This window comes from Cavia porcellus, unplaced genomic scaffold (assembly GCF_034190915.1).
Source record: "Cavia porcellus strain 051 isolate PalLab524CR breed Dunkin Hartley unplaced genomic scaffold, mCavPor4.1 scaffold_14, whole genome shotgun sequence".
NCBI classification, from domain to species: domain Eukaryota; kingdom Metazoa; phylum Chordata; class Mammalia; order Rodentia; family Caviidae; genus Cavia; species Cavia porcellus.
Window position 1 is genome coordinate 50,197,611 of NW_026947497.1, and position 144,179 is coordinate 50,341,789.

The 144,179-nt window shown below is 40.2% G+C and overlaps 1 protein-coding gene and 1 long non-coding RNA gene across 7 annotated transcripts; one reads left to right on the forward strand and one right to left on the reverse strand.

Moving 5' to 3' along the window:
- Nucleotides 1-16,276: 16,276 nt before the first annotated feature.
- Gucy1a1 (guanylate cyclase 1 soluble subunit alpha 1) lies at nt 16,277-78,387 on the reverse strand. Of its 6 annotated transcripts, XM_063260885.1 has the most exons (10): nt 77,397-77,673; nt 68,811-68,918; nt 49,877-50,234; nt 46,842-46,903; nt 38,143-38,201; nt 36,224-36,933; nt 33,639-34,124; nt 29,250-29,393; nt 23,496-23,650; nt 16,277-18,746 (listed from the first exon to the last, which is right to left on the reverse strand). In XM_063260885.1, the coding sequence occupies exons 3-10, from the start codon at nt 50,129-50,131 to the stop codon at nt 18,545-18,547; spliced, it is 2,073 nt and encodes a 690-aa protein (XP_063116955.1). In that variant the 5' UTR covers nt 50,132-50,234; nt 68,811-68,918; nt 77,397-77,673; the 3' UTR covers nt 16,277-18,544. The 6 variants fall into 6 exon arrangements, with proteins under 6 accessions (XP_063116955.1, XP_013015784.1, XP_063116954.1 ...); XM_013160330.3 differs by lacking the exons at nt 68,811-68,918; nt 77,397-77,673 and adding an exon at nt 78,247-78,387; XM_063260884.1 differs by lacking the exons at nt 68,811-68,918; nt 77,397-77,673 and adding an exon at nt 77,804-78,110.
- A 36,031-nt stretch (nt 78,388-114,418) lies between these two features.
- Nucleotides 114,419-115,564, forward strand: LOC106029184 (uncharacterized). The gene is made up of 2 exons (XR_001202850.3): nt 114,419-114,896; nt 115,145-115,564. It is a non-coding gene; the product is annotated as an uncharacterized LOC106029184 (long non-coding RNA).
- Nucleotides 115,565-144,179: the final 28,615 nt, after the last annotated feature.

Sequence of the window (144,179 nt, forward strand, 5' to 3'; positions counted from 1 at the left end):
CCTCACCAACACCGAGCCAGCACCTCCACCCCTGTCCTGCGTGGAAGCTCGTGCTGTCCACTAGTGTGCGGTTCCGTGCCCAGCCCACTGAGGGGTCAGGTCCCAGGGTCAGCTGAGCCCACCTCGCAGCAACAGCTGGGAGCCAAGAAGTTCGGACTGCAGACCCCTGGACTGTGCTGCTGGTTCTCCGCGGCCCCTGCTGAACTGCAAGAGTCTGGGGACTTGGTTAATGAAACCTGGGAACCTCAGTGTCAGGAGAAGGGGAGGCACAGGATCATGGCACAGCTGACCAGCCCAGAGGACAGGGACTCAGCTGGCCACGCGAGACCATCACTATCAAGTGGGCTTTAGAGCCCAGGACACTATTGTAGAAACAGCCTCAGTATAGAGATGGCGGAGAGAGGGTCCAAACAGTAGGAGATCCAAATAGTAAAACGGTGCCATCAGCATCTAGAGTCTTGTTAGGACAGTTGGTGCAAAAATGAGGACATAGCAAAGAAGATACTGAACAAAAATCTTTCCACGGTGGCGCTATGATTAAACAAATTAATCTTTATACAACTGCTAAAATGTAAGCTATTCCTTCATATTTACCTTTCTGTTAAAAATTTTATACAACTGTTAAAAATATCAAGCCATTATTTAATGTTAAATTTTATTTTATAAACCATTAAAGTGGCCCAAGACACAACTACTGAAAGTCATGATAAAAAACAGAAAAGTTAGCCCCCCAAAATAAAAAAACCCAGTTAAAAAAAATGACAACCAAAGTGAATAGCCATGTCTCAGAAGTATAGTTGGCAAATAAACATGAAAAACCGGCCAGCATCACTCTAAAGAGAAACGCAAAGTAATGATGCTGAGATGCCATCTTACCCCAGAATGAATGGTGAGCCTCAAGATATTAAATAATAACAAATGCAGTAAAGATGGGGCCCTTCTTGTAGTTATCTTCCCCAAAGAGATGAAGTCACCATGTTTCAGGGTATCAAGTCATGTTTATAGCCACACAGCCATAATAGCTAAATCTTGGAAACAACCTATCTGCCCAACAACAAATGGATAGGAAAAGAAAACGTGGTATACAATGGACTACTACTCTGTCACAAAAGAGATTCAGATTTCTCTTACATGAGAAATCTGAAATATAAACAAGGAGCAAAATAAGAACTAGAAAGATCTTTTGCAAAGGGAACAAAAGAGGGAGGGATGCAGAGGGGTGAGGGAAGAAGGATAAAAAGGGACAGAAAGAGAACTTAAAAGATGGAAGTACACGTTTTGCAAATGGAAAGGGAACAAGAGTGGAGCAGGGAGGGATGATGGGAGGGAAAGGAAGGAAAAACCATCAAGGTGCATTCTGTGTCTGTCCCAGCTTGCCGCCGTAAATACAGGCGTAACATGCTGAAAACATGGGGTAATAAAAAAATAAATTTTAAAGCATGGAAAAGGCGTGCAGGCACTTAGACACACAATAAGACAGGTGTCCTGCTAGGTAAACAAAAGAGTTAGTACAGATCACACTGGGATTGGAGAGGGTACATCAAGAGGGATGTACAGTGGTGTCAGCGAAATCCACTAGAAGGAAAAAATAGGAAGAGGTTGGTACAGTGTATTTAATGGCTGGAGGGAGAGTGTTTTTACTATTGAGGTTGTAGGCTTCTGTATCTTTTCATTTTACACAAATGATTACACACATTTGTAATCATCTTTAACGTTAAAGGACTTGCTTTTCTCCTGTCTCTGTGTACACTCCCTCAACCATCAGGGTCTCAGTGTGCTGTGATGCTCTCCACCTCCACATACAGAGAAAAAGAGAAAAGCAGCCTTCAGGGCTGAATAATGGGGGAGAAACCCCACTGGAAAAGTTGGGGGAAGAAACCAGGAGTGCCTCCTGCAGATTTCTCTCTCCTTATTCTTCTGCATGCACCCCCTGCTTTCTCCCCAGCCTCTCTGAACCTCCACTCTCCTCATTCCTTTTCTCTGAGGACTCTCTGCCAAACACATATTTACATTGATAAATGGTTTATACTGTTCTGTTTTGTAATTATCTTGCATTAACTCTGAATTTAATCAAGTTCTGCTCACTAAGTCACTCGACTCCTATTTGGCCTACGTGCTACCACAAAAAATGTGACTTTTAGGGACAGAAGGGTTCCTGCCATCCAGCCGTGCTGCCACAAATGCCCGACCCATTGCTGTCAGAGGGACCAAGGAGCAAAGGAATAAGCTCAGAGAAACGCATACCATAGATTATGCTGTATTCTTGGAGACAAGCTTTCCTCCCTGTGTGTCCCAAGCTGAGGAGAATTAAATATAGAAAAGGGGGGGGGGGTGAGGGCACTCAGTGCTAAAATCAACCCTAACAATTTGCAGATCTGTCTAATAAACGAAGAACAAATAAATATAAGGCAATATATAGGTTTCAGAAATATCAGCTGAAAAAGACATTTTCAACTAATAAAAAGTAAATTAATCAGGTAAGTTAAATATTAAGGGTATTAGGACAATTGCTTTTCAGGATTTTCCAGTCAATATGATAATAACAAATCTTAGAGTAGGGATCCAGAAGAGTATACAGTGAGGCATTATCATGGCTATGCATGCATATTTTTTTTTTTTGTCTTTTTCCTTTTTATTGGTACTGGGGATCAAACTCATGACTGCCCGCTTACAAGGCAGGCGCTTATGCCGCTGAGCTAAATCCCCAGCCCCTATGCATGCATTTTTCAAAGCTCTGGAGTTAGGCTTCCCCCTGTTTTGTGTAATGGAATTGAGATTTCAATTATGGACCATTTTGTGGAACAGCTTCTTTCATTTCAATAATTCTTTATACAATGATTTGAGCTCAGTTCCTATTCCCTTTAATCTGTATAATTCAGAGCCCAGTTTCATTTCTGCTTAACCTTCTTGCTCTAGCATTGCATGGTTACACAATAATCATACCTCCTGTCATTAATTTTGTTATTCTTATCCTACATCAAATTCCTTGAATGTTACCTTGCCACTACAGGTATGACAACAAAAATTAGTCATATATATGTAAATATTACATACACATACATTTATTTATAGAGTTAACACATCTATCTGTAGATGGAAAGAAATTAAAAATGAATAAGAATGATGCTTAGTATTAATGTTATAACTATTAAAAGTGTGAAGTTAAAGCAGCTGATCATCTATATCTACATTCATAGTATATGGAATTAAAATTACGTTTAATTTCTAAGAAAAACTTCTGAAGACTAGATGAAGCTTGTTATGGTTTTGTCTACATGTGCCTCTAAAGCCTCGTGCAGTCATGGGGGCCTGGCTTTCAGAGGTGGGTGGAGGTAGAGTTTGTGATGGATTCATGTTCCAATGCTAAGACCAGGGACATGAGAGCTACATCTGCCCTAGGGCGGGGGTGGTGGTGGTGGTGGCTGCATACAGTGTAAGGGACTGAAAGAGGCTTTCTCTTCTCTCTTGTTGCTTTTGCTATCTTCTGCTCACCATGAATTGCTCTCCTCTGTGAAGGCACCCTCCTGTGGAGTCAGCTGATTATGGACTAAAACCTCCACACACTGTGAGTTAAATAAACCTTTCCTGCTTTAACTTTAAGTATTGGGTTTTTTGTCCTAGCAACAAGAAAAGTAACTGAGACAGAGCTGTAGCATTATCTTTGTAGATTCAAACTGATTAAGAGAAAGACAAAGCGTAGTCTTAGTTCAAACTTTTACATGGCAGCAGAAATTACCAAATCTTTATAAGGGTGCATCCACCAAATGATGGCAAAGATTTATTTACTTTGGGCACTGCTACATATTTAAAGGGTTTGCAGCTGAATATTCTATATCAAAGAACTTTCTGTGTGTGCATGTATTTGTGTGTGTGTGTGTGTGTGTGTGTGCCTGTGTGTTGTGTATCTGTGTGGTATTTATTGTGGTGCTAGAGATAAACCCAGGGCCTCATGGATGGTAGAGAAGTGCCCTACCACTAAGCCACATCCCCAACCTAGCAAGCCTCTTAAATGTACCATACCTTTGAGAATCATGAAAGATTAAAGCCATCCTTAAGTGTTCTCAAAAATCCTAGGGAATTTTAAGATTTTTCACTGAATTAAGGAAAATATGTTGCATACTATCTCTTCTTGTAGTCAGAGCTGACATTTGAACTCTATCTCTAGTTCAAAAGAAGCACATGACTCTTAAGTGACCCAAGTTTATATTATAATACTGCTCTGTTGGGCTGGGGATTTAGCTCAGCGGCCTAAGTGCCTGCCTTGCAAGCATGTGGTTGTGAGTTTGATCCTTGGTACAGTTTGAAAAAAAATACTGCTCTGTGGTAATCTCCTTTGATTGCATACCAAGCAAGTTACAGATACACAAGGAAATGGGAGAGAATGGGAGTTGCTGGCGTGGTTATTTCTCCTTTTACCATTTTTCAAGCAGAATCAAAGTTGCTCCAGGAACAGTGCAGTGCGGTGGTTGATTGTATTAGTTCTTCACACAGCTCTGCTTTCACTGTTTTATAGTCATGTGATGTTGGGAAAGTTGCTTAATTTCTTTGAACTACAGTTTTCTCAGTTATAAAACAAAGTGAGATAAATATTACATATTAAAATAAGAGATAAGCATATTCCAGGACTCTCTCTTACCTGGGTAAGAGTATACAAATAAATATTTCTCACTAATTCAATGGGAATCTTAAACTTCTCCAGCATTTCTGAAAAGAACTTATGATTTTACCATGACTCCTTGTCTAAGGTTTAATTTTCACAATTTCTCATCAGCTAATGTGCATGCCGGTGGGTTCCTGGACTGAGACCATAGCTCAGTGCTAGAAAATCAAAAACATTACCTACTCTCAACTTTACTGTGGGCGAGGGCTGTTTCAATACAAATACGATGCTCCCTACTCTGCCTCCAGCCTGCATACCGCCCTGCCTTGGAGCCAGTGCATTTTGGACTGAAAAAATGAACCAAAATAAATCCCTCCTCCTTTAAGTTGTGTGTTGGGTGTCATGTCCCGGGGACTAAGACATCTTGTACTTTGTAATCATCAAGGTTATTTAAGGGTAAATTTTTGGAGAATGAACATATTTCACATGAATAGCAGAATCATCTGCCTGGAACAAATTGCATTTCACATGGGATCTCCTTGTACACATTATCTCCTCTGGTTTTCTATTTGGCAGAAACAATCTTGTGTTTTGCAGGTTAGCACCTAATGCCCAGGATAGTGAGAGACTGGCATGGTAAGGGCCAGTGATGATGGACTCAGTGATCCACTGACAAGGACTGACTCAAAACCCAGACCACTTTCCTTCTACATTTCTTTTTCTTTGCCTCTGGAACTGGATGTCTGCTTGTTACAGCACCTAATAGGGTGGAAAGAAATCAGCCAACTTGATAGCTAACTTGATAGCTATGTAAATTTCAGGAATCCACATCAATGCCTTGAACTTTCCTGCTTGCAAACAAAGATATGCATACTAATTCTTACACCTTGTGCAGTGCTTCAGATAAGCATCAGGTTGGTTTGACATAGATAGACAGTGCAATTTAATGAACATTTGACTTGCTATCTTTATTATATGCCTGTCTGAATTGCATACATTTTAAGCATTCTTCAGGTGAGGAAAATACCATGAAGGAGAATGGTATTCATCTGACAACTGCTCTTTGGCCCTGCTGAGGACAAATTACTGAACCTCTTTAAACATCCTTATCCTCCTATGAAAGCAAAGCAATTCTGGAAATTAAGGGTGGTAACATTTGTAAAGGATATAATTACCAAGCCTGACACATGATAAATACTCTCTCATCAAATGAGAACTTTATAATCCGTTTAAGCAATGTGTTCATAAAAATATAAATAGCAGTGTGTTTGAGTTAAAATAACTTGCTTATATCCCATGATAATATTATAAAGCATAGAAGCCATGACTCCTAATCCCTCCTTTTATTATCCCACACACAGAAGCCAAAGTCAATAAAATAAAGCATCCCCAGATGTGCTCCATGCTATTATTCCAAGTGAATGAAAAGGGCTCATCCTAGGGTGTGTCTTTGTGTTATATCCTCCAAAATAGTACTGTTCCATTCACTGAACTATTCTTTCTTTCTTTTTTTTGCTCTGTCATTTTCAGTTTTATCCTGGTGAAGAAACATTTCACAAATAGCTGATCATAATTTACAAACCTGAAATTCAGATTAACTTTTGATCTGTTATAAATAGCGATGGTTTCTCCAGTTTGATTCTAGGTAAGGCTGATTTTAGTCAAACTAAGGCTTTCTCAAATGACAAAGAAACAAAAGGACATAGCAGATTGAACTGAGTCAAGGAAGGCTGAGCTTTGATATGCGTCTTTTATGCTTCCTATCTGGGTAACATTACGTATGGTATGGCAAGCTGACCGGTTCCCTGACAAGTGTCCACACCTTAACCCCGAAGCCGGTGACTGAGGTGTTAAAGGGACGACACATGTGTGGCTAAGCCACGGATATTTACATGGAGGGATTATCCTGAATTTTCAGAGCAGGCTTAATTTGACCACAAGGGACCTTATAAGAGGGAAGCAAGAGTGTGGAAGTCAGGGAAGCAGAGATTCCAGTAACGCGGAAAGAGTTCATGAGTCAAGAAATACCAATGTTCTCAGGACGCTGGAAAAGGGAAGGAATTGAATTATCTCCTAGGCATTCCAGAAGGAAAGTAGAACTGGGAACACCTTTATGCTGGGATTTTCTGACCTTCAGAACTGTAGAGGAAAAAAAAAAAAAAGACTTCTGTGTCAAGCTTCTAAATTTATGGTACTTTGTTATAGCAACAAAAAGGATTCTAACAATTTATCAATGACCTTTTCTTTTTTCTTTCTTTCTTCCTTTTTTTCTTTCTGAGATGGGGTCTTGCCATGCAGTTCAGGCTGGCCTTGAGCTCACTTTGTAGCCCAGGCTGGTCTCGAACTCACAACAATCCTCCCACCTCAGCCTCCAGAGTGCTGGGATTAGAGGCATGAGCTACCACGCCTGGCTCTCAATCATCTTTTCTGAACCAAATTCTGAGCTCTGAGAGAGACCTTGTTATGAAATGGATCTTTGGATCCTAAAGATCACGTATTGAAGCCCTATCCTCCAATGTGGAAGGATAGTTGAAGCCATGAAAGGTAGAGCCTCCAAATTAGAACGGTGTCCTTATAACAAAGAGAAGCGAGGACTCCCTCCAAGCAGGACATGAGTACAGTGTGCACCCAGTACATGCTTCTCTCTTTCTGCCCTATCAGTCTCTTTATTCTTCTGCTGAATTTACCTGAAGAATTACCATACTGATAAAGCTAATTTAAAAAGACCGGACTTCCCTCTCACAGTAAGCCACAGCCTTTTTTGATGTAGGTAAGCCTTCCCAGGATTTTCAGGGAATTTGTTGGTACAATTCTGCACTGCAAATAACAAAAGGCATCTGTGTCTCCCTTACCAAACAAGAACTAAAAGCTTATAAACATTGAGTAATTCACAAAACCATGAGAGAGACTGTAAAGGTAGAGAGAGAAGCATGTACTATGTGCAAACTGTATCAGTCTATGTGACACAAGAATAAAGATTTTGGGGTGACTTTTTCAAGAAGATAGAATTATTTAATAGTTGTGTAATTGGAGAATCACAAAGTGTCTTTGTTCTTTGTGCTGGTAAGAGTATTAGAGAGTCAAAACTTATTTTTTCCTGTCTCCTCACACTTAGAAAATTATCTTAAACCCTAATTTAAATTTCTTGGTCTGTTTCCCCAAATTAATTATTTTTTTTTACTATATTTGAACATTAAGAATGAGGAGAGGGAAATAGTCCTGGGAGTTAAGAATTAGGTTTGAAGAAAATCTGGCAATGAAAGAGCTAGCTAGAAGACTAGGAATGAGAAGGGGATGCTATTTGTAACCACTCGTTTCTGGGGTTGGGAAAAAGATTCAGAGAAAAGTCACATTTCAGTGACAAGCCTGTGAATGCCGATCAAACTGTTAATTTTCATGTTAATTTCATGTTAATTTTCATTGCACTAAAGGTTATAAAAGACTAAAATCACGATAATTCAGTTATTGACTTTTTTAGATAACACCCCTACCCATTCCACCTCCAGTCTGTGGCTCAGCTGCTATTCCTGGGCAGACTTTTGGAGGGAATTCTTTACCTTTGTTACCAAAAGCAACACTGTGGTGTACCGTCTGGCCTTTCAGGGTTTATCCATATCTGCTTTCTAGCCTCATCATACCCATTAGTGCTGCACCCTAGGAAGCCTAGTGGAGACTGGAATAAACAAGGTAGAAAGGATCCTAGGAAACTTGATGTTTCCCTGCCTCCCTAAATCCACCTGTGGCCAGGAAGCAGCGGACCCTGGCTCAACAGGCTTTCCAAGCAATCCAAACAGAGAAATGTCAGGAGGTAGCAAAATTTGCCACTCAGTAGCACTCATAGATTTAATTTAGTCCTTTGAGAGAGTGACTGGGGTAGATTCCTGGCATTGAAAATCAATGAAAGTCTTGGAGAATTCGTTTAAAATGCAGACTCCTGTGACATAACCCTATTATTTTAATCCCTAGATATAAGGTTATTTTTCAGGAATCTGCAACTTTGACAGCTATCCTTCTTTTTCCATTGATTTTTCAAGTGAACCTTATGTAGAGATTCACTGTCTGGTTTCCAGGTTAAGTTCAATCAGGGCTTTAGTCTCTCCTCCCTTTATCTCAAGTTTGAAAAATGAATGCCATCCACTGTGCAGGGAACTTCCTTGGAAAACATACAGGAAATTCCTAAGCTGCATCAGCTACTAGAAGATTCTGTACAGACTATGTCCAGCTCTGGGAGTAAGGAACTTCTCTTAGCGACTAGTTGGCTATTCTTCTGCTTTTCATGCAAATCTCCTCCTGGGAAGAGGTTACCACAGTGTGCACTGTGAAAAGAGAGACAGAGAGAGAGACAGAGACAGAGAGACAGAGAGACAGAGAGTCAGAGAGACAAGAGACAGACCGAGACAGAGACAAGACTGAAAGCAATGTCCTGAACCAGGACTGGAGAGAGGGGAAAGGAAACCCTGGAGTCCCTTCTTGTTGGCCACCTTTCAGTCAACGAGAAGTAGCACTGCTTTTCTGCTCCTGGCAGGAAGGAACAATTTCCTATTTCCAGATGATACCCATCTTCTTTATTTGTGTGTATCCTTTCAAGAATGTCCAGCCTCCCTTACCTATGAACAACCAGGCATGGAAGAGGAAGAGCATTTGCTGCTTCCAACTCAGGCAAGTTCCATATTTTTTCTGAGCTAAGGGATGCCAAGCTATGGTCCAGTGGGTGGGGCAGATGACGGGCACAACCCAGAAAGTACCGCATCCCTGGCTTTCCTGTCACGGGAGAGGGAAAAAGAAGCTCAGACTCCTCTCGTGAGTACTTAGATGCGTTGCCACACTAAGGTTCTTCCTTCACTGTCACTTACTTTCCGAGCTACATTACTACAGGAAGGTGGGTTGGGTCCGAAGAGAGCCTGTTGATCTAGTGACTGTGTGAAACTTTGGAATAAAAGATAGCACAAAGTAGAAGACACTGTCTGCTGGTGAGTAAGCTCACAACAAATACTCACGGCAGGGCTCACACAGATCACCCAACTCCCATTTCTCCTGAATTCTACTTCCTGTGAGGTTAACCAAATCAACTAGTCCAGGTTGGCAGAATGTGAGAAGAAGGGATGTGCTCCCAGTGTTAAAAAAATTCAGACTTCAGCAGAAGAGACAAAGGACACTGCCTTGATCTTGAAGACATTCAGCTTAAATTCAACCCACTGGCTGGTGTCCCTATGAATAGTAATCTCAGAGTTTCACAAACTAAGATAGTGTCTATGTCCTTGCTAATACAGTTCTCCATGCCTGTAATAATGCTTCTGGCCAAGTGGAAAAGTCAACAAAGAGACCTCTGATTTGGTTTGGTTTGTCCCCTGAAGGTCTTGAAGACTTGGTCTGCACACTGGTGATGCCAGCAGGGTTGGGTCCTTTAAGAGGTGGAGTCAACTGGGGGATCATTGAAACCTTAGAGGCGCTCCCTAGGTAAGATTAAGCCAGTTCTCATGGGATCCTGAGTTAGTTTTGAGAAAGGGTTAAGGGGGTCAGGAGGGGAGCAAGACTGCCCTCAAGAAGACCCCTGATTTTCTATTTTTGTGATCTCTTAATCCCACACTAGCTCCCACCACCGACCATGGGGACCTCAGTGGAAGCAGTACTGTGTTGCTTGCAAAACCATGAGCTAGCTATAAACCTCATTATAGTCCTCTGTCTCAACTATTTTTTTATGGTAATGACTTAAATCTGACACCAAGGTGTAGAGTTGTTACTGTAACTATTCCTGAAAATGTGGAGCAGCTTTGGGATTAGGTATTGGGCAAAGGTTAGAAGAATTTGGAAGGGCAGGCTAAAAACAAAAAAAGCTAGAAATGCTATATAATCTGTGCATTTCAGGTGTTGCTGGCAAAGGCTCCAAAGATGAGCTGAGCTGAAACATCTTCAACACTGGTGAACTAAGTGGCCTTTACCAGAGAGTACTGATGGAAAGGCAGACAGTAAAGGCCAGGTTGAAGGCGAGGTCTATGACGGAAATATTTTAATTCAATTGGAAATAAAGCATGTTTCAAGTGAGTTAACAAAATTTTAACAATATAACTGGTTTCTACTCACAATTACCATTGATTTCCTTCCTTAAATTCAATATAAATATATATTTCTGTGCTGGTCAAAGCTGCAAAATTTTACCCAGGATGAGTAAATTTAGGAGATCTACTATACAACTGGAAGACATTAGTAAGAATGGATTACATATTTGAAAATTGCTTCAAAAGTAGATTTTTAATGTACTTACTACAAAAGAATATTGTGCGTAAGGTAACGGCTATATTAATTAGATCTGCTTAGCATTTACACTATGTACATATGCATCAAAACACTATATTGCGTAACACAAATATACACAATTTTTGTCAGCTATGTTTAAATGCAATTATTGTCTGAAATGGATGAGAGTCTTCCTATAACCAAAATGGCTCTTTGTACTATTGATGAGAATATAGAAGAGTTTAAGGTACTAATCCAATTGGAGAGAAAATCTTGTCACTGAAGTCACAATAACCGCACCATGGCTCACAAAGCTGTCTATGAACACATGTTCTGATACTTGACATGCAAGTTTCTCTTCATTCCTCCTCCCCAGTGGAGCACAAAAGGAGAAACCATTTGTCACTCAGTTGAATATACAATTTGGTGGCCACATTTGCAACTGTCTCACATGGACTTTCCCTCAAATGCCATTAACCTGATCCTTACCCTCCACATCTAGCTCCTCGCCCCTTTCTAGAAAGCCAGGGGCTAGGGATTCAGCTCAGTGGCATAAGCACCAAACAGAAAGCCAGGTTTTGACCAGCATTATGTCCCCTGCAAGATCTGTCATAAATGTGAAGGGCCTGAGGGTTCAAAAGCTGGCAAGGTGTGACAGGTTCCTACTTGTCAAAGAAGGCATGGGGTTCCTCGGTGAGTAACTGAGGTAAATCACAATAGCAGCGCCACTCAGAGGGTGTCAGGGTGCTCTTGCTGATCCCCTAGTCCCCAATTTCCACAGGGCAGTGAGAAGAGAACAAGTGACTGCCACTTCAGGCAATGGGCTGCATCACTAGGACAGAAATCCTGGTTTTGGGACAGGCGTCCTTCCCGCTGGGCTGTAGGCACGTCTGCCTTTGCACTTGTGGGAGATGTGACCTTTTAAAGGCGCTGCTACAGGAACATTTTTGAAAAGTTATTATAAAACCAAGATGCCCAGAATCTAGATATTCTCCCCTGCACATATGCAATTATAAAAACTAGTGGAAAATTATCTTCCAACAGGATGTAAAGGAAACAAATTGACCTCCAAACTTGGGTAACTAACAATTATGCTAGGGTACACCTAAGACACCTTTGTTTTCAAATTCAGTTTTGTGAAACTTTGGGTTTTGTGTGATTTGGAAAACTCTTTCTGATCCTGTTTGTCTACATTGAGTTTTGGGTGTCTTCCTCCATCTGTAATGGCAAGACTTACATCAGGACGAATGTATTTACATAACTTGGAGGAATCTGTTTACTTGAGTCAATGGTTCATTTTTCTTTTTAAACAGAATTCATCTTAAATTTTAAGAGAATTTTTATTTAAATACTTTTGTTACAGTATTTATGCAGCTGCAGTATTTAACAAACCTCCAAGATGCAGTCATATTTTGATAGACTTTGTGACTCTGCCACCAGAAGTAGAATTCAAAATAAATGTGTTATTTAAAGCAATGATGAAAGTAATAATAAAGAGTATAATTAATACCGAGATGGTTTTCAATACAAGGGTTACGACTCAATTTTTTGTACATAGAGGGCGAACTAAAAGAATTACTGAATTTAAGAACAGGCATATACATAAAGAAATGTACATTTACAAAAAGAGAAAATGTTGAGGTATACTGTATCATAAGCATTTGCTGAAAAAAACCTCTTACATGTTTAGCATGTGCATTATAACAAAACACTAGTTTCCTTGAGAGCTTAAAAATAAAAAGTGGGCTCATCTAAAGCAGAAATCACAGACACATGCCAGTTATTCATTATCTTCTCAGTTCAAGCATATTTATTTTCCCCCTGTGGACAGTAAGTTCCTGCTGAAGCCATCTAGGAATAGGTTCTAGAGCGTTCCAGAAGCTCTGGAAGTTTCTGTGTGGAGTGCAAAGTCACAGGCACATTTTTGGATGGGCGATGATCTCCATCTTTTTATGTAGATCTTCAAGCACTATATGATTCCATAAAAAAGGAAACCACTGGCTGAATGGAGAAGTTTCCAAAGCTAAACTTAATGATGATTCAAAACAAGGAAAGAAAATACCATCATTTCTGTTCATATCAGGTTCATTTAGGAAAGAAACTAAGCTATCCTGATACATATTATGTGGAGAGCTAAGTATTATATTTGTTAGCACATACATGTACATATATGGGTGTATAGTAAGAAATGAGAGGAGAGGAAAGCAGTTAAAGCACTTCACTAATGGTGTGCAAGAGGTCAAAAGGTTGGGAATCACTATTCTGTCTCAGGGAATATCAAAGATTCACAAGGAATTTTTAATTTCCATATAGGAAGAGGCAAAAGAACAGTAAATTCTCAGATTTTTTTGAGACAGGTCCTCATTTGTAGTTCAGACTGTCCTTGAACTCAAGATGATCCTCTTGCCTCCCAGCTGCTGATTTTACAGGCATGCATTACCATGCCTAGCCTAGAATGCTACTACATATTATTGTTTTTTTTTTGTTGTTGTTGTTGTTTTTGGTACTAGAAGTCAAGATCTTGCATTTGCCAGACAAGCGCTGTGCCACTGAGCTGTATCTTCAACCCTGCTAATATATTTTTATTTCTTTCAATTTTACATTACACAATTTATTCAAGGGAGATGTCTCATAATTAAACAGCACCTGGTGCTGCACAATCTTGAATTATTAGGAACTGCTACAGTATTTCTAATGGCATTGATCACCACAACATTGGTGCTCTTATTCTTGGTGTGTACTACTTAACACATTGGACTGTCCATCTCTGTAATTGTATTTTGTTTCACTTTGTTCTGTTTTAATTTACTCTGATGGTAACTTGAATTTCTTTCTTCTATAAAGATGGGATTGGCAGCATTTCAGAATACTCAAATATCTTAGCAAATCCTTTGGGACCTGGGCATTATGCAAAGTCATTTTCTGCCAAGCAATTTTCTTCACAGTTTAGCAGATTTGTTTTCAAATTAATTTTATGGTATTCTACAGCTTAAAAGATTAAAAAGGCCAAAAGGAAGTCACAACTTTCTCTAGAAATTTCCTCCAGAGTATTTGAGATTAAATCAGTCTCGGTTGTGCCATTTTGTCCTGGTTTCTATACCAGTGCTTACCTCTAACATATGACTATTTCATGAAACCAAGTTTGTTTTGATGGAAATGAATCTGCACTAATTTTTTAAAAGAAGTATAGCTTTTAAACATTATATTTTTCCTTCTGTTTACTTTTTGAGATTAGAAATCTATGGGTTCATGATGGCCTTGCTTTTTTTTTTTCATTGAACGAATAGGAAGAAATGGGCATTAATAAGAAGAGAGAGTCAGTTAATAAGTGTGGGGTTACGCAGACTAGTCTGATGTAGGTATGGCCAAACGCAAGACTGCTTTAAGGTGATTACAGATGGAAATACAATGTGCAATGTTGAACCTGGCTTAAAGTTATCAACCCTAAGTGCCTATCATTAACATAATAAAGGAAAAATTTTAAACGGAGACCCACTTCATCAGCAAGCTAAAAGCTAGGGGCTGGGAGTGAGGCTCAGTGCAGGAGCTTATGCCTTAGCATGCTGAGGCCCTGGGTTAAATCCCCAGTCCCTGGAGAAAAATGAAATCTAGAAGCTGGCACACCAAGAGCAGAAGGACCCTGAATTTAACGAGAGCCACAGGTGCAGTCCCACCCCGGGGAGCCTGGCAGTCACCGCTGGAGCAAACTTTCCCTTCTCGGCAGAAGTCACCAAGACTTCTCATGACTCAGATACCCTGACAAGTATCATGTGCAAATCTTGTTTGCTAATGACATCTGGTGTTCTCTTTCCAAGGCAAGCTGTGTCCGATTTTAACCTGCATAGAATCCCACTTCCGTGTTGTGCCTTCAGGGTTGTGTTTCTACTGGGGAAGACGGGAAGATTTCCTTACAGTACCTGCAATGGCCCTTGGTGAGCCCTCTCCCTTGCACCATCTCCATTCCTGCACCCCTTAAGGTCATTCTTCTGTTTAGCTGCCCACGCACCGTTATCAAAATAGTCTGCACTTAAGTGCACAATTGGGTAAAATAAACTCAGTTCTTACTGTTCAGTGAAGGGAGCTCTTTGGATCTAGAACCAATGGCCCATATGTTAGAGGTTTAAGGTGCTAACAGGCACTGCAGGAGGCTGCAGAAACTTCTGGATGTGGAGCCAGTTGGAGAGAGGTCTGCAGGCCCTGGGGCTCGGGCCTTCAGCAGGGCCACCTGTCCTCTCTCTTCCCTTCCCCATTTTGTTCCCTGAACCAGGTGCATTGTTTCCTCTGCAGGCTATCACTGTGCAGTGCTGCAAACGCTTTCCTGCCACAGCAGGGCCCTGCAATCACAGGCCCACCTAATCCTAGATCAAAACCTGCAAGAATACCAGCCAAAACAAACAGGTTTCTCTTGATAAGTGGCCTCAGATAGTTGTTACAATAATTTGTTACATGGTCTAGCAAGCTGCTCCCACAAAATATAGAATAAACACATGTAATATGTCACTTATTAAGTGATTCATACAGGTCCGACACACTACTGCAGTCATTCCTAATGTCCTTCTCTTTGGAACTGCAGCAGTGAGTTCAATATATGTCAGCTGAAAACAAAAAGCAAAGAAAAACCTAATACCCTTAGACTTTATGGTGGCTTCGCATATTGGGTGATTCCTGGGTGACCTCAGGGAACCCCGGTCCACCCTCGGGAGACAGTACTTGCTCCCCATTTCCTTCATTTGCAGACCCACCAAAGAGCAAGGTTTTTATCCTACACCTTCTTACCTGAGAGCAGCACTGGCCTGGGCAGGTCTGCCTTGATGGGCTGACAATCTTAGAAGTCGTCTGGAAGGTGGGGTGATTAAGGCACAAGCAACGCTGTCCCTGTTAGGGGCATGCAGAGCTGATGGCCTTGAGACCAACACGCAATTCCACTGCCACGGATCCCAGCTTTCTGCTCAGGACACGAGTCTGGTACAGTGATGCACATCTGCAATCCCAGAACCCAGGGAGGTGGGCAGGGTGCCGCAAGGCAGAGCTCCCGAACCTCTTAGGGAGACTCTCTATTAAAATAAAATCCAAAAGTGTTGGGGACCAACACTGCATCTGACCTCGTGTGGAAAGAAGAAAGGAGAGATGCAGTGAAGGCCACACAGGATAGTCACTTTCCTCTGAAATCTACACACACACCCCAGCCATCTATGCGACTACTTACCCACTCATGCGTGCACTTTTAGAAATTGCCTTCCAAAATTTTACCTGATCCTATCAATTCTCTTCCTTTGAGATCTGACATCTTCCTTGTCTAGCAGCTTTGAAACTGCTGTAGAAAGAGCAGACACCACTTAATCTGCTTTACTGCTTCTTTTATTTCATTTTTCGTAATTCATCAGCCTTTGTAGGGTCTTCTAGGGGAGCCTGTCACAGATGACACAATTTTCCAGGAAAACATAATTTCTTGGATAATTTTTATTTACATAAAATGCCAAAATGATAGAAAAGATGCAGGAGTAGAACAAGCGACCTTTGTACAGTTTGTGCCCGGATTACACACATTTCCCATTTGTTCTGTTTGCGTGTGATTACACAGCGCACACCCATGGAAGACACGGCTTGCTTTGGCAAGTGCTGGGGCCCATCCTTGCACAGGTATGAGGCAGATGCTCAACCCATGGGCCACGCTCTCAGCCCTGTGAGGTGCTTCCAAATTCTCCCTAACTCACTCTCAGGTCATCACCTGCAACCAAACTGGGGTCTGCTTAAAAATGTATTTGATAAAGACAACATTTTATTGTATGCACTCTGATATCCTATATTTCCAATTACTTCCCGTGTAATAGATTGCTTCACTAGAAAAGCATTTACATTTTTATTTTCCTCATAAATATTCATTTAACTTGTCATCACCGTAAGAATGAAAATGTATTTTCCCCGGGCTATGGCACACCCCAATCACAAGGTGAATGTTTAATGAAACACATCTCATCCTTTAATAAACCTAAGTATCATTCACTGAACAGTAATCACCTTAGTATCTGCAATGGCACTGTTGGGAGTCTGGAGGTCACTTGTAGTGACTGTTATTCTTGATGACATTGGGGTGCGACTGGGTGCAGTGGCATTGTTGGGAGTCTGGAGGTCACTCAGTAGTGACTGTCATTCCTGATGACATCGGGGTGTGCTTGGGACTACAAAGAAACTTTAGCCTGAGATGTTTGCAGAGCTCCAGGTCAGTCGGTATCTCTAGGCTTTTGCTAATACAGACTTAAAAACTGTAACATTCATCTTTCTCTTGCTTTTAAATTTGATCTTTAAAAGTAAAATCATTTCCCTAGCCAAACTCAGTACATTTTTACTTAGAATTTAGAGCGACATCAACATTAAACATACACATTGAGGTTTCATGGCTGAGACCCTATCTCAGTCTCAGAGAGCTTGGTTTGTGCAAAGCCCTGGGCTCTACACATGGAACCGGCATGCCAAGAAAAGAAAGAATAAGAAAAGTTCAAGCTTCAGAAAAATGTTCAGAAATTTCTCCCACTTCTACCCCACTAGTGGTCTCTTTAGAAGATATCATCAAAGATATTTCAACGGAAAAATTCACAGAAGTCTACTCGGCAATACAAAATCTGGGTTCCTGTTACCACGGTCAGCACAAGTATTTAAGGAAAAGGAGCTATCAAAAATGATAAAGTCTTAATTTTTACTTCTGGAATTAGATTTTCTTCTTAGGAACTTAACATGGCTCAGAATGGCAATTGAGAACATCTGCTAAAGATGTTAAAATTATGTGTGCGTGCGTGAACACACGCACACGCACACAGATATGAAGCCTTCACTGTTCTGATTTAGGGTTTACGGTAAGCTTCCTGGGTGGATACTTTAATCCCATTGCACTTGTGGCTAAACTAAATTAGATTCGGTACTGCATTTAAACATAGCCCACAAGCCTTTTTTATTTTGAATATTTTTACAATTATGATATTTAAATGAGAAACAGAAATTAAACTTCTAAGGTCAATTGAGATGGGCTTTACTCTGTGGAGAATAAAAAACAATAAATGTCAACTCAAAAAATATATTTATTTTATGACATGTTGTATTATAGAGAATATTTGTAACTTTAAAAACTGGTAATATTCTTTGACATTTACAGAAGTAGTTTTTATATCATAGTGCACCTAACCTCTAACTGCTTATTTCCTACAAACAAAGGAAGCAAAAGCAAAAAGAGGCAATAAAGAAAAACCAGCTCAGCCTACTTACGCTAACAGTTAAATGAGGAACTAAAACGAGCCGTGGAGTGGAGAGGGAAAGGGCCGCAGAGCTGGGACTGCAGTTTCTATCCCGAAGCCTCTTCCAGCCATGCTATCAGGACTACACTATGACAATCTGGCACGAGATGCAGGCGGCCGTCGCTGTGCAGAGCTGGCTACGCAACCTGACTGTGGACCAGATGCAGAGCTCCCAGCGAGTGCAGGCAGGAAGTGACTGCTACAGAACAGAAGTCAGCCCCATGTCACTGTCTGAGGCTTCTCTCAGCCAAAACGATATTGCAGCGAACACGAGTCTGTCACGTTAACTGGGAGAAAGTGGCCTGTGAGCCTGCGCCAAAAATTTAATGCTGCTCACAGCCTTCTGTCACCCTAAAGTGCTTTCCAAGGTCCCAGGCACCCTCCAAGGAGTCAGCCCCCACAGACTACAGGCGAGCACGGCTCTCTAATCCACACCCGATGCTTTGCCTAAGAAGTTGGCGTTGCTGTCATCAGGCTCGGTTCTCCGGAACCACGGCTTTGAGTTTGCTCCCTGGTGGTAAGCGTCCAGAAAGTGGCAGATTCCGGGGATTTCACTGGGAAAGTTGGGTGGAAGCTCCTCCCTGGATCGAGGGGTGAACACGAAGCCTGGACAGTCTTTAAGGAGTCTGAAATGGTTAAAGAAAGAAGATTAAAATTGCACACTAATAATGATCTCTCGGGAAAAAAAGCAACACAACTGGACGACTATCACTAACCAGCCACTTCACTTGTGACAGACTTTCGTGATGGTAACACATCCCCAGTGTACTGCAGTGACAAACCAAATCCACGGTGACATATAACTCTACTAACCAGGAGCAACAGTTACAAACACTTGGGTACTATAACAGCACAATTCACAGTAGTTTAAAAGTAACCTGCCTGGCAGGCGCAAGGCCTTGGTATCCCTGATATCCCTGATACCAAGACGGAAACAGAAACCACAACAAAACAAATAAACAAACAAACAAAAAAATTTAAAATAACAAAAATAAAGTAACCCCAATGTCTAACAATAGTCTAGTGATAATGTATCCCACATGCTATTGATAAAGCTTTCTAAATTCAAAGTGGTCACAAGTCCACTTATCAATTCAAAAACTGTATAAATAATATTAAGCAGCAGCTATGGATAAAATTTTGTGAAACAAAAATGACATGAGAATGACTTTTTGATATTTCAGTAGAATTTTATGAGATTTAATTGTACAAATTCAGACTTCCTTTTGGTACGTATTTGTAGTATTTCTCTTCTAAAACTCGTCTGTCTCCTCCATTTCACTATTTCTTACCACTTGTCCCTTAAGCTAAACTCACTTTAAATTCAAGTCTTACTGATTAAGTTACTGAATCTGCTTCCCATTTGCTTGGCTAGCTTTGCATCAAATTGGAACTTAATAAGGGTCCTCTCTAATCTACTATTCAGGCCAGGGATAAAAATGCTGCACGGCCCTGTGCTCTAACCCAGCTTTTACGGAAAATTACTGATTGTTTCTGCTCGAGCAGAACATGGCCTGCGATTTAGCAGCCACGGTGTTGTGTGTGAATGGCACAGATGGTGGAGTGATGGTGCTGAGCTGCATTTCAGTGCTGTGATGTTTTCCTAGGTCCTGAAGAAACACCGCAATACAAACACACATGTCAAGAAGGTATCTCCGCATGTGCTATTCTCATTCTAATCTTTAGCCACACAGCCATCAAAATGGAATCTGCAAAAGAAAACTAATGAAGATTACTCACTACACACATCAACATTTTTGAGTGGCTACTGTTGAAAGGCACAGAACTTGGTGAACGCACTCTCACTAGCTGTGGGCAGAAGACATACTCAGGAATACACAGTACGCAGCGCACACAGCACGCCTGCAGAGTGAGGTGCTACAAGTGAGTCGTGCCAGTCTGGAGTGTGAAACCAGTTCATTTCAGGGCCTGAAACAGCCAACGTGGGCAAATACTGATACCCCAGAAAGTGGCAAATGCTGAAATTTTGAGGTTCTTTCTTTGATTTCTCATTCCTCAAAGGTAATTTTCTGGTAAACCACTACATGAGGAATCCTCAAAGTGAATGAACTAGATTTTTGTGAGTTAGATCGACATTTAATCAATTGAAAAGAATCATAAAACATAATATTGAGAACATTCAAAATAAGTCCTAGAAAGACTTATATTAAGTGATAGAGGCTGAGTTTTCTCTAGTTTCATGTAGTGAATAGTACTTTATAGTGTGTATTTGTCTAAATAAAGCATGTTAACTATTGCTCACCCTTTAGATAAAACATAACTATCTCCTGTGTAAGAATAAAGGGAAAGCATTACTGTAATACATACAATGGAGTACTACTCAGCCGCAAAGATTGTACTGAAGTCTTTATAAGTAAATGGATGCAACTTGACACCATAATCAAAAGTAAAATAAATCAAACTCATGTGTAATCAAACTTCCTAGTATAAGAAACTGAAAGACCAAATAAGATCCAAAATCCACAGTAAATATTGTACAAGGGTAAGAAACTATACACACAAATAAGATATCTAAGATGACTGTATTACTAATTCTACTAATTCTTGGGAAATAAAAGTTAATACTCATAGGATTAGATCAATTTTGCATGTCTGGATCTGGTAATCTAAGCAACTCTTCTGAAGATAACAATATGCAACGTTATAACCATTGTTAATTTCCTATCTTATTCTGAAAGCCTATACTGTTACTGTTTTGGGTTTGTTGCGGCTGCTGTTGTTTGTCTCTTGTTTTCAGCTTTTCTTTTCTGTCTTTTGTCTCTTCAATAAAAAATACGTATGAAAGGAGTACAAGCTGCAGCAACACCAGTGTGAGGGGTGGAGGCCACGATCTGGCCTTAGCACGCAGGAGGGGAGGGTGTGGCAGGCAGACCTGAGCACGCGGGAGGAGACCTGGGCCCTCTGGGTGAACCACACAGGAACAGGTGGGGTGCCAGGAGGAACAGAAAGCATGTTCCCTGCACCACTCCAGGTCTGAGGAACTATGAAGATCAGTCAATTGGCTAAGCGGGAAGCAGATTTCATGAGGATATTGTGTGGGAATTCACTCAATCAAGTTACTTTTAATGTGTCAATTAGTCATTTAATTAGTCTGTAGCACTGTGGAGACTTACAGAATGGACTAGAACTATCTTAAAAAGGGAGAACAATAAAAAGTTGATTTTTAAATTTACTTAAACTCATTTACTTTTCTTGAGACAGGATCTCGCTGCTTTGCCCAGGCTGCCTTTGAGCTTTGAGCTCCTGGACAGAGGTGATCCTCCTGTCTCAGCTTCCTGAGCGGCTGGAGCTACATACAGGTGCACACCCCAGTCCATAGCAAGAGAGTCACTCACAGAAACTCCCTGCGACACTCAAAGGTGTGATGGGGCAGGAGCAGAAACAACGGACTCTCCGGGTGTGGCCCTGGGGTAAAGCGAAGGCCACATAGGCCTGGCACTGGGAAACCTAGTAAGAAGCCATTTCAAACAGAGATGTCACATTTAGCCTACCCAGCAGCGAAGAGATGGAAGGTGAGGAAGGTCTCTGCCAGGTGTGCAGACAACCTGGGTCAGAACCAATCCGTGAGGCAGAGGAACTGTCACTGATGCAAATGTGAAACAGCAAGAAAGCATAGAGAAAACAGGTAGGGAGTCCAGGCGACTCCTTTGAGTCCTGATGGATAAAGAGGCAGAAAGAGAAGCTGGCAATAGATGATGGACTTGGAAATAAAGAAATGTTATGTTTTCAGGAGCTTTTATAGCAAGACATGCTTGTATTCTACTGGCAATGACATTTCAGGCGAGAGAAATTGACCACGGGTGGAAGGCAGTTATTCTGAAGTAGAACAGCTCTTGCCGAGGTGACCAGAAGGATGCTGGCCAGAGCAAAGCAGTGTTCAGGCAGAGGCAGGGCTGCTGGCCCAGTAGCCTGAAGTGGAGCCCGGGCAGGCACTGGGGCAGCCTGGTATGAAGACAGCACGGTCTCGTCTGCTGCCCTGCTTCCGCTGTGACACGCAAAGCAAAGTTACCAGCTGGGCGGTCTAGAAAGATGACGGTGTTTCAGGAGAGGAGACTCCAAGAGAGCCACCCTTAAGAACAGGAAAGATACTATATCTACCGTGTGAATCTGGAAAATGATTTAGTATTTAAGTGTTCCCATTAATAGTTTTTAACGTGACCAAATTTAAACCACAGATGCACTTCTACCTGAACGGTTGGTTTATTTTCTGGTTGAAGGTAGACAAATGATCCCACAGTTGAGGACCTTCATGACTGAGCCTGCCCCCTGTGTTGTTAAGGATACCAGAGTGACGTCAGAGAAGACAGTGCTCTCGTCTCACTAGGTGAAGGTCTGAACCAGTCCAGAAGACTGTGCGAACAGCAAACCTGTTCAGAGAACTACACATCTCCCACTTCCCTACACAGAGGCACAGTGGGGAGTCTGCTTGGTCCTGTTCCTTATGACGAGAAGGGAGCTTCTAAAACTCTCAGGATCTCTGGGTTACATGAGTCCTTGAGGACTTGGGTTGATGCAGCATGGAAGAAGGATCTAGAAAAATTCATCGTTACTACTGAAAGGCTGAGGCTCTGGGTCAACCTGACTCTGGTAGGGGACACAGACGCTGACAAAACAAGGCCAATGAGTTAATCAATCACATCCTCATAATCAAACTAAGCAAACTAACGAGTCCAGACACCAAAGCTCCAAGTTCGTGGTGCTTTTCTTGTTGGGAACCCCACTGATGTGGTAAAAGGGTGATGTGTGTGATCCATAAGCAGGAGACAGGGAAGCTCTGTATCAGGAACCCTCTCGGACCCCACCTTGTCCATCTCTTGCTTACCAACCTTCAGGTGTCCCTTCACAGTGAAGCTGTAAGGTAAGTGTGACACCCACTGTGGGCTCTGTGTGCCTGGGAGGTCTGGGGAGCAACTGAGACTGCAGCCATTTGGTCAAGAGTGAAGGTAGCCTAAGGACCTGGCGTGTGTGAAGCCCCTGATTAACGGCGGACCTCTCAGTACCAAGCCCTTAAGTTGTGACTGTAAGTATGCCTACTCTGAGTGGCTCAGGCTAGAACTGTACTGCACTGCAACAGCTGACATCACAATACCTAACGATACACATGATCACAAATCAAAACTATGAAAGAAGACATGATATCTGTTAAGAATCCCCATTGAGCTACAAATATGTCTTGCAGCTCAAGAACATCTTTAAAACAAGTTAAACTGAGTGTTATAAAGATTATCACTTTTCTTTTCTCTTTAAGGTCCTCTCAGACAAAATCTGTGGAGAATGAATGAAATCAACAGAGAAAAATGGCACCTATACAAAAACAAAAACAACAGATTTCAGGTGCTTAATGTTCTCAGTACCTGTAGGTGGTTGGACTGACATTGATTTTCCGTGGCACGCTGCAGGACTCAAATTTGTTAGCCAGAGTCACATTGTTTCCGAAAAGACAGTAACGGGGCATTTTAACTCCAACAACTCCAGCAAACACTGAGCCAGAATGCAGTCCAATTCGCATCTGAAAGCAAAATTAACAATGCTGTGGTCACTGTAAAGCACTTGACAACGCTGTCTGAATGCACTGTCTTGACAATATTACCATAAACACGGCAGGTATACATGTGTCTCTCATGTGGTATCTTTAACTCTCTGGGAAAGTACCGAGCTGGGGAATAGCTGGGTCAGCACAATTCACAGAAGCTGAATTTTGGAAGTAGTCCATATGTCCACCAACAGGTGAATGGATAAATAAAATGTAGTGTTTACACACCATGGAGGACCTCTGCACTAAAGAGCAATACACTCGAGTCATTTGTGGGCAAACAAATGCACTGTGAGACATAAAGTTCAGTGAGATAATTCAGACACACTAGTTAAATATCACATGGGATTCTCTGGGATTCTAAATGCCAAGTGAAGTAAAAGAAAGACAGTAGAAGTAGAGAGAGGTGTTTCAAGGGAGAAGGAGATCAACAGATGGGGGCATGGTGTGGGGAGAAACAAGGGATGAAATCCTGCACGTGTACCAACTCCACTCAAAAAATGTATTAATGTATTCAAAAATTACCAAAAAGGGGAGATGAAAGGATGGTGAAGTGTGACGGAGGAAAGGGAAAAAGAAACATGTTATGTTCATGTGTCAACTTCCCACAAGGAGTGTAAACATCACGTACTACACACATATACTAAGAAACTAAAATAATAAAAACTTATATGACCAGTAATTTCCACCCAAACATTCCTTTCCTTGAAGCCTACAGTCAACGCCCCTCTGTGCTCACCACGGAAGTTTACATCACCAGTGCAAAATCAGTGGTCTCCATGTGCCCCCATAAGCTTAGTAAGCCATGTTTACTGCACCCAATTTCAGTGTCTGAAATGACGAGCCTCTCACAGTCATCACAGAGACTGTGACCGCCAGCATCTGTGGCTGTTTGTGTACACCACTTCCCTGCATCAAGTAAAAAAGATTTGGTTTCTGAATTCCAGGAGTTGTTTCCCAAAATGGTGATAGCGAAAGACAAAAGAAGTTAGTTCCAAGGATCTAAACTGGGTTTCCAAAAACCTGGACATGATAAACTGTGTCTGCAGTTTCTGCTGCTAGAAGGGTGAGGCACAGACATAGCTGGTACCCAGGAGGTCAAGGCAGCTTGGGCAGCATAATCACATTCCAGCTCAACAGAGACCAAACAGATTTAAAAGATGCTTTGCTTTAAAGTAGCTTTATGCAAAACACCTCCCACTATTCAGATAACTAAAGACGGAGGAAAACTGTAATATCTAGGCAGAAAATGACAAAGAAAAACACTGGATTTGCACTGCTCTATTTAACAGCTTTTCATTACTATGACCAAATACCTGATAAAAACTTAAAGGAGATTTCTTTTGGCTCACAGTTTCAGAGGCTTCACTGCATGGTCTGCTAGCTCCAGCTGGAAACCCCCTGGTGAAAGGTGTGATGGGGGAAAGCTGCTCACCTCATGGCAGTAAAGCAGACAGAGAGGTGAGGAGTCAGAGCGGAAAGGAAGGCGCCCAAGCAAAGACACATATTTCAAAGGGCACCCTCCAGGGGTCAGATCCTCCAACAAGGCCCCCTATTAATGGCCCATTCACCAATGAACTCATAAATGTGTCAGCCTATTGAGGACCCTCAAAACTCAAACTCCTCTTTACCCCTTACCTCTGATCACTGTTCCACTGCAAACCGAGACCTCAGTACATAAGCCAATGGGGAATCATTTCCTATCTACATGATAACTGTTACAGCCCAAATAACAGTGACTGCCATCTGTGTAGTCAACGTTCACTAAAGTCCAGATCCACAGAACACTAAAACTGCACCATCTCTAGGTTGTAAGAGGCAGTAGGAGATATGCAGGAATAAAATTAAGGAATTAGGAATGATCTAGGGAGACACTGAGATGGACCAACGAGATGATTCTAAGGACACCAAGACTCTGAAATTACTGTACAACAAAGCAAGTTAACGTATTTATATGACAGATACCATATCCATTATTTCCAACTTTTACGTTCAATTGACTTTGAAAAATTTTCTTAGATATATGCATTTTAATTCAGTCATGGACTCAGTAATTTAGATGCAAATGAAGAAGAATCAAGGAACTCACTTCCTGCCCAATTCTTTAGCTTATTTTAGATATCTGCTACCGATTTTCCAGAATCATTTGCTTTTTAAGATGTTGTAATATGAAATCTAAGACATTTTCAAACAGAAAGATTGTAAATTTGGACATTTGAATTCTAACCAACTCCTAGTAATTGATAGCAAGATTTGTTTTTCTCTGATCATTTCTTCATGTATAAAATACAGTGGTGGGTGATTCTTAAAGGCAGAGTTTTACTTTATGGAGCAAAATTCAGATAACTGCTAAATTTTGCTCTTTTCTTCTTAAAGGAAATATGGTTTTATAAATCTAACAAATATATAATAAAATAATAGAAAATTATATTCTACCTCTAAATATAAGGCATGACTTTGGCAGAGCTGAATGAGAAGTTTTTGCTTTCTTGGGCCTTCTCTAGTTTTTCTCTGTATATTTTGTTACTTTAATTGTTTGTGTGCTTAATCTACCATAGCGTTTTCGTTTTTATTTCCTAAATACTATGTAAACGCATGTTCCTCACTAAGCCGAAGTCTTTCTGATTCCTCCCAATGCCACTTTCCATGACACACCTTCCTCCATTATCAACCTTGCATCAACCCCACAATTTTCACAGAGAAATTTTCATATTTATGAGCAAGAAATGATCCAAGACATGAAACACACCTGATGCCCTGATGTATCTCTATTCAAGGAAAAAGACTTGAGCGTGGAATAGTGAAAGCCTTAGAATTCTGACACCCAGTGCAAGCCTGATGGAGACTTCCCAAGGAGTCTTCTACACGAAGACCACTTTTGGTTGTAGCTCATTTCTCATGCCCGGCTTCTGGGTGTAGGAAAGGAGGCGACCACAAGTGGATTCTTATGTTACTGCCACTTTCTCACTCTGATTGTAACATGCTGCTGTGTCTCTACCTTTAATGCGCTTACACTTTCTAACTCTGAGAAGCCGGACAGCTGTGAGGACACCAGCAAGAAGGGGGGAGTCACATGTGTGACAGAAAGAAGAAAAGCAGATTTGAAAGGAAACAGTTTCTATCCTTTCTATTCCATGAGACAGCAGGGTAAAAAACTAGAAGCAGCCTTGGCTCTAAAGCCAGATGAGGTAAGATTCCAAATCCTGACTCATAAAACCCTAGACTACTCTTGCCCACCAGGAATCATGCCTTTCTCTTCATCATATTGTTGCAAAGATTAGACGAGACAACGTTTCGGCAACAATTTGCTCCCTGCTGTTATTCAGTTACATTTTCCTCCCCTCTGCTTCTGAGACAGTTCACACTTATCTCCTAAAACCATCTAATATTTCCCATCCTGGAACATGAAATGTTTAATGTCTTGCTCCACTGGTCAGTAAAATTAACCTACAAGTACCCAGGTACTACCTGTATAGTCAACTACATGTAATTCTCCCAAGTACAAAGAGCTTAAAACTTCCATTTAGATAAAAAAAAAATGTCATTAAACCCGCTCCCCCACTGAACATACATCTTAAGAAATTTATTTATGTGAAAATCACTGGCCCTGTTAGTAGTCTGAATATTTTTAATATTTGCTTTGATGTGTTGAATTATTACACAAAAATTAGAAAGGAACACATATTTATTTCTCTTTTGTAAATGTATGTCTGGAAGTTTAATGTTGTGATACTTTTAAAACACAGTTGCAAATTAAGTTTATACTCCTCCTATGGAGACAAGTAATTGAAAACTAATACCTACTGGGTAGACACCATTGCTCTAATAGAGCAAAGTGAAAATGTCTCTGTATGTCTTCTAATGCCCAAAATTAAGGAAGGAAAAGTATATTTAGCTCACAGTTTGTGGAGGTTTCAGTATGGCTGGCTGCAAGGCAGGGTGGCGTGACACTAGGGCAAACGTTCACAGCAGGGGAAAACGTTCACAGCAGGGGAAAACAGCAAAAGCAACAAAAACAGAAGCCGGAAGAGCAATCCTCTTTTCCTCCCCTATATTGTAAGCTGATTACCTGCCCTCGGGCAGGTGTAGCACTCACTTCATCTCTCTGCCCTCCTTTTGCACAAGATGAGGACATTTACAAAGCGAGGACCTTGGTCCCCTGCTAAATCACTTAATTAAGCTCTTACACTTCTCAGACTGACACAATGAATCAACCATCACACTATCCCAAGGCATAAACAGCACCTTAGGGCATGTGTCCTCCGTAGAATGTAGAACTGCTGAATTACTTAGTTAAGTTTCTAAACTTCTCAAGTTGACACAGTGTATCAATCATTACATAAGAAGTCATGCAACTTCCATCAGTCTTGTTTGATGAGACATAAGCCCCTTGTCCAAAGTGTTACTATTCTGACACTGTGAATCCAAAGCACCACATAGAAGAGTGTGGCAGACAGTCTAAGTTGAGCCCAAGGTGTCCACCTCCCTCAGCATTTTGGAATGCATTCCAAATGGTGCAAACTCAGTAATTCAGGCACCTTCAACTACCAGAGTGTTCTCAGCAAGAGTTCAAGACACTGTGAAGGAAAGACATGACACGACCACAGATTTAGAAAAGAGCTACAGAATTCCAAGAGCCCCCATTACAGTTAAACAAAGCAAAGGTTAAACTTCTATTATAATAGTTATTTTTTAAACTTTTTATTTTGTTTTATATTTTATAACATACCAGACGGAATTCTACACTACTTTAAGGACCCAAGTCTGCTGATCATTCATTGAAGACAGTTCTACAAAACTTCAGTGGAAGATCTGCTACAAATAGAAAATGTAATTGTAGACCAGTCATCCTCTATTATACAATAACTAGTCTGTTAATGTTATATACAATAAGACAGTGTTTCAGAATCTGGCTCATCTAAAATTTTCACGTTATAAGCCGTGGAAAATATGATGGACTTGTACTCAGTATCCACTCTCACATAATGCCCTGTGGAAAACTAAAAATTAGAAACCTGCAGCTTCTAGATGCATTTAAATTAATTAGTCAGATGCATCTGCATGAGGTGTGGAAGGCAAGATTTCCATTGTGTTTGTGTTTCTTTGGCCCCAAGTGTGACCACAGCTTTCTACTGCATGCTGAGCAGAGGGCCCATTTTCCAGGTCCACATCTTCTGATGTCATAATGTGGGCTTTCCATCTTCCTTGTTCAAACTGTAACAGGTGCAATTTTGTCCTGTAGTCAGCAGAAGAAGCCAACAGTTTTCTGAGCATAGTAGTTTTCTCACTGTGACCGTGGTGGGGTAGCTCTGGAGTTGGTCTCCAGGCCATGGAAAAAGCAGTGGTTTTGAAGTATGTCTTTGGCAGTCAATTTTCGAACTTATCGATGGCTTCTTCAGATCTCTGAATAGTTTTGTAACTGTTTAGTAATAGCTAGTAGTAAACTTCTTCCTGTTTTAACAAAACAGAGATTTTGCTCCTGGCAACTAAACTCAATTAACCCATTACTCCTAGGACACTTAACTAACAAATATTTGCTCTTATGACATCTTCTGGACCACACCACCTGCCTTACCTTGATGGGTTCTCCATGTGGAGACATTACTTCATCAGACAGCTCCATCATCTTCAGTGCCATGAGTGCTATCTGCACCGCGTGGGTATCACTTTCTCTGTGCAACCCCCCAGCCACACAGTATGCATCACCAATCGTCTCCACCTAGACACAATGTATTTTGCATATCATAAATAAAAACACAGGGAGAACTGCTGCATACATCATAGCAGAAATCAAAAATCATATGGCATAAATCTCCAGTGCTCAGCAACCACGTAATGTGAACAATTTACTGTGAAAACCAACCAAGGTAAATCAGATACCCTCAGAAGTGACTTTTCCCCTCAGGATATTCACTGCGTTTGAACCTTACATCAATTCTACACTGCACAGCTGCACAATTCTGTGAACAAAGAACCAGGAGCCTTCTACCCTGGACCTGCCACTAATCTACCATACCACAACCCCTTTTAAAATTTTGTTTGTTTGTTTGTTTTTTTTGTCTTTTTTGTTTTTATCGGTACCAGGGATCGAACTCGCGACTGCCTGCTTGCAAGGCAGGCGCTTATGCCGCTGAGCTAAATCCCCAGCCCCAACCCCTTTTAAAATTGCTACCATGCAGAATACCTTTTGTAGAAACCAATGGTATATTTTGCACTTAAAATAAATTGGTTGAGATATCAGAATCATTTTGCATCATTTTATAGTTCCCTCATTAAAATAGTTTTTCCATGAAGTTACCCAACAATAAATAAAATAGTAATTATAGTAAAAATGTGTAATGTAAAGTTAAAATACTAACAGTTATAAAAGTAAAAATGATGATTTTTCCAAAGGAGTTTTGGTATCTCATAACAATCATAAGTTTCTAGCAGATATGAGTCACAAAGACAGAACTCAAGCTATCAAACCCTAAGACAAAATGCCCCAAAGGCTCTTGGAAATCAGGCTGTTATATAAATTCCAGGTATCACCACCATCATCATCGCTACAAGGACAATTTTTAATCTTCTTGTGTACTAGCTACAGGAAGCTACATGTTACTGTAAATCCATAAATAATTCCTGCAATTCTAGTAGCTGAATTTTTCTTTCCTTTTCAATATTTATTGTAATTCATAGGTCAAATTATTCTTCTCAACCATAGCCTCCATCATGGAGGGATTAAGGTGAGAAAAGAAAAACAAAAAGGGCACAAAACCTCAATAGTTAATTGCAATAATTTCCCATTCACATGTAATAAATGCTGAAGCCCTTAAAACAGCTTCAAGTTGTTTTTAACCTTTCTGCTAATCTTTGACTTTATCTACTAATTCTGTCTCTTGTCCACATTTCTCCCAATGTCACTGAACTCCCTCTGCACTTTCTCACCTCTTAACCAGCTTTATTTCCCTCCAAAATATTAGAGCAACTGAAATACTATAAATATACTCATTTACTATCTTTATTTTCCCTCCCAAAATATCAGCTTTCTGAGTTTGTGTATTATTTTCACCCTTGTACTGTTAGTGCCCAGTAATGCATGCACAGGGAGAGATGCCTTCCATAAGCTGTTCCTCAGTTATGGAATCAGAGAAGGGCTCTTCATAACAGCTGAGCTGTCACAGGTGCTCAGCATACAGCCTGCCTAGGAGAGGTCCTGCTGCCCACTGGGATGCGGAGTTAGGTGCCTCCTGTGCTCTGCTCTTGGGGCATTTTGTACCTGCATGGAAGAATCTTTGGTCACATCAAAGGAATCTGGCCCTTGTTAGCTCCACCCTTCTCTCTTCCTCCCCCAACATGTGAACTCTGCTTTTAGGGATCATATCCTCCTATTCCCTACCCATGGCCCACTGGTGTTGCTAAATGCTGTATAAACAGTACACATTTACTAAGGCAGTGGATACAAGAATACAGATATCAACAGTGCAATAATCGAAAGATTGAGAGACAAAAAGAAAGTGAAATTTTTTTCCTACAAATTTCTGCTTGTAGGAAAATAGATCTACCTTGAAATCATATAAATCAGACACAGGTTAAATACTGCATGATTTCTCTTACGTGAGAAATCTAAAGTATAAATAATTTAAGGAGTAAAATAAAAGATAGATGATAGGGAACAAGGAAGCAAACCCTCTGGAGATGGAAAGAGAATCCACAGGTGGAGGAAGAGAGACGGGAACTAGGAAGGATTAAGTTGTGCTATGTGTATGCACCAACTTCCAGTGAGAAATGCATTCATGACACAGTGTGAAAATATGTACTAACAAACATGCACAAATATGCAAATAAAGACACACATGCATAAATGCACAGATAAATAAAGCAAGTCCTGGCACAAGCAGGTCCCAGGATACATAAGGTGGACTTCTTCCTGAAGTCACTGCACTCCTAAATCAGGCCAAATGGCCATCCACTTGGTGTCGGACCCTTCCCTTCTACCTCCCATCCCTTCCCAGGTATTTTCACGAGGAACAGGAAGCAAACAGAAGGAAGGGCTGAGGACCAGGGGGAAGGTGAGGTATTCTACAGCTCTAGTGTGGGGGATCCGCCAGGGAACTCCGGAAGGAGCGTGGTCTGGAAATCCCCGCTCAGGTGTCTGGATACCACACCCTTATCATGATCAGAATCACCCAAAGCAGAGGACACAGCTCCTGGCAGCAATCACAGCCATCTGCAGCAGGGAACAATGTCACTCTCACGGGTAGGAGCAAGGAGCCATTTCCAAGACAAAACACGACTAAGAATAAATATAGTGAGTTCCACAAGAGGCCATCACATTTACCCAGCTGAAGCCAAGGATTTTGTATGTAATTATACAGGGATTTCGCCTCCCTAACCCACACAGCCCTCTGGGACTCAGCTCTGGCTAGAATTTCCTGTAAGGAACTTCACAAAGGGAGGTTTTGCTCCCAGTTTCTCAGATGAAACAAGGCAAGGATGCAAGAATTTATGCGTTCCCATAAATAAATTATTTTCCACCTCAATTATTTATTTCATGCTGGGTTAAGCTCTGGAATTTCAGATTGTTATGCTGCAAATTAAACAGATGGCTGCAGCCAGACAAATATGATAAATATTTTATTCTTAAGGCAAATATATAAAACAAGGCAAAATAATTTAAACCAGTAAAAGCTTTTAATTCTAAAGCAGCTAACAGGACTTGAAATTCTTTCTTTACTCTCTTCCTAATCATAGTTATTTATATTAAAAAATCTTCACTGGGTGTCAGAGACAGTCACTTCTATGTAAGTGCTTAGAACAATAACTGGCTAATTACAGGCACTCAATAAATCCTGGATGCCTGACCCATAACCATGAGGTGTGATTGACAAGTACAGTGAAATGCAAAAAAGAAAACCGACTACACTAAAAGACACACTGCTGTTAGGCCCCTAACATACTCCCCTCACTTCAAATGCCATCATCCCCAGCAGTTCTTGGTACCCTCTTTTGTTACACCTTAACTGCGCCATCCTGGGTGCCTCTATGTCCGGTATAGATTCCAAAAGTTCACCTCTCAGTCATTTTGGCTTTGGGGAGAGCCAGAGGTGGCGAGGTGGCAGAAGCAGTGAGCCAGGCAGATGAGGACACACCACAGGGTTTCTAGGAGCCTGGTTTCTGTTGGATCACACTTCGTGAAGACACTCCAGAAAGAGAACTTCCAGAAGTGCTTCAGAAAGTGGCGAGAAGGATGGGCTAAGTGTGTTCAAAGTGAAGGGGAGTATTTTGAGGGGGATGAATGGCAATTTTAAAAAAATTAAAACAATCATCATACATTTTGATCACTCATGTATTATCTCTCATAATCTTTGTAATAATCTCATTTACTTCAATTATGGGATGTAATGCACTGTTCCTGTATGAAGATGCTGTGTGTGGCTATTGCTCTTTTTTAGCAACAAGAAAGCTCATTTCACTTGCTCAGTTTACAAAGCAAGTAAGACAGAGGAAGAACTCAGAAGACAAGCCTCGCCTGGCCCTGTCCTCTTATTCTCTTGTCCAGGCTGCACAGATGGCCTACGACAGTGATCTTGATCAATGGAAACTGACTTTGCAAAACATCACAGAAACTCTGTATTCATCTGCTGGGAGACATTTTATAGTTCTCATGTTTCTTTACTTTTACGGATAACAAAGGCTAAAGTTTTCCTATGTGGCTCAGAGCGCCAGGGTGAAGCTGCTGCTCCACTGATTTAACTCTACCTCTTCCGTTCAGCCTGCCCTCCCTCTGTTCTGCACAGATCCTTGAGAAGACAATGCAGTAGTCCTTTCCGGGAACAATTAGCTCTGTCTCTGAGCCCACATGGAGCTATTTCTGGCTGGAGAACACCCACATAATTAACGGCACAGTGTCTGTCCCAGGATGCAGCCTGCAGGGCCCTGCAGAGAAAGCCTCTCATTTGCCTGACAAGTGAGACAGCCTTACCTTGTAGACGTCCAGCTCGCCACACTGCTGGTCAAAGCGCGTGTAGAGCGCGTTGAGCATGGTGATGACCTGCAGAGGCGAGCACTGGGAGCAGATGGCAGTGAACCCCACAATGTCCGAGAAAAGCATGGTGACATTGCTGAACTTCTTGGCTTGCACCATCTGCCCTTGCCACAGCTGCTGAGCAACCTCGCAGGGAAATATAGAGCACAGGAGGTCGACTGTCTTCTTTTTCTCCTCCTCCAGGGCACGGTGGGCCTGCTCCAGAGTTGCCTTCAGCTTCCCCAGCCTCTTCTTCAGGCCGTCCTGCGCGCGAACTTGCTCCCCGATCAGCACCACATCCCTCAGTGCGTTGTGAATGGGGATGTCGGACAGATAGAGCCCTCGTCCCGTGAAATCTTCTAATCTGTCCACACATGGCGAGCCCAAGAACAAGACCGCACTGGACTCGACAATGTAGATCATCTGGCCTTTGAGATCCATGACCTACAAAGCAAAGGAGACCAATCCTTGTGACTCAGTCCTGTCTCCAGTGCCTTCCTGAGAAAAAGCAAGAGGAAATGAATACAGCACCGCCTTTGTGTGTTTAAACTCTGCTTTCTTTCCCACCTGCTTCCGTACCATTCCGATTTGCTATGAGCTCTGGAAGGTATTTGTACAAAATGTACTGGAACGTACCCTAAACTAAAATCTGGCTGTGCAGCAAGCAATGCACAGCACTCTTACTTCGAGGTCTTCCTGTAAGCAGCACGCTGATGCTCCCGCCTGCAGGCTTTTGATACTATCATTCAGCTAACCTGGAGTTACAGTTTCTTTGTGTGATCTGTGGTACTCTCGAAAACAGGTAAAGCTTGCGCAGATGGGAAAAGGGATCCAGGGGTGGAGAGAGGGGAAGGAGAAGGGGACATAAAAAGACCAAAATGAGACATGTGCATTAACAATTCCCCATGACGAATGCACTCACGTGTATCACAAACATGAACAGAAAAGGAGAAAAGGACATAGTCTTTATTCCTCCCTCCCTTTCTTTCTTTTCTCCTGTTTTAACTTGCTTTTCTCCTTTTCTTGTTCAGGAACAGGAGCAGGAGCAGGGGAAGGAGGAGCAGCAGGGGAGGGGAGGAGGAGAGAGAGGGGAGGAGGAGGGGGAGGGAGAGGGGGGAGGGGGAGGGAGAGGGGGGAGGGGGAGGGAGAGGGGGGAGGAGGAGGAGGAGGAGGAGGAGACGAGGGTTCTACATAGCTGAACTTGTGATCCTCCTGCTTCAGGCTCCCAGAGCTGAGGTTACACATGTGGGCCACCATCCTTCGCTATCCTTTCTCTCCTCTCCTCTCCATGACCTACCTGCTCTGTTTGGCAGGTACAGAAGTTAAAATATCTCCAAATATAAGATTTTTGCCCTAACATTTTTCTTTTTGCCATGACTAGCACCACAGAGCCATCTTACTGCAGTTATTCTTTCAGAGAGAGAAGCTGGACCTTGTAGAAAAGACCAAATTTCCAATTCAACTTTAAGGATCTAACCAGCCCTGCCATATACAACACAAAAAACTCCAAATCACACTGCAGAACAGTTTCACCCAGTGTGCTCTAAAAAACGTAGTGCTTCAAGTGATGACCCCAAAGATGAGCTCATGCTGGGCAGACAAGGGCATGTGTGTGTCCATGTGGCAAAGGCGGAAAGCAGCAGGGAGCTGGCTAAAGAAAGAGGACCACACAGAGGAACAGCATGGAATCTCCAAAAAGTGCGTGGCACAGTTTTTACTTCGCTGCAAATAAAAATGTACAGAACTCGTGTTTTTTCTGTTTTGCTGCAATGGATATCTTTGTGCATCAAGCATGTTTAAAAAATTTAATTATTTCAGGATAAAAAAGCATTAAAGAGCCTTTCACCATCAGAACCATGACACTTGGCTGAGATGGGACTGAAGCCACTCTCCTAGCTCTGCTTACGCTATCAACTATGTGTTAGCAAAGAATAAATAACTGCCAATATTAAATAGTTTTTTCCAAAGGTTCCTTCGTGAGATAATTTCTAAAATTCCCTATGTTGATACTGTATTATAAAACATACTCTCCCCATATAGCAATTAATCAAACAAATTATTTATATTTCCATTTTATTAAGTGTTGATTAAAAATCCATTTGGCAAGATGTAGCTTTTGTTGTTTATTATAAAACATTACTTTGAATTGGAAACAGGTTTTCATAACAACATTCACCATTTTAATTATAAAATTTCCTGTAGAGATTTAAAGGCAGGCTGTCTGCAATAAGTATCTGTGAAGTAATGAATGAAATAACCAAGAAAATGAATGCATGCAGGAAAGACTGACGTTTATTCCAAGGTTTAGGCTATTTTAGAGTGGCTTAGACATAAATGTATTGTCAACACAGCTGCAGTGATGCACACAGTTTAACCTTTTGGTGGTTAAGCCTCAAATACATAACTTATTTTATTTTATTATTTGGGCGAGGGATACCGGGGATTGAACTCACAACTTCATGGCTGCCAAACCACTTACACTGCTGAGCTGTATCCCCCACCCCTAACTTCCTTTACCGTAAAGAAAATGCACGCTGCCTTACCCTGGAAGATTTCTTTACAGAGTTGTCCCACCTCCGCACTCGAATGACGAACTGCATGTTCAGCATGGTCATGATCCCACTGAAGGTCTGACTGATTTTGGGTGTCAGAATTTCAAAGCACTCCTCAAAGCGAGGCTTCCCCTGTAGGTCCCGCCTGTTGGTCAGCCGCTTGATGCCATTGCCGAGCTGCAGGATGGTGAGGTCCTTGTCAAACATGAAGTGGAACGGGAAGGTCTTGCAGAAGAGTGACACGGGGATCACCAGCGAGGACTGGGGTTTGCCCGGGCACAGGGACGGCTTGGCACTTTTCACGCGGATGGAGTATAACAAGTAGGGCTGGTTGACAAATTCGGTGCAATCTCTGTGGAAGCAGGGCGGCACTGGGGACACCTCCACCTCGGCCTCATACAGCTGGCGAGCAGCTGCCTTGATGACACCGGGAAGGATCAGAGCTGTGGTCCTCTTGGGGAAGAAGTAGTAAACGTTCAGGAAATCGTGATCCTGGTCAAGGCACAGGATGGAGGCGTCTTCCAACCTGCCCCTCTTCTCTGCTTCCTGGCAGTGGCTGCTCTGCTTCAGAAGTGTGCTGAAGCTGTTTAAGAAGTCTTTCAGAGTGCCTCCGACCACGCCAAGGATGTGTTCGTCTTCTTCATAGCACAGTTTAAAAAGCTCTTCACCCAGAGACTCTTTGATGGTCTCCTCAGGAACTCCTAAAAGTACACAGCACATGATCTGCCACATCAAACTGTGTCTGGGTAGAGGTCTGGCCACCCAGCTCAACCTGTTTGCTCAGTTCCCTTTGTATTTTAAGAGTTCCAACCTCAATCCGATTCCTGCATTCAAATTACCAACACAGATTAGCATCTTAAATTCCAGTAACTTTGCACAAAAACCCCCAGAGTTGATTTCTAGAAAAGTGACTAATGGAATACAAAATATTCCTTTTCATTTCTCTTAACCTGAACTACAAAAGATCAATTAGCATTCCAGGGTGAAGGGCTGGAGGTGCAGCTCGGTGGTAGAGGTCTTGCTAAGCATGAGGGAGGCCTTGGACTCATTCTTCAGACCAAATAAAAACAATACAAAGCTGGAAGTCTAGAATGAAGTCTGTTTTGGAACAGGCCTTCCCAGTTTACACCTTCATGAAGGACCTTCCCCGCCTCAAAGGGTTTCCCGCCAGGAACTAAAGTGAGTGCCACTCATTTTTTTTCTAGAGATGGCTATAAAATTTCCTCTTCCAGTTAAAATAGGAAACATTATCTAATGTTATCTGAATATTTGTTTAAAATACTTATTTTCTACAGCTTCTCCTTTCAAAACTTCTTTTATTGTTTACATTCTAGGTATATTTTTCTCATTTGTGATATAGGTACTATTGTGACAGTAGAGCTACATTTAAAATCACATCTACCTTCCAGGAAGCATTCAATACACGTAAGCAATGATGATAATAATAATATTAGTAATATTATACTTATACTTTTAGAAAGATATAATTTTTTGGTCCATGCACTCAAATTTTGACTGTTTCCCCCAAAACCAATCATTAATGTGAGAAGACTGCTAACCCTTTTTGTCAGGACTGCTTTCAACTTTAAAAAAGTCTTTATTTGACCTCGTTGGGCAGAATGTTTAATGTATAAATGAGGAACACTTTGCTTCAAAGTCAAAGTCTGTGAGTGTGGGTTACTTTTCCATGGAGCCTTCTCTATTTCTCAGCAAATAAACATGATAAACAAGGAAATGTCTGAGGTCAAACAGAAACACAGCACACACAAAAGAGCTGCTCTTCACAGGGGCACATCAGTGATCTGTTCACACTACAACTCACAAGTTGGTAAGAGTACTTTTAGAGAAAATACCAGTTCCGCAAGTATGGGGTATGAGTCCTAATTACATATACTTAAGAATTCTGTTACCTGCTGCAATTGCTTGGTCTGCAATTATTTTCTCAAAGTCTTCTTTCTCCAAGAAGTTCCTAGAAATAATTAACTTAAGTTATAGACAGATAACTTAGTGCTAAAAACTTCAATGATGTAGAATATACTGAAATGACAATTTTGTATGAAAATTCTTTTTTTTCACTAGTTGATAAGTTACATATTGTCATCTAAGAAACAGCTGTTCGAGTTACAAAATCAAAGCATAAAAAGTGGGCAGACAATCAAACAATGACAGTGCAAACCATTCTGTTCGCTAATCCAACAGGTTATCTATCTTACATTCTTAAACACACATACAGTTATATCCTCTAAAGCATTTTCCTTCCCTTTCATTGTTACACTGTCTACTATATATTTTGGATCTTATTACCATTCAGTTTTTATTATTTTTTATACTAGAGAGACAATGTGATATTTACAAATGTGAGTCCTATTTATTTCACCTATGAGGATAGTCTCAAGATGCCTCCATTTACCTGTAAAAGCCTCAAGATCATTCTTTTTATAGCTTAATAATATTCCATTGTATAAAAATAACATACCCTTTTCATCTACTCTGTGGTTGATGGGCATTTTGGTTGTTTCCAAGATTTAGCTATTACTAATTGTGCCGTTATAAACATGGGTGCACATATATCACTGTGACATGACCATTTCAGTTTTTCTGGGAAAATACCCAGGAGAGGAATAGCTGGATTGAATGGAACTTCCAATCCTAGTTTGTTGAGGAATCTCTATACTGATTTCCACAGTGGCTGCACCATCTACACTCCCACCAACAGTGGAGCAGTGTTCCTTTTTCCCCACAGCCTCACCAACATTTGTTATCAGTTGATTTCTTGATGGCAGCTATTCTCTCTGGAGTGAGATGAAATCTCAATGCTGTTTTAATTTGCATTTCTTACATGACCAGTGATGGTGAATATTTCTTCATGTATTTATTTGCTATTTGTATATCCTCAACTGAGAAATGAATGTTCATCTCAGATGCCCATTTTTGGAGAGGGTCTTTGAATTTGGAGGGGCTTGATGTTTTTCAATTATTTATATGTTCTGGATATAAGTCCTTTTTCTGAGGGAATGCTGATTAAAGTTCTTTCCCATTCTGTGGGTTTTCTTTTCACTTTGTTGGTGATTTCACTTTGTTGGTGAAGTGCAAAAACTTTTTAATAAGATGAGATCCCAATTGTTGATTCTTTGAAGTATTTCCTGTGAGTTTGCATTTTGTTCATGAATTCTCTGCCTACCCCTATCTCTCCAAGACTTCTACCTACCTTGATTTCCGGTAGATTTAGTGGTTCTGTTTTAATATTTAGATCTTTGATCCACTTTGACTTTAGTTTTGTGCATGGTGATAGACATGGGTCTAGTTTCATTCTTTGGCATGTAGAAAGCCAATTTTTCCAACACCATTTATAAAAGAGGCTATCCTTATAGTGAACATGTTTAGCCCCTTTGTCAAATATAAGGTGGCCGAATGCCTTTATAGTTGTCTTTGCATCTTCTAATCTGTTCCATTGATTCTCAAGTCTATTTCTTTGCCAGTATCATGCTGACTTCATCACTGTAGCTTTTTAGTATTATTTCAAGGCAGGAATTGAGATGCCTCCTACCTTGCCTTTGTGGTCCAGAGTTGACTTTGCTATTCTAGGTTTCTTCTGTTTCCACGTGAATTTTAGGAGTGTTTTCTCTAGATCTGTAAAGTATATTAATGGTATTTTACTTGAGATTGCATTAAATCTGTGTAACAGTTTTGGGAATGTGACCATTTTCACAATGTTGGTTATTCCTAATCAAAAGCAAGGAATAACCTTCCATTTTCTAATATCCTCTTCCAATCTGCTTTTATAAAGTAGTGTAATTTTCAGCAGGTAAGTCTTTACATTCTTAGGTTGATTCCTAAGTATTTCATTTTTTTAGATGCTATTGTGAAAGGCAATTATTTCCATAGTTTCTCTCACAGAGTCTGTGAGTTTTGTGTGTGTACAGGAATGCTATTGATTTTTGAGTGTTGACTTTGTATCCAGCTACACTGATTATTTTGTTTATTACCTCTAGTAGTTTTTCAGTGGGGTTTTCTGGGTCTGCTATGTAGAGTATCACGTCATCTGCAAATAGTGATAGTTTAACTTTTTTTTCCCTGTCTTTATTCCCTTTATTTCTCTCTCTTGTCTGATTGCTCTGGCTAATACTTCCAGAACTATATTGAATAGGAATGGTGATAGGGGACATCCTTGTCTTATTCCTGATTTTAGAATGGAAGCTTTCAGTTTTTTTCCATTTAGTATAATGTTGGCTGTTGGTTTGTCACAGACAGCCTTTATCAGATTGAGGTAGATATCATCTATTCTGAGTTTCTATAGGGATTTTATCATGAACAAGTGTTGGACTTTATCAAAAGCTTTTTCCTGCATCTACTGAGATGATCGTTTGTTTATGGCTCTGTTGATGTTGTGTATTACATTTATTGATTTGTGTATGTTAAACCATCCTGCATTCCTGGAATAAATCCCACTTAGTCGTGATGTATAATCTTCTTGATGCTTTGCTGCATTCTATTTGCTAGTATTTCACTGAGAATTTCTACATCAATGTTCATTAGTGAGAGTGGCCAACAGTTCTCCTTTTTGGTTGGGTCTTTGTCTGGTTTTAATATCAGAGTAATACTTGCCTCCTGGAATGAGTTAGTGAGGACTGCTTCCCTTTCAATTTCATTGAGGAGTTTAAGGAGTATTGGTGTCAAATCTTCTCTAAATTTCTTGTAGAATTCAGCTGTGAATTCATTACGACCTGGGCTTTCCTCTGTTGGTAAGTTTTTAATCATATTTTCAATTTCAATAGCTGATACTGGATTATTCAAAACTGTTATATCATCTTGATTGAGCTTTGGTAGTTAATATATATATATAGAAATGTGTCCATTTCCTCTGTGCTTTCCACCCTAGTGAGTAGAGATTTTCAAAGCAGGTATTCATGATCTTTTGAATTTCCATGGGATCTGTCATGATTTATCTCTTTTTAATCCTTATTGTGTGAATTTGAGTTTTTCTTTCTCTTTCTTGATAAGGTTGGCTAGAGGTTTATCAATTTTATTCTCTCAAAAAAGTTTATTTGATTCATTAACTCTTTGTATTGTTTTTTATTCTCAGTTGCATTACCTTTTGCTCTGATCTGTACAATTTCCTCTCTTCTATGAACTTTGTGTTTGACTTGCTCTGCTTTTTTCAGAAGCCTGAGATGTAGTATTAGGTTGTTTATTTGTGCTCATTCCGTTTTCCTGATATGACAATTTATTGTTATATATTTTCTGCTTAGGATTGCTTTCTTTGCATCCCACAAGTTTCAGTATGTTGTGTCGCATTTTCACTGAATTGCAGATAGTGCTTAATTTCTTCTTTAATGTCACCTATAACCCACTGATTGTTCAGAAAGTTATTTAATTTCCATATGTTTATGCAGGTTTTGCAATTTCTTTTGCCTTTAATTTCCAATTTCAGTGCACTATGGTCAGATAATATGCATGGGATAATTTCAATCCCTTTGCATTTACTTAAGATTCTTTTATGGTTTTTAATATATGGTCTATTTTGGAGAATGTCCCATGTGCAGCTGAGAAGAACATATATTCTGATGTGGTTGGGTGGAACACACTGTAAACATCTACTAAGTCCATTTGCTCAGATGTATGATTCCATTCTGTTATTTCTTTGCTTTTTGTCTAGTTATCTTTCTCTTTGTGACAGTGGGGTATTAAGGTCCTCTATTACAACTGTGTTCTTATGTATTTGGTTTTTCATGTCCATTAGTATTTATCTTATATAGTTGTATGTGGTGCCTATATAAGTGTTAGTTCTTCCTCTTGAATTTTTTCACTAACAAGTATGTAGTAACCTTCTTTATCTCTTTTAATCATTTTAGGTTTGAAGGTCACATTTTCTGCAAATGCAATAGCTATCCCTGTTTTCTCTGGGCTCCTGTTACATGGAATACTGTTTTCCATCCTTTGACTTTTAATCTATGATTTGCCTTTTGAGTCAGATGTGTTTCTTGTATACAGCATACCGTGGGAACGTTTCTTGATCTATTCTGTCAGTCTATCTCTTTTAATGGGTGAATTGAGGTCATTTGTATTGATGGATATAACTAATATGTACTGGCTCAATTTTGTCATGGTATGTTCCTGTTGTTGAGTTTCCTGCTTTTCCTCCTTGTTTAATTGCTTGCCCTGTCTGGTGGTTTCTTTCTGTTGTTTTTCTGGAAATTATGGTTATTTTTGTCTCTATCTAGTATGTCATTCAGTACTCTTTCTGTGGTTAGTTTGGTGGACATGAGTTTTTTTCAATTATTCTTTGTCATGGAAATATCTTGTTTCTCCACTGAATTTGAAAGAAAACTTTGTTGGGTACATCAATCTGGATTGAAAGCTGTTTTCTTTCAGGACTTGAAATACTTCACTCCACGCTCATCTTACCTTGAGAGATTGTGCTGCAAAGTCTGCCGTGATTCTAATGGGCTTTCCTCAATAGATGAGTTGTGACTTTTCTCTAACAGCTTTTAGTATTCTGTTTTTAGGTTGTATATCTGGGATTTTTATTATTATATGTCTGGATGTAGATTTATGTTGGTTTTGACTGCTTGGCATTCTATATGCCTCACTTATCTGCATATCAGATTTTTCCCCCATGTTTTTGAAATTCTCTGCTATTATTTCTGTGAATAGTTTACCAATGTCATTTGCGTTGACTTCTGAATCTTCATTAATGCCTATTAGTCTTATATTGTTCATTTTGGCATCATCTTGAAGCTACTGAGTTGTCATCTCATGCTGCTTTGTTACTTTTAAAAGTTCTATCCTTTTAAGTCCTCTAACTGTGATCCTCTCCTTAAGGTCCAAAATTCTATACTCAGCTTCATTTAAATGGTTTTGTCAGCTTTCAGTAGAATCTTTTTTTCTTGGGTATCTTTCTGAATTTGTTTCATGAATTCTGCTTGTTTTCTATATTGTTCTTCCAATGCTTCTGTACTTTTATCTACTTCTCTAGCTACACTAAGCAACTTCTTTACTAAGGTTGTTATTTCTGTCTTTACATGACTATTTCTAATTTGATTTCCTCTATAGCCTCATGGATTTGTTTCTTTATTCCACTTGCTATCTTTTCAGAGATTTCTGGCGTATGACTTTCAAAGTCTTCTGTTTCCATGTCTCCTGTACTTGTTTCTGATGGACTATATGTTTGAGATTACATTTTGCTTTCTCATTTTGTCATTTTGACCTTTCAGGCTAATATTTGGTCTTTCAATCCCACTAGTCTCAAGTGCTGGTAGTGTGTATCTTAGGGTCTATAGGGGAATTCTTGATTTAGGATTTTGTAGGAAAACAGCAGTGACAGATACATTCAAAACAACTTTGAAAAAGCCCCAAATATACTCAGAATGAAGTATTTACACATTTTGATGAAGCTCCTTTGCTTCTGAAGTTCAATATACTCTCTGTATCTATCTATCTATCTATCTATCTATCTATCTATCTATCTATCTATCTACCTATCTATCTATCTACTTAACTATCATGGTAGGGTCTTCACACTGAGCTATACCTCCAGCCCTTATAATTCTGATTTTGACACAAGGTCTCACTACATGACATTCCTCCTGCCTAAGCCTCTCAAAGTTCTAGAATTACAGGCTTGAGCCACCATGCCCTGACTTGAAGTTCTCTTTAAACTGGCCAAGCTCAATAAGTCCGCCACAGTGTCAGGGACCCAGGAGTGCACACTGGTGAGAAACGTTTGAGGAATAGGGGAGTGGAAAGAGGGCTCCAGGCGCAGCCCTCTCCCTATAGGTGCTGTGAGCCCAGGGGTTCTATCCTTAGCACTGGGCGGGAGGAGGGAAGATGGGGAGAGGGATAGACAGAGACAAATGCAGAAACAGAGAGACATGAGACAGATAGGGTCACAGACAGAAAAATAAATCCTCAAAGATGTATTCTAATCATCAGGTCAAGTAGGCAAATCTACAGACAGGAGAATTTCACTTTTAAGTATCACTATACTGTATTTTTTTCTAAAGCAAATTCATACTATTTCTTGCTTTTAAGATTCTATATATTTATCTTTCAGGCAATATTTTTATAAAACTTTCACTCTTAGTCTTATATAAAAGATTAGTAACAAAAAAATCTATTCTTTATTACTGCTCTGTTTTCTATAGCAGAGAAGTTGGCAACATAGTAACACACATTTTGATCAACAGGTTCAATAATTTTAACAGGACAAATTGGTGATTCATGTTTTCCTGACTGTTTGTTTGATAATTTCTGACAATAATGACCAATTACCTTCAAATGTGCCATACTACTATTTACATACCAGAGATTACTACTGATTCAAGTTTCCATTAGATAGGCCATGTTCACAAAAAGGCACACATTTCAATTTCCAATAAAACTTAGTACACACCGAGAAGGTTAAGAAGAAAACATTTCAAGAAGGAAACTGCTCAGTCTGCCACTTTGACATTTGAAGGTATATTGCTCACAACTAAAACACTAGGTAGAAATACTGCATCTCAGTTTGGGGAGCATTTTTCCATGTTATTATATCAGCTGGGATCCAGAGAGCCCCTAGTTCCTTTATAGACATTTCTTTATATTTAACAATTTTAATCTTTAGTTTTGCTCCTTTTGCTCATCAAGCAACAGCTTTCTTTTAGTAAGGAATGGCAGCAAGCCTCAATCTAAGGCTTCCATATCAGCACACGACATGTGAGCAGGGCCTGGTTCATCCAAGCAGCACACAGCATTGCCAATAAAATTCCCTGCCCTCATCTTCAAAACTGCAAGCAGGCATGGCAAAATGCACATACTCTCTCTCTCTCTCTCTCTCTCACACACACACACACACACACACACACACACACACACACAAAGAGAGCCAATTGGCTATTACAGAATGATGGGATCAAAAAGATCCCAGAAACAAACAGCTGAATAACCTACCCAACGGGTTGTAAAGACTGTATTCAACTCAGCGCCTTAAAAATGGGGCTGGCAGGTGGGCTCCAGCCCTTCATTCGCGATCCAACGCCTGTGCAATATATGTTTTCAAGGCCAGAATACTTGGAACAGTCTAATATGTGGTTCAGGTGTGTTCGACGCTTGGTAAGCAGAGCAGCAGAAATGGTAGCTGACTTGCCAGTGTGACTGCTAGGGCGAGAAGCTGAACCAGAGCAGACAACCAAAAATAAAACAAGCCAGGCAGAGAGGGGCCACTCAGCACAAGGCAGGCAGCTTCCGGAGGGAAAATCTGATGTCAACAACTGAATGACTGTTATTTAAAAGCTGAAACTACTCTTTTTCTTTAATAAATCAGGGAAGTGGTAAAAGGTTTCTTAAGATTTCCAAATGAAATGATTGTTTATTTAAGTTTTGAGATTTCTTTTGAGAGAGACAGCAGTGGACACAGCCTCACTGCCTATCTCCATGTAGACATCAGAACACTTCAGAACACAGAGCCCCGAGAATAAATTCTGCATGAACTGGCTGCCAAGGGCTTGCATACAGCCACAGTAGCAGAGCAAGAGTGCCCTGCAGCTATCTTATCACCCTGGTAGGGATTAGGGTCAGAGGCATTCTGGAAGGCTTTGTGTATCACTCACACAAACAAAGCTTCTGTCAGACCCACAGTTCACACTCTCTTCTGTGGCACATCCATGACCCCTTCTTGGCTGGTCCTGCTGCCTGCAATCTGGGACCAGTCAGCGGGGAAAATGAAGTGCAGATAATCCACAGGGCCGATGATCTACTTGTGGGCTGAGAGAGACCAACATATTTATCAAATTTCCCTCATGGTGGGACTGGTTTATTCTATTCTGAACATTTGAACTCAAGTATTTATTCCATTTTTCACAAATTAAATCATTTTTGAAACCTTGGACAATCAAAAATAGGTCACTCTGTTCACCCCCTAAAGTAAATGAGCCAAGTTATATGTATGTGAATATTTTATTAAAATGTCATCTTGTATGAAGCAACTTCAGAAACCTTTTTTAAGAAAAATTTTGCAAAAGAATGCAAGGAAGAAAAGATCGGCAGAACTGATATTTGCCAGGAAGATCAAGCTGCTTGTGAAAATGCAGAACCTCTTCCCTCAGGATTGATACATGGTTTCCCTCTAAGCCTGAAGTCCTTCCTCCTCTTACCTTTTGGGACCCCTGCCCTTCTCCTGATGTACTAGGGTTGGGGTGCCCACTGGTATCCCATCTGGACTTCTGGAAAGCCCCTTAAGAAAAGGAATATATTTTGATTTTGGGTGCTCTGCGCCTTACCTGTCAAACATCATAGACATGATCCCTCACTATGACAGAACAGATCTTAGAGGAGCTTGTTCAGGAAGAATATATGGTAACATGATTAAAACCAAGACTCTGAAGCTCAGGCTTGAACTCTGGCTGTGCCTTTTCTGAAACAACCATGAAAACTTAAGTACTGCGAATAAACCTGAGTTTAGTCATCTGTAAGATGTGAAAAATAAATGCACTTATTTTCAAATTAATAGCCGCCAAAACAGTTCCAGGTTCTAGCACACCATATTAATCCACACGTTCAGTGAGTGCTAGTTCTTAGCAATGGGACCAACTGGAAGTGGGAGTGAGACAGCTACAATCACTCTACTTACCTGCTTTCTTTTATATTATAATTTGCTAGTGTTCTCTGAAGTGCAAGGTTCAGCCGTTCAAACTGGAAAATGAAAAGAAATGTCTCTAGAATTTCCTTACATAACAGCTTGCTTGAAAATACACATTTCTAAAAACTCATTTTTAAGAATTCATAGTAAGAGGCAGAAACATTATTACTTAAATAATTAAGTTTACTGAATTTAGGCTTTGGGAACTGGGTATAATTTTCCACGTTTTTTTTTCAAATCAGGGAAGAAACAAGCTCAGGCTGGCATGACTTTGGTCACTCTGGACTTTGGCCTCACGGAAAGCGGGGTCTGCATCACCCAGAAGGGAGTCCGGCAAGGTTTACCTTGTCTGCTACTAACGCAGGAGTCTGAAACCTCATCTGGTCAGGATCAGGAAGTCACTGGATGACCTCCCAGTACTTGAGTTGCAGCCTGGCTCAAACCAAACTGATTTCTGCTCTTTTCATAAACATAAGCTCTACACTCAGCCGACGTAAGTGCCCTTACCTACACATTCATATTGATGCTCTGTATCATCTACTCTACAAACCTCCAGAGTGTTCCCTCTCTACCTTTCCCCTTGACACCTTCAATCAATCGTGACATGAATATTAATTGATCATTTATTTAAAAAGAACCTAGGATTTATCTGAACAGGTACTCAATTTCTTTCTTTGAGCTAATCATCCTTACCAGATACTGATACTTTCTTACTGACTTCTATTTCATGAGTTTGCTTATTTTGCAAAATGCAACATATTTGGATATAAAGTTTCTATATTTAATAAATATGTCTGGCAATTAATATCTCCTTGATTGTCTTTAGCTAATTAAGACATAAAATGCTGATATATAATGCTGCTACTTTTTGTATTCCATTTAAAAATCATGCATATGCCTTGCAGATATGTATAATCAGTGATTCTCTTCATAGTTCACTCTGAGGAAAGTGGAGAATCTTCTGGCTATGTTCAATGCTGGGAAATGCTTGTCATAGTTTCCACTAATCAAGGAAGATAACGGAATTAGAATAAGACTGCTTTAACACAAGTTATAAAAAAATATTTGATAGATTCATGTTTGCACACATGTATATATGTATAAAGTTTAGAAAAGAAATTTGACATATATTGAACGAAAATCATCCACTGGATATAAAAGTGAATTTGATGAAGAATAGGTAGTTCTTGTTAAAACCAATTCTTTTGTCATTAATACACCACAAATGAGTATTTCAAGAATAATTGCTATTTGAAGCAACACTGCTAAACTTTGATGAGTAGAATTTCATTGTTACAGTTTACAGATCAGTCACTGTTTCAGTTGTTTTCACATTTATACAGTTTTTATGTGTTCTAGAATAAGAAGGCTCTAATTCATAAGGATAAATCATAATACTACTTTTTTAGAACACATACAGACCCTGACAGTCTCTTCAGAGCCTCTGACAATTGCTCGTTCTGTGAGCTTGTTTAAGGACAGCCAATCCCAAGGATTCAATTCAGTTAAGTAGATTCTGATTTGCTACATTTATAACTATGGCTAATGCTCTACTACAAGCTCTTTCCAGACACTATGCCTGAGGAGCTTACAGAACATGGGTTATCCAGCTTCCCAACAATGACTTCATCTCTGTATGTCTCCCTCTGCCTTTGGATATGACCATGCTGGAAGCTTCCTAGATGCCCCTCATTCCTCCCTTGTCCCAGCCAGACCTGATGGCTGGCTTGGGCTGAGCATAATTGAGTATTCTCATTTCAAAGGTCATTAGCCAAACTACTGATGTGATGATGTTATATTGAAATAAACTTCAACTTTCAGCTAAATCTAGTTGCCCCTTCCCTTAAGCTTCAGTTCTAGTCTCTTTTTTCTCAGGCACTGAAGCCTGTATTGTTTTAAGGATTTACCACCTTAGCCATGAAACTCAGTTCAATTCTAGTCAAGTCACTTAACTTTTCCAGCGCTTTCTGAGGGTGAAACAAGGTTTCTCTAAAATTCCTTTTCAATTCTACAAGTGAGTGAATATGGGATCTTTGGCACTTTGCATAGAGTAGAATATCAATTCTACATCAATTAAACATTATCAACATATTATAACTGAATTCTGATTATGTCAGTGACCACTCTTACAGATTAAATGAGTTTACATAAAATTGAACACTGACAGGGAGAGGAACACATCATAAGGATATTCAACGTATCTCTACCTCTGCAGAAAAAGGAAAGCTCTCTGCCTTGCCCATCTACTCCTAAAACAGTTACTCTTAAGGAACTGTACCCTGTTCCCAGAGTTCTCAGTAAGAGACTGAATGAAGGTACCCGCCATTTTGAAGTGGTGTTATGTTACAGAGCTCAACAAATGTCAGAGCCAGAAAAACACAGAAACTCTGGCAATCAGAGGCTCATAACTCTGACTCAGGAAAACAGATCAGGCCTGATTCTAGAAGGATCTTCAGACAAAGAGCCAATAGGAAAATGGGAGATTTTTACACTCACTTCTGCAAATTGGTCAGGGACCTATGATGCTCTTTGAAATTAAAAGAGGAAATCCTGGTAGAAAATACATTATTCTTCAATGAATTTAATTTAAAAATAATAGACTTCTACTCTTGAGGGCTCATAGTATAGCAAAGGTTGTCCATAACTCCAGCTGACACTAAAATGCTGAGATAGGTAGGGTTGCATTTCATAGGTGAGGAAGCTGAGATTACAGGGTCTTAAGCAGTTGGTCATAAAGTATGCCAGACTGTGGGATCCTTCTGACAAGAATTATGATGTTATGAAATTAAACACAGTTTAAAACATGACTTTAAAAGTGTTTTCATATATTTCAAGAAATTATTCTGTATTACAATCATAAAAGTGAGGCGGGGGGGGGCGCACATCTCTAATCCCAGTATTGGGGAGGCTGAGGCAGGAGGATTGTTCTGCGTGCGAGGCTTCTAAATTCTAAGCGCTTCCTTAGAAAAAAACTTTTTTTTGCCAATTTGAAAATACCACTAGGATCTCCTCAGGGAAGCCCTCACCTCTGGGAAGATCAGTTTGCAAATACTCTCCGCCAAAGTGTGCAGGTAGACCCGGCTGCGACTGGTCTTTCTTTGAGGAAGACTTTCCTGCATGTTCTTCTCGGGAACATCCTGGCAGATGGGCGCCACGGCCTCTCGGGGCTCTGAACTTCCGGCCACCTCCTCTGCAGGTTCCTGCGGCACCTGGCCCGGGGCCAGCAAGGAGAAAGGACACTCCCCTGCCAACTTGAGATCCTTCAGCTTCGTGCAGAACATGGCGGCACCACGCAGCCTCTGCCGCTCAGGCTTTTGGGAGACGCTTTGCCTGATGGGAGGCCAGGGGGCAGGGCCGCAGCCAATCCAGAGACAGTGGGCGTGGCTAAAGCAGCAAACAAAACGGGAAGAGAAAGAGTGACTTTCTCCCATTTGGAAAGAGAAAAAGCAAACACTATACCGTCACATACCATTTTCGGTAAAAAGAAAACAAAGATTCCGATGAATTGCCAATTACAAAAGGCGCAGGATAGCGGGAGAAGCTCCTTAACACACGCACAATTCAGGGGACTGTAGCAGTGAATACTGGACTTCAGTAATTTAACGCTTTAATGTTTTCTCTAAAAATAGCCTTAGAAGGAACTAATTTCTATTTTGACAAGTCATTTGGTCAAGTTTGATTCCACAAGAGTCAAACAGTGTGACAGAAGTTATGTCTAAATGTTTTTTAGTACTTTTATTACTACATTCTATGATGCTACTCTTTCTAAAATATCAGAATACCATACACCAACATCCCTCAAATATACTAAAGATAAAATTCACACACACATGCACACGCATACTCAAAGTACATCTAAAACTGACTTTTGGATGAAAACGACTCCTGTAAAATACGTATCACTATATATAGTGAAACAGCATTAAAATGTTATCATAAAAATCAATATTTTTTCAAAAACTCCTGATTGCTAAGAACATCTCATGGGGTTTGAAGAGATCCTCGGATCCAAACACAAATGATACTCAGATAAACCAAGAAAGCCTTGCTGGTCAGAGCCTGCCCTGAAGTTACATACACTGGTATATTTCCCCTTTAGTCTGTGTTGGTGTTATGTTCAGAAATCATTTGCACAATTCCCAACACATTTATTGTCAGTTGTTTGTCACTGGAACTGACCAGTTTGAATTTAGTTTACCAACAATACTAAAAATCCTAATTTGGTGGGTCTGTAAACTATTTCCTACTTTTAGAAAATACAAAACAAAGTGTAAAGAATACACATGCAGTAATTCCTGACTTTACGCCTAATAGTCCTGAGAACTCTACATTACATTTCCTCACAGAATCCATATGACACCGATATCACTTCTCTAAAGGTACTCAAATATTCTGTCACTTTACCTCATTTGAAATGCTAGAAAATGACAGTTCTTCTAACTCCTGAACTAATGTTTCTTATTACCTCAGATTCATTTCAAGTTAGATCCATCAGGCTTAGTTTAAGTTTATCTCAAAATATGGTCCGTAAGTTCGTATTAAAAATCAAGAACAAAATTCTCCTGCTCACTGGCTGATGGTTTATGAACCACTAAAGATATAGCTTTGTATTTCAACCTTTAGAAATGATATACAATTTGTTTTGCATTCTCCTCAGTGTCATTATTTTCTTAGGATGTATAATCAATTGTTGCAGGTAAATTAATCAGCTCAGAAAAGTGAACAATTCATTGCCTGAACTGGGGGAAATAAAGCCAAATCCACCACAAGACACACCTCATGGTATCATATAACATTAGAAGGGGAAATGTTGAATGTTGCCAGAGGCTGCCAGTGTGGTTCATTATGTAAAGTTACAGCCCAAAGCTATGATAACATTTAACTTACGAGTGTTCAAGAAGACACAAAGGAAAATTCTATGTATTCACCAGGAGTAATTCTATTCTGCCAGAAGAGAAAGGGAGAACTCTACGAGGTAACCCAAAATTATACTACAGTGACGGGGATTTTGATCACATAGATTGTGAAAGACCTAAAGCGAGAAGGCTTTCAACCACACTGCTTTTCATATTTAATTATGCTGAAGTCTTGTCTCAGTATTGTCTGCAACTCAACGTAACTCTATTATTAGTATTTTTTTAAATATTGCATATTAAGTTCTGCTCTGATGTATGGTTCAAGACTATAATCAGCAAAACTTCTTGAAAGGAGCAGAGACACTCTCAGATTTTCAGGCTCCGTGATCTTGATCTCAACTACTCTGTTCTACCATGGCAGCCTGAAAACAGCCACAGACCACACAAATGAAAGGGAATGGAAGCATCCCAATAAAATTCGGTTATAGAAAACTGAGTAAGTTAGCCAAAGCATTTTAATTTAAATGTAATTTGGACAAAAAGACCAGAATTACAGTCTTCTTTTCTTTGCCTGATCCTCCTCTCCAAAAATAGCAGCCTATGTGGATCCAGCTTCTTTGCTGTGGTTACTGTTGTTGCCATTTATCACTGAATCCAGAACCTCACACATGATGGGCATACACTCGATCACTCAGTTACACTCCAGCCCCTAGATCCACTTTTTGTACAACTTGAAAGTAATAAAAAATAGTAGAGTATATAATAGTAATATTTATTTATTCCTGGAAATAATACTGTGATTCCTTTAGGTTAATGCTCGGAAGAAAGCCTGTAGTAACTGCACATCACAATTTCAGTTATCTCAAAATGTAACTACAAGCCAGCATGGTGTCTCATCCCTGCAGACCCTGTACTCTGGGAGGCTGAAGTAGGAGGAATCCAAGTTTGAGGACTGTCCACACAATTTAGGGACTTAGCAAGACCCGGTCCCAAGCAGAAAAATAATAAAAAGGGGAGGTTGGGACAGTGGTAGAATGCCCCTGGGTTCAATCTGTGATACTGCAAAAAAAAAAAACCAAAAACTACAATTAACCAGCAGAGGGAACTCAAAAAGGAAAGCAAAATTAGAACATTATATATTGTCAAAACTACAGAACTGATAACCTAAAATAAATTATTCTAGTAGGTCTGGTGTAATATAGTTTATGATAATTTTTTTATTAACCTTACTCTCCTATCCCACTGAGCTGACCAGTGAGCTCTTCAAGTGTTTTCTTTTCCTGCATTGCACAGTACTATAATTTCTGGAAATTGACACTGTTTCTTATTAACTTAAAAACGGCAAGGGGAAGCAGTTGTCCTTACTTCAGAGTAGACTGATTCGATGCATTAAGTCACCTGTGTGTAAACAAACAGAGGGGCCTTCTTGACCAGTTCCACAGGCAAGACTGTGCTAGGAAGTAGATGCACACAGGGCCAGCAGATTGGTCCTGGTCCTTCCTGCCAGGGAGACCGAGGACATTGTTCCATTAATTGTTGGCAGTTTTCTCAAAAATGGTCTGGACAGCTGATGAACACAGCACATAACTGGTTATAGAAATGGCCACAATATAAGGGAAAAACAAAGTAATAACTCTGGTGACTAAGCCTTGGCAGCCAATGGGGACATGTTCTCACGAAGGTAGAGAGGTATTTGCTATCCCAAAAGTTGCCGGTCTCTGAATGTACTGAATGTGGTCTCCCTTTTCCTGGTGAGTAATTAACTTTGCTGTGGTAAGAACAATGGCCCAGCTGATGTTCTCAGATGAAAAACCAGGACACAGTTATTGTTCAGGTAAGGGAACTCCCCATCACGTAAAGTCCAGGATTTAATTAAGCAGGAATACCTTGTTTGCTACATGTAACAAGGTCATACAGACCTGAGGAAAACACTTCCCTGGTCCTGGCTGCTACAGAATACCACTTTTGCAGTCCAAGGTATTAAAGATCAGATTTGAAAATTAGAATTCAGTTAAAGAGGAGCAGTCTAAGAAATAAATCTCCAACGTAAAAGCCAACAGTCTATTCAATGTCTAAGACCAGACCTAGATCCTGAATACACCAGCATCTATGACTAAAGATATTTAAGGAAAACAGGTAAATTTTCATGAAACTGAAAACAAAGTTTTGTCTCCTTAAAAATGGAAAATATTTTTAATAAAAGCCAATCAATCAGCCTGTAAGAGGTGTTACTTTTCACTTTGCAGTGAGAACTATTTATAGAACTTTCTCTGTGATATATCAGGAAAGGTCAGAGCAGCAGAAAAACCAATAAGCTTGTCCAAGTTTCTACACAGTTCTACATTTAAAAAAAAAAAATCTCAGATGCCTTTGCGACATCTGTCTTTTTTAGTCCTACTGATTATCTGTTTATTGTCATACTTCTTGAGAGAGTGGGTTTTGGGGCTATGTTCCATTATTTAGATCATATTTATTCTTACATCTACAATGACTGAGCTTTTGTAAACTGCTTATTAAATTCAAAACTTAAAAGTCAAAGTCCAAGAGTTTGACTTGGACAGTTGAATTTGCCCTGCATTTGTATTTTCCTTTTCAGATGCTTGACTGCTACACATTCTTTGATATTACTGACTGCCTCCCACTTCATTCGTTCTGTTCACAGACTACTGAGGGGCCTCCTGCCACATTCCAGGCATTTCTCCAGATACAAAGGCGGAGTGACATCAGAGGACAGACCCTGGTCTTCTAGGACATTCATCCCAGCAAGAAAGTGTGACATAAACCATACAGCCTCACAGTCACATAGTGCTCTAGGAATGAAAATCAGGACTGCAAACCTTGTCCCATGAGAAACATCTGAGCAGAGCCAGGAAGAAAGTTCCAGAAAGAAGAACATGCTTGGAGATCAAAATGGACCTAGCCACACTTGAAAAACAGAGAATCCCAAGGCAGCTGGATGCTGTGTCTGTGAGAGCAGGGCAAGGATCTGAGACATAAAATACGTCAAGACAAGCATCTCTCAAGGCTCTGCCAATGATGATGAACAAATTAAAACTCTGTTGTATGGTTTGGCCACCATAAACTGGGTGGCCAAAAGCAAAATTACAAAATTACAAACGGCTTAGACTATCTTTTTAAAAAGAGATTTGAAAAGTACAACGGAAAAAATGTTGGACAAATCAGTTTGGGATGAAATGGTGGTTGTGGGGGATGAATGGAGACCAAATGCAGAAGGATTCTGGAAAAAGGGTTCACAGCCCTGGGATACCAACAGGATACAGGGGCTGTAGGGGAGAATGTCCCCTTGGAGGCTTCGTGGCTCACGGTGGGATCTGTGGGAAGGGACTGGACCATGTGACACTGCACTCCTGGTGGAATGACTCCTTGGTGAGCTCTGGGGCCTGACCGGAAGTAAGGCTCTCTGGGGGAGGGTGGCCTTCCCCTCTGCTCCTTCCTCTGCTAGTTCCTGACTGCCATGAGGTGAGCAGCTTGCCTCTACCCAGCCCTTCTGTCTGGCTGCTTCTGTGTTTGTGTTTACCTGACACCGACTGAAACTTCTCAAATTGAGTCAAAGTAAACCCTCCCTCTTTATGCTGGAGAGTCGCATGTTTTTCTGTGATAAGGAAAATGATTAACACAACCACAGTCACAGCAAACCTCTGGGACTATGGAGGGGATCAAGATAGTAAATAACATGTTTCTCATGATTTTGGCAAACCATGAATGTGCCCAGATTTGGGGTTTCTGATACTGTATAAGGCCCTTCTATGAGCTGGAACACTTTAACTTTCCTATTAATCTTTTCTTCCTCTCTACCCAACAACTTTTATTTGTGCCTTATGAATTTAAAAATCTCGTATTTCTAAAAACTTTACAACTAATTCAGGAATTCTGTTCTTTTTGAACACCAATTAATGAGATCATCCTATTCTAATATATGTTGGTTTATTATTTGAGGAATAGCTGATAGTTTTTTTTTAAAACCATTGTAACAAAATTAATTAATATAAAATGAGACAAACTCATTAAATATATTTCTGGCATTTTTTCGTCCTGAAACTGGAAAAACTAAGTATATTGTTCAAACAATTTTGGTGAGGAATCAAATACTGGGCACTTTATCTCATCTTCTGTTCTTTTTCTTTTTCTCTTTTCTTTTCTAACTTGTTTCTACCCTTAGACATTCTCTGTGTTGACTTTTTGTTTCTTGCCATGCTTTAAAGTAATATTTTAAGCAGTAATTTCTACTTCTTTTTCAGAAGTGAAGATCTAGGAAAGTGGACCCCAATTTACATTACTGGACGGAGCATTCACTTTGCCAACAGCCAAGGTCTGTGCACACAGGAGCGGTCTACAGGTATTTCAAGAAGGCTAGTAGGTACTTATCTTAGATTTCCGTAACTACAAAGCCTAAACGTGTAAGTATCCTAAAGCACCGAGGTCAAGTCTAAAGGCAGTAGTGACATCACCTCTGGTAATCAAATATACCAAGTGTTCCCCTCACCTAAGGGCACCTGCTTTGCTAAAGCCACAGTACTGGACACAAGTGACATACAATGAACACTGAGTCTTCATTTAAATAAAATGGCCATGATCCACAACATTTTTCACTGGATATAAAGGCAATTCTATGAGCTCTTTAAATTAGTATATTCTAAGGTAAGGAGGTAAACCTAAGACTTAACACTTTGTATTTCTTGGTTTTGATATTAAAATGTTCACATAACGTTTTATAACTATTGAAAAGCAAAACCTTTGAGGACACACACATCTTATTTATGTTTTTAAAAGCACATGTTAATTACTAAAGTATGAATGCATACAATTAATGCCTCTTCAAATTAAGTATCATTGCCAAGTGTGGTGGGTCCTGCAGTCCCTGAGTGAATAGGAGAATGACTTCACTATAAACAAGCAATCACAGTATATTCTCCACCTCTAAACTTACCCTGAACTCAATCTGACCACATGTCTATCTACTATTATTTATTACAGTTTTCCTTTATTTTTCCCAAGTCTTTATATTCAGAATAATCAACACTGTCTTTAAAAAACTCTCTTCCCATAAGACTGCCTTCACTGCTTTTCATTTAAATCCAGGTCAGGTCTACAAAAATTCTGTTCCAATCTTCTTCAGAATATCTCTGTGTTTTAACACCTATTCAATCGAAAACCCAATTGGACAAGAACTGAATCAAATTCAATAGTTAGCGTCAATGTTTACCTTTTGGGGAAATGTGATTTAGTGCTAACCCAATTTGGTTTGTGGCCAGAATCACAGAAAGAATTAAGTTCATGAACTGAGGTCCTATGCCATGCGACATCAGAAATGCCTCAAGCATGCAAGCAGAGCAAAAAGCTGACTTTTCCTAGCTGCTATGGTTACACCTTCTGAGAGCCCACAGATTTGATTTGAGTTAGGCAAAACAACCTGAAAAAACTTTTAAAATGAAAATAATGTCCTGATTTTTCAACAATTAGGCTAGAAAGATGAATATATTTCTCAAGTGACACAATGAAATGCAGGATTATAAGACATTATAACTTCTCCATTTCCTCTGAAATTGTGTTCAGGCAGGAAAGCTGCAGAGTGTACCATTTCCATCCCTAATGTCACGCTCATAAAAAACACAATACACACACAATTACATACGTACACTTATTTTTCCCTTCCTGCAAAGGCGACTGTGTGTGTGTGTGTGTCCTGGAGACTTCCTGGCTTGAAAGGGTCTGTTCACAAGAATTCAGTGCTCTTGCATCCAAGCTTGGAGGCTATGGATTTTGGTGTCTTGTGAGGAGTTTAGGCTGTAGACACAGATGGTGCTCTGTGTGTACTAGCATGTGACCCTAGTCAAGGTCTTAACCAAATTTTTCAGCTTTCTCCACTTGAAAAATAAGAATATTAACACCAGCAATTTCAAGGCTGTGCTGTAAAATTAAAGATATACGTATATATATCCTTAGAAAGCCACAGACACCCCTGCAGCCATGAATCCATTTTGACTGGCACAAGTACTACCGACTGTGCTACCTAGGAGCAAGCTGACACTGGACAACCTTCCAAAGTTCCCTGAGCTTTGGTCATTTCACCTTTAAAAGGTGAAGCAGTGACGAAACAAGGTTAATTCAGAATTGGTAAAAACAGGTACAAAGTGGTTGGCTTTGACTGGCACCCCAAAATCCATACTTTTAAAGGAGAATGAGAAGTTGAGTCTCATCTTCAAGTTTTAAGTGATCTGTTGCTTCACACAAGATACAATGCCTCTTCTCCTGGTCATCTGGGCAACTTCTTACAAGAAAGATTAAATTACCCACACCTGGTTGGTAACTTTAGAGCAGCTCACACAGTCAGCGCTCTGGGGATGCACAAGTGAGGGGCAGTGATCACTGTACTCTTCTGGACACTCAGGTGGGCACAAGCAAGGAAACACAGTAATGATACACAAATTCATCCCATCTACTCACCTAGGTCCAATAATGTTTTATGCCTATGAAACATTTATATTACTTATAAAGCCTATGGAAGGGAATTCTAATATGTATAAAGTGTTTGGTACCCTGCAAACAAAGAACAACTTCAATCTGAAGACCATGAATGAGTATCAAGAAATCAGTATCTATGCCAACAGTGAAGGTCCCTTTTATTGAATGATAATATAATAGAGCTTACATCCGAGAGCAGGAAGGTTTTGGTTTTATCCTGTATAATCCTCTTAACTAGTGATCTGTGTATCAAGTTCATTTAATAAAATATTAGGTTATAAAAATGAGGGTGCAAAGCTTGCAGACTCTTGTAGTCATCATACCCGAACTGCCACATAAATCAAATATGTTTTATACCATTGGAGCACACAATATTTTCTATAAATCTTCATTATTTCCACTGGGGAAATAAAAATCTCCCAATGACTAAGCTTAAATAGAAGTTCTGTTTTGTCAGATTTTCTTTTTCTAGAAAGTCAGATTTGAAAAATAGTGTTTGTTGCACAAAATCCTTGTCTCTATTTCTGTATTTGGAATCAAGAAGAGGGTGGAAGGTATTTAAAAATAAGGCTGTGAAGTTGGAGGTAGTGGCATGTGCTTATAATCTCAATACCCCAGAAGGCTAGTTTTATAAGTTAACTGTTCTCAATCCTGATTCAGTGTTAACACTTTACTTACTTTCTCAATGCTAATTTACGCTGTAGAGAGGTTTGGGTGGCAGAGAGAAATGAGGCACTAATTGTCATGTTCATTTTAGGGCATTCATTAACTCACAATCCAATTCAAATGGGACAGGAGAGGGTTCCTGACACAGGTGAGGTGGATTCCTAGATACAGTGCCATACCTGGGGAGCATTTCAGTTAATATTTAGAACAATTTGGAGCTTGTCTTTTTTAAATGAAAGATGCTAGAGTAAAAGACAATACTGATGCCCCCGGTTATTCCAACACAACTTTTGGAATTTTTCCCAAGCTTCTTAAGAGAAAACATCACAGATAGGAGAGCCATAAAAACTCAGCTTCTGCACACTATTACATGGAATTTTTGCTAAGCTTAATTAAGAAAAATCAATCAAATATAGGCCTGTCCTCAGCAGGACAGTAAAGCATAAAAACCAAGGAAAGCAGAACAAGCCTAGCAGGGAAACCTGATGTGCAGCTGTGCAGGAGCTGGTTAGAGCCCGATGAGTCAGGGGACACACCTCTCTGGAGGTCCCCGGTGGGCCCATTAAATTCGCTGAGGAAAACACAAACTTGCGATGCTCCTGCCTCAGCCTTCTGGAGTACGGAGATTATAAGGACATGCCACTGCCTCCAACTTCACAGCCTTATTTTTAAATGCCTTCCACCCTCTTCTTGAATCAAAATATAGAAAATTAAAATCACTGTTCAGAGTAAAGCCATTTTCTCTCTTATTTCAGTATCTCTTATATAAAAGCCTACGTAAAAACATAGGCTGTTACATAACAGTTTAAGAACTGGAATAGATATGAGAGATTATTTATTGCAATCCTTTCCACTTACTGATGGCAGAAGTCCAGATTTTAGTGGCTTTGCACAAATGCCAATGCTGCTGAGGTATAAATCTGAGAAAGGACCTCAGATAGCTTGACCAAAGCTTGCCCCCATTATGATATACCCTGGTCCCCTTCTCAACGTATGTGGACCTCTGAAAGCCCTAGGGTCTGTCTCTGAAAAAAAAAAATCAACTCTTAATTATTTTATTTTATTTTATTTTATTTTATTTGCATTGCTAAAGATTGAACCAGGGTTTCCCACATCCTAGGCAAGTGCCCTGCTATGAAGCAGCTACACCACCAACTCCCACTCAGTTCTTCTACACTGTACAGGTAATGAGTTTTACAAGCTGTCGTAAACACGCATCTCAGTCCAAGCAGACTCCCATTTCATCTGCACCATCACGCTAGCATTAATACACACTGTAAAAGTGCTTCAGCTAGCTACGCTTTCTTAAATATTTTTCCAGATTACTTTCCATGTGAGTCTCCTGACTTTTGCACTTTCTCAAAAGTGATCGAGTTCCAATTCTCAAAACACATTTTCTTTTGATACCAGGAATCAAAGTCAGGACCTTGCACTTGTCAGGCAGGTGCCTGTGCCACTGAGCTGTACCCCCTGAAACACATTCTCTGAATAGCCACGCTCATCATCCTGTCTTTTTTCTCTTTGTCAAAAGTTAAGTGTATTTCCAGCATTATTCTAAACAGACAATGCAGATGACAGTTTATTCAACCTGGAACCGACTACCAGTAAGTTACAGTCTTCTGAAATTATAGGTCAGAACAGTTAACTCCACGTCATCTAGAAGGAACATGGAAACTGTGTAGATGGCCTATGTTATTATCAAATTCCTTTCCCCTTCAGCCTTTTAGTGTAAAGACACAAACACATACGTACATGGTATGTAACGTAAGAAGAACAAATGCAAAGGTGTTTCTATGTTTTCCTTTCCTATATTATTAGCACTAGCTCTCTCTCTCTCTCTCTCTCTCTCTCTCTCTCTCTCTCTCTCTCTCTGTGTGTGTGTGTGTGTGTGTGTGTGTGTGTGTGTTTACTTTGGAAGGATGAGATCTCACAGTATATAAAAGTTTAGCTTTCTGAAAACTCAACTATGCTTGTGAAATTTCTCACCATTCTTTTACAACTTCACTGTGAAATCACCAAGCAAAACATACATGCTTCCCATGATTGACTGCTTTATAAGAAGCACTTGGTACATATGCATCACTGAGTGTTCAACAAATACAACTAAAGATGACAAAATATGCTAATATCATATTGTTAACTCTGAATAATATATAGGATAAACACAGACAGGAAAAGCTGTAAAACACAAGTCAAATGAAGATGTCAGAGACTGTAAAATACAGTGTCTCTTGGAAACACGTTTTAAAGTGTGTTGTTAATGGTTATTTGTTATCTAATTAAAATTTAGCTTCTGAAAAATAGTTTTCCTTTAATTATATTCAAAGGCTAATACAACATGCACACAGACACAATGAATTTTCTTAAGTGGCGATGATAAAGAATGGAGAATAGGTAGGAGAAAGAGAGCAACTGTATTAATAGAGAACACCTCTGCTGGCAGCGGCACAGAGGATGAGGAGGAAAGCCTTCCGGGAATGTGCAGCATTTGAGCTCACTTTTGAGAATGATTCTGGTTAGGAAATAAAGATTCTGGCCACAGAGCTCACCACAGAGGGCACGCGGCCAAGCCATGCAAGGAACGAAAGAAGTGGCATGAAGGGGGCAGGAAAGAGTGCTGCTAGAGTAACCCAAATCTAGAGGTGGCTGAATGGCAGCTCCCTAATGCCGAGAAGCAAGTGACTCTGAGGCTTTGCCGGGAATGATAATGATGGTGTTAACACAAAGAGGTAACTAGAGTCACAGCAGTCCACAAGGATGCTGAAAGTTTCCCTGGACTCGTGGACTGGTTCTTAACTGCTAGCATGACATCTTTTGGGTATTGGAGTCTTTAACTCAGCAGAATGTAAAGACCAGAGATGTTAATTTGCTGGCCGTCACGAAAGCATGCCAGTAAAGCCAGAGGTTTAACTCAGAAAGTTCCTGGTCAGGCATGGTGGTGCATGCCTATCATCTCAGCACATTCAGTAGGCTGAAGCAAGAGGACTACTGCTAGCTTGAGACCAGCCTGGGCTACAAACTGTGTTCAAGGCCAGCCTGAACTGCATAGTGAAACCCTGTCTCCAAAAGAGTAAATAAATAAATAACAACGTGCTACATGCAGCAAAGGAAGTTATAGTGATAACTTATGTTTAAGGGATGGAAAAAGGATGCTGTTCTTACAGCACAGAAATAGCAATTAGAAAAGTATGGCAGGGATGAGCAAAAAGAGGAGATGTGTCCCAAATGCAGAGACCACTGCAAGAGTGCATGGAAGATTCAGAGGGCAGCATTTGACTTTTAGGTTAGAAAGCAATTTATAAGAGAGGAATTCTACTAAAAATAATGAAATGAGTTAAGGTGAGTCTACTATCAGATAATCAGTACAGATTGGTTAAAACCAATGAGTTAAGGAAAAGCAAGTTTAAAAAAATATTCTGAGATAGAGATCTTTCCCTTTTCCATCTCCACTAAAAGGCTCTCTGTAAATAAGAAACTACATAGTGTATAGTGCGCATGGTCATTTGGGATCTGGTGCTTAAGATCTAGAAAATCATCAGCCACTCCCACAGCAACCCTCATAATGAAAGCAAGGCAGAAAAATGACACAGCCACAGTTCTACAAACCCAGCTGAAGTGGTCACAAAAACTCAGGCTGCAGTCACACTTGTAAAGCGCTGGGCAGCTCCGCAGTGAGAGGAACCCTGAGAGAGCTGCTCTCTACACTTCTACCAGCACTGAGCAAAGGCAGGACCCCAAGGAGTGAAGAAAAAGAAGCCAGGCAAATGGCCTGCTTGCTTGTGATACAAACATGTCATTCTGCATGCTGGAATTCCCAGGGACCCACAGCCACTGGCAAGGATGAGAAAACCCCTCAGGGTTTTGGGATCCAGAGAAAGTTCACTGTAATTGCTGTACTAATGCCCAGCACTAGGGAATGATAATTTCAAAAGCTCACCTATGACTGTGTCGACGTGTGTAAAGCACTTAGGAATACATCTGACCCAAGGCCTGCGAGATTGTTACACTGAATGCTACACACACTGGCATGATAAGCAAGCTTCAACAAATTAAATATATCACGTTAAAAAAACATGAAGGCATCAATTTTTCCAAAACCAGTGCATATATTCAGAGTAATCCTACTCAGTGCTTCAATAGGAATTGAGAAAATTATGGTAAAAGTAAATGTGAGAGACAACTCCAGGGACTCCTGTGAATGCAAAACAATTATTGTGACTTTGTTTATTTGGAGACTCATTTCCTTATACTGATATGTAAAAAGCTAGCAGTAGAAGGATATTTCCTTCTCTCTTCAATTGGTTCTAAGCATTGCAAATAAGGCTAGCGAGGTGCTGGTACATAATTTCTAAAACCAACAGACACTTCTGTTTCCATATGAGCACTCCAGATGTTAAGAGCCAATAGCTCCAGGCATGTCACCTGGGAAGGAGCCTCAAGATAAAGAAGCTATGACTCCCCAGGGCACAAGAGTTTGCACATCAGAAATGGGAAGCTACAGCATCCCAAAACAATTCCATTGTTGCTTTAATTGGATTATGTAAATTGATTCTTCTGCATATCTATATCTCTGCAATTTATAGAGATGCCAATCTTGCACCTGGCCAGCCAGCTCAAGTTACTCACTGTCACTCATCCCTGAGCCACCCCCCTTCTTCACAAGATAATAAATTCTGGGAGAGGCCTAGGATCAGGGCCTTTATCCACACATCCTCACAAGGATGGCATTTAGGACCTCTTGGCTGCCCTTAACTTGGAATATGTCTTGGTGTCTTTCACCGTGGGAAGCAATGGTGGTGGTAGACTGGAATTAATTTGCTGGGATTCCAATAATGTCTCAATGGGTTTACAAATATAACTTTTTGGATTGTGAGGAAAACTAGGAGAGTTACAATACTTGCATGACTGAACTGGATTATTTGGGATTACACCAGTAAATGGATACAAAGTAGTCAAGTTAGTATTAAAGAGGATAAAAACCAGACAGGAACCTAAATGTTTGATTTAAAACTTACAGTAATGCCAGAGTAACTAAAGTTTGGAGTTGGGTACAGTGACACATATCTGTTGTCCCAGCAATTTGAGAGGCTGAGGCAGGAAGGTTGATTCTAGGAGTTTAAGACCAGGTTGGGTAACACAGTAAGACTGTCTCAGGGAGGGGGTGGGGTAGAAAGGAACGGCACAGACATCATCAGAACGAACAGTCCAAAAACAGATTTACAAGGTTCTCATTAATTTTTCAGCTTAAGTTACTAGGCAACACCATAGATAAAACTTTCACAATGAATGACATTAGAACAACTGGATATCCATATGGAAGAGAAAGAACTTTTACATAAAAATTAATTTTAATGGGTTATAAATTTAAATGTAAAAGGCAAAACTATAAAGATGCTTTAATAGAAACAAATAAAACAATCAACAAAGCATGAAACTTAAATGAAGAACATGATGATACTTCAAAAAGCTCCCTTGTTATTTGAAAGACTTCATTAGCAAAATGACAAGCCCACACACAGATAAGACTGGTAACACATACATCAGCAAAAACTGGAGTCACACTATACAAAGCTTTACAACTCAATAAGGAAACATAATTCAATTTAAAAATAAACAGGAGATCTGAACAGATATTTACTAAAAAAAATACAAGAACAGCCAGTAAATATCTTTTCATCAATATAGTACTATTAGTCACTGGACAAAAACCTATTTGAGTCTCTAAAATTCAAAAGTTTGAGTCAGTCAAAAACTTTTGGTAATGTGAACTACTTGGAGATATATATATATATATATATCACTAATAATTGGACATATATTTATTCGCTAATTATACACTACTGGTAGGAAAGGAGTACTTACAGTTTTTATAACAATGTGGCCATGTATTAAAATACTTGATATTTCCACTCAGTTATACCTTTTAGACATGTTTCCTCGAGAGAAACACAAACATATACTCAAACACAGATTTGTAGGTAAATATTCATAGCAGCTTTATTCGAATTAGGTAAAAATGGAAAATAACTTAAGAGCGTATCACAGTGAGTGAGTAACTACTGCACAGGTATCCATGCCTCACGGTATCACTTAGGTGCTACACCTCAGGGTATCACTAGAGTACCACGCCTCAGGATATCACTGGGGTACCACACCTCACGGTATCACTCGGGTACCACGCCTTGGGGTATCACTCAGCAGACACAGACAATGCAAGTCAGAGCTATTATGCTGAGTAATTGAGCCCTGATACAAGAGAGGAAATATTAGAAAATTACTTTCATATAAATTCTAGAAACCGAAAACTCATCTGTAAGGGCCACGAGAAAACTTCCAGGGTGATAGACATGTTTGCCACCTTGGTGGTCGTGGTGGTCTCACAGAGGTACGCATCTGGCCACATCCCACTGACACATGTATAACTCTTATCCTGTACCTAAGCTTTACCTGCGTCATGTTATTTAAAAAAGGGGAGAACTCAGAAAGTTGAGAACTGCAAGAAATGCCACTGAGAGACACCCCGTAATGTTACAGTCCCCAAGGGAGATGAGACCCAGAGCTATATTTGTCCCCGCTGCAGTGGTAGAAGGTGACAGAATCTCCCAGGCACAATGGTCAGGAAAAGCTGAAAACTGCCGTCAGACTCGTAGCTGTTTCCTGTGCTAACCCAGCAACGCGCCAGCTCCTTTTCTGCCAGCCTTAGAGGGTGCTGAAGGCCAGGGTGTTGAGAGAGAGCCTCTCCTGGATCTCTGAGGCCTTCCCTAAGCACCAGGCAGCAGCCTGTAAAAGCTCTGAGCAGGGAAATGGAGAGCAAAAACTCTGAGATGCCCAAAGCCTCAGCACACACAAGGCAGCAGCTGCTGATGGACGGCAGGCAGAAAAAGACCCCTCAATGCACAGAGCACCCGAGCGCAGAGACAAACCCAAAAGCTGAATGCTGGGCTGCAGGGTGAAAAAAAAAAAGCATCAAATGTGTCTGATTTTACATCAGGGTACAAAAGTGAGTTCTGATTCTACCCTGAAAAAATATGAAGCCACAGTCACCTGAATCCGAATAAAATTGCAATCAAGAAAAATAATGTCCAGTGACAGCATTTTAGACTCATTCATTCACCTGTGCACCCTTGTGTACGTGTGTGTGGTGTGTGTGCGTGTGTGTGTATACTTTCTGTACACATACCACATAGAGAGTGATACATGGCTCACAAAGAAAAAGAAAAAAAATACTCATGGTCAAGAGAGAAAACAGTTAATAGATACAGACTAAGAAATGGCCTAGATACTATCAGACAAGAAAATACAAGAAATAGAAACAGAAAAATGATTTGAACAAATAATGCTGGGAATTTTATATATATATATGTGATGACAGCATTAATTTATAAACCAAAAAAGCTGATCAAACCTAACACATAAGAAATACAGAAAAGGGCTGGGGATTTAGCTCAGTGGCATAAGCGCCTGCCTTGCAAGCAGGCAGTCATCAGTTTAATCCCTGGTACCGATAAAAAGGAAAAAGACAAAAAAAGAAATACAGGAAAAAAATACCAAAACAAATCATAATCAAACTTCTGAAATTCAAGGACCAAAATGATAAGAAAAGCAACAATCTTTAAAATAATCTAGGGGTTGGAGGAAAGACCATATTGAAGAAGGGAAAAAGAATAAAATTTTTGACTATTTCTCATCAAGGCCACTTAGAGCATAAAGGAAAACAAAAGCAAACAAAATCTTTCTATCTTTTAGTTGATAAGTACATCCACTGAAACATTCTTCCACAGTGAAACAGGAATAGAAACAAGTTGCCTAAGTATTTAGTTTATAAATAGCATTAAATTGGAGAGAATCACAGAACATTTTTTAATTTTAATTTGGCTAAATTTTTTATCAATACTATTTAAGACATACTAATTTCATTCCTGTTTTTGGAATTGTATTTGGAAATACACAGACCCTTGAAACCTAGTGAGGATGTCAGTCATATATTAAACAGTGTAAACTATAGCCTACTATTGTTTATATGCAAAACTTAGCCATTTACAAACTACGAGAAAAACTCATGCAGCATAATGACAGCCTGGTGACAGCCCGGGCTCCATTGCTAAGGCAGCATATGACACTTAGGCACATGTCTGTGCTACATCTCCTTTTTGTCATCTGTAAAACAGAGATGAGAAAGTACATCTCCCTAATGATTTGATTAAGTTGATGAAGATGCATTGGTGCTTGGAACACAGGATGTGCTTAACCAATAGTAAGGATTTACTACCTGATATTACTATTCTACTTTATATAAAATTAATGTAGCACCTTATGATCACTGTGCCTCGTGCAAGACCCAGTAGTTCTAAAGCAGATGTCGCCAGAGATGCTCCAAGACCTCGGCAGATACTCTTAAAGGTCTAGAGTGTTTTCATCAGAAACCGCTAACATCATACCCCTTCTGCACTATCATGCTATCAGTGTATGGCAAAGCTTCCCAGAGGCTATGTGACTAGGGAAGACAGTCTTTCCAGTAGAATTGACAGTTGGGTAAATTTTCTCAATTCATAGCTTTAAACTGTAAATGTGCAGTATATTTACACACTTGATATAGTTTGTCCTCAGAATTTTTTCCCTAGCTATCATACTTGCTTCAATTCATGTAAGCTAATTACTGTCTAATATATTAGTCTTTTGATATTCTGAGTTATTTTTTGCATCACATGGAACCACAAGATTCAAATACACTTAGCTGTTTTGTCTTGCAATAATACAAAATTTTTTCAATTTTTCTGAATTTTATATTTTTCACTTAATTTGTTATTATTTTAGTGTTTAATACTTAACCTAATTTAAGGGAAAATTCATGTATATTTTTCTTCTGTTTAAGGGCAGATTGGCATCTGAGGAAGACTAACCTGGAAGGCTTTCTCAGCACACAGCTGTAGCACCTATATCTACCACGGTGAGTCTGATGGCTTCATGATACTTAAATTTTTCTGATTAGATCAGTGGTGATTCCAACTGATGTCACACTTTCCTACTGCATAATAAAGTGTGCCACCATTTGGAAAATCTACATTATGTTAATTTTCCAAATGGCCAACTGCTCATGAAGGACAGCGAGACGCATGAATGAATGAGCCACTCAAAGAATGCAGCAGAACCATGGAATCTACCACACTCACATGCCATTTTGCACATCAGTCTTTAAAAAATTACCACTTCTCAATTTGGGTGTCCTACCGAAGAGTTCCTGCAATCTTTTGCTTACATACATTGCAATATCATTCTTTTTCACATATGGATCAACAAAAGGTTGGAATTCTTTTTCATGTTCTTTTAACAAAACAACCTTTATGTGCTCAATGGTAAAAATATGTCACTTTTTATCTCAAAAACAACCATATAATGACAGTGGGCATAGCTACTGCTTAGGATATACATGCTTTAAGTTTTTATCTCACTAACCATTTTGATAATGCTGAAGGTTCTCATGGTTTTACATAAACATCACACTAGCCCCATATCTATGGACAGGTCCTCCTCACCAACACTGGCAGGGCTGTGTGTGTTTGTTCGTTTGTTTGTTTTCCACTTTGGTTTATATTGCACCCTAGACTCCACTACATCATGTTCCATTCCGGACCCTTCTTTAATAAAGATTCTATTTGTTCTTCCCTTGAATCTTTCCTCACTCCCTCTAGCCATTCACTTATACATGCATTCATATACTCCCACATACCAGGTAAGGCATCTAAATGATAGGGTTTCAAGAACTAAAAACAAGCAAACTAACACAAGATGACCCCTAGACCTTAAGGAGTGCCTTCAGTGGGGCTGGAAGGAGGCAGAGAAGCTAAAGCCACAAAAATTCATGCAGTGAGATGTCATGACAGGTTGGGACAGGGACACCAAAACTCTTCAAAGTTCATCAATAATCACTTTCTCAAAAAGATAACACTTCACTCACCCAAAGGAACTTAGCACAGGATCAGAGGGACAGGAACATTTGTGGAAGGTGTCCTAGTGGCTCCCTCTGCATAGTACCTTCTTGCTTTTGGCCAAGCCAGAAGACGACCTATAGAGTAAGAAAGTGTACAGAAAACAAGAAAAGGCCTTCCAGGGCAGAAAAACAATATGTGCTAAAGACATGGAAACAAAACAGGACTTGGTACAAAGCGCAGTTAAGATGACTGCATGCAACTGCTTTCAAGCAAAAGCAGGATCCAGACACAGAGCTGCAAGATGGAATTCAGACATAGGTGTAGCTGTCAGATGAAAGCTACTCAGCAGCTGCTCAGCAGGCACGATGGCTGGACCGTTGAAAATGGCTTTTACCACGTGGTATGGGACAGCAAGTCTTCAGATGTGTATTCACTAATTATCATTCATTGAGAACAGCTCAGGTAGAGAACGCTAGCCAAACACAGTATGACAACCGAAGCTCCCAGTTAACTTCCAGTGTACACTGAAACTGCTATTCCAATAAAAATAACTAAATTCACTTGAGCCTGGTCTGATTTAGGTAGACAATCAAGGCAACTGCATGCTACTGAGAAAAAATGTTCTAACAATTCCCCACAATGGAGAAGATTAACAGGCAAAATATGAAAAAACACCTCTTTTCAGGGGCTGGGGATTTAGCTCAGCGGCATAAGCGCCTGCCTTGCAAGCAGGCAGTCGCAAGTTCGATCCCTGGTACCGATAAAAATGAAAAAGACAAAAAAAAAAAAAACAAAACAAAACAAAAACACCTCTTTTCAGGACCCTTCCGGCTTTCTCTGGGCCATTCTCTTCCTGTCTGGGTACCCTATTTTTGTTTGCTTCACCTATTTGGGTGTCTTCTGTACGTCCCACTGGCTAAGCCTTTCAATTTCCTTTTTCTCATGACTGAAAAGTCTGTGGGCCACTGAGCAGGTGGCACAGCTCTGTAATTTCTGCTACTTGGGAAGCTGAGACAGGAGGATTGAAAGGGGCCAGGTTGGGCAACTAAATGAGACTCAAAATAAAAAGGGATGGGAGTAGGGGTGCAGCGCAGTGATGGAATGCTTACCTAACATGCATGAGGCCCTGGCTTCCCTCCCTGGCAATGCGAGGGGGGGAAAAAGATTGCATCTAAATATTTTGTGCTTGATTAAACGCAACAGTCACAGCCATTTTCGCCACTAGTAAACAAGGCTGACCTATTTTTCTGAATAAAACTGTTATCTTGTAGCATGCAGGAGATACAATCCAAAAGATGTCATCCACTGAAAGAATTAAGAACCTGGAGTGGTATCAGGAGACAGAAATTCTGTGGAGGGAGGCCTGGTGACACCCTGCACATGGGACCTTCTTTCTCTGACCAGGCTAGCGGTGCGCTACTGGAAGCCAGTTCAGGTTAAGATGAACTCAGAGCTTCGAACAAAACGGGGAAAAGAAAAGAAGAGAAAGACAGCAATTTCAGCTGGGATGACTTGTTCTCCAAGCAAAACACAAACTCTTATCAAGAATAATCACAGCTCTCCCAAGGTGCTACTGCTGAGTGCTTCTAGTACAGCATAGCAAGAGCTGCAGAGCTGCCCTGAGCCGGCCACCACAGCAAAGAACCAGAAACAGACACTGTGACATATTAAATTATTACCTGGGGGAGCAGTGGACAAGGAAGAATGTTATTCATAATTACTGTGCGCAACTACCTTAAACATGAAAAATATAGAATTTTGGCTAAGAGTTTTCACCAAGAAGATTGCCTTCTGCTAATCACATTTGCAAGTGTTTAGCGCAATCCAGTGTAAGAATACCTTGCTTCAAATCCGGACTCCTCCAGGATTGACAATTTTATTGTGCTCACCCAAATCTCTTTCCACACTACCTCTGTAACATAAATACCTCACACACAGCACTCCCTGAAGCTTATGCTCACAAATACACAACGTAGGAGTCCATGTTATATTAATGGTATACTGAAATCCGCCAATGACTTTTTATCCATATAAGGCTACAATCCAAGACATTAAAGATGCCCTGAAACCGCAGATTTTACCAAACCCAATAAACACTATGTTGTTTCCGTGCGTATTCACACCTGTCATAAAGTTTAATTTACAAATTAAGACAGGACGAGATTAACAACAATAACTAATAATATGCATAGAACAGTTTGGGCAATATTTTGCCACAGAAGGTTTTTAAATTTGGGAATGGTCTAATGCTGAAATTTTCCAATTAAGACTTTCCAGACCACAAATGGCTACAGTTAGATGAAACCACAGAAACCAAAATACTGAATAAGAAGGATAATTATAAACCACATGCCATTTAACTACCTGGACATACCTGAAGATGCAAAAATGGGATAGAACATGGAGATTAAACATCTGGAATGCCAATACAGACATATAAATAGATGAACAGATGATAGGTAGACAGACAAGCACACACACACACACACACACACACACACACACACACACACTTCTCTACTAACAACACAAGGATTAAAGTCAAAGGTTCCTCAAATTCGAGAACAGAAACACTCATTTGTACATTTAAATTCTGTGCTCCTGGTCAATTTCACCTGTTGCTGCGGTGGGAGGCAGACCTTCGGAACCTAAAGAGGTCAGGCGTGTACAGCACCCAGAACTCAGAGAATTCCTTTGTCTTTGGCATCTCTTCTACATAGCATTAGTCTTACAGAGAAAGCAGAAGGTCCCACAAAAGGTGTAACACCTAACCACAGGGGTTGCAAAAGTTTATCAAGGTTTGAATTTAGACTTGGAAGTTCAGGGAAAGTTTCTGACAGGCAGAGATGTTTGAGATGTAAGGAGGGACTACCGCCCCGGCCTCCCAAGGACAAGCAAGGGGAAGCAAAAGCTGAAATGGAGGAGCAGGAAGCAGTGATCACACTTTTCACACTTGCAGTCCCAGCTTCTTGGGAAGCTGAGGGAAGAGGATGACTTGAGCTCAGCAGTTCAAGGCCAGCCTGAGCAACGCACTATAGCAAGATGCTGCCTCTTTATAAAAACACTGTACATCAAAGTTGTGGCTTGCACAGATTTTTGCACACACATACCTGCTACACACACACACACACACACACACACACCTGTTCCCCAGGGCCCTGTGTAGTCCAACATCCTGGGCTTGTTTTAAAATCTCAATTAAAACCTGGGTGTTATGGCACACACCTGCAACCCCAGCACTGAGAGGCAGGCAGGAGGACCACACATTCCACTTCCTGAGGCCCTGCCACAAAATTAAAAAACAAAATGCTGAGGATATAGCTTAGTGTGAATGTTCTGGGTTCAATGTCCAGTTTCTATAACAATAAAGATAATACCATTTAAGTCCTTGATCTTAAATTCTGTCTTTCCTGGAAATTTTTCTCATTTTTCCATCCCACAGAACAGTCCTGCCATGCTGTCTCCTACGTTCTTTAGGTCTACTAAACCTGTCCCCCCATATTGAGCTCATTATTAATTGTCGACATGCAGCATTTGGAAACTGTTTCTTGTTTATGTTATCTGCCATGTGCAAACTTAAAACCCTTTCAATTCAGGGACTGTGTTATAAACTCTGTTTGTGTCTCCCCCTGACAAGTATAATCCATAATAAACTTTATGGAGAAAGCTACAAGAGAGCAGTTAGTCCTCCAAGAAGAGTGTCATAAAGCATGAAAAATAAAATAAACTGAAGCTTTTAAGAATTACAAAAACAAAAAGTCATTTAAATTCTTGTCATAATTGTCAGATCAAGTGGTAATGGTGACAATTTTACCAGATATCCGAAGACTATACTGGCCGCTTACACATGAAGAAATTCAAATGATGGTCCATCATCACCAGCCCTGGCTACTCCACTTTTGTTCTGTTTCATCTCTCTTCCTCCAGAAAATAATATTCATACTCACAAATTAGAGTGAAAATTAAAATGACAAATTCAAGGCTGAAGATATACGATTATATTAAATGTTCCAAATGAGGTTAATCTATTAATTTGGAGAAACTGTACTACAAAATACTAAAAGCATTTGTGGAAAAATAAGAAACTTGTTAAAATCATCCTTACAAATATTATTATGCAGAGAAGGACTGACAAAGAACAAAGAATCCAGCTAGCACCTCAATTTTCAAAACATAGAAGGTAGATTCCACCCCCTAGACCAGATTTTACCATTAATTCTGGGCACTGTTCCAAAGAGATTCTTAAAAATATACTATGTGAGCATTCAAAATGTGAACTGTTTTTACCTCCAAGCCAGTGAGAGGTCACAGAAACATGTTATAAACTAATTTACTGTTATTTCCTTTTGTTTTAAATATAGTTACTTAATATCTGTTCTGCAGAAAGTGTAAACATATTCCAACAAAGATTTTGACCAGTCTGTCGCCTGTACTCTGGGGCCACACAAAGAATGTAAATGAACTGGAAGAAAGTTATTTGACCCCGTGACTCCTCTAACAGGCTCCTAAAGAAGACTAACTCACAGACTAGCCTAAAGCAGGACAAAAGTGTCTACAACCACGCCAAATGTTCCTGTTCAGCAGCAATCACATCAAACTGTGGATGAAGACCTAATTATACACCGGGGGAATCCTATGGGGGAATGGGTCATCTGTAGTATGGAACCAGAAAACAACCTTGACCTTCTCGAGCAATTAACTAAAGGCAAAGGTTATACTGAATGAAAGCATTTCTAAAAGCTCTAAATCAAGTGGCCAAACTTGACACTGGGGAGCCGTGTATTTGGAGAGGAATATGCGTAAGATTGCGTAATTGGGCAAGTAAATACTGTAGTATGCATGCAAAAGAAAAGGGCAGATCATATCTCAGGTTGATTAACTCCAAAGGACATGATCCAATTTATGGAGTGACACTAAGGCAGTCCCCTAGTCTAGGTCTGAGGATCACACTTCAAAACAAGTGCACCTGGAGGAGACAATGTCTGTTGGTAAGGAGACTCTCAAGTCACACCAAACGAGGTTGCACAGACAGAACTAAGTACTATTTTAGAGGCTGGAGGTGTTTTGAGATATAAAGACATTCATACAAGTCCTCCAAAAAGTAAGAACATCAATATAACAGAGAAAAACAGTACAGCTGGTTTATTTGAAAAGAAGAGTTCTGGTCTGAACTGGCCAAAGAAAGAAATGTCTACTGTGTTCAAGAGTAGTCTTGACAAATAGTTTGCCAAAAAATGACCGTAATATTGTCTTAATATGCCTAATTTGATTGGGAAATATGATCATTTGCTAAGGATTAAGATTGAGGATGATCTGGACAGACCAGCAAACCAACAAAAGTGGAGGAGCGATATAAAATTAATTGAAAAAAGATAAAATAACTTCACAGCACTGTTAACCAGCCCTTAAACTGTAGGTGAAGCTAAATCAATTCCTAGCTGACCAAAAGGTATGGCTGCATTATTACATGCAGCTAAATCTCCAGCAAGGATGAATAAACTGACCTTCAGTTGAAACTGAAGTTAGGAAATCAGATTACGATGGATTTAGTGGCAAGAAACTGGAGGGTTGGTGTACAGTTGAAAATGCTCTCAAAGATGGGTATAACACAAAAGGAAAACATTAGAAAATGGTACAGAAAACAAAAATGGGAGAGGAGGGTGTTCAGTGGTGCTAAGTGAGCAAAACTTTTGGAAGGGTAGGTATGGTCAGAAAAAGAATCTGAGACTCAGAATTTTCACTTGGAAGGCCAGGGGTGGGTGAATACCAGAGGGTCCAAAAAAGGAAATAAGGTTGGTTAAGGTCAAAGTCAAATATCTGAAACTCAAAGGTGCAGATGGTGAACATAGTCTTGAACAATGGTGGCAGATTAAAGAGTAGAAAGGAAAACCTCTGCCGTTTTGCATGCTTGAGGAGGAAGGAGCAGTGGAGAGGTTAATATACACTGGCAACTAGAATATACACTGGCAGCAGTAGGGAAAGACTTAATCTCAGGCAGCAAAGATACCAGGCAAACAAGCAGCTCTGAACAGGCTGCAAAGAGTACAAAAGGGTCTCTGTGTGGGAGACCATAGTATTTCACACAACAAGACCTCGCACAAAGCAAAGAGTAAGCCTTCCATTGCATTTGTGAGCTAACTAACCTGGGCACAAGGCACAAAATCCTTAATAACAAGGAGGACAGCAATATTTAGCTCATCAGACATCTCAGTAACTAGTCAAGCACTGTGACTCCAAGGATAAGAGTCCCAAAGAAATGTTGAGTTTGGCAGGAGATGCAGACATTTTAAAAGATACTTTTGTCACATAATAAAAGAGCACATGAAATTGTTTGGTTGTAGAAAAAAGTTTTAGGATTAAGAGGGGTGTGGTTCAGTGGTAGACCAGTTGCCTAACATTCAAGAGGTCCTGGATTCCATCTCAGCACTGGAAATTAAACAAACAAAAAAGCCAAACTGAGTCTGCCTTGCTTTCTGTTCCCAGGCCATTCTTTGCTAAAAACATTGTCTTTTGTTGACTTCTTGCTGTGAGCTGATTTGTGGGTTAATTAGCTTGATTTGACTTTGATTTGCTAAAAGGGAGAACTTGCTTTCAAAAATACTATTAATGGCCAGCAAGCACACCAGGTAAAGGAATTTAGTAGCCAGAAGTAGTGAGAGTCACATTGTTTTACAGAAAAAATAGGCCACGATCTTAAGAACCTCTCAAATTTTAAGATTTATTCTCCCACTGTGGTCTGAGGAGGAAGCTGACACTAAGCAAAATCCTTCATTCCTCAAGAATAACTCATTTCAGCCCTCAAGACACAGGAAGATGAAGGTTATTGAAATACATTTTTAAGACATTTCAAAAATGCTCAGAAAAAAATAAAACAACAGAAATAATACAAGATGGCCAAGAAATACCCCAACCTCAAGCAAATCAACTAGTTTATGGACAAATAAACTGGTTCAACAAAAAGACTGAAAATTCCTAAAAGCTTTTTTTGGATCATTAAAGATGGAGACACACAAAACAACGTATTACACGGACACTTAGCAACTGCAGAATGAATCTATGTAATCTAGAGACAAAAACCATTGTAATTACTGATGCTTAAGAAAAAAAATGCTTTTATAAATGTGCAGAAAAGAAGTAAGTATAAATTTTAAAGCAGAGTGGCTGGGGTACATACTTCTAAATAAGTGGTCCAAAAATAATGCCATAAATGTGAATATTCTAGCAAATAGAAGCCAAACAACCGTTAGTGCATCTGGCATAGAGAAGGCTAATCTGAAAGCACCCCTCCTCCAAAATGTTTTCCCATCAGCAACATATTCCTTGGCTTCGCTTATTTGAATACTGCTTTATTTTTCCATGTCCTCTTACTTCTGAAGATTTATTCGTAATTTATTTCTAAAAAAAAGACTAATTAGGATTTGGAGATACATAGGATGATATCTTAAACTAACCTGAAAAATACCACTACTCTCTCTCACACACATTTTTAACAAATGTAAGTTTGAGAATTAATTTGCACAATTTCTGACAAATTCAAAGTTGCATATCTTAGTCCAGCAGCATATTAGGTTAGAGATTCAACTTTTTTCAATTTTGTCTGAAAAGTACGCCAAAATTCTTGAAATTTAATAAGAAAATATTCTCTGATCTATTATTTATAATAATTCAATTTCAGCGTCGTCACTTAAGTTTATAGTGAGGCATTAATTAAAGCAGCTTTCAAGTGTCTTAAAGTGAGCCCACGTAATAAGCCACAGTCCTAATGGATACACATAAGCAGCAAAGTCTTCCACATTTTTCTTTCATGTCACCAGATATAAATAACTTTACATTTCCTTCCTCATTCTTGAATGACAGAAAACTCTCTTAAATATGCAATGTTATGGCTAGATATATAGAAATAGGGCCTTTAAAAGGCTATTTATATTTCACAAATTATGAAGTATCACACCAAATATAATACTTTACACCTGAGTTGGATTTCAAGCGAGAAGAAATACTTTTGTTTTCTGTCTGCACTAGAAAGATCTCACAGGAGAAACAGAAAGTATCCATCTACCGGTCCTTCAGCTCTCCACACAGGCTTCATAGGAGCGGTTTAAAAACATTCTAACGAGTCTATTGTCAGCAGGAGAATTATTTCAGCTCTATTTAGGAGTTCTTCCTCGTTTAGGGGTCCAGAACCTGACGTGGAAAGCCTGTTGTTTTGAAAGCTTGGCTTCCATGGTTTGAACTCCCTGCCTTCGTTTTTCTCTTGGGTCATGCATCTCCTGGGGCGTCTGAAGGCCGCCCTAAAATGCAGCAAGTTACCCGTTCGAACCTGATTTCTAGGACGTGGTGACCTCTGCGCTGCACCCTGGAGCCCCGCCGCTGGCTCACTGAGCAGACCGCGGCGGACGCGGCCACCTCCCCAGACGGCGGCGCAGGACCGGACAGCCAGCTGCGCGTGGGGGCGCGACGGCCCGGGGTTACACTGTGGCCCTCGCAGACCCCACCCCTTCCTACTGGAGAACCTGACAAGATCACTCCTGAAGGCAAAAAATACAGGCATTTTGGGAGAAGCAGCAGATTCTTCGTGCCCTAAGGACTGAGGGGTAAATTTCCGTATTTACCGTCACTCCCGTGGGTCAGCGGTGAACTTTAAACAGCAGCACAAACCTCGCCTCCCCGGCCCGCGGGGCTCCGGTGCAGGACGCCAGGCTCCCCGCCCTGAGCCGCGAGCCTCCCGCTCGCCCGTGCGCTGCGAACCGCGTCGGCGCCGGAGCAGCTGCGGGCAGCGGGGCGTGGGAGGAGGACGCCCCGGACCGCGCCAGGGCGCCGCGAGGACTCGGAACGAGCGCGCTCGTGGTCACAGGAGCGTGCGCACACTCACACTCACGTACTCACACGCGCGCACTCCCTGGGCGCCGCGCTGCAAGTTCGCAGCCGCTGCTCCCCAGGACGCGGCGCTCAGCTCGGGGCCCAGCCCGGTGGGTGCCCCGCTCTGCGACCTGGGCGCGCCCCTCCCGCGCACGCCTACCTGGCCGGGCTCCCCTGGACGCTCCGGTCCGCGGCCGGGAGCCGCCCCTGCTGCCCGCTGCTCCTCGCCTGGACCCGCGCCCTCCGCGAGCCCGGCGCTCAGGCGACACTCACTTAGTCGCAGATCGGGAGCTGCGACTCCAGATCCTGGCGCCTCGGGGGTCGCTTAGGGATCCGCACAAGAGCGCAGACGGGAAGGGAGAGGAGGGGAGGGGAGAGCATAGGAGGTGAAGGATGGGGAGAGCAGGGGAGGAGATGGAAGGGGAGAGGAGGGAAGGAGATGGAAGGGGAGAGGAGGGGAGGAGATGGGAAGAGGAGGGGAGGGTAGTGGAGGGGAGCGCAGGGCAGGGGAGGAAAGGGAGGGGAAGGAGAAGAGGCGGGGCGCCCCGCCCGCCGCGCACCTGTCGCCCCAGAGTGTCCCCCAGCTAGCGCGGCCCAGCTCACCCCGGGCTCGGCCGGGTCACCTCGCCTCCCGGGCTGCGCTGGAGCGAGGAGCCTCACAGACCCGCTGCCCACGCCGCTCCAGACCCGCGGGGCGGTGGCCTTTGTTTCTCCCCAGGCGCTGTCGCTCTCCCTCTGGGTCCCTTTCCCTAGGGCTGGAATCGCTTGCAGACTCTTCCTGCCTCCTCCCCTTTCCTGCACCGGGAAGAGAAAGCAGTGGCCCCAACCCACCCTCCCGGGCCTGGGGGCGAGCTGCGGGCCGGACTCCCCTCCCAGCCCGGCCTGTGGCTCCTGGGCTGCCGCAGCTCCGTGCCGGGTGAGGCAGGGAACTGCGGGTCTCCGCCTCACCTGCTGGCGGGAACCCCTAGGACCCAGCCCACACCCCATTGCCCAGAGCAGGGGCCCAGTCCCGTATCTGCGCTGCCCCATCTCCCTCAGAACAGAACTCTGAAACAGACCCTACAGGGACAGGGGACAGAGGGAGAGAAAAGAAAGAAGAGAATACTTGGCACAGTTCAAAGCAAAAACATTTTCAGCACTCTGTATTGCTGTGGCAAAACTGGTTTTCTATCCTTGAAAACTCCACCATCTCTGCTAGGAAGTTGGTATCTGCTCCCTGGTTTTCTTGTCCTGGGTTTTAGGCTGGAAGCCGGTTTACGGCTTTGCAAGTACAGTTCTATGGTGGCAGAAATGTTATTTTATCTTTTGAGTAAGGTCCAGTTTCTTGCTTGGTTCAGTATATTTGGTTTCTCTCTCTCTCTCTCTCTCTCTCTCTCTCTCTCTCTGTCTGTCTGTCTGTCTGTCTCTGTCTCTCGTTCTCTCTCTCTCTCTCTCTCTCTCTCTCTCTCTGTGTGTGTGTGTGTGTGTGTGTGTGGTCTCATGATTTTCTTGGGTTGCCTTTCTGACATTCAGAGTTGCTATTTCATGTCAAGTTACAAGGAATCCTAAGATTCCTCTTCTAACCCAGAACCCAGTAGCTTCTGGTTATCTCCTCGCACAGCCTCATGTGCCCATAGACTCATCACACTTGTGGACTTTCTCCAGCCTTGTCCCTGTCCTCCTCCTACAGCACACATCAGTGCAGTCAGATAGCCCAGGATTTAGGGAAGTCAGGCCACAGGGGCAGAAGGGCCAGCAATGCAAACAGGTAGATAAAGAAGACCTGGCCTGAGCACCCGAAGGAGTTCCGAGCCCTCAGACTGTGTTTCCCATCTGCTTCTGTGATCTCGGGAACATCTATCCCTTAGCTTCTGATTCCTGATGCTCTTGGATCAGCAGAGCATTTGTACTCTGAGAATTTCAAACTAAGATGTAGCAGGAAAACAAAGAAGAAACACACAAAATAGCTCACTAAGTTAAGCAGATTAAGTGGAATACTCAGAGGAGAGTTAAAGTTCACTAGAAAACAGTTCCTGACCTGTATTAAAGGTAGATCTTCAAGGGTTTGTTCATATTTGGGAAAAGATGAAATAGGGGAAACTTTTATGTGTGCATGTGTGCCTCTGTGTGTGTCTCCCGGTAGAAAGACTCTCAGGAGTAAAGGTAAGGACATGGGAAGGGATGCTATTTGGCAGAAGTGTAAAACACAGAAAGACACGGTAAAGTCAAGCAGGGTGCTCTAGTTTGCCAATCCTCTAGCTGTTGTGAGTTGTGCTTTTGCACAGGGACTATTTTGTGTTCTCTTCTGTTACACTTGTTAATATTCCCTTCCAAAAAATGGAATACTTAGGACTCAAAATAACAAAGGATGTAAAAAAAAAAAAAAAAAAAAAAAAAAAACTATGTATTGAAAACTACACTACTCTGAAAAAGGAGATTGAAAAGGCTATGAGGAAATGGAAAAATATTCATTGCTCTTGGATAGGAAGAACTAACACTGTGAAAAAGATCATACACTCAAAACTGTTACACAGATTTAATGCAATATCAATCAAAATACCATTGTTATACTTCACAGATCTAGAGAAGATATTCCTAAAATTCATTTGCAACCAGAAGAGATTGAGAATAGCAAAGGCAATCTTGGGCAACAAAGGCAAGGCAGGAGGCATCACAACTCTAGACTTGAAATTATACTACAAAACTACTGTGATAAAAATCAGCATGGTACTGTAAAAAACAAAACAAAAAGCAGATCTCAGGGTCAATGGAACAGATTGGAAGATGCAGACACAATTACAAAGACACTCAGCCATCTTATCTTTGACAAAGGGGCCAAATATGTTCACTGGAAGAAGCTAGCCTCTTTAATAAATGCTGTTGGAAAAATTGGCTTTCCACATGCCAAAAACTAGAACTAGATCTATATTTATCACCATGCATTAAATTAAAGTCAAAATTGAACTAAATATTAAAACAGAAACACTAAATCTACTGGAAGACAAGGTAGGTAGAAATCTTGAAGACACAGGAATAGGCAAAGAATCCATGAACAAAACATAAATGGCATAGGAAGCATGTCAAAGAACTACGTCAACACTTGAGATTTTATCTTATTAAAAAGTTTTTGCACATTTAAAGAAATCACCAACACAGTGAAAAGAAAACCCACAGAATGGGAAAAAATTTTAGCCAACTGTCCCTCAGACACAACTTATATATCTAGAGCATATAAAGAACTGAAAACAATAAGGTCCCTAAATTCAATGACTCAGTTCAAACATGGATACCTGAGATGAACACATACTTCTCAGATAAAGAAATATAAGTGGCAAATAAGTACATGAAGGAATGTTTAACATCACTGGTCACTGAAGAAATGCAAATTAAAACAACATTGAGATTCCATCTTGCTCCAGAAAGAATGGCTGTCATCAAGAAATCAACCAATAACAAATGATGGGGGGGGCTGTAGGGGAAAAGGAAGCCTTCCCCACTATTGTATAAACTGGTGCAACCACTGTGGGAATCAGTGTGGAGAGTCTTCACAGTGTTCCTCTTCTGGGTATTTTCCCATAAGAATTGAAAACATCATACCACAGAGATATATGTGCACCCACATTTATAGCAGCACAATTTGTAATAGCTAAATCTTGTAACATCAACTGAAGAATGGATAAAAAGATGAGTTATTTTTATACAATAGAGTACTGCTCAGCTATAAAGAAGGATAAATTTGAGGCTCTAATAGGTTAATGGATTCAACTTGAGATTGTAGTCATAAGTGAAATAAATAAAGGTTAGCATGTGTAAATATCACATTGTCTTCCTAGTGTAAAAAAAAACTGAAAGAGTAAATAAGACCCAAAATGCACAATAGATACTGTGAAAGTGAAAGTGCCAGAAAGGAAAGAACCATCGAGAGAAAAGAAGGGAAAACATTTTATATATATACACACACACATATATAATAGATAACTATGCTACTAATCTCTTCATTAAAAAGAACAGTTTGTGCTTTCATTGATTGTTTGATCGTTTATTCATGCCGAATCTTATAATCTGAACAACTACTTTGGAGATAACAATGTGCAATATATTGACTAGTGTTAATTTTCTATTATTTTGTTTTGAAATTCTGTATTATTTTTATTTGTGTTGTTTTGTTTTTAAAATAAAATTTCCTCTTATTCTAGAATTGCATAACCTCATCATTTCTGACTCTATGATTCTCTAATTATACTACACTAAACTCTCTGGTAAGCACTGCATTTAAGTTGTAAATCCTCTAAGAACTACAAGTTCCTTGATATTAAATAAATAATATTCACAGCCTGAGTGCCCGGTAAGCAATATAGTTTATAATAGGGATTCAGCAAAATGACAGCTGAGTAGCTAAATGAATACTTGAAGACTTCATCTTCCAGGACATTGTTTTGCTCATTGCTGACAGAAAGATAAAACCTATTTGCTTTCACGTAAGGACAGAAAAGTTATGGTGGCGATGTAAATATTAATAATGGTAATTACTTTTTAAAAAGCAACATCGCCGTACCTTTGTTGGCTCTAGCAAAGAACCCTAAGACATCTGTGTTTCCTCTCAAGATAATCTGTTTTTCTGATACTATTACTGACAATGGTATGAAGATATCCAAATGCACAGTACTTTCACACGTAAAGTGACACTCTCAACCAACAATGTGACCTAAGTCCCCACCGCGGGACTTGTTTGTGTATGAGCAGCGCTAACATGACTGGAATCCCACTGGAAATGTGGGACCCAGGCCCTATCTCACAAAACTGAATCAGAGTGCTCATGTGACAAAATCTTTAGGGGATTCCTATGCATATTAAAATTGGAGAAGCACTAAAAGCAAATCATTAAGTACGTCTAAGCTCAAAATAGAAGATTTTAATCTTTATAAACTCAGGCTTTAATTTTTCTGGTTTATGGTTGACACATCTACTCAAAGCGATGAGATCAGTGAATTCATTTCTACTTACACCATGGGCCATAGCAAGCTCCTAATAGAGAAAAGCAGGAAAGGGGGGCCTATGAATGAATCATTTTGCTTTTAATAAAAATATAATCTTTGATTTCACTTTTTACCAAACCAGAACGACTTTCAAAAATAAGAAAGGCAAGGTAAATTTGAGCTTTTTGATACAGTTTTTATCTAGATATCCCCTCCATGTGGTCTAGGTGGAGCTTTCAGGAGTGATGGGACCGTGGGGGTGTGGTGCTCCTGAAGGTGGTCACTGCGGGAGTGGCCAGGAAGGCTCAATCTCCCTCCCTCCTCTCTCGATCTCTGTGCTTCCCACTGCCAAGCCATGAGGTCATTCTCCTCTGCCATGCCACCCTGCCATGCCACCCTGCCATGCCACCCTGCCTTGCAGCCAGCCGACTAAGAACTGAAGCCCCTATAAACAGTGAACCGAAATAAACCTTGCCTCCTTAGGATGGAAAAGTTGTGGATGTTAGTTATTGTGTCTCAGAAATGAGAAAGAAGCTAAGAGATTTTGATGTCAGAGAAATGGATTATTTTTGTGACCTACCTGACCACATGGTTTAGAAACCTTTGAAACAGGCTTTGGAGGAGGAGCTTGGAAAGTTTCAGAGATGCTGGCTGGAGAAGGAAGCCAAGCTGTGAGCCATGCTGTGAGCCAAGCTGATGGGAGATTTGGATCAGAGCTTGAAAGACCAGAATGGTGACAGTAATGCAGCTGGTAAAGCTCTGACTCAAGAGGGTTCAGCTGGAAAGGATGTCATTAACAATTGGACTCCAGGTGATGTGTGTTATGGTCTAGCAGAAAATTTGTCTGCATTTTTCTTATGTCCAGAGAGTATGCAGGAGACAAATATTAATTAAGGGTAATATACTAATTAAGCTGGCTGAGGAAATTTCATGGCAGCCCAATATTCAGGCAGTGGCATGGGTACTGTTGGTGGCTTTTAGCCAATTCTACCATGAGAATCAATGTCAAAAGGCATAGTTGAATGATTTAAGTTGTGAGCTTGGCCAAAAAGAAAGCTCTGGTAAAGCTGAGGCCTACAAATATGGAGCAGAAGAGAGCTTGGTTGTGAAAAGGTAGCACAGAAAAATGGTTTAGGGGCCTGTGAGGAACTTTGGAGACGCCACCTTTCACAGCCTAAAAATTGCAAAAGTGAAAAGCTTGCTTTGAGAAGAGAGCCCCAAGGCACTCTGATAGAGATGGCTACTTAAGGAATTGATTTCCAGGATTCAGTTCGCCAGCATCCCAGGCTCTGGAGGCCTATGTAACTATGATAAGCTGCAAAAGGCCTGGCTATTGCTCCAGGTACTGGCCAACCTTGGCATCATCCACGTGGTTCTGGTGGTAGGTGCAGGAAGAATGCGAGAGTTGTGTGGTTACAGAGGCTTTCACCTGATTTTGGAAGAAGCCCTGAGAGGGCAGTGCCTGAAGCTGTCAATGTGAAGCTAAAGGTAGAGTAGAGAACTCAGGATGCTGGAAAAGCCAGGAACATGGGTCAGCTGAGGGAAGTCTGAGGAGTGAGGAAAGTCCAGCACCAAGGAAGCTATGAGGGCTGCAATCACCCACAATGCCACAGGGGCAGGGCCAGCCACGCCCTTGGGAGTTCAAGTTTTGCCACAGATTCTCCCGAGTTTGTGTCTTTTGATTTTTATAGGGTCTCACAACTATGTGAGTGTTTCTCTTAAATCTCAGAGGAAATTTTGGACTTGGACCTCTCAACTATTCTGGAACTGTTAGGATTTTGGCAACTCTTAGAGATGGACTAAGTGCATTTTACATGAATCAGATGAGCATAAGTCTTCTTGAGAATGTTATGGTTTCTGTCTAGATGTTCCCCTAAAACCTCATGTGATCATAGATGGGTGGGGCTTTCAGGAGGTGATTGGGGTGTGGTGCTCTTGGATTGATTAGTCCACTGATGAGTTTATAGATAACTGTGATGTTGGGAGATGAAGCTTGGTCATCAAACATGGTCACCGGGAGGGTAGGGTCCATTTCCCTCCCTCCCTCTTGCCTTGATTTCTCTGTGCTTCCCACTGCCAAGCCATTCTCCTCTGCCAGGGCAGAGGTTATTCTCCTCTGCCAGGGCACTCTGATAGAGATAGATACTTAAGGAATTGATTTCCAGGATTCAGTTCACCATGCTCAGGCATCCCAGGCTGTGGAGGCCTCTGCTATGCTGCCAGCTAAGACTATGTGTAAGACTTCTACAAACTGTGAGCCAAAATAAGCCTCTTCTCCTTAGAGTTGCAGCTGTCAGGTATTGTTCTCAGTGATGCTGTGTGACTACAACACCCTTTTTTAGCTTTTGAATTCTTCTTAGTATTACTTATTTTCATATGTAAAAATGCATGACTAAATCGATTTTGAACTGTCACTGTCGCTGATTAGAATTATGCTAACACTCCAAAATGTCACTTTTGGAAATGAAATTTCAGTTGGGAATAGCACATTTGATGAAGTTAGAGTCCATAAATTTCCAGTCCTATTTACAGACACACGTGAAGCAGTCTGAACTTGGCCAAGCTGTCTTGGTGATGGAGGAGCTGTCTACTACACTTTGCCAAAGAGGTGATGTCTGTTAGTGGTAGAGTGACAGGTGAAATTGTGGCCCTCCAAAGATGCCCATAAGCAAATTTCCACAACCTGTGAATAGGCTATGTGCTTTAAGGAAGAATAAATTATACAGATGGAATTAGAGTTAACAATCAGTTAATCTCAAATGCAAAGATTATCTCAGATTATTTGTATGTGCTGAGCATCCAAAAGACAGATGCTGTTACCCAGTGCAGCTTCTGAGGTTCTGGGGGTTAAGGACCAGCGAGAGGATGAGAAAAATAAAGAAAAGGCAAAGCTGGGGTCAGGTGGAGCCCTTATCCTCCTGATGGGAAGACAGGTACTGTAGCACCTTTATTTATATACTGGAAAAGAGGATGTCAATTTCAGCCCCTCTGTCTACCAACCCATTGCTTGGCAGGTCTGGGCCCCCTGCCTTCTTGGTGCTGGAACAACTTGTTTACATAACTTGTTTTGGTCTCTATTTTTTCTGGGCTGGCCTTGCCTTACCCCCATATGTGATCAATCTCCAGCTTCAACAGCTCCCTCCAGACAGAGGCAAGAACTTCAATGTCAGAGGCAGGAAGATCAGAGTAAAATATTGCTAGAAGGATTTGTCTGGCTATTATGGGCATTGGGAGTGGAAGGGGCTTATTCAAGGGATGCATGCAGCCTTTGGAAGCTAGATACGATTAGGAAATTGTCCTTAGACTTGGCAAATGAAGAGATCTGCCACCATTTGGTTTTAGTCTAGTGAGACTCATTTCAGATTTCTGATTTCCACAACTGTAATATCACGAGTCTGCAATCTTTAGTAATTCACTATAGCAGCAGGAGAAAACTGGAGACTGGACCCTGCAGTTACAAATATTTAAAAATAACCAAAATCTCTTTAAATTGAGCAATGGTAGAGCCTGGAATAATTTTGAGAAAGTGACTTTTTAAAACTCTGGCTTTTCTTGCAGATGTTTTCAATGCATACATGGATGTGGGCTCTGTCAGTGAGGCTTCGGGACAGAGTGAGGATTGTAGAACAGAAAGCTTACAGTGTTTCAGAGAGTACATAGATCTCCACCAGAAGATGGCTGGTAGAAGTACATACATGGGTACAAAAATCAGCATTAAAGAGTAAATAACATTTTGATACAACCATAATGAACAATCTTGAAACAGAACTCGGGAAAACCATTTGCCATAGATTTAAGAAAAACTGACTATCTGGCAATCATCCTAAATAAGGAAGTGACAAATCTCTATAGTGAAAATTAGAGTACTGAAGACACTAGCAGATGGAAAGAGCTCTCTTGTTCATAGATTAGAAAAAATAATATTGGTAAAATAACCATATTGCTAAAAGTGATCCACAGACTCAGTACCATTTCATCAAAATTCCAATAACATGCTTCACAAAGCTAGAGAAAATACGCCATATAAAAATAAAAAAGGCCCAGAGTAGCTGCAGAAATTTTAAGTAAGAAGAGCAAGGATAAACACACCACAATACCTGGTTTCAAGTTATACTACAAATCTGTGACAAAAACAATATGACACTGCCACAAAGCACATAGAGAGGCCAGTGGAATGAAGTAGAGGGCACAGAAACAAACTCACATAACTATAGCCCTTCGATGTTTGATAAAGCGGCAAAAATACACATTCAAGAAAAGACAACATGTTTAACAAGCAACACTGGAAAAACTGGGTATCCCTAGGCAGAAGATTGAAATTAGCTCTCTCTTTCTTACCCTGTACACAAGTCAAATCAAAATGGATCAAAAACCTGGGAATAAGACCAGAAACTTTGAAAATTCTGAAAAAGATCATAGGGGAAACCCGTGAAGCCACAGGTACAGGCAAAGACTTCCTGACCAGGACTCTAATAGCATAGGAAATAATAGCATGAATCTATAAAGTAGACTATGTCAAATGAAAAGCTTCTGCACAGTAAAGGAATTAACAGAAGGAAAAGACAGCCTATATAATGGCAGAAAATCTTAGATGTTTTTCTGACAGTGGATTAATATCTAGACTATATAAAAAACTTAAGAGTTCAACATCAGAAAATCAACTGAGTCAGTAAATGAGCAAATGAATTAAACAAACTGTTATGGCTTGAGTCTGGATGCCCCCCAAAAGCCTCATGCAGTCATGGAGGCAGGCTTCTAGAGTTTGTGAATGACTCATGATCTAGTGCTGGGAGTATGGGTGTGGATGCCACACCCAAGTGGATGTGACCTAAATACAACATAAGGAACAGAAAATCTTTTCTCTGTGCTCTTCTCTTTGCTCTTGTTCTTTGCTGTTTTCTGCCACCATGAACTGCTGCCCTCTGCTGTGAGCTACTCTGCCCTGGAGCCAGCTTATTATGGACTGAAACCTCTACAAGCTGTGAGCTAAATAAATCTTTCCTCCCTTAACTTTAAGTGTTAGGTATTTTGTCTCAATAATGAGAGAAAACTATCAATGCACAAACTTTTCTCAAAGGAAGTACAAATGGCCAACAAGTGCATGAAAAAATATACAAAATATGTAACCATTAGAGAAATGTAAATCAAAACTACATTGTAATTCCAGTTCAACCCAGACAGAATGGTTATCATCAAGAATTCAAAAAATAAAAAATCTGGCAAGGATGTAAGGGGAAAAAAATTCTGCACTGCTGGTGGAAATGTGAATTACTACAGTCATTCTGGAAATCAGTATGGAAGTTCTTCAAAAAAGTAAAAATTGAGCTACTATGTTATTGAGCTACACACAGTACTCCTTGATGTATCCCCAAAGGAAAGAGAATCAGCATTCTGTGAAGATACCTGTGTACCAGGTTTATGGCAACACAGTTAGCAATGGCCAAGATATGGAACCCATCAATGTATCCATTAGTGGACAAAAGGGTCAATAAATATGGTATAAGTGCATAAAATAATATTATTCAACTGTAAAGAAGAATGAAATTATGTCATTTATTTAAAAAATGATGACACTGAAGCCAAATAAGATTTAAAACGATGAGTGCCACATTTTCCTTATATGTAAAATCTAAAAATGATGACATGAAAGCTTAGGGAAGATTATTATTAAATAATAGGGAGGGGATGAAAGAGTATTGGAGAGAGAAAAGGGGATAAAAAGTTATTAATTGTATCATTAAGGGACCGTGATGTTGATATGAATTTATCACAGTGAGAATGTGTCCTTCATGCTGCATTAAGAAAAACAGCAAGTTATAAAACACTCTAGCTGGCACCGCCAAATTCATTTTCAGGCATGTATTAGTGTTTAGTGATATCAAGAAGCATCCAGAGCAGCGTCATCTTACCTATCTTAGTCTCTCTTTGTGAAGGACACTGAAATTGCTTGCTTTTGTTGAGCATAATTGTTTAACTTGTACTATTATAAAGTGTTTCTAGGTGGAGGTGAAAAAGGTGCTCCTGGTGAGAATGTAGAGATGCAATCAAGGAAACCCAAGGAAAGGGCACCCCTGGAATAAGACAGCAGGGAGCTGAACTGAAGCGCATCCCATGGACAAGTGCACGTGATGCTCTGGAACACTTAGCTGAGGAGATTTCTGGGCAAAAGTTTGAGGATACAGCTTAGCTTCTTCTTATGATCTATTATAAAATATGAGGAAAAAAAGATGGATAGATTGAATGAAGAACCATGAAACTAAAACCAGGAATTGGTTGGGGACTCCTCAATCTACCCAGATTTCAAAGGATTCCTTTGTCCTCGTGAACATAATGCCTCTGAAGTTTGGTAAGATTGGGTGGTTGTTTCTGGAAAGCCTGCTACATAGATACAAGAGTTAGCTATGTTTTTTTAATTTACATTAAAACTCAGTTGTCAATATTCAGCTATGACATTATTTCATAGGCACTAGTATTCCATAAATTATATGACCCTTTGGAAGAAAATAAAAATGGTACCCTGTAGGTTTTGATACATTTAATGCTGCTTTTAAAATATTCTCCTATTAAGATAACTTACTGACTTTGTGATATTGCAAAGAAAATGTAGGTGAACACAGTGCATGTAGAGAAGCAAGATGAATGTGCTAGTGGCTACTATAAAGGAAACACTTGTGAAAAGTGTTCAAAAGTATTTATGAAAGTAAGTCGACATATTTTAACATAACTCACAAAAGTAAAATTAAACCAGTATTAAAGGAGTGGGTTGGTCTGAAAGATCTGATGTAAATTAAAAAAGAAAGATTCCATAGAAAAAGCATTACTAAGATTTTATGTTAAGATGGTTTTTAAAAATCCTTTTGCCTTTTGTAGTTAATTACCTTCTCCTGACCTCATATTTTACAAGATTTCTAAGATCTCCAATATAATGTCATTTAAAGACATTTTATTTTATGATTTTTGACTTTATTGTTTGCTAAATAAGAAACTGTCAGCTGCCAAAAGAACCTATCAGGATGAGGACCAATGAGTATTTGCTGTGGTTTCAACGCTGTATTACAAAACCAGAATCCTAATAGCTACCCTGTCAGGAAGTTAAGTATGTAGGAGGCACTGTGCTAAGCACTTTATATACATTACATTATTTGTCCTCCCTAGAGACACTCTGGACTAAATACTATTGTTATTTTAAATTTGAGCAAACTGAGGTCTCTCTCCTAAAGTTTCACAGCGAGACAGTACTAAAATCAGGATTCAAACTCAGGCAGTCTGGCTCATAGCCCTAGGCAATTAGTAAGTCTCATCATTTTGAAAAAAGCTTGTGGACTATCAGAACAAAGATACACACTCCAGACTTGCTAAATCGTACTTTTTTGGTACTGATAGGCCCCAGAAACACATATCAGTAATTCTACAGTGGTCTCTGATGGTTGAGGATTGCTAAGAGTCACCAAAGATTTCAAAGTAGTGGGCCTGTTTTATTGGGGAAGTTCTTGGCTGGGCATGTGCTACTCATGCTAGTCTGGAAGAAGTTTGAATTCTCAACACCAGCCCTTCGAACTCTTGATTCTCTTGGTTTCTTTACTTGACATTAGTTTAAGATATCAAGTGATTAGTGGAGAACATGAATTTCAGTAATTTGTTTTCCTAATGGGATAGTTAGCTAAATAAGAGTAAATGTCATGATTAGGATCTTCTCAAAGAGTCAGGGGAGTGAGGACTATTGGGGGTGGGGGAGGCACTAGTGAGGGCCCTGAGGTTTGTCCTGGAGGAGAGGAGAGAGGGAAACCAGGGCTCTCTCTGCTTCCTCCTCATAATTGCATTATCTCTAGCATTTGCAACGGTAATGAAAAGTAACAAAAGCAGCATGCTTCATTTAATTATGCATTTAGAAGCAGAGAAGGAAGGCAGGAGAAAGGATGGAGGGAAGGAAGGAGGGAGGGGAATTTATCGAAGTACGAGCAAATATTGTAAGTACATACAATATAGCAAAAAGACAAGGTGCTAAGGGAACTTTCTCCCACTTCAAATGTGTGCCTGGGGCATCATGAAGACATTACTCAGAGATGACATCCGGACTTTTGTCCCTTCCTTGGTCTTGTCCCCTGATTTCTGTCCCTCAGATGCAATGGGTTCGGCGATGGTCCTTTAATGTGACATTTTGTCGTGGATCCTTGGATCTGGACAACCACAGACTGAAACATCTGGAGCCGTAAGCAAGGAGAAACCTTTAAGTTATGTGTGTCTGGCGTTTTGCTGTCTTAGCACCAGAAAGCTGACTGACATCACTTGGGTTTGGAACTTCTGAAAAAGTGACTAAGACATCAAAATTATATTTTAGTCAAGAAAAGGCCTCTAGCTTTAAATATTGCAAAAGAGGAGTCTTTTTCTGCCTCCTGTGTTATACTTTTGATACATAAAGCTGCAGAATATGCTACGAAAAAATGATGTAGCCCTAGTTAGGCCCTGCGGGGGAATGGAGCCCTGGTAATTTTTGTTATCCTCACAAAAGTCGTTTGTCAACTGGAGATGTTTGTATGAGTGAGCTGGGGTGAAGCTTTCAGAAGTACCTGATGAAAGGAGGTTGATTTCACTTTTAATTCTCACTTCAGAGATCAAGACGTTGCCTTGGGATGTCATTTATAAGTGTTTCTAGCAAGCCACTTCTGGGAAACCGAATCACACAAAACTCAGAACTGGAGGAGGCAGCCTGGAGAACTGAGAGGCTGAGATGGCAGCTTCGCTAGACGGAGCCAAGAGGCATGTCCTCAGCTGCAGTTCACACAAGAAAGCGATTCAAGTTTCAAAGGAAGGAGAGCTCTGTTTTGACATAAATGAAAGGCAAATTGTGCAGAGGCAGACTTACTGAAATCTCATTTTATGAAAATGATACTTCTGGCAGCTACTCTCCTATTTATGAAAATATTTTGTTGAAACAGTTGACAGCATTACTACCTGAGGAAGTGGTTTCTGACCAAATCTCCCTCGAGCTGCTTTTGAGAATAGTCTATTTTGGTCTATTTTTAAAGTTAATGCAAGGGGCCCTCTTTCCTTTCCAGCTCTGTGGGAGATGTGCAGACAAAGCCTTTCCAGAAACAAATGTCAACGAAAGTTGGATCAAACCTGAAACATGCTTTTAAAAAGCTACGAGAACTGAGATGGAACATTAATCCAGTCAATTATACTTTGTATTTCTCTATTTTATACTTTTAAACTCACTTTTCTACTTTTTTGTGAAATGAACGAATTCCACTAATGATACACTGGTATTCATTTATTCATTCATTTTTTTATTTGGTTTAATTTTAAAAGTCTGACCCAGTCATTATTCTGCAGAGGTTCACAGCTAGAAAAGAACAGGGAGTTGGGAAAATAGCTGTGATACGGAGATAACAAAGAGATAACAGGAGCAATCCTAGACTGTGGGAACCCGTGAAGGATCATGAGTAGTTCCGGAGAGTTTAAAGCCTTCAGTGAGGGCTCTCTAGTCATTTTCCAAAGCAAAGTGTAGATCACTGCTCTAAATCAGAAAACCAAAGCTCAGAGAGGGTAAACAACTTAGAAGTTATGTAGTTCTCAGGATAGGGCTTGACCCAGAATAAGGGCTCATAGTATTAGTATTTGTTGGGTGACTAGAAGAATAAGGGAGTAATTTAATGCTTAGACAAAAGGACATGAAGACATGACTGTATTTACTAAAGTTTTGTAGGCTTCAAATTTCAGAAAATCAACTTTAATACTAGATGCAGTGTCTTTTTAAAGTCTCCAGTTGTATTGTAATAAAAAAGTAAAGAGAACCAGGAGCAAAAGGGAACAGAACTATATTCAATAGCTTAGTTGTGGTTTTACATTTTAATAATTCAATAAATGTTATTTAAAAATCCCCAGAAATGTTATATGTGCTTTCTTCAGATGCCTATAACCTAGGTTAGAGGTAAAGTATGCAAGAATCAACAAAGGTCCTATATTATACTTATTCCTTTCACAGAACAATAGTTTTAGAGGATAGACTACAGAAAGGAAAGAATAAATAAATATCCATGAACTTTTCATGAGATATCTAAAGATATTATATATTTTAATCACAGTGCACAGTGAGGACATTTTTTAAATGCTGTCTGTTTCCTTTCTTTCCTCAAATATTTGTGTTTTATTTTGGGAGTTAAGGTGTATCAGTTAAATTAGTGAGTTTTGATTTATTAAAGAACAATTTTGCTAGATAGCAAAACACACTAATAGCAGTAATTTGAATCTGTGAACAGAAATTAAAATGGAATTTGAAGCTTAAGCTTCATGTTCATCCTTTCAGTATAAACCTTATTTTTAAATGTTGCTTGATTTAACCTTGGTTTTATTTCATAACAACGTGGAATGCATCCTTTTAAATCATCATACATCCTTCCTCTTGGATTGCTTTAGTGATTAAGTTTCCTAGTAAGTTGAATAACCACGGGAACCCTTTGAAATTCACCATTTTTTTTTTTACTGTCTTGATTGTTATAACAAATGCAATGATGTTGCTATTAATTTCACGCGAGACTCAAACTCATCTGTTTGAATATTTTCTACATAATTTCAGGTTTGCCACGTGTTTCTCTATCACAATCTTATAGCAGAAATACAAAAATACCTCTCTGATTATCTACAGTTCCTATGGGAAGTTTACGTAGACATTTAGCATTGAGCACATGTTAGTGGTGTTCACAGAGTGGCCTCGTTTTTTTCCTCACATCACAGGAGTCCCACCACAAAGAAGGGGCAAGGTTTATTCATTGTAATACCAAATGGGAGAATTATGCAAATACTTAGGCTGTTCTGATAGCAAACCTGAGTCACCCAGGGCACCAAGATTCATCTTAGTCAAATAAATTGAATCAAATGAGCATTAGCCTCAAGATAATTGCAAATCTCCCTTGGAACAGCCTCCAGCTTTAGATATTTAAAAAGAAAACAAGATAAATATCCGTAGGCCTTTTCTTAGAAAATGAATCTTAGGCTTCACTTATAGTCCATGCTGCATAGTTAATACAGAATCTTATTTACCATAGATCTTCTATTTTTTCATGTATCCAATGAGAATTTTCATGTGAATTAATTTTTAGCGTTACCAGAGCAAATATCCACAAACTTGGTGGCTGAAACCAGCTGAAATGTGTTCCTCCATGTTTGAGAGCCAGGAAGCTAAAATCCAGGAGGCTGCAGGGTGGAGTCCCGGAGGTCCCAGGGACAGCCTAGCCTCTCCCTGCCTCAGAACTTTGCTTGCTGCTCACAAGCTGGATGTTTCTGGGCTCTTTGTTGCAGGCTCCCACCTCTGCTTCCTTCTCCTCCTCCTCTTTTCCTTTGATGTTTCCTGCTGAGATGGTCAGATTTGGGGTTAGGGCCTCCCTTCAGCTGACATGATTCCTTCCCAGATGAACACCTTAGTTACAAATTAAGAGCAGATTCTAAGGTTCCGGGTGGGTATATATTTGGAGAGTCACAATTAGATGTATTACACCACAGTTGTCAGCAGCTGCACAAATTTTATATAAACTATTTTGCAAGAAGTTTTGGTGAACGTTTTCAGGACCCTGGTCGTGAGCACTGTGTCATTTTCAGCAATTGTGCTCTAAGGAAATCATTCTTTTGCTTTATGCCGTGTGCTGAAAACAGAAAGAAAGCCTCTTCTTTTTGTTTTACTTGCTTTCCTTTTTTTTTTTTCTTTTTCTTTTTTTTTTTTTTTTTTTTTTTTTTTGGCTTTTTTGTTTTTATCGGTACCAGGGATTGAACTCACGACTGCCTGCTTTCAAGGCCGGCGCTTATGCCGCTGAGCTAAATCCCCAGCCCCCTTGCTTTCCTTTTCTCGAAATTTAGTTTTCCTTTTTATTGGAGAAATGAGTGTCTCCCCAGGAAGTCTAATCTCATTTTAAAAACACAGCCAAACCTTGCTTTCTGAGCATAATTCATTCCAGAAATTTGCCTGTAATCCAAAGCACTTGTACATCAAAGCAAATTTCCCCATAAAAATAATGGAAAGTCAGATGATCCATCCCCAACTCAGAAATATTCATATAAAAGTGGTTACAAGAGTGTAATGCAAGACAAAATAATGAGGAAAATATAAGATACAACAAAAAAGAAACAAATTAACCTGGACTTAGCTTTGCAAATCTTTTTGGCTGGTGTGAGGACACCATTGTGTAGAACACTTATTGTGTAGAACAACTTTGTCACTAACGGGGTCACTGTTGTCTAATGGCTTCATGACATCTTTTTCTTTTAGTGCAGTTAAAACAAGGAACATAACCAGCGACACTTGATTTTGTCGAGCCCCTGTCCCCACCCCTGCCCATGCCCATCATGAAAAACATCTTCAATTATGGTTGAGGAGATTCGGATAGTGCAAGATAAAGTACCTTTAATCTCTGATCTGCAGAATGCGGACAGAAGTCAATGCTCTTCCTGCTCCCCTCTGAAATCTCCTGGGCCTGGCCTTTCTTGGCTGTAATTCTATCAGAATTCCAGTCTTCTGAGGTCTCATCACTATTGCGCAACAAGCTCTGGGCACAACATTCTAGAACTTCTCTAGCTTAATCTCCAGATCTTTCCAAATCCTCCTGCAAACAAGTATGTGACTGGACCTGGCCACCTGGCTCAGAAGCTTTGGTGGCCAGGTCCAGTCACATCAATCCACTCCTGTCATGAATTTTCTGTTTTAGCCAACTTCCCCACCCCGGGGATGAGACAACTAACACATCTTAAAGGAAGAGAATTCTAATTTGGATCACATTTTCATGAGATTCAGTCCGTGATCTACAGACCTCATATCAAAAGAGCATGATATAGCAAAGCTGCTTAGTGCATGGTCTCCGGGAAGGAAAGAAGGGGGACAGCACCCCAGAGGAAACCTGGGGTCACACCTCTATGACCCACCCCCATACACACAGAAGGACTTTGCCAGTACCATGGGCAGCACCCAAGCCAAGCCAGTCAAGTTTAAATGGACCTTAACTATTACATTAAGTGAGATTTCATTCTAAAGATTTCATTCAATTATTGAATATGTATCATTACAATGCCAAAAATTTGTATTTATATATACCAATACTAATATGTACACATATATAACAATACCAAATGTTTATATATATAAATATAACCCCAACCCTGTTACACTAATTTTATTTATATTGCATATTATTCATATTGCATATGCTATTTTAAAAATAAAACAAAAATTTAAATTACAGAAAAATAGCAAAGATAAGACATACTTTCCTCTTTTATTTACATCTTACCTCTATGTGTGGTACATTTGGTACAATTAATACATCACTATGAACATATTCCTGTTAGCTGTTTATATGTTACTGGAATTTTCTTAAGTTTCAGCTGTCCTTTTTTTGTCCTACTATGGTACACTATGTTTATCAGGTAGGTCTCCACGGGTTCCCGTGGGCTGTAATGATTTCACAAGCTTTGCTTTTTAAGGACAGGGCAGTTCTGAGGAGTGCTGGAGAAGCGTTTTGTAGAGGCCCTGTCTGGAGTGGTGGCCACGGCACTGTGACCTTGCCGGGAGCATCTCCTCCATCTCCTCCCCTGGCTTCCTGCTTTCTGGCCGCTGTGATCCGAGCAGCTTCTCCTCAGCTGCACCCTGCACCGTGCTGCCTGCTGCCCTGGAGCCACCCAAGAGTGTGCTGTCCTCATAGCTAAGGGAACCTCCACTCCTTTCCGCTGCAGGTGTGGGGTACACTGTCTCAGTGAGGACGGGGTCACCGAGACAGGCAGCCTGTGCGTGTGGGCAGGGCCTCAGTGGTGGACCCGCATCCCACCGCCCAGGAAGTAACCTGGTCAGCTGGAGTGCAGTGTTTCTCCAGTTTCTTTCACTGGGTCTCACATACTCTCATTTTTAAAGCTATTAGGGCAGGAAACCATCTCCTTGAGGTCTTGGTGGACATTCACAGCACAATGAAGCTACAGTGTCTCCTCCTGCATTCCATCCTGGGGTCCACCATCTCCTGCATGATTTTATTTTGATTTACAGAGATGAAGGCTCACTCCCTGTGTTACAGAACTCTCAGTTTTGAATTTCATGCTGTTATCTGTTCATCATTATGGCCTCATAGGAACAGCTGTAAAATCCCCCATGGTTACTTGGTTGTTCTTACAAAACTGTGTTGGTTTTACTCTTCCACAGTTCCCACTCTTCATACACAACGTCATCTGATTGAATCTGTGCAGTATGCAGCCTGATAGAAGTGTCTTTGTTTAATCTAGCAATTTTCATTTAAGTTCACCATTTCTCCTCCTCCTCTTTCTTGCTCTTCCTCCCCCTCTCCTCCTCCCCCTCTGTCTGCTTCATTTTCTCGTTCTTCACCTTGCTCTTCCATTGCCTCCTCCTGCTCTTTTTTCTTCACTTAATAGTCATTTCTTTTTGCTACTGAATGTTTTTATCCATTCAGTCATGATAGAAAACTTTGGTTGCTTTCAGTTAAATGACATTATGAATTAGGCAGCTGTGAGCATCCCAGTGCTGCTTTACATAAACATGCATTTTCATTTTGGTTGGGTGAGTGTCTAGGAATGCAATTACTGGATAATGTGGTCAGGCCGTGTTTCTGTTTGTCAGAAACAGCCAAACTACTTTCCAAAATAGATATAATATTTTCAGTTCCAACTAGCAATCAATAGTGACTCCCACTGACTCTCGTCTTCAGCAGACACTGGTATCATCAGATATAAGACTTTTGTCATTTTTATTAGTACGTTTGCAGTGAGATTAGTAAGACTTGAAGGTGCTTTTTCACAGTTAGCAACTCATTTTCTGATTGTGTTTTCATTCTTCCTTTTTTGGTGTCTTTTGCACAACTGAAGGGTTTTTTTTTAAATAACGTTTATAGAAAAAATTTAGAAGTTCATATAGAGAGAGTTTTCACATTGTTTTCCCTATTACTAACATCCTAAGTAATCTTGTACATTTGCTATAATTAACAAGTTGATATTGGTAAACCTCATGGCTTATTCATAGTCCTGTAGTCTTTGTTTGTTTTGCTTTGCTTTTCAGTATTAGGGTTCAAACTACTTCCAATTTCATGCTTGCTAGACAGGTGCTTGTGCCACTGAGCTATACCCTTGGTCTTTCATAGTTGTTGGGGTTTATTTTGTTTTGTACCAGGAATCAAACTCATGACCTTGTACTTACCACGCAAAGCCTTAAACCACCAAGCTATATCTCTGGCTCTTATAGTGTTTTAAAATTAAATGTATTGTTGCATTTTAGATATACATAATGATCACGTTCATCATAGGAAATTTGTACCTGAACATGATCTATCTTGATTCCTCTTTTGTTTTAATTTCCTTCCCCTCTCTTCAATCCCTCTTCTCCTTATTTACAAAAACTTAGTTTATGTTTTATCCTTCTTTTCTCATTTTTTTCTTTCCCTTCCTTTCTTTCCCCTGCCCCTTCCTAGTTCCCCTTTCCTTTTGAACAAGTTCTTCCTATTTCACAATATCTGTATACATTTTGATTCTTATTTACATTTTTCAATTTCTTACATCAGAGAGACAATATGATATCTAAAATGTATGTCCTATTTATTTCGCTTAAATGTACAGTCTCAAGTTCCATCCATTTAGCTATAACTGTCTCAAGTTTGTCATTATTTATGGATAAGTATTATTGCATTGTATAAAAGGGTCATCTTTTTTATCCGTTCATTGGTTAAGGGGCATTTGAGCTGTTTCCAAGATTTAGCTATTGCAAACTGTACAGACATGCATGGTGTTATGGTTTGTGTCTAGATGTCCCCCAAAGCCTCATGTGGTCACAGGGCTTTCTCAGAGGTGGCTGAATCTACAGTGTGTGATGCTGGAGTTAAGGGTGTATGATTACTAATCAGTCCATTGATTGGTTGGGCACCACCATGGTCCCAGTACTCTAGATAAGATGTAAGGGGCATAAACATGCTGTTAAGTCTTTGTTGCTTTTGCTAACCATGAATGGTTCTCCTCTGCCATGCTACCTTTTATTAGAGCCTGCCATGAAACCTCCATAAACTATGAGATAAAATTTTCCTCCTTTAACATTGGGTGTTGGGTATTTTGTCTCAGCAATAAGGAAAGTAACTAAGACATGTGGGTGTGCATATACCACTGTGGAATGATGCTTTTGATTCTTTTGGAAAAGTACCAAGAAGGAGAATACTTGAGTCAAATGGAACCTCTAGGTTAAACATATGCAAATCAATAAGTGAAATATACCACATCAATAGAACCAAGGACAAAAACCACACGATCATTACAATAGATGCAGAACAAGCATTTGACAAAAGCTAACACCCATTCATGACAGAAATGCTACAGAAACTTAGAATAGACTGTCATTATCTCAATCTGGTAAAAGCCATTTACAACAAACCAACATCTAATATCATATTAAATGGACAGAAATAGAAAGCTTTCATTCTAAAATCAGGAACATGTCCATTGTCTTTACTCCTGGAAACATTAGACAGAGGAACTAGACAAGATAGAGAAATAAAAGGAATAAGGATAGGAAAGAAGAGGTAAAACTAGTTTTTGCAGATGACACGATATACTCATAGATTTCATGCAGTGCACTTTTCTTATTCAGAATCCTGTCGTGGTATCTCATTTCCATCCTACACACTTTGGTCTGTAGTTTTTCTTTCTTTTAATGTAATAGAACATGGATGTCTCTTCAGCTTCGATTTTCTGAAAGCTTTGTAAAGGGTCAGGCTGCCCCCAGAGCCTGTTTATTCTTGGGTTGCAAGAAAAGAAACTTCCCAGAACTGTTCCAACTGCAAAAGGGTACCTGCTGACGACCATCTCACACTCTGCTGCTGGCACCTAACCCACAGAGACCCCACCAACAACCCTTAACAAGCTTTTCCCTAAACCAAATGGTGGCTGTCTTAGTCCACAAGGAAGTCTGCCCCCTGCCCAATAAAGCTTCTTTCTCACAGTAGAATGTGCGGTCTGGCTTCGCGTGGGTTCCAGTTCATCACTTTGAGGAGCTATTATAACTTATTCCACAAGTTTGCTGAAATTCACCATGGAAGTACTAGGCTTGATTTTTCAAAGGTTAACAATTACTTAATTTCTTCAATGTTATAGGTCTATTAAGATTGCCTATGCTTCTTGCTTTACTATTTGACAAAATTTATGTCTTTTGAGGAAACGGTTCCTTTCAACTGAGTTGTGGCCATGTTCTATGGACAGAGTCATCAGTAATGCTCCTTTATTGATTTTTATTAATTTCACAGAGTCAGTAATGATGATCTTTCATTTCTGAGATTTCTGTGTCTTTTCTGTGTTTTTCTTCACCCTAACTAGAGGGATTTATCATTTTTTTATATTTTCAAAAGACCAAGTTTTTATTCCATTGAGCTTCTCTGATGGTTCTTCCCATCAGGCTCATGAGTATCTGCTCTGTATTTTGTTTTTGCATTTTTTCTCTTGACTCAGACTTCAAATCATCATTCTTTTTCACTACTTTCTTCATGTGAAAGCTGGGGTTATTTTTTACCATTCTTTTTTACCCATAAATGAGTATAATGATTTCTCTGTAAGCATACTTTCACCATACTTAATAACTTTTGATCAGTTGTTTTAAAAATTTGTTTCAAAATATTTTTAAATTGTATTTGAGACTTCCCCAATTGATCACATCTGGAATTGTAATTTTGATTCCAGATGTCTGTCATATTTCCAACTTTCATTCTGTTATTGATTCTAATTTTATTGCTGTTCAAGATCATACTATATGATTTCTCTTCAAGTTTCTTAATGTGTTTGTGGTAAAAATGTGTTTTCTCTTCATGGATGGTCTACACAGGCTTAAGAAGAGTAGTCTATTCTCTAAATGTCACTCATATCAAATTGATGAATAGTGCTATGCACATTAAGCCCATCTTTATTGATTTTTTAAAAGAGCAGAATATATTTATTGAAAGAGAGAAACATAAGGGGTCCCAAGTGGGTTGTCAGTGAGTCTATATATTCTAGGGAGTTTTATAGAATAAAACTACAAGGTAAAATGGATCCAAGATAGGGAAAACATGGGAACTCACAAGACAGATGGGAATGAGGTGGGACAGAACTATAGTCAACCAATAAGATTAATTTTTCAAGTAAAACTGACCAAACCAGGGTCAAATGAGGAAGTGAGTCATGTATCAAGCAGTCATGTAGAGGTTGGGATGGTGACTCCTGACTTCCTCGAGGTGATCCATACCTATTTAGATATCAGTCCCTGATGTTCATACTGTGAGTGTGGGTGCATTTTTTTTCCTTTTGTCTTGAGATCTGGCCCACAGCAGAGGTGTCTGTCTTCCCAAGATTGCAAGGTATCCATCCGGTCTTCTGCACTGGCTCTCTTGAGGGTCCAGTCCAGTCTGACAGCCTATCATATTTCTAACTAACTCTGCTGCCTGAAACATTCTGCCCTCTGAAGAAGTAACCCAAACTGCCATGAGAGAGTAATGGAGGATGATGGATCTGGCATCTCCAGGCTGAAGGGGTCATAGTTGTTGATCAGCAGTCAGGAATATTCTGCAGAGGTTCTATCCAATGGCCCTCAGTAGATACCAGGCATTTTATCATGGGTAGGTGTACAGCTTTAAGTCTAGAGGAGACAAAGGCAAAGGGACAATTAAGTATGTATTAAGTATGTATGGCCAAATAATAGAATCAATAGGATAATTTTGAGTACAGTTAACAAAGCTCTCCACCCAGAGGAGCTAGTAATGGCTTCCCATAAGCAGGATAAGATAAGGCTCAGGGAACTTTGGAATCTGATGTATCATTGATTTTTCATCTAATATTTTAGACAGCTATTGGGATATTAGCAGAAGTATCAGAAATGTACACACATTTAGTTTTTATAAGTATCCCCTGTGCTGTTTGAATGTCTAATGTCATCTGAGTTTGGAGGAAATTAATTTTACCTTTTATATGTAGGAGAGAGACCAGCTGTCGTGTCACTTAAGGCCCACTGAGTATATTTAGTGAAGACCTCAATATGCAAAACATAACCTTTCACTGGACAAGATCTGGTGAATTCCTATAAAAAGGAATCTAGCATATTTGTTACTGGTCTCATCTGTGTGATGCCTTGTGGTTTGACACCTTTTAGGCAACAAAATTTTAATCAAAACATATATAATCAAAGTTTGCATACAAAGTCATATATAATCAAAAAGCATGGGCAGTAGGGCTGACAGGTAAGTTTAGAAACTGTAAGTTATAGCAGTTGAAACTTATTGACTCTTAGGTCCTTTTATTGATGGAATCTGATATTTTGTCATAAATTTCTCTAGCTTTAGTTATAATTATCTCAGTTTTTGATAACGCAAGAGAATATTGTTTTGACAAATAAAAAACTCTCTTCTTAAGTTTTTATACATGAACAACAATATGTACTATGTTTGTAAAACCCAGTCCCAGCACTATTTTGATTAGTTGGCAACCTGGATATGTATCACAACATTCAGACAGGATGAAATCTCTCCCCAGTTAGAATCAGGTATTAGGCATAACTGAAAGGAATGAATGAGGAGAAAGTTATCCCAGCTGCAGTCTAAGCAACCTATCATTCGGTGACTGTATTGAGGTACAGTGCCTGGAAGCTAGACCAGTGTTGAATAGGACAAAAAGACATATGTCAATGTCCAGCGAGTGGCTCGTTGTTTTTTACCTCTTATCATTATTACTCAGGGCTCCTCTGCAGAGATGACAGTCTGACCAGAGGGAGGAGATGAGTGCCCCAAGGCCCTTCAGTTCTGCTGGACCAGCTGATTGGATGGGTCTGAGCCCTGGGGCCTTGGCTTCCTGGTCCCCTTTGCAGTTAGGTCACGGCTTGGGGCGCCTCTTAAGGCAGTCCCTCTCAGGTAGCCTAGATTGTGGCAGTGGCAGCAGGTCAGTGTAGTCTTTGTCAAGGTCTTCTTGGAGCCCGGAGAATCAGACTTACGGTCTGTGTTTTTGAGGCCTCAACAAGGGCAGCTCTTTTTGTTCTCTTTGTTTTCTCTCTGTGGTTTTCTCCCAGTGCTGATTATACAATACCAAGGAAGCAGTTTTTACTAAAGAATCAAGAGAACTCTCTGGAGCAAAGGCTATCTTTTGTATCCTTTTTCTAATATCTGGAGTTGACTGGGTAATAAACATGTCTTTAAGCAAAATCCATCCCTCTATTGAATCAGGATCTATGGACATTTGTTTTACTAGTGCCTCTAATAAATGACCTAACAAGTCAGAGGGGTTTTCATCTCCTAAAATATAGCTGACAATTTAAAATAACTAGACGGCTTGGTTTTTCTCCTACTTATATCTTCAAGAATGCACACTGGAAAATGTCTCCTGTTTTAACTTCCTTCTAGTTGCTGGGCTAGTTCCCACTGGTGGGAACTGCTTGTGTACCAGTGTGATCTGGTGGTTCCACTGTCTGTCTGTCTTCTGGCCTTTTAAAATTAACAATACTAGATTCATCTCCAAAGGCAATAGCAGCTTATAACGCTACCTGTCTCTCACTAGAAGACAATGTTTGACTTAAGAGTAACATTACGTCTTTCCAAATCTAGCTTATCCTCTGAAGACATCAATATACTTATCAGGGTCATCTGAAAATTTCCTAGTTCTAGCTTAATTTGTTTTAAGTCGTTGACAGAAAGAGACCTATGAATGGCGATAGTCTCATAAGGATTATAATTATACCTGGAGCATAAATAAGAATTATCTCTTAATGTAAAGAAAGTTTCAACATAAAGCAATTCTAACCATTTTTCCTCTTTCTTACAGTATGTCTCTAGTTGTAAAAGAACGTCATAATTAATACCTCCCTCCGCATTCCATTTTGGCTCTAGGGGGTAGGTAGGCCACACACATATGCAAAGAAATATCAAACAGCTCTTTTTCAACATGGAAGGATCGAACATTTTCAGTGCTTAAGAATGCATTTCAAAGGCATAGGGGGCTTTGGCTTTGAGTTATCCATGCATGCGAGGTAAAAAGCAATATGCAATGGTATGAAATCTTTTTTGTACCAGGAACTGAACTGTGTCTCTAGCCAAGTAGTGCAAGAGAGTTTGAGCTACCTTTAACTTTGCGAAAAAGGAAGCAATTAAGGTGTCTCTTTCTTATTCCTATTTGATAATGTCCTCAAAGTGTCCCTCGAGTTGATTCCACTGAAGAGCAGGTGGATGCCATCTGGAGAGATAGAAGACAAAATGCGGCCAGCCTACCCACCCTCAAACTGGCATGCAATTTTATCTTCCCCACTAACTTTTGAGCTTTGCTTCCATCTGACATCTTTTATTGTAACAAGAATGTTAAAAGAAGAAAGCATAACTTTGTAATAAACTACGCTGTGATCATTGGAAGGGGGCTTATGTAAAAAGGTGAGTTAGAAGTACTTAGAGCCGCTGAGCCTCAGCCACACCACCCTGCTTTGGAGCCAGCTGAGTATAGACTGAAACCTCGAAAAAACTCTAAGCTAAATAAACCTTTCCTTCCTTCATTTTGGGTGTCAGATATTTTGTCGCAGCAACAAGAGAAAAGTAACCAAGGCAACATTACAGATTGAACTCTTGTATATGCTAAGTAGGTCCTTAAATAGTGAACTACCCCCAGCCCTAGAGCCTCACTTGTAAACTTTGTATCTAAAGTGAGTTTCTTTCTTTTTAAACATTCTGACAATTTCTGTGTTTTAATTATTGTTCATACAATTTACATTTGAGAAGTTCATTGCTAACTGGAAAAGTGGGCTGTTTCTGTGGAGTATGCATCACAATTATTTTCTGTTGCTTTCTCTATCCCTTCTCTTACCAGAGTTAGGAGGGAATTTTTCTTGGATTTTCACAGTGAAAACCTGGTGACTCTCCAAAAGAAGGTTAAAAAAAAAACCCTAGCTTGTGCATGCACTTCTAAAATTGTGACATCCAGCAGTTTTTCAGTCACCCTGGTCCACACTCAGAATCCTCTGACCCATCAAAATTACCATGTAAGAATTCCTATGAGGTTATGACTGCAGAGGCACCTGCTGTGAAACAGGTCCTGGCTGTGGTACTCTCTCCAGATTTTGAAATTGTGGCTTACCATGCTGTTTTAGCTCCCTGTCAGGCCCAAGATAAGCACTATCAATTTGTTCAGCTTTTTCTTCTTGCAAAGATGGGAGTGACAATTTCCAGGCTTTTTACATATTCAAGCTGAAACTAGAAACCCTGCTTATCTTATACTTGAAATGATCAATACACAAAATATTAAAACATCTTTAATTTATATGGGTAAATTTCCCTCTTAAGAAGAAAATATTTGGTATAATAGGTACATTTAAAAAACATCTGGGGGTTAGAACCAAGAAATGCAGAGCAGTGAGCAGACAAGAGCCCCTCTGAGATTTGGTGTCCAGAGACTGCAACATAGCAATGTGGGAGAGAAGCAGGAAAAGGGGTCCCCAGGACGCTGGAAGGGTCTGAAGAGAGAATGGAAGCCCATGCGGGAATGAAGGAGAATGAGGTAGAAGGAGGTGCTTTCTCTGGAGCCCAGGTTCACCGTGTGAGGGGGCAGCTGGACCTGCAGACCCATGTGGACCACTGGTGACCCCAGAGGCCTCCGCAGAGAATGCACCAGCAGCGAGCACAGCGGACTGCAGTGGATTTGGATCTCTTGGGTCCAGATGTCCCCCAGGTGAGGGTAATTGGCGGGGAGCCATCTTGGAGAGAGCTCAGCTGGGCTCACAGTCAAAACCCTGTGGAACAGGGTGCTGAGTTCAAGTAGGCAAGAGTTCCAGGTGCCCCAGCTAAACAAGGAGCCAAGTTCAGGTCAACACGAGACTCACAACAGTTGAAGGGTGAACAAATCTGGCTGCAACCTCCCAGCCAGAAACCTGCCCGATCTCCAGTGGAACTAAAGGCACAGCTTGCTGGAACTAACTAGGACCCTGCTGTAAAGCTCTGGCTGCCTTGCTGGGGTTAACCAGCATGGACCTGGACTCTGTCTGTCCACCTTGCCTGTCAGTGACACAGACACATGCTTCCAAGTGAACTTTTAATTTTCTACTTTCATCTCTCTTTTCTTTTTTATTGCTCTGTTGTGTGTGTGTGTGTTTTTTGGGGGGGGGTGTTTGTTTTCATTTTATATAAATGTGAAAGCAGTTTCTAGTTTTGTGGAGATGGTGGTGGTGGTTCTGTTCTTGTTTTTGTTTCTTCCCTCTCTCTCCTTCCTGCCTTCTTCACCAGTTGCTCGAAGCTTCATGACCTTCCTTTGTCCTCCTATCTTGCTTCTAATTTCTTTCTTCTCTTCTATTTCTCTATGTTTTCCCCCTAAACCTTTTTAAATTATATTCCTTCTGGGTAAAATCACCATGTTGAGTACAGATTTACTACATACAAATTCATGATTTGTTTTAGATTTTGGTAAATAACCACAAACTAGTTCGTATGATTAAAAGTGATAAATTGTCACCAGAGTTTGTCAGTTTCTAGGCTGTGTTTGATGTATTGTTACTGCTGATTGTATGACATTAACTGAGGTGACATAATTGGTCTAATAAATTGTTCTTCCTCGTACGCCAAGATTGAGATTGCCTAAGAGTCATAAAAAGTGCATATATCAGTGCCAAAGAACCAGGAGCTGGGCAAAATAGGCAGAAACTTCTCATTCCCAGTAAATTAAAGAAGTAGGATTTGCATTAGACTCAAAACCCAAAAGGCAGCTGCACCTGGAAAATAGCTCTGAAAAGTAGTCATTTCCGAAGGGTTCTACATACTTGCAATAAAGATACTTGCCGTAAGTAATTTGCAAGCATCCACCCAGGAATTGAACTAAAAAAAGGAAAAAAGAAAAAGAAAAATGAGAAGGCACTCAAACGAGAGGCAACCCCAGACTTCCAGCTCACCAAAAGCAAAGCCAGGGAGCCATGAGGAAGGATAATCTGAAAGGCACCCACCTGGACTCTCTGAAGTGGGAAAAACAGAAATAATAAAGCAGATGAATGAGGCTCTAGAAAATGACAAATCAGAAATTGTTTCTCAGATAAACATAGAGATGATGACCATAATGAAAGACATACTTAGTGACTCTAGAGCAGATACAGACAAAATAAATAGAGGAGCTTAGGAAAATGATGAAACACATAAAAACCTAACATAGCAAAGAAATGGAATTCATGAAACAAATTCAAACAGATATCCAGGAAATTAAAATCCCATTGAACGTATGTATAGGAGAATGAGCCAATATTAAGAAAGAATTTCAGATAGAAGACTGGATCATGGTTAGTGATCATGTAAAGAAAAAATTCCTAAAAATAGCAATGAGAAATCAATCTGGCAACTGTGAGATGATTTGAAGAATCACAATATAAGATTGACTGAGTCAATGAGAGACCAGGAGACAGAGTAAATGACGTGAAAAACCTCTCAAAAGTTAGGGGAGAAAACTTCCCAAGCAGAGGAAGAGAATTTGCCCTACAGTGAAGTGAGGCATTTAGAAGTCCAATTAACCGTGAACAAAAAACAAATCTACACCATACCATACAATAGTTAAGAGCCCAGAAATTTCAACACATGAACAGAATATTAAAAGCTGTTAGAGAAAAAAAAATTACCTATTTGAGAAAGCCCATCAGAATCACAGCAGACTTCTCAACATAAACCTTCAAATCAAGGAGAACTTGGAATGAAGCATTTCAAGACCTGAGAGAAAACAACTTCCAATGCAGATTAATTTACTCTGCAAAATTATCTTTCATAGCTGTTAGAGAAACAAGATACTTACATAACAAAGAACAATTGAAAAAGTTCATTAACACTAACCCAGCTCTCCAAAATGTTCTGAAGGGCTTTCTAGAAAGAGATAACAAGGATCACAACTCCATGAACCCTGAAAGAATGAATCCACCACACAAAACAAGCAATTAAACCCAGGGGAAAAGAGGAAGCCAACAACAGGAAAATAACATGACAAGGATAGGTCAATACCTATCCATTATAACCATCAGTGTTAACAGTCTTAATTCACCAATCAAAAAAACAGACGTGGAATGGATCAAGAAGCAAGATCCAATAATATGTTGCATACAACAAACACATTTAATTAAAAAATCACAATAGGCTGAAAGTTCAAGGATGTAACACAATACTCCATGCAATGTGAACCCTGAAAATAAAAACGGCAACTATTCTATCTGCAAACAAAGTGGATTTCAAGCCAACATAGATCAAGAGAGGCAAAGAAGGTCACTACATCCTTGTAAAGGGAATAATCCAAGAGGAAGAGATAACAATCATAAATATATATGTAACAAATACAATGTACTCAGTTATATAAAACAAATACTAATGGACATGAAAAATCAAATAAGCTTTAATAAAGTTGCAATTGGAAATGTCAGTATCCTACTTTCACAAATAGACAGATCAACTAGACAAAAAACCAACAATGAAATATTAGAACTGAAATAGATTTTTGAAAAAAATGGACTTAGTAGATGTCAACAGACTGTGCCACTGTATAGCATCCACATTCTTCCAGCTGCACATGGGACATCCTCCAAAATGGACCAGCTCATGGAATGTGCTGAAGTAAATGAAAAAGAATTGAAATTATCACATACATATTATCAGAACATAGTGCAGTGCAATTGGAAACAAATGGCAAAAAATAAAACCCAAAAAACCATGAGAACTTCATAAACACATGGAAACTAAATAATGCCCTTCCAAACAACAAATGGGTTACAGATAAAATTAAAGAAGAGTTTAGAGAGTTTCTACAACTACAAAATAATGCCAATAAAATACACCAGAACTTATAGGACACAATAAAAGCAGTCCTATGAGAGGAACTTATAGTGATAAATACCCATATTACAAAAACAGCAAGCTCAAATAAACAACCTGATGTTGAACCTCAAGCCTCTAGAAAAAGAGCAGGCCAAACCTGAAGCTTATATGAGGGAAAAAAAATTATAAAGATCAAAGCAGAAATTTTGAAATGGAAACTAAGAAAACAATATAAAGAATTAGTGAATCTTAGAGTTGGTTCTTTGAAAGATTAAATAAAGTTGAAAAACCCTAAGCCAACATTATCAAAAAGAGAAAAAAACTCAAATCCATGCAACTAGGAATGAAAAGGATGAAATTACAACAGATCCTTCAGAAATCTAGAAGATCATCAATATATGGTTTGAGAACCTATACTCTAATAAGACAGAAAACAGAGAAGAAATGGACATATGTATATATATATATGTATATATATATGTATATATATATATGTATATATATATATAAAACTCAAGTCAAATCATGAACATATAAAAAATCTAAATAAACCAGTATCAGTCAATAAAATTGAAGACATAATTAAAAACACACCAACAAAGAAAAACGCAGGACCTAAAGGTTTCACTTCTGAATTATCCAGTAATTTAGAGAAGCTCTAATGCTGCTACTTCTCAAACTCTTTATGGAAATTGAAAGGGAAGAAATACTCTGATTCATTCCTGGAAGCAAGAACTACCCTGATACCAAAAACCAGAGAAGGATGCAACCACGAAAGGGAACTACAGGCCAGTCTCCTTAATAAAATTAGATACAAAACTCCTCAGTAAGATACTGGCAAACAGAATGCAGCAAATCACCAAGGACACCACACACCATGACCAAGTAAATTTCATCCCAGGGATGCAGGGATGGTTCAACATGTGCAAATCAATAAATGTAATGCACTATACTGACAGAGCCAAGGACAAAAACCATCTCAATAGCTGCAGAAATAGTGTTCAACAGAATCCAACGCCACTCATGAACCCCACAGAAAACTGGAATAGATTATCTCTATTTCAATATGATAAAAGTCATTTCTAACAAATCAATATCCAACATACTAAATGGGGAAAAAACTGAAATCTTTCACTCAAATCAAGAACAAGACAAAGATGGCCACTATCACCATTAGTATTCAATATAGTGTTAGAAACATTAGCTAGAACAATAAGACAAGAGAAATAGATAAAAAGAATACAGACAGGTAAGTAAGAAGTTATCATTATTTGTGCATGGCATGATATTTCTACATAGAAAATCCTAAAATCTCCACCAAAAGACTTCTAGACTTAATAACCAAATTTAATAATCTAGCTAGATACAAAGTCAACATTCAAGAACCAACAGCCTTCCTGTACACAAATAACTCACTGAGAGAGAAATTAGGGAAACAGCATCTTTCACATTGGCGTCCAGAAAAATGAAATAGTTAGGAATCAACCTAGCAAAGGAAGTAAAAGATCTCTACACTGAAAAGTAGAGTACTCTGAGAAAGGACATCAAAGAGGGTATCAAAAACTGGAAAGATAGCTCTTGTTCTTGGGTAGGAAGAACCAAAATAGTGAAAATGGTTATATCCCCAAAAATGTTATACACATTTAATGCATTTTCCATCAGAACATCAACAGCAGACCTCACAGAATTAGAGAAAATGTTCCTAAAATTCATTTGGAACCAGAAGAGACCTAAAATAGAAAAAATCAAAGCAATATCAAGGAGCATCAAAATCCTTTACTTGAAATTACACTGCAAAGCTACTGTGGTAAAATCAACATGGTCCTGGCAAAAGAAAAATAAACCCAAGGATCACATTAGATGATGCAGAAACAGCTCCAGATATACTCAGCTACCTTACCTTGACAAAGGGGCCAAACATGTTCACTAGAACAAAGATAACTTCTTAAATAAATGGTACTGGAAAACTGGCTTTCTACATGCTGATGACTAAAACTAGATCCATGTCTATCACTGCACATTAAAATAAAATTAAAGTGAATTAAAAATCTAAAAATTAAAACAGAAACAGTCTGCAGAGAGAATAGGCAGAACTCTTAAAGACATTGGTATAGGCAAAGACTTTATAAACAAAACACCAAGTACACAGGAGCTATCACAAAGAATCAACCACTGGGATCTCATTTTATTAAAAAGCTTCTGCACATCAAGAGAAATCACCAACCAGCACAGTAAAAAAGCAACTCACAAGGTGAGAAAAATTCTTAGCCAGTTGTTCTTCAGACAGAGGACTAATCTCTACAACATACAAAGAACTGAGAAAAGGGGAAGGGAGAAAAAAGAACTGAGAAAAATCAAACCCTCCCAAATTTAAAGACCCAATCCAAACACGAGAATCTGAAGTGGATACATGTTTCCAGATGAAGAAAGACAATCAGCAAACAAACATACAAAAAATGTTCAATATCCCTGGTCACTGGAGAGATACAAATGCAAATAATGCTGAGATTCTATCTCACCCCAGAAATCACGGCTATGTTGAAGAAATCAACCAATAAAAATGCTGGAGGGGTTTTGGGAAAAAGGAACTCTTTTCCACTGTTGGTGGGAGTGCTACAACCACTGGGAAAATCATGGTGATTCCTCGAAAACTAGGATTAAATGTTGTATTTGACCCAGCTATTTCCCTTTTTAGTATCTTTCCAGAATAATTTAAAGCAGCATACCAAAGTAATATATGCACACCCATGTGTATAACAACACAGTTTGTAATTGCTACATCTTAGAAACAACCTAAATGCCCATCAACCAATGAATGGTTTAAAAAGATGTGTTTTTTATACAATGGAATGCTACTCAGCCATAAAGAAGGCTAAACTTGAGACCTTTATAGGTAAATAGATGTATGTTGAGACTATATTCTTAAGTGAAATAAATCAGACACACATGTAAATACGTCATTGTTTCTCTCGTGTGAGAAACTGAAAATGCAAATAAGAACCAAAATATATAATAGTGATATAACAGTTATGAAATAGGCAGAAATTGTTCAAAAGGAAAGGGGAGCTAAGGAGGTGGGGGAAAGTAATAAGGAGAAAAGAAAAAAGTAAGAAAAGAAGAATAAGTGGAAGCAAAACTTTGTAAATAAGGAAAATGGGGGGAGGAGCTAAGATATATCATCAGCAGGTACAAATTCCTTGTGATAAACGTGATCAAAATGTAAAACTAAACTGTATGATACATTTAATAATAGAAATAAAAAATTTCAAATACCGGTATGTATCTCAACACCAAAATTGTCTTATGAGTCAAACTAAACATTTCAAAGGTTATAAAATTTTAGTTACCTTGAGTATGCCTTTGTACTCTCAATACAATTGGATTTAGACTAAAGTTCATAGGAAACTCAAACCCCTACAGTTATAAATCCTTGTGAAGGGCTGGAATTTAATACTTTCGGATGCACTCATAAAGGCCAGTTATTAATGCAGGGTTGTTTGTTTGTGCAGTGCTGGGAAGCTGACCTGGACCCTTGCGCTTGGTAAGCAAGCACCCTGCCACTGAGCTGCACTCCAAGCCCCTTGCTGCAAGGTTTGAATGTGTTGTACCACGCAGCAATCACGCTCTTGCCTTAGAAGTAAATGATGCAAATCCTACAGTAATCACAGCACACTTACCTCTACTATGTACAAGTTGCAAATGTTCCCACGGAGTTGGTGAGAATATGGCTTAACATCTGTTTCTCTAGATAAAGTAAGCAAATCCCCACAATGGGGGAATTTTCTTTGATTTGTATTAGATTACTTTTATTGCTAGGTGGGAGTAAATGTTAGCAATAATAATTTTCTTAGAAGTTAGGGGAAAAGAAACATCTGACTTCCTCTGTTTATAACAGAAATTTCCTACGCCCCACATTAGAAGAGCGTGTGGGTCAGAGGTCTTTTCTTTCTCAGAAGAAATTTTTTATATCTGCCAAGTTAGATAAATCAAAAGAACAGCAATGATGAAAAAATGAATGTTAAAGAATTTCTCTCCATCTGTTTAAAAAGCTATGCTCACTTCCTCTGGGTATTTGCTCTGACAGAGCTGAGGGGCTGGACCTAGCACACTGGGTGTAAATATTCATTCCAGTTGAGATTCAGACATGGGGCATCACAGACACAGAACAATCAAGGGGTGTGTCAAGCATAATTATGCAAATAAATTTACCATATTTTTTCCTTTATTAAATAAATTCTAACAAAACCCAGAAGCATGTACACATTGCACCAACACTGGAGAAGCGTCTACTCACTGGCAACTTTCCGCAGTTGACAATGTGTTTGATATTTGAAATTCAGACTGGTCCTTGGAAGCAGCACTCTTCACGCAGTACCTATATTTGGCTCTCTAGTTCTACTTTCCCAGAAAATGAACCAGAGCCCAAGCAGAAGGGCGGAGTCCAGGTTCCCGGGGAAGGGAAGCTGTAAGATGAGACTGGGGCATCTCATCCCAGAAAGCAGGAAAGCAGTCCAAACAGTGCACAGTGGCTGTATGTCAACAGGTCAAAGGAGCCGCTGGAAGCAACTTCCAGCCTCCAGAATTAGAAATTTTTGAACAAGAAAAATTTTTTTTAAAACTTGGCCAGTTATGGTGGTGCACACCTACTAACCCCAGCATTCAAGAGGCTGAGGCAGGAGGATTCTGTGAGCTGCAGGCTGGCCTAGAGTATATTGTCTCAAAAAATCAAAACAAAAATGGATTATAATCTAAATGATAAAACAACAATAATTCCACACTGATCTCAATAACTTACAGAACAAAGGAATATGTGACTGAGAGGAGGCAGATGTCTTCTGCAGATGGATCCTAAATAGTTGAGCTAGGTCCTGCCCTGGGAAGAGGTGGAGAAAAACCAGGCTCACATGTGGGCAGCAGTGCCTTCCTTCCTAAGGGGACCATCGGGAACACGGTGAGGCCGTTCGAGCAGGACCCTGACAACTGTCACCTCAGCCAAGCAGCCAGGCTGGCCCGTGCCTTCCGGGACTTACTTCCCAAAAGGAGAAGCTCCCATCCAAGAACCAGCAAAACGTCAGAGAAGGCAAGTTGTGCAGCAGTCTGCAAAACACCTGGTGAATTCTATACCATGAAGAGACAGCAACAGTGGGAGCCCAGCAGAGTCAGGAGCAGCCCAAGGACGTGACAGAAAGAGAGAGAGAAAGCGAGGTGCTCCCGGGGCAGACGGAGGGCACCATGGCGTCGGAGCACTGTGGAGAACACCTGTCATGCCAGCACGCTGAGAGGCTGAGGCAGGAGGATTGTACAGGTGAGCCCAGCTTATGACATAGTAAGACCCTGCCTCAACACTGAAAAGAAAATAAACAAATGAAAAAGTCCAGGGGATGGAGCTCAGTATGAAGGCCCTGGATTTTATCCTCAATACTAAGGAAAGGGGAACTCTTATGAAATATGACTTTAGTTAACAGGACTATATCAAGTTTTGGTCATTAGCTGTGAAAGTTTTACCTTACTAATATAAAATGTTAATCATTTAAGTCAAAAGGAAAAAAAAACAAAGCAAAGAACAAGAAAATATGGGACATATGAGAACTCTCTGCTATGCATAAATTTAAAATCACTCCAAGATTTTCAAGTTTACTTTAAAAATTAATCACACACCCAGGGATATAGCTCAGCAGTACCATGCCTGCCCTGCATGTGGACTTCAGCTGCCAACACAAGAAAAATGTCGGTTACAGCACATCTCCCATGGATGACCAGAATTAGCTGGAGGATGTCTATGAAAACATGACAATAAAGTTTTAAAAAATTTTCTCCCTTTTTCCTTAATCAGGCTGCAGTAAGAATGAGGGTCCATTCATTCATTTGTTCACCAACTATATTTCAAACACATAATATATGCTAAATTCTTTGCCAGGTGGTAGAAACACAATGGTGAGAAAAATAGTTTAAGGGTTTGGCCACTGATTCATAGTGAGGAGAAGGGAAATAATAGCTAAGGGTTGCACAAACAAGAGCCCAGAGTGCTAGGGAAGGCAAATGCAGAGAAACGGGAGCCTTTGAAAGGCAGAGCTCCTTTCTGCAGCGGGGAGGCAGCTGTGTGGTCAGGGAGTGGCCAGAGGGAGCGGAGAGAAACTGGGCTGTGTCCTGTGGGTGAAACCAAGGGGTGTCCTGACCAGCAGGATATCCCTGACCAAGGTTATGGCGGGGGCCTGGGTGCCACGGATGGCAGCAGGCATGCCAGAAGGACTGGGAGGATGTGGGCGCAGCTAGAGGGGCCCCCTAGGGAGGAAGTGAGAAAGACCAACACGGTCTGAGACTGGAGACTGTCTCTTCGGGACTGAGGTGACATCGAATTTGGTTTACAACCACCTGCATGCTCAGCGGCGAGTTCCTACGGATGAGCAGTGCTTTACTGGTAGTTCGTGGGTAGCTACTGAATGGACTAGTGAATAAAGTCACGTCACACTCAGCAGTTGGAACTTTCAGGTTGAATTCACATGCTTCAGGCTTGGTCCAGGTGAGTGGCAGGTGGCCTCGCCTTGCAGCATCACCGGTGAGTGACCGCTAGGGCACACTAGGCCCGGAAACATCATGTGCCATAGACTCTGCTGTGTCTCTGGGTATCAGAAGGTTTTTGTGTGGTTGATTTTGTTTCATTTTGCTTGTTTCTGCTTTCGCATTCTCCTACAGAAGAAAGGATTTCCTGGGCTGATTCACATTTCAGAGTTCAGTCCTTTCTTCACAACAAAGCTGTTTTCTTTCTAGCCAACAGAAAGCAGCGTTCAACAGGGCACACACTGCCGTGGCTTCCCCTTCCCCTCCGTGAAGGACAGTGGCACGGACCAGAGACCACACAGCTCACATGGAGACTTCGAAGCACGGCAAGGCCTTCATTGCTGTACTCAACATCAGGAAAACCCTGGAAGAGGCCACTAGCGGGACACTGCTCCAGGGATGTTTCTGAATCCATTCTGATTTATTTTAAGCAAATCTTATACATGTGAGTAGCTGAGTGTTTTATTAAAATTAGTGATGGTCTGAACACATTTCATTATTAACCTCAATAAATTTAGAACTTCAACTTCATTTAATACAATTATTATGCAAAACAAAGAAAATCTCCTAGAAAATGGTTTGGGACACATTAAAGTAGGAATAATCTTGATATTAAAGTGAGAATGGAAACATTGTCATATTACCTCATTTCTTTCATCGAAACTTTTGCTGGAAATATTAATACCACAGCACTTACAGGCTAGCAGAGCTGCTATATATCACAGAGCAGGTCGCAAGCTGCCCAAGCCCAGGAGTCTCTGGGAATCATAGATACTGACCGCATGCTAAGCAGTTTAACCTCGTATTGTACAAGGGGTTCTACGATCTCCCAAAGGTACTATGTGGCTGATATCAAGTTACTCACAATTGATTTATTGATTGGACTCTGGATGGTTTTGAGCTCATTCTTTGAGTTAGTTTTCTAAGTTTCACTGATGAGACTATTCAGTGAAAACCAAATTATTAATTATGACTCCTTTGTACTCATCAGTGAGTATATTAAAGCTTTTCATTGAAATTTTTATTTAAGCTATTACCATGTACTGATATTTCACCAGTTTTATTGCTATGCAATAAAATCTTAATAATATTTTATGTAGTTTTCATGGCAACCCTGAGGTCTTTGGTTTTTAGTTCTGCGAGGGAAATGTTAGTTTTTCTATGAAATAGGCCTGGACTGTGTGGATCAGAGCTCTCAAATTCTCAGGTGCTCGTGAAGCCTACATGACTGCAGTTTAACTCATTTTAACTCTTGTGTGTAATGTGGGGCTTTTAAGAGAAACTAAAAATGCTTTGACCCAGCCCGAGAACTGTGATCCTTTCTGGGGCAGTATATTTTCTACCGTACACTCTGTAAGGTTTTTCCTGTTTAATTGTAACAGACTAACTTGTTCAATTAATTTCATCAGTTGTAGTGATTAGTTGCAGTGTCACACATCTATAATCCCCACACTCAAGAGGCTGAGGCAGGAGGGTTCGGAGTTACAGATCAGCCTGGGCAGTTTAGTGAGTTCAGAACTCATTAAACTTAGAACACAAAGAAAGACACAATATCAAGAAAAAAAAAGTTCAATAGATCAATAAATACTATGTAAAATATATTTTCATAAACTGATATTTTTATAGATAGGTTTTTAAAAATAAATAGCCATAAAATTTCTCATAGTAGAGACTTACTGGTTAATTCAAAGTAAGTTTTAAACGTGGACTCTAGGAAAAGATCCACTATATGCTAATACAAAACATTTCCAGGGTGAGTAATCACAGGTGTTTATCCACAGAAACTGACTTTTTAAGACTACACGTCAACCCTGAGATATTAATGCAATTCCCCCGGGCAGCTGAATCCCTGTCTCGTGCTGCGCACCCCAGTAAAGCTGCGGAGCCCCAGCCAGGGACAGTAGCTACACCTGCCAGAGGCTCCTCCTGCACCAAGGGCCACTGGAACAGGGGACAGACTGACATGGGTCAGGCAGATGGACCGCGGGACACTGAAGCAGCTGCTCAGCGCCCACACGCTCCCCTGGCCAGTGCCTTCCCAGTCCTGAGGTCGCCCTTGGAGGCTGCGCGTGGCCTGGGCCACACTGGTGCCCTCAAAGGCTTGCACCGTGACTTTCCGAAGCTGTGGATGTGGCTTCCCTCACAAGAGTCTAAGAGAATGCGAAAAGCGGGGGTGGGGGACGACACGACACGCTAAGAGGAGAGGATGTATTCTAGGAAAAGCAGGATCAGTTTCCACACCAGTGCACAATGAAAGGCCGTCTGGGTACTGCTTTACAAACACTAATGAGAGGATTAGCAGAAACGGGAAAAGTGGACCGTAGTCATGGAAATGATAAAACACAGTTTGCATGGGACTTGGAACTTACGATTTTTTTTACCTTCCTGAATAAACAGTTTGTTTGAAAAGAGTGCAGAGATAATCACTAAATGAAAATTTAGCAGTTTGTAACTGCCAGGCACATCTCTGCTGCTGGAAGCTGGGCACGACAGAGGACCAGCAATTCCGAGATGGTTTATTGCTGCATAAACGAGGCTGAGACTTGTAGAAAGGAGACAGTTGCCACATGGTTAGGTACTTACACAAACTAAGTGAGGGGAAGTTATTCTCCATTCAAAGATGGAGTTCGCACAGAAGATGCATCTGCTGTGGTAAAAGTGAGGTGAGAGACGTTCAACACTTCTCTACCTCTGAGTGGCTAAGAGGGTTACCATCTATGGACACCAGCTAGTTACAAGTGACCAGGTGGACACCATGCTCACGAAGATTCTGAGGACTCACTGGAAAAGCGTCCAATGGGCTCTGTGTGCCTGGAGTGTGCGTGGCGAGTGACAGCCCGTGCTAGCCTTCTGTGGTTGTAGCTAATAGCTGAAATGCAGAGTGGCTTTCAGTTTGGGTCTCAAGGTTTAGAGTTTTCAGTCCATAGTCAGACGGGATTCTTACTTTTGACCTATGGCAAGTGGCAGCTGGATCACAGGACCTAGCACCTCCCCAGGGCCAGGCTGGTGACAGAGCCATGGGAGTCTGTCTGTAGCCCTTTGGGTGAAACTTCTCAGGGCAGCGTGGCATCTTCCTAAAGCTTACCACCCCCAGAGCTAACAGAGCTTAGAAACTAACGGAAAAGGTGAAGCCTATTCTATTCATATATCTTTGAATATATGGTTAACCTTTTTATCTCCTAAAACCTAAAGAAATTTAGTTAACTGTGTAGTAAAGGTTTTGTTTAAGTAACACCTTGTACTTTGAGGCCTCCGAAGCTTTGTATAATATTTTCATATTTGGAGCATTTTCTGATTGTGAAAATTAAACAAAAGACATTATAGTCAACAAACAGCATAAGTTTTAATTTTTAAAGGAGGTTAAAAAGTACCTACCGTATAAGCAAGAGTCTGATGTTTCTTACAGACTGCTTGGGTAGTGGGTAGTGGAATCTATAAAAAAAATCAAATATATAAAATATGGCAGTAAAGATTAGATGTCCTTCCAATAGCTGAAAATTATTGAAAAGAAAATCATGATTACAATTTGAAAGTCAAAGTGGTAGAAAGCAAATTTTCACTGTACTGTGAGCTGTGTACTGATTGCTAGAAGCTCATCTCCAGGCAAGATTCAGCATTTATTTTTTTAGTAAGCATAAAGATAATCACACTCTAGTTAGTACTGAGAGCATCTCAAGAAAGATGCCTTTGGTGGTCGTAATAGAAAATTTTAATTATCTTACCCCTATACAGATGTACCTGCCTGAAGGGGAAAATGCAGATTAGGAGTAGGTTTAGGATTAGAATTAAATACAGCCTAACTCACGCAAAATTAACATGCCTCAAAGATGAGTAGCTTTAGAGAACGTCTTGCTCACTCAAAAAAGTCTATTGTGAAAATCTTGTTTTCTTTTAATTAAAATAAGTTGACCCTTCCTCATCTGAGAGTCTGTTTTCAAAGGAAGAATGAGTCATGACAGAAACGTTGTCAATTTTGTTTTATGAGGTTTGGCAAAGGACACTTATTCTCCCCATGTTTTATAATACCTCATAATAGACTTAGGAATTCCCCCCACTAAAGTGAACATTGCGACATGAGCTTGCATTTGGAGTACTTTGCAGCCTTTCATTTACATTAGGCGGCTGTACTGTGAACTGCACTCAGCATGGAATGGAGGTGTTCAGGGCCCCATAGGAGACAGAGAATTAGGATACAGCCAGTTACGGGGATTTCCAAGGGAGCTTGGTTGCTATTCGGCTAAGCTGGGAACTCAAACCCAAACTTTTCAAGTCAGGGCTCACTTGTTCTCCTCCCACTTCCTGTCAAGTGTGGAGGGCAGTTCCCAGGAAGGACGACTTTTGACCTTCCTTCAGGAACACGTGCTCTTCTTCCACTGACAAGCAATTGGTTCACAGACAATGCAGTTTCATGACCACAGAAGAGCACTGCAAGGCTACGCAATTGTTTTATTCTTTATGTTCTCCTTTGCACCATATTCTTTCATCATCTTAGTCCGTTTTGTGTGCTGTAACAAAACACCTGATATTGACTATTTTATAAACTGGAGAGGTGAATTTAGCCCACAGTTTTGCTAGCTAAAAGTTCCAGATTGGGCAGCCCATATGGTTCACCACTGATAATGGATTCCTGGCTAGGTCTTATGTGGTCGGTGGTATCACATCTTTGGTGACCAGCTTGCTCTTCTCTAACAACTCCCTCCCACAGGAATTTGCCCTGTCCTGTGAGACTTCCCCAGGCCACACTTCTCAAAGATCGACCACGGTTGAGCTCCAAGCATAGGATCCTTTGGGGGACACAGTTGAACCATTTCCAAACCCCAGCACCCAGTCAACCCACCACCATGAATTGTGTCTTTACAGGTCCAGTTTACACTTCCCTCCTTCCACAACTTTGACCCTAACTCTTTGTCTCCCTCCTGGATCGGCCGCTGAACATGCAGTGGAGAGGAGCCAGACCTCAAATATGCCAGATAGAAACGCATTTGAGCGTCCCACCAACCACAGAGTGGAAAACCCAGGCCCAGAGTCTGGGAAGCTCTTGCCCTGTGACATGGGCAGCGAATCTGGATGAGGTGGAAGTGGCTGTGACCCCTGATGTGCCCTGTCCTGCTCCATCGGCCAGGCTCGGGCCGCCTGCCTCTTCCATCCCTCGATTACTTAATTTCTACTTAGAAAATTGCAAGTAAATTTCTTATTTTTTTCCCCAATTTAAAAATAAACACATTTATTCCTTAAATCTTTGTTTCTAAGACTACAAAAAAAAAAACCCCAAAATTAAAGTATTTGACCCATTTAAATTTACCCTAAAAATTCACAATGTCAAGAGTTGCCCATGGCCCGTTCCCTAGCATCGTTTCATTTATTGGGAACACACAAAGGAAAAAGTGTACTTTTTTAGATTCCTTTATATTATTTTCATATATCTTATAGACTATTGCTGTTGTTATCATCTTGTCCTGATTGAGAATTTTTGTTCAAGTGCAGAGGGAGGGAAATTCACTAAAAGGAACACAAGTCCATTTGGGGTTGAAATTCCTAATGACTTTCTCACCTTAAAAGGAAATGATGCCTAATTATTGGACTTTCATCAAGTTAACTTGCAAAATGATCATGCTAACCACAGTAAGGGTATTGTTAACATCACAATTTGTTTGGAATTAGGCTGTGGGAAAGACGAGTTTCTATGGAAAGTTAAGCCAAGTTAAACAAAGAAGGGAAAAAATACTGTTATTCCCTTTACTGCAAGTCTGGGTTAAAGGGTTGATTATGTGGGAAAATGCCAAAGGGTCAGATATACAAAACTCATGGAATTTGGCCTCTTGACAAATACCTAAATATAACTTATGGTTTCAAGTACTTTTTCATATTTTGTTCCACTAATTTGGGAATTCTGATATAGATTGTTAGTAAAACCACAGGAAGTTCTCCTTTCCTACAAATGGCTTAGATTCTTACAAAGTACATTTAAAAATTAATATTATAATATATACTCGCACACAGATGTTTGTAGGGTTTTACAGATACTGTATTTTTTCACTGAAATAGATCCGTAATTATACATTATTAGAAAATTAACTTAAAATGGAATCACTAAATAATGGAAGTTATTGAAATCAAACAAGTAATAACTGTTCCTAGATGAATCAAGAACCAGTTTGCTCACATACCTGCATTGTTATTAGTGGACTCCTGCAGTCTTCTGAATAAAATGCTATTCCTTGTTACCTTATTATAAGACAAGCCTGGCTCAGTATCCACATTCTCCTATAGAGCTCTGTATTATCAATATAAATGTTATAGGTGTGTTTGTCTAGTAGATGTGTCATGTATATTGACACCTTATTGAAAAATGACTTGTTTTCTTTTCCAAGAATTGTAAGGCTGCTGGTATTTATTCATTTTTCTGCCAGGAATTGAACTCAGGACCTTGTGCTTGTCAGGCAAGTGCTGCACTGCTGAGCTATATCACCAGCCCTAGGGCTGCTGTTTTTATATTCTTTTGGAATTAGGATTGTATTCTTTTGGGATTAGGATTGTAATTTTTAGGCTTGAACAAAATCCCTTAAACTGATTTGAAACGCAAAACGAATTTTCTTTTCCTTTTGTTCCTCGCAGCCTAATGCCTCATGGTTACCCTGATTTAAATCTGTTCTGAGTAATTGTTCTTTTTGCTGAGAGTTAATACTTTGCCTCAACATCAATTCACCATGTTTTAGGAAGGTTGGAATGTTGCTGAAAGCACTGGAGACTCTCTTCCTTGCAAAACCAGGACTACAGTTGTTTGTTCTCTGACACTGTCATGGCTTGGGTCTAGATGTGCCCCCAAAGCCTCATATGGTGATAGATGGGGCTTTTTGGAGGTGGTTGGATTGTGAGTGTGTGATTCTGGGGTTACGGGTGAGGTACTAAGTTAGTCTACTGACGGGCTTAGCATGGTTCTAGGTGTGGACAGCGGTAGGGCCCACCCTGGGTATGAATGGCACCACCATAAAGGCCTTTAGCCCGGATGTGATGAAGGGAAAGAGAGGCTCGCTGCTGCCGCTTGCTGCTACCCCTCCGGCTGTCTGCTGACCCTGCCATGGGCTGACTCCCCTCTGCTGTGCCACCCTGCCGTGCAGCCAGCCGACTCTGCACTGAATCCTCTATGAACCATGAGCCAAATAAGCCTTTCCTCTTTAACTTTGGGTGTAGCTGTATAGACCCCACATTTTCAACACCCACTGTCTGTCACTGGGAGTACAGGGTGCCTTCAGGATTTAGTTATTATGAACATCGCTGCTGTGAACTTGGGTACACATGTATCTCTGTATCTCTGTCTCTCTGGGGAAGATATTGAAGGGATACGGCTAGGTCATATGGATTTCTAATTTTAGTTTTTTGAGAAATCTCCACACCGATCTCACAAATGTCTGTACTGCTTCACATTCCCAACAGTGCAGGAGGGTTCCTTTTCCACCGCAGGTTCACTAGCATTGGTTATTTTTTTACTTCTTTTTAGCTTAGTTTAATTTGCATTTGTCTGATGGCCAAGAATACTGAATGTTCATTCCTGTTTGGTGACAATTTGTGCTTCTTCTGAGAAGGGTCTGTTAATTTCACCTGCCCATGTCTTGCTTGGGTCGTTTATCTTAGCAAGTTTAATATTTTTGTGTTCTTGACAGAATCTAGATAGTAATCTTCTGTGTGAGGAAAAGCTGCAAAACTTTTTTCCATTCTGTAGGTTGTCTTCTCATTCTGCTAATTGATTCCTTTGCTGTCTAGAAGCTTTTCAATTTGATGTGATCCAATTTATTGATTCTTGCTGTTATTCCTTGTGAAATTGCAGTTTTGTTTAGAAAATCCTTTCCTACATTTAGGACTTCAGGTATTTTACCTATTTTGTCTTCAGGTGGGTCAAATGTTTCTGTTGTAATGTTTAGGTCTTTCATCCATCTTGATTTTAGTCCCATACATGGTGAAATATGGGTCCAGCCCCAGTCTTTCTGTAAACAGATACCCAGTTTTCCCAGAACCATTTGTTGACTAGGTTTTCTGTACGCCCTCAGGCCCTTTGTCAAATATCAAACAGCCGACTTATCTGGGGTGCTGCTTCTTCCTCTCTTCTGTTCCCTGGATCTGTGTCTGCTCTTCTGCCTGCACCATGCTGTTTTTATCACTGCTGCTTTGCTACCACGTGCTCCCGCCATGGTGTACTGTCTCACTACAGGCCCAAAGAGATGGGATCGATTGCCTGAAATTTTCAGAATTTTGACACATTTCCTCTTCTTAAATTTATTTCTCCTAAGTGTGTGTTGCAGGAATAGAATGTTGATTAATACAATGGGGAAAAGGAAAAAAGAAAATGGAAGTAAAAGAGCCAGAGATTAGGAAGATAGCAGTTCATTTCAGTAGATGTTTTGCTGCTTAAATTTTTGCAGAACATCGAAGTTGTCCTTTTCTCATTGAGGATAGTGTCTGTCTTTGTGACAAAAAAAAAGTAAAGAAAAGATTAGGAGCTTAGCATAATTTACCTGTTTGTTTCCTCAAAAACTTCAATTGAATGTTAGTTGCTGTTATAGATTAAAAACTGTTGGTCAATTTAACGCCAGCTGAATTAAATCAGCATGGTGCAAAGCATAGATGTTTCACCTGAGGAAAGTTGCCAGCATAGAGATGTGGAGAAGGAGAAGCGAGACATTGAGGCATTGTGGGTTTCTCTACCTGTTGCTGTTTGGGCTGCTGGTTCTCCTAGAGGAGCTCATCATGACCAGCTTCCCCAGGGTGAGTTCAACCATTATCATTGGAGGAGCTCAGGACTTTGCTGGTGAGAGTGGCTGTGGTTCACTTTGGGGGAGCTCTGGTCCTTACATTGAGCATTGCTTCCTGGCTCTGGAGGGGAAGACGTGTGCCACTTAAATCTCCAGAAGAAACTCATCACGCTGGCTTCCTGGCATGTACTTGGTTGTTCTTATTGTCGGAGGAGCATGGGGCCTCCATGTCACTGAGGATGGCTGTGTGACTTCTCAGCTCCAGTGCAGAATCCTCATCCCACCAGCACAGCTCCTTCACCCCGCTGGCATGGACTTTCTGGCTTCCACCGCTACCCTTTGGGCCTTCCCTCCACAGATCCGTAAAACTGACTGGTGTGAGTCCTTTCCATGGGCGCTAGACCTCCAGTTGGACTCATGAGAGGCATTGTCATGGGCTCTGGGTTTTCATCTAGACTCATATAGGACATTGCTGTAGGATTCAGGTCCTTGACTGAATATTCTATGTCTTTAGTGTTGTGGAAAGATTTTCTGCACTTTCTTGTGTTAACTCTGGGTGACCACCATAAACAATATTGTAAAATCCATGACCTGATTTTAATTATTCTCCTCACAACACCTAACTACAGCAGTTGCCATTTAATAATATTAAGACGTAGGACTCTTTAAGAGGTCTGTAGGTCATGGGTTCCATCCTCATTGGTGAGATCAGTGCCATTTTAAAAGAATAAGTGCTCTTCTCACTTTTCTGTCTCCTGGATTTTAATATTATAAATATTGGCCTAAGCCACAGTAAAGTCATAGTCCAAGTGATGCTAGCTGCATTTTCTTCTCATAAATATTAGATTAGGCTAATATAAGTAGCTTTAAACAGCTATCAATAAACAAGTTAAAAGTTATCAATATTTTTCAATTGTTTCCTATGCAGTCTACAACATTGCCATGTGCATAATAACATCTCTGAACATTTAGAAGATCATTCTTATGAGAATCCAAATCATCAGTGTCAACAAGCATCTTTCTTCCTATGTGAAGGACTTGGTCTTTATCGGTCTTAGCTGAAAAGTGAAAGGCATTGTCCTAGTTTGGCACAAGCAGCAGTGCTTTATCTGTGAGTGACTTCATTGGGGAAAAGTGAGGTTGTCTTCTTCTCTGATTTGCCTCGTAAATGGTTAATAAAATGTTTCTCACACTAATTAGTACTTAGCAGGAAAAAATAATGATCTCAGTCATCATAAAGTGTTATTCCTTAATACATATTTTTTATTAAAAAGAAAAATTTTTTAAAAAAGAAGGAGATTGAGATAAAAGAGGACATAACATAACAACACAGGTCAGAACAGAACAATTTAAGCAACATAGTATTTCACCATAAGACAACCCAACATAACAGTAGTTACCACAGTCTCTTTCCTTGAAATATTTGAGTATAACTTCGTATACTATAGCATCAAACATATCAGACAGTGTAAAACCATTCAAGAGAATGAAAGTATTACAGGGTATTCAGAACCAACTAACAGAAAATAAATAATGGTTTCTATTTTATCTCCTTGTCTGTAAAAATTTTTGTTTATATTGTCACATATAATAAAATCCAGTAAGATACAACATGATAAAACCGATGAAGACATCTTAAATAATTACATGTACATTTAAAAAGAAAGGAAACCAGGAACTGGTAGATTAGAGTAGCTGCGGAAGTCATTCTGTCCCCGTGTTCCAGTTCCTGAGACGCTGGAGACTGACCCACTTACACATCGCTGCTGGCTCGCTTCTGTGGACAGCTCCTATTAGGAGTTCGGCTCCATTGTTGCCTCCCAAACTAAATGGCATTTATTTTTTCAGCCTTCTAAAGCTTCTAAAGATCATTTTCCTTCAAATCATTAGACTGAGAACTTTTAATTTGTCCCCCTGCCCTTCCAAGCAATACTCATCTGCATAAATCTACTTGCAGCATTACTGTCCTTTTCTGCATGTACTCTGGGACCAGGAAAATCAAATGAGAAGTCCTGGGCCTTCCAGCCGATGGTGTCAGCATTTCCCACCTCCAGCCTGTAGCGTTAGTGTTGAGATGGACCATGCAAATGCACACCGCACATTTCTTTTGTGGCAGGCAATTCCAATCCAGACACAGAGTTCAGGTTCTGAAAAACTCTTCTTAAAATCATGCTGATTCTGTACTCACAGTTATTCTAAACAACATGGATTCTCATTCATTTTATAAATAAAGAAACTGATTGCCAGGGAGGCTAAATGGCTTAAAATTATGACACTCAAAATTGTTACGTGTTTTCACATGAGGTCATCAAATTTTACGTGGAGTTACAAAAATTTAGACATATTGCTAACCAACACAGTATAGCCTGTACAATCTTTTGGTTATTACTAAGTTTCCAAATTTGAAACACATTAATATTAAAAGCTTAGTATTTTATTTGACATGTCTCTTACTTTATTAAAATAATAATTAAAAACTATAACCAAAGTCATTTCTTATCAGAAGTCTTATCTCCAAGAATCAAAATTCCTAGTGGTAGACACATGGAAGGTGAGAGAATTGTGGAGCAGTACTTAACCTAAGGGTTCTTACACAATTTGTAATATTTTTTTTCTGTATTTTTTTTTTAATCTTTTTATCGGTACCAGGGATCGAACTCACGACCGCCTGCTTACAAGGCAGGTGCTTATGCCGCTGAGCTAAATCCCCAGCCCCACAATTTGTAATATTGTACGTTGGTCTTCTGTGTCAGAACTGATACTTAGAATTTATTGCGTCATCTACCCAGTTGTGCACAAGTACATATTAATAGAAGCTTCAATGAAAGAATATATGCTGAATGCCTTATTTAAAATATCAAAATCAGAAAAGGAAGATAATCCCTGTTATAAAATAGTCCATATATATATATATGGAAGAAAATGTTGTAGTCAGGGTTTATAAGGGGAAAGATTTAATACAGGACACATAATTTGTAGGATTATAAATCTGCCCATGCACTAGAGACTCAAAGAGTCCAGCTGAAGGCCTGGATCCCATGGCAGTGTCCTGCATGAGTCCAGTTGGAGGCCCACAACAATGTCTCAAACAAATCTTTACCAAGGACTGGGAAAGCCCAAAGGTCAGCAGTGGAAGCAAGAAAGTCTGCACCAGTGGAATGAGGAACCTGTGCCAGCAGCTGAGGATCTGTATTGGAGCCAGGAAGTGTTGCTCAAGGTAAGGACCACAGCTCCCCCAAAGGGCACCACAGCCTCCTCAGCGACAGTGAGGACCTGAGCTCCTCCAATGACAGCAGCCAAGTTCATAGCAGGCAGCCAGCATGACAAGCTTCTCCAGGAGGATCAATAGCATCGATTCCCTCCAGTTCTCTTTTCCTATGCTGGTGGCAGCAATCCTCAGGTGGGCCTCCCACACCTAGCACCACACTGATTCAGTTCAGCTGGGCGTTACAAGTTAATTCACCATGCCAAGTCATGAGAAAAAGATATTTTCTTATGTAAATAGTTCCTATTCCCAAAATGTATTTGCTATGTTTTTTGATATGGAGAGAGTTTGGAACAGGAGATCTAATTTTTTAAAAGGAATAAAACAAATTGGGACTGAGAGTAGGAATCTCTGTAATATCATCCCACTATTTGGTCACCTTTTAGAGTTGCACCCAGGATAATTATTTCTACTTTACATATGTGCCTTCACCAGATGGAAAGCAGAATTTGTTGATTCTGACTCTTCAAAAACATACCTTTCTTGCTATTTCAGGCATCTGTGATTGGATAGTAAGAAGGAGAGCGGTTGTGGGTCAGAGATGGAGGCATCATTTTGTAGGAACATGTTCCTAACTGATTTCCAATCAAATCATTGATTCCAGTCATTGGAATTCATTTCATACTCAAACTGGATTAATAAGGTTTCTAGATTTAATATTACCAATAAAAGGACAGAATGCATGGAATTTTTAAGATGTCCATTGATGGACAGTTAAAAATCTTTAAAAACAACCTAGTGGGTTGATTCTTCATATCTTAGTTTCTATATTTCAATTATATAATAGGGCATTTCTGTATAACATTATTCTGTATATTTGGTTTTAAAAATAATAAAACAATTTTGTACTGTATGTCAGAGTCTCTATATGTTTACATCTGGGAAAAAAAAAAACTTTCCAGGTTCTAAAATATAGCAGTAACACTACAGAAGGAAAGTGGTTTAATGGAGCTTAAGTAACATTCAGGGAATAGAAAAGAAATTACAGAAATTAATAAAGATAGAATCTAGTAGATTGTAACTAGTGCTCAAGAGGAAAGGAAAATCAGGGAAGGAAGGTAAGAAATGGTAATGTTTGCAAAGGAAGGCATCTGAAAAGAACAGGGATTTGTTTGGGGAAGACAGTATTGATTATGGGGTACCAGTCAGTGATTACTTAAGGAAACAGATTTTACACAAGAGACACAAATGCGTAAGAATTGACAAGACTGGCTTAGGTGGCCGCCCCCAGAGCAGGTGTGGAAGGCTGCAAGGGTCTGTCTGTGTGCTGGGATCTGAAGGGTCCTGTTGAAGGCATGGGGCTCAGAGACTGCATCAGGAGGCCTGGAGACCAGGTCCATGGCGAAGGCGGGGACTGAAGCACCTCCCAAGAAATAGCCACGCCTTGCTGCTTTGTGGCTTTTTATACCTTTGTGGTGACAATCCTCCCAGGGCGGGAGGGATCTTCCATACCCATAACTGTGTGAGCCAACCTAGTTGTGTATTTCTTACTTGAGCTGACACAGTCAGTTAACTAAGGCACGCAGGGAATAATTAACTGAAGAACGGAAGGAAAGGATGGAACAAGTCCATGAGGGAGAAGGAGATGTGGACTCCAAATAATGGTAGGATAAGAACCCTGAGGAGAATGTACTCTAGCCTGGGGAGAGGTGCCAGAAAAGCAAGGGTATCCAGAGCAGTAATAAAAAAGGGAAGAATGGCAGGGGGTGAGCCCTGAGGAGGGGGGACCGAAGGTAGCTGTCGGGCACAGAGTACTTGGGGAATTCCAAGCAAGGCTGATGGACCAGGGACTGGCCTTGGCTTGTGCTTAGCAGCGGCTCTGTTCAGTGAGATTGAATGAGGCAAGGAAAACATTGCTGAGAATTGCTAGGAGGGTGTTTATTAAAGGAAACAAGAAATTCTGCTGAAATAAAGTTGGGTAGTTTGGAGGGGTCAACATTCAGACAGGTTTTGGAAAGATATTAGCTTTGAGTCAGCAGACTGAGTAGAGATTTACTGTAAACCCAAAAACTGAGTTCAGTCATCCAAGTATTGTAATCCTCTTTCTAGTTTTCCTCTCAATCCAAAAACTTATATTTGTAATCCCATTCAGACGTTATTGGAATTCCAGCCGGTCACTTCTAATCTACCACCATCAATGCAACCCACAGCGAGAGTAAAACACCAAGACATATTCCAAGTTAAAGGCAGCCAAGAGGACCCAAGTCCATTTCCCATGAGGACATATGGACAAAGGCCTTGATGCTAGGCCTCTCCCAGAATTTATTCTCTTATTTAGAAAAGAGGAGGGACACTCAGGGATGAGTGATAGTCAAGATGTCGGGGATTGCTGAGTAATTCGAGCTGGCTGGCCAGGTGCAAGGAAGGCATCTCTGTAATTTGCAGAGATAAAGAGATGCAGAAGGATCAATTTACATAACCTGATTAAGGTAGCAGGGGAATTACTGTTGCTTCAGTTTTTGTTATGCAAACTCTTGTACCCTGAGGAGTCATAGCCCCTTATCTTGAGGCTCCTTCCCAATTGACATTCCGGAGATTGCTCTGCATCTCACCAGCTCAATCCTGTAATGTGGAGAGCACCATGTGAGGAAACGGGGCTGTCTGTGGCCAGACTTTCGTATTAACACCTCAGCTGGCTTTATTTGCAATGCTTAGAGCCAATTGAAGAGAGAAGGAAATATCCTAGCCAGCCTTTCACATATCAGTATAAGGAAATGAATCTCCAAGTAATCAAAGTCCCAGGAATTGTTTTGGATCCAAAGGGAGTCACCAGAGTTGTCTCTGTGATAGCTGCACATTAGCACTGGGCTAGCCTTATTTGTCATGCTCAGAGTTAATTGAAGAGAAAGAAATACCCTAGCCACCTTTTTACATATCAGTATAAGGAAATGAGTCTCCAAATATTCAAAGTCACAGTAATTGTTTTGGATTCAAAGGGAGAGACTGGAGTTGTCTCCCACAGAGATTTCCTCTCACCAATGTGGGTGGAACATTCCAGAGGAAAAAAACTATTCTCATCACCAGTGACTAATTTTTTCAAACCTTTGATGTATAGTGATGTAGTCTTTCAATTTTTCTGTTTCTGTTTCTACTTATTTGTGTTTACATTTCATATACATGTACAGACATATATCACACTTGAGATACATGTGTTTATGTGTGTGTGGATCCAATAAAGTTGATTTAAAGCTGGGTTGTAGACTGCTTTGCTCTTTAATAACAGATTATGCACATGATTCCTTATTTACCCACACTATTATTTGAAATGGGAAGTAACACAATGTAGGGCACCAGTCATTCAGATTTTAGACCAGAACTCCCAAGTTTGAAGTCACAGTGTGCGATTTATCTGTTGTGTGACCCCTGAGCAGCCCCTCAGCCTCTCTGAGTTTTGTCAGTTCATAGAATCACTGTGGTTAGTAAATCAAGTACAACATGTGAAATATGTGTTACAACATTTGGCAGAGAAAGGGCTATTTATGACTATTATTATCATCATCACCATTATTGGATGGATATTATCCAATCCAGTGAATTTATTATGCTTTGAATAACAAATCTTAAAGCATTTCCCACCCATAATTATCTCTGTTTTAATGCTTATAAAACATAAGAGTGTATCGGCAACTCTGACTATAGTCAGTGAGTTAACTCATTATAGTGGTGGTTTAAATTACGAAAGATCAAGAAAAGCTTGAATAAATGTTGGTCTGAAGCCAGGAATGGTGATGCACTTCTACAATCCCAGCACTCAGAAAACTGAGGCAGGAGGATCATTGTGAGTTCAAGAGCAGCCTGAGCTACAAAGTAAGCTTAAGGCCAGCCTGAACTGCATAGCATGACCCTGTTTTAAAAAGACAAAAAAAAAAAAATTAGTCCCTGTTTGTTTTAGTTGCTTCTTTAGTTGCTGAGACAAAAATACTCGACTCCCACAAGTTAAGGGAAGTAAAGTTTATTTGGTTTGTAGAGGTTTCAGTCCATAATCAGCTGACTTCAAGGCAGAGCAGGATGGTAGAGGGACATCGCACAGGAAAAACCGTCCACATCATCACAGGCAGGAGGTGGCAGCAATAACCAGCTGTCTTCCCTCCCTCCACACCTTTATATTCCATCCAGTCTAAAGGCTTTTGATTGGTGCCACCCACAGCCAGCTGGGCCTTCCATTATCCACACCCAGAACTGTGCTCAACCATTTAGTTATCACACACCCTTAATCCATATTCACACACTCTAGATCCAGCCACCTCTGAAAAGCTCCCCCTGTGAGCACTGGAGTGTTTAGGAGCACATCTACATACAGAGTGGAGAAATGACAACCTTTTACTCTCCAAATCTGACTGGAAGACCCAGGGGAAGTATCCCAGAATAGTGCAATACTTTAAATTACTTTTATTATTATTTTAAAGAGAAAATACATATCATGGGCTTCCAAAATGAGACAACAGGAGAATAACAAAAACTTCTTAAATCCAATGCCTTCAGCACTCCTGCCAGTTTTCTCCACTGGTGTTTGTCTATTCTCTCTGAGCTTTCTGCATCCTGATTTTTTTCCATACTGCTATATGCCATCTGCTTTGTTCATCAGACACCGAAATCTAGAAATCTGTCCAGGACCTCAGCCCACGCAGCAACACCTTGGAGAGCCTAGCCACCAGGTAATCCTGCTTTTGAGGAGGTTTTTATATTTCTCTTTTTTTCTTTCCATATTTCATGTCCTTGCTCATTCATTGTGGATGCAGATAATACAGTTAAATGCCCTTAAGGTGCATACCCTGTGAAAAGAAAACTCTGTGAAAGGATAATGTGGCCACGGAATGGAGAAATCTAGTCTCCACCAGGAGCCAGAAAGTTCCCCATGTTGGTCAAGTTCGTGTTTATGCCACCTCTCTTTGCCATGAAGCCCTGCAGTTTAGAGATTCCTTTTCAGCAGCGACAGTCTCCTAAGCACTGAGGAAAGTGATTGCTTATACATAAAAGCACCAGAGAACACAAGGTACTTGCTCCTTCTCACCAGTCTCGGGGGGCACTCTCCAGGATGCCTGGGGGCCTCACTAGATGTTCCTTTAGTTTTGGCACTACCTTCTGTTCCTGGGTTAGACAGGACTCCGAAAATCTTGCTCTCCCAGGAAGACACAAAATAAAGATAAAGCCCCACCCAGCATCTTAAGCAAAGTTTCTCAAGCAGCCGGCATGGGGCTCCCAATCCAGAGCAGCAGACAGAACCTGTCTTAGGGTTGTGCTGGAGAGAGCAGTCTCCAAAGGCAGACGCAGGCGAGGGTCCTAGACATGGTGGCCTGAGGGTCCCTACACTGCCCTTTCAGCCTCTCTGTGCTCCCCTGCCCTGTCACCCTCTCCCAGAAACCTAAACAGCCAAGATCTCTCCCCTGGGGAGACCCCAGCCCCTTCCTGTCCCTTCCCTCCCACTCAGACTTCCATCTGTCAGGAAACTCCAGGCTTTTAACTTCTTTCTGACACTAATTACCAGAGACAGGCAGGGAACTGGAGCATGGGGGAGCCTAACGCACCATGCCACGAGGAGGGAGAGGGGAAGAGGTGCCCTCTGATTTATTTTTAGGTTTTTCAGGTTTTGGGGAAAATGCATTCATTTGCTTCTCTTGAAAGGTTGAAGTTTTTACCATTCTATTCACTCTGAATTGTAACTAAACAACTAGAGATTATGCACAGTTTTGTTGAAATGTAGAGAAAAATACTGTGACTTTTTGAATTAGAACAACTCAAAAACTAAAAGATCCCATTTTTATTATATACTTGATTTTCTTATACAAATAACTTCAGTTATGCCAGCACTTATTGGAAAAAGGCACTGTATCATGAGCTACGGTAAAATAAATCTGCAAAGTTGTTTTTCTTATTTGAGTAATGAATATATTAGAGTGAAAAACCACAAGTATGGGAAAATCATTGTAAACAAATAATAAAAAAAAAAAAACCCAGAAAACCAACTTGTAACTGTTGGAATGATGCCCCCAAAATTCAACTGTCAGCAAGAAAATATTTTATGAAAGCAATTTCAGAAAACACATGTACAAATGTATTAAAAGTATAGGGTTCTACTTGTTACATTTCGGGTGACTTTGAGGTCCATTTAATCATTGAATTTTTCCTATTCTAGCTTTTTGGGTAATAAAGCAGTCTTTTGCACTTATTGTTACAAACAAAATTTCTCAATTATAGATAAGACAAAATAAAACTTCAATTTTTAAAACAAACTAGAGAGTCTCTTCCCTGTGACACAGGATAAAAATCAGGGCACTTTTTTTTCTATATCCAAGTGTTTTCCAAATCCAGACTACGCCTTTTTAGGCCAGCCACATAATTTAGCTGAAACATCGTCCGAGTCACACAGTGATGGAGGTGGGCTCAAGGAAGAGCCAGACACCTGAACATTTCCAGGGCTCAGCAACTACAAGGCCACAGGCCAGCTGCAAGGCTCCAGCCTCATCCTTCTCAGCTATGGCCATAACCTTCCTAGGTCCTGGGGCCACGTGTCAAACCTGCCAATTGCTCTATGCTCTCAGAGTTGCCTCTCCGCCATAGCTTTCTGCCCCCTCCATTGTCCCTGAGTTTTGGCCTCAGGCTTATCAGCCTGCATAAAATGAAAAGCGAGCTGTACTTGCTAACTGGTTGTGAAGCTTTCCTCTGCTAGGTAACTCACATCCTTTCATGAAATGAGCTAGTGGGGAGCAGTGGGAGCTGGGTACAGATGAAGGGGCTGGGAGGAGGGAAAGGACTATCCAAGAGTCCAAGTGTGTAAGGCTGGGTCCTGGCTGAGCTGCTGGCAGCAGCTGGGTCTGAAGACCCTACTCTCCTAGGCAAGAGCGGCTCCTAAGTCCTCAGTTTGTCTGTCTCTTTCTCTAGGGATGTGTCCTATTCCCAGGTGTTGTATTTAGATTCCCACTGCATTCCTCACCCACTAGACCTTCCTCAGCTCTTTGCAAGTGAGCAGTGTCCACCTGCCCTACTTGTAGAGGTTGGGAAAAACTCACTGGGAATGAGAGGTCCCACCCCTCTACCCCCACCACCACCACATACACCCACACCGTTCTTGTTCATTAATCAAGACCATTTGCTGAATTATTCTCCTCTCTTAGCTAGGGCCCCCAGGAAACACTTATGCGGGGATATTTATCAAGTTTCATTGAAGGAAATTCTCATTACCCTTCCTTAGACAGGCACACTGTGATGTTCAATGAATCTATAATTGGCGACAGGCTTCTAGCCAGCAGGGCCCCCCAGCTGTGGAGCCTTTGTCTGGGAGGTGAGGTTGTGGCCCAAGGCAGAGACCCAGAGTTCAAAGCCAGTGGCACTGATGTTCACAGGACCACAGGAGTTACAAGGAGCTCGGCTTTACCAAGGGATACCCTTGGGCTGTACAGGTCAAGGACTGACCCGGGAGGTATCTTGTAAGTTTCCCATGACCTCCAAAGAATTTAGCTTGACCAGCAGACGCTCTGGGGCTGAACAGGTCAGGCCCTGACCCGGTGAACATCCTGTAAGGTCCTCATGACCTAATCTCAAGGAATTAGGCTTTACCAGGCAATGCCCTGGAGATGAGCAGGTTGGGGACTGAGCCAGTGGATGATTCTCATGACCTAATTCTTACTCCTCCTGCACACAGATGCATCATTCATTCCATCTGACTCCCTGCTTGGAAGAGATAGGCGGCATGGTCAGAGGTGACTTGCATGCAAGCCTTTATGGCCTCTACCAAAAGCCTGGTACTTGCCATAGAAATAATGCTCCTTGGGAGCCAATGCTATTGAGGCCTTCCTCTCACCAGTCTCTCTTCACCATGGGAGACCTCCTCACCAGCTTGCAACCCAGCTCTGTCCAGACTGGTGGCTCTGTCAGGAGTTAATTCCCAAGCAGTGTTGATTGCACCTTTGGGTAGGCTGTCAAGGACAGACACCCTGCTAATCATTCAGCTGAAGGACACTAATCTGTATCCTCACACAGGTCAGAATCCCCTTACAAGGGAGATTAGACAGGGGATAAACCCACTGTTGATAAAGCTTTGGTGTGAGGTTGCTGGTACCAGGGTTCATGCAACACCTTCATTTTATGGTAGCAAAGCCATCAGCAGAATATCATCCAGAACAAGATCTCAGAATCACCAGTGAGCAGTGATGCATGTCTGGGCTGCTGGTAGACACATACACCTGCCTTGAACAGATCCAGGAGACAGTAGCCGGTTCTCTGTCCTTGCTCTCAAGGACAATTTCTTTTCTATTCCATTGGACATTAGCTCCCAATACTTGTTCATTCATTTCTCTATGGTAAAACCCAAGAGTCTCGAAGCACCAAAAATCAAAGAAGATAACTTCAAATTTTATGCACCTGTAAGCTGATGGAGGGCCTCAAGTTTCTTTCCATAAAAAAAGACATTAATCAACCTGCTATGTCAGGTAAATAAACCATTTTGTTCCCTCTAAATAAAAGGAAAGTTATATTAAGATGCACATTTTTGGACTGGATCTTTGAATTTGGGGGCTGATTACTTTCAATTTGAAAATGGCATCTGAACTTCACCCCCAGTTATAAAATGCATACTTCTCAGATGAAGAAATGCAAATGTCAAATAAATATATGAAAAAGTGTTCAGCATCACTGGTCATTCAAGAGATGCAAATTAAAACAGTACTAAGATTCCATCTCACCCTAGAAAGAATGGTTATCATCAAGAGATCAAGAAATGCTGGAGGAGCTGTGGGGAAAAAGAAACCTTTCTCCACTGTTGGTGGGAGTGTAGACTGGTGAAACCACTGTGGAAATCAATATAGAGATTCCTCAGAAAACTAGGATTAGAGCTTCCATTTGACCTAGCCATTCACATTCTGGTTATCTTTCTTGAAGAATTAAAAACATCATAGCACAGTGATATATGTGCATCCATGTTTATAGCAGCACAATTTGTAACAGCTAAATTTTGGAAACAACCCAAATGCCCATCAACCAAAAGATGGATAAAAAAGATGGGGCTGGGGATTTAGCTCAGTGACATAAGCACCTGCCTTGCAAGCAGGCAGTAGTGAGGTTCGATCCCTAGTACCAATAAAAAGGAAAAAGACAAAAAAACAAACAAACAAAAAAGATGTGGTATTTTTATACAATGGAATACTACTCAGATGGAAATAAATAAACTTTTGCAGGTAAATGGATGTAACTTGAGACCATATTCGTAAGTGAAATAAATCAGACTCACATGTGTAAACATTGTACTGTCTCCCTAATGTGAGAAGCTGAAAGAGTAAACAAGGTCCAAAATGTAGAGTAGACATTACAAAATGAGGCGAAATTGTTCAAAAGAAGAAAGGAACTAGGATGGGAGAAAGAAAAGAAAAGGAAAAAATACAAGAAATTTATACTACTAGTTTCTCTTAGTTCATTAAAAGGGAAGGTTTGTGTTAAGATCTTTTTTTATGCCCATATCTTGTACTCTGAGTAACTACTTTAAAGACAACAATATGCAATGTATTAAATATCATTAGTCTATTATTATAAAATTTTGTTTTGCTTTTTTCATAAAATAAATTGAAAAACCAAACAAACAAATAAAAGGGAAAATCAGCCCCACCCTGGGTCTCCCTTTGTATACCCAGTGGGGCTGGTCTTGCCCCTTTCTTGTTTGCCACAACGAACTCTTAAGATCCTCACCCCCAGTTATAAAATGACCTCTTTGGGCTTGTTCTTATTTTTCTTAGAGTTCTCTTTGTTTGCTCAAAATTGACTCTGTAAGAGATAATAGACAACGATTGCTTATATAGAATCTTAAATGTAATTCCTCTGTTATTACCAAGTTTCCTAAGGACCTGACAGTATAGATAAAATTGCCCTGAACGTTATCGTCCTCCAGAGTTAAATAGATTCACTGACAGTGGTAGCCCTATAAAACTGTAGGGTCCAGCCCTCTGAACCACTGGAAAGCGGGATCATATTTGTCTCTAGCAGAATGTTATTCATATGTCAATCATTCTGGAATAGTGAGAGATGTAGCGGGAAGGTTAGCTGACCAACTTCTAGGGGCTTCCAGGAACTGTGTCATGAGATATGTCCCAAACAAAAATCTGAAATTAGGCCTCCTGGTTACTAGGACCTTTATTAATGCTTCTCACAGCTTTATGACTTGGAGCATACATAATCTCTTCGTCAAATTTGTTTCTTCTCATTTAATATCATCATTTCAGATGATGATCTGAGTCAAAGACCTGCCTTCATATCTACAGATCATCAACAAATCCTCAGAGAGAGTAAGAGTGAGCCCCTGAATCAGGCAGGATGAGCATCCTATGGTCTCTGCACCTCTGTTCAGCAGGAAGCAGCTATGGAAGATGGCCTTACACCTTCCACACCTCTTGAAGATTTTGAGGGGTCTCTCAAGGGGGAATAACACAGATAGTACAACTGGAGCTATGGACCACTCTCCTCACCCATTTGGACCTCAGTGTCTTACTAAGGCAGAAATAAGAAAGACAAAGACCCCCAAGCCATCTTGGAATCCATCTTGGACACCATCGCTCATGGTGACATTAATTCTGTCTCTTTTGTTTGTATTTCAAGGCTTTAACAATTATGACATGTTATGTTTATAATATAAATTGCTAAAAAAATATCAGAAAATCACATGAATTTTCCCTAAAACATTAGGAAGACATGATTTTGTGTCTTAGTTTTGAGTTCTCTTGTTAAAATTGAACTTGAGGTTTCATGTGATATTTGTACCTCAGTATAAGTGAAAATTTACACACCAAAAATCAGCTGGATAATGTTCAGGCTGAAGGGTGTGTTTGATAAGATACCAATAATATGCTACCAATTCTGTGTTTGTAGATCCTCAAACTCATTTGAAAATTTTTACCTTCTGTGAAAACAACTCAATCTGTCATTCACAAAGTGGGAATAATGTTCTGAAGAAATAATTTAACAAAAATACTAGAGAAAATGTTTTATAGTAGTAACGTCATATATAAGTGCTTTTTTAAAAATCCAAAACTATTATGGAAACAGTTTATTTAGTATAAATTTGAGATCTTTGTCTCACAAAGTTGAAAAATAAATATCAAAGACATCAAGAGAAATATAGGCAAATGTTTACTAGAAATTTAAAACAGAAAAAAACTCTTGGTGGATACCCACGGGCTGAGTTCAGGAAGTAGAGTTGCCAATCAGCTCCCTTGTTTTGGTCTTACATAGATAAGCAGAGGACAGGAAGTTTGTAGAGTTTTCAGAACTCAATTACTTCGGGAGCCTGATTACCTGCATTTTCAAGTTTCTGCAAATCAGGTTCAAAGGAAACTGGTCACTCTGCATTTGTTTCTCCAGTCTCAAGTTCAGGAAGGATCTGCCAACCATTCGCCTAAGGTACTCTGCCTGGAGCCTCTCTCCGGAAGAAGAGGTTCTTATCGCCCTCTTATCCCAACCTCTTTCTTTCTGTGACCTGAATGAGCTCAGTATGAGCTCTTGCATCCAGTCAACCGTGTCTCGGGCAGCCTCACTGACTGCGTATTTTTAGGCTAAAACTAAGCTGTCCATTACACCTCACTGCATTACCTTCAGAGGAAGAATCTCTTTTGTTGGATGCTGTTGTTTAGAAAACAATACTATTGGATTCACTATAGGGGGTTCTAGTGTGAGCATTTCCGCAAGAGGAATAGAGTGAATGCGGGTGTGAACCTCCTCTAATATGTTATATGAATATAGTTTTGCCCCAAAGAGTCTCTACAGAGGTTACAAAAGACAAAATTATACAGTTGGATATTACTTTAAAGCACTAAAAGATGACTGTAAAATTCACACGATTTTTGTCATATCAAAGTGATATATACCAGATGTATTGTCCCACCAGAAACAATTAACACAGGCAAAAATACCCAAAATGTTGTCATTCAGTGACGAATGCCACAGTCAGAAGAAACATGATCAGGAGGGATCTGCAACATTTTTTAAAAATATAAATTAACCAAAATCACTCAACTTTTCAAGTTAAAAAAAAGTATGTGGGGGCTGGGGATTTAGCTCAGCGGCATAAGCACCTGCCTTGCAAGCAGGCAGTCATGAGTTCGATCCCTGGTACCGATAAAAACAAAAAAGACCCCCAAAAAAAAGGGTTAAAAAAAAAAAAGTATGTGAAGTAAAAACACACTAAATAGGATTCCTAGAAAATTAGACACCATGGAAGAAAAGATTAGTGAACTTGGCACTTAGTGATAGAAAATTCTAAAATGAGACAGAGTGAAATGGTTTAATAAAGTGTATAGAGCATCACTGACCTGTGCAGATGCCTCCAATATATGAGACTGGAGTTCTTAAACTAGAAGGGAGAGTAGGTTTGAGGGTAGAAATACAGACAAAAACTTTTCCAAATTTGACCAAAAGAATAGAGGTATGGGTCTAAGTACAAGAAAAAAGAAAAGTATCTTGAATAACATCAAAATCAAATGGTTTAAAATCAGTGGTTAAGAACAGAACTTAGAAGTAACAGGTGAAAAAAAGACAAATCAGACACAGAAGATCAGAGATAAGGGTGACACAAGAATTGCATTAGAGACAAATGCAAGAAGTCCAAAACAGTACCGAGGCAGGATTAAAAAATGAAGCACAGAGGTAACAAGGAAATCGTAACTAAAACTTGCACCTTTAAGAAAACTGCAACCTCCAGGACCCTGTTAAGTAACCCAAGGTGATCCATTCCAGCATTTCTTTGGTTAAATTTGGCTTCCTCTGTCAGGTATGGGTAGCTCAAGTGCCTGTAATTCCAGCATTTGAGAGGCCAAGGCAGGAGGATCACTGGCCTACACAGGTCTGTTTAACAGAGAGTTAGTGTTGTCTCCAAATATTTCCAATCTATAATTGGGGATATTCAGGGATGCAGAATTTGCAATTAAGGAGGACCAAATGTAATAAGAGGATATAACATAGATTAAAGTAAAAATAAAACAATGATGGGCTAGACAACAGAAAAACACCAATGAAACCCAAAACTTGTTCTTAAAGTGGTGGTGACAAATTGGTAAATTTCTAGCTCTGGTGAGCAAAAACAGAGCCACACAGATCACCAAAGATAGAGATGAAAGATAATTTGAACCCAATATTATGTCCATGCTTTGTGTTTTTCTGTTCACTCTCCTCTTCCATAGTCTGCTTCTGCTTCTCCACCACTCCTGTTAATTACAAACGCGAAGTTTCTGTCTTGAAGCAGACAGGTCAAGTCTGCATTACATGAGTTTCTTGATGACATGAAGGAATCATGAAACTTATAGCTGCAAAATTTTGGTAAACCTGAAGAAGTCAGAAATTTTGGAATGATTTTCAATACACCTGGGTGGTGATAGAGATAGAGATGAGATGATAGAGATAGATAGATAGCATTATAGGCATAGATATGATTATAAATATATATGAGGGAACTTTGGGGAAACAACTTTGGGGAGAAAAGTTATAGAAAACACATCCCTACTGACCTACATCCACACCAACACAAATCCATCTGTAGCAAGATAATTTATAAGTATTAGCTGCTAACTGAATTTTCTTAGTCATGTTTATAGCTTTTCCAACCATTAAAGTACTGTAATTTGGAATGTGCAGGGAAATTATGACATCAATTGCTTGTTGAATAATCATGACTGTATTTCATAAATCTCATGTTTTATGAGAGAGCTCATAAAAAGGAGATAGATGCAGAGTAAACATATTAGAAGTTTATATTAGGGTTCTCCCTTGAAACAGAATATGCGTACATCTACCTGTATATGCACACAAATATGTGTGTGTATGCAACATGTTTGCACTATATAATACATACTTGCAATGTGTATTACATGTTTACAATATATGGGAAGACCCAGGCCCAGACACACCCAGAAAGATACAGACAGAGAGGCAGGCTGGCAGACAGGCAGACACTGAGAGACAGAGACACAGAGGGAGAGACATTACAAGGTATTGGTTATTATAGGGCTGAAGATCTCCCATGTTGTGTCTGGAAACTGGAGACCCAAGAAAGCCAGTTCAGTAGTTCAGAGGCCTGAGAGCCAGAGAACAGATGGGGCTCTTAACAGTCTTGGTGGGAAGATTTGAGACCAGGAGTACAGAAGACCGCAAACTGATGTCCTTAGGCAGAGAGTGAGCTCAGCCTTCCTCCCTTGATTCAGGGGTTCAGCAGATTGAATGGTGCCCCTCCACACTGGGGCAGACCACGGATTCTACTCAGCTCACTGACAGATTGCTCACCTTGTTCAGAAATGCCTTCCCAGACTCCCCCTAGGATGACGCTTCCCCAGACAGCCATGCACCTTTCAGGCTAGTTAAACTGATGCATTGAACACCTTTGTCAAACATGTAAGTGGATAAAAGAGCATGACACTGTGGAGGAGTTTCTTGCTGAAATCCATATGAAAATAGTGACTGGCCAGGGCAGGGAATGAGAAACAGAAGCAGCAGGGTTGAGCATCTGACTTGTTCTCTAGGGCTGATCTCAGAAGACATCTGTTATCAGGAGAAAGTCTGGAAAAAAGTCCCATGCCAGAGTGACAGGAAGATTACACAGTGAGAGAAAAAAGGTAGAATGAATGATTTTATAGAATTCATCTTTTAATGGTGCTATGAGAGGACAGAAGTCAACCAGAGAAGCCAAGGGTGAACAAGGAATTGGAGAAGAACCAGCCGAACTTAGCCCTGCACCTAAAGCCACTGGGAGAGAATCTAAGGACAGCTAGACTCTCACTCTGTGAAACTTTAAAGGCTCAGTTATTGTGGCTTTCCTTTTAGAGGGAGGGAAAATTTTAAAGTGTTAGTCAAGATAATTCAGGCATAAGGAATTATGTGGTGATGTTCCAAGTCAAGAGAAAATAAAAACATATTCTCTGATTTTTGCTACCTTTTTTCAATCAGTAGAAACAGCTTCCTCCTTACCACTGGAGAGCATTTACTAGGTGGGTTTTATGTAAAGGACATGAATCATAAAGATTTTGTAAAGGGAAATTTTAAAAATATATCTTTTGTGACCTATGGTTCTTTTTCATGATTTTTAAATCATGCACATTTATCTAGACTAAAATCTTAATGTTGATGTTAAAATTTTTTAAATATTAAAGTTAAAAATTACTAACTTCCTTTGAGACTCAGACGTGAATCATTTCAGTGGATGGATATGGAACTTTTCTCTCTCTAGGCCATAGCTATCCAATCTGCACTTAGATCAAATAAGTGACTTTTAGATACAGGCACCCCTCATTTAATAACTGAGTCCCAGGCCTTGGTCTAGGTTAACTGAGTTGGTCTCTAAGTGAGGAAGCATATATAGGCTTCACATGACAATTCTAGAGCTAAGCAATGGTCAGAGAAGCTCCCACTCCAAGGCTTTGCTTTGTTTTGCGGAACTCTTACACGCAGCAGTGTGATGTGTAACAGAACACAGAGCTGCAGTGCTGCACCGCACAGCGCATCAGCACAACTTACAGCTCTTCCTGCAGGAGAAGCCACTCAGGTTCCTGCATCCTGAGTCCAGCGCAGCTGCCACAGCCACTGGCAGGAGGTCAGCGCAGCCCAGCAGCGGTGAGTGGGAGGAGTCCCGAAGCAAGCAGGCATTGAACAAGAAGCATGTATTTTGAGGTGTTATGAATACGTGTCCTAGATGCAAGTTTTCATGATATTGAATGTTCTAATATTTATATTAGTTGATTTAATTTCTGCTTTAAACTATCTTCCCACTGGGATATGGGATATCTCATTTTAGAAAAAGACTTACCTCCCTCTGATTTCCTTGGGCCTCTGATCTGCAGGAAGTCAGGCATGGTTCTGATACCCCATAAGCTGGCCTCACAGCTTTGAGGAAATTAACACCTGACAGTCATTACGGTCCCCATTAATGCAAACATGTTCCCTATGGTTTAAAAAACAGCCACAATGAAGCCTGGATTTTTAGAAAGATATTTTTGGCTTTTTCTTACTACAAATTAGAGAGTTTTTAAAAAATTTTATTTAAAGAAAGACTAAACAAAACAGAAAATAGGTAGAAATAATACATATGTTCAGAGAAAAAAATAAATAGTAAGAAATCACTAGTTGATGTTTACATATTGTTGTTTTACAAATAGTTGTTCAAGATAAAAAAAATGGAACATGTAAAGTGGGAATTCAAACAGCAAGACCACAAACAGTTCTGTTCAACTGTCCAACAAAAACTTAGTAACATGGTTGTCAATCCTATACACTTAAACATACATACAGTTATCCATATGGTCATTTATGTTCAGATTAAACAAACTAAAGCAGGTTACAATCATTCTGAACAAAGAATAATAGTATTGCTGGATTTCACATCATGACACTCCATGATCAGCACTGGGTACTGTAGTGTCTTTTTTTTATTTATTTAATTTAAAGAAAAACTAAACAAAACAGAAAACAGGTAGAAATAATACATAATTTCAAAGAAAAAAATAAACAGTAAGAAATGACTAGTTGATGATTACAGATTGTCTTCTTACAAATAGTTATTCAAGATACTAAAGTGGACCATATAATGTGGGGATTCAAACAGTGAGACTGAAACCAGTTCTGTTCAACTATCCAACAAAAACTTAGAAATATGGTTATCAATCCTATATACTTAAACATACATGCAGTTATCCATCTCTTCAATTATGTTGAGATTGAATAATCCCAAGCAGGCTAATATCGCTCTGAACAAAGAAGAATACTGTTGCTGGGTTTCACATTATGACACTCCAGGATCAGCACTGGCTATTTTAGTGTCTCTTTTTGTTCAAAGTATCTGTTCATTTCATCATGTGTCATAAGATCAGTTCTCATAAACTGTTTATAGATTCTACATATGCATGAGTTTAACATGTATTTCTATCCTTTCTATATTAGAGGGAGAAACAAAACAAAGCAAGGCAAAACAAAACATATTCCTATAAACATATGAAACAAAATAAACATAAGAGCATTATACAAAAAATTCTACCATGGTTCCTGTGTTGTCTCTTGTTATCTCCAATAGAATTGGCTGTATCATCAGACATAGTATAATTGAATATATCAGTACATAACAGTATTAATAAAAACACAACTTTGTATATAGTATAGAACTTCAAAAACTGGCAGTTATCAAACCAGAATGTGTATCGTAGAGTCTTGTCATCTTCAGTGTAGTTGCCTATACTCTCAGACTTGATACTATCAATCACATCAGTTTTGAATAAAATCT

Excerpts from the sequence above, each read along its gene's own strand:
- Gucy1a1 (XM_013160330.3), bottom strand. The coding sequence starts at position 50,131 with ATGTTCTGCACGAAGCTGAAGGATCTCAAGTTGGCAGGGGAGTGTCCT. Across the intron at positions 38,202-46,841 it reads TATAATATAAAAGAAAGCAG|GAACTTCTTGGAGAAAGAAG; the intron begins GTAAGTAGAGTG and ends AATTATTTCTAG. Across the intron at positions 36,934-38,142 it reads AGACCAAGCAATTGCAGCAG|GAGTTCCTGAGGAGACCATC; the intron begins GTAACAGAATTC and ends GTGTACTTTTAG.